Here is a 144,179-nt window from a genome sequence, read left to right on the forward strand (position 1 = left end):
CCTCCACCAGGGTCTTTGCTATCAGCAGTTTTCTGTTTCACTTGCTCTCTGAGTCAAACTGAAACCCAAGCCCTCATGACTGTCTTTCGCCCTGACCCCTTGGCTCCTGGGAGTTGATCAGAAGACAGATCGCGTTGAGTCTCTGATATATGTAGTGACCTAGCTGTCCCCCACTCCTAAGAATGTATTTCTAAAATGCCTCTCTCTTCAGCATCTGAACACTCTACTGTGACCCAGTCAATAAAGGACTTGAGCCAGTCTGCCACCAACTACTTGTAATCTCTTTGCAATTTGGGTCAGGGACCTAAAAGCCATCTCAGTAATTTTAACCATGACAGGGGACTCAGGGAGAAAAAAAAAAAAAAAAGTTAAACTATCAAATTAGACCATGCTATGTAGGAAAGCACTTCTTAGTGCCATCAAAGAGTCCAAAGAGTCACTGTTAGTTTTTATAGATGCTAAAAAAAAAAAAAAAATCTCAATTCCAAATAATCAGAAAACTTGAATTACCAGACAGTGGTGAGGATGTTCCCCAAAAAACAAGTGCAAGTTATAAAAAGAATATTCTAAAAGACAACTCACAGGACATACATGCCAAAGATTTGATAGAAAGCCAATAATTTGCACAGCCATGCCTACATACTCCTTAAGGAAAACATCTGAAGATAATATTCCAGAGGATAACTGCAAAGCTCTGCCACATCCTAGAATCTTCCTGGAAAGATGGCATTATATTCCATATAGTTTTATTCTATTTTTTTGGACTACCTACTTCATAGAGTTATTAGAAGAATCAAACCCGATGATGTACATGAATGATCTTTGAAAGTGGAGTGATAAACATTAGATGTCACTGGTTCTAATAAGTCTTTAAAATTTAGTAATCAACATATGTTGTTGATGGCAACTACATCAACGCCTAAGCGTTAACCAGAAACGTCAGCTTACCATATTGCCCCATTCCCCAGGCATTCCGGGTTAGAGTTGAACTGAAAATACATACATTGAAAGCGTATAATTATATTGCTATTTTCGAATCCTTCTCAGCAATGCGTGTTTCAAGGAAATAGCTTTAATATTGTTAGAGGGCAAAAGCTAACAAAGAAGACCAGCCCAGGGATTCTTCCTGAATTTTCCTTTACAAATGCATTAACCAAATGTATCAGGAGGAGGAAAGAATTGCATCACTCCTCATGAACAATTTAGTACTGAAAGTTCTCTGCTGGAACCAACCTTCTATAAGCCAGCTCTCCGTCTGTTTATGTCTGTGTCCCCCTCCCCCACTCCCAGAGATTCCTAGGGTGTATGTTCTGACACGAAGGACTCAGGAAATGCTCCTAGAATAAAGCAGAAGGACTTTGAGAATGTCTTCTGCCCATCAGTTACTGCTCTTAAATAACAATGGATCATAGATCTTTCTACATTTGTTTCCCAGCCTTTCCGATTTTTTTTTTTCAATTCTTTCACTTCTTACATACAAGTACCTTTAGCCAATCTTTTCTTAAATACACACAATACATAAAGATGACATTTGTTATATATCATTTTTAATGCTAAAAATCTCTTCTGCTCTATATTTAATGAACAATCATTTGGCAGCTCTCATTTAAGACATAGGTGAAATAATCACCCTTAGTTTGGGGAGTTTTGTTGTTATCTTAACCTCTATCTCTTCTATCTGGCCATCAAAACTAGAAGAGAGCAGGATTCAGAAGACTACCATCACCCACCTACTACCAATATCATCCCAGGTATTTTTCAACCTGACCTTTAGAAGCAGGGGTAAGTCTAGAGGGGCCCTGGAGGCAGCCAGAAATGCCTTCACAGCTTTTCTAATATGAAAACCTTTTAAATTAAATATGGGGAGGCACTGATGTTGAATGATACAGGCTCTTAATATTTAATTCTAGAAATATATTTTAGCACAAGATCCACCCTTCTTGTACACAGGTGTCTTTCCAAAGCATCTTTTTAGCAAAATAATAATGATGAGGATGATGACAATAAGAAGAAGGAGGAGGAGGAGGAGGAGGAGGAGGAGAGGAGGAGGAGGAGGAGAAGGAGAAGTCATCCATGATGTTATACCTTTAGAGAAAAAAGAAAGAAAGAAATGTCATGCCATGCAAGATGCCAGACCCCTTTGGAAGAACTCCAAAGGACAGAAAAAGGTGAATTCCTTCCCCTGGACACCCACTGACAGTTTTAGAAATATTTTCTCTTCATTGGAGTCTAGAGATCTGTCTTTGGACACCAGCTTTTCACTTCTGCTTAGAGATCCATTGCCCAAAATGAGCTTGCCAAGTTGGTTAGATTTATTACAGAAACTCTGAAAAGGACCAGCACCAATGTCTTTTCCACTTGGGTCCAAAGGAGCCCCTGATATTTTCTTTTTACATAATACGGAATCAGTGATCTCTTGCAAGTGGCTGGTACCATTTTTTTTTTTTTTAATTAATCCAAGGGCTGAGTTCCCCAACTAGTCTTTTTATTCCCACTTGGACTCCGGCAAACCTCAAAAGTTTCCTGGGAGATAAAGATTCAAGACCCTTCCTTTGACGTGTAGTTAACAGGCCCTTCTGTCCCTTGCAGCCCCATCTCTCTCACAGGAAAGACAACTGCCCTTATATATCACTGGAAGCTTCCTCCAGGCACATGTAGCCTCAGGAGACAAGGGAAGACTCCAGGGCTGCAGGCAGAATAGAAAAACCAACATTGATTCGGAGAGAGTCTGGGGACTCCTGCTCTGCCCCAAACCACAGGTTTTCCCGCCTTCCCCGGGAATCACCCAAATCTTTCCACTCTTCCTTAGAGCTGGCCAGGGAAATTCCAGTATCCAGAGACAAGGAGTGATCCGAGGGTCCCAGCACCTCCGCCGAGACTGCAAATCTGGAGTTCAAGGCCGCGCGCGCTGATCCTCGCTCCGCCCGGGTCCCAGTCCAGGCTCATTCATTCCGGCTGGTCCCCACCTTCCAGCCCCCGTCGCGCTCCCCAGTGGCGTTCGTCCGCTGCCTGTCCAGCCAGTGTCTGCTCACACCGCGGCCGACCACTCATTGTTTTTAAATCTCAAAAGTAACCCCAAGAGATTTTTTTCTTCTTACTTTTTCACACCTCCATCGTATCTTATCCCTTTTAATTAAAACAACCCTCTGTCCCCGGCTTCCTCAAAGCGCTAAGCAGCAAGCTCCACGAAAGAAAATCAACCCCCCTCCCCATCATCCCACCTACAGCCAAGCCACGGCTCAGCCACCATCTCAGAGGCCCGGCGCTGATATCTCTCGGTCCCCAACCCTGATAGGGGGGCATCACCCCGCGAGCGGCTCCCACTTCCCTTCCAGGATAGAGAAAGGCCCTCTCACCCTTCAGTGGATGCCATGGTCTGGGGAACGCCCCCTCCTCTTCAGCACAGTCCGGCAGCAGCTAGCGAGGGAGCGAGCGGGCGCTGGGGTGAGCGTGTGTGTGCGGGGGAGCGGTATTTAAGGGGGAGCCTCTCTCCGCCCTTCCACCTCCCTCCCGGGTAAGCCCTTTAGCGCCTCAACGCGCGCCGGAGGCTCCTGCGGGCGCTAATCCACGTCCTAGCTCTCCACTGCGCGCGTCCCGCGCTCCCCGCCGCAGGTTACAGTAGCGCTTGGCTGGGCGCTGGGGGGTTTGGAGGGTTCCGAGAATGGTTTCCCAAAGACAGCGCTGTCCCGGGGGCTACAGGAGCGCGCGCAACAACGCTGCGCCCCCGCCGCCGCCGCCGCTACCACCTGTGCTTTGCTGCGGGGCAGGCTGGCGTGCCGAGTGGCGGGCACCGAGAGTGGTGGCAGGGAGGAGGACAGTGAATGTCTGTGCGGGGGAGTGTGTGCGTGCGTGCGCGCGTGTGCTGGTGTGTGCGCGCCGGGGGAGGTGGTGGAGGCCTCTGCGCCCTGGCTCGGCGCCTGCCCGGGAGGGATTGCAAGGTTTAGCCCCGCCGGAGCTGAGGATTTACAGGCGATCCCTCTCTATTTTCGTCCAGAGCTGACATCACCGCGCCGCCGCCTCGAGCGACTCCTTTAACCGCCACCCCCAGCCCCCATCTCGAGACGCGGTCCCTCCTCTGCCATCCCGCCCCTTAGCCTCTCACCATAAATTAGCCAAATAAGAAAAGAAGCCCGCCGGTCGTCCGGAAGGCTTGGGCAGCCCGTGGCAGGAGCCCAGAATCTAAGGAGTAGCTATTGTTTCCCCTCAAGTTCTCGTGGCCCCAAGTCACCCCAAGCTGGGCGAAGTGCTGGCGGCAACACAGAGACCCGGGATGCCCCTCCGTCCCCAATCCCTGGAGCAGCCTCGACGCTCACCCTCACTCCCTGATACATCTTTTTCCAGCTCACGCTCAACCCCATATCACCCGCCACCGGCGAGCACACCCCACCTCATGCTCCCACGTCTGCGGTAAGGAGCCTCACAGAACTCCAACTGCCCAAACACGCACGCTGCGCGACCGAAACACTGCCCCGCTTCGCGCCTTCCCGGGCTGGGGCCCACATAAATCTCTGGGCTTTAATTATTCATCAAGATTAATATTAATGCAGCTCCCTGGGGGCGAAGGGCGGGGTGAAGGGAAAGCTGTAGGGTTTTTGTTGTTGTTATTGTTGTTTGTTTGTTTGTTTGTTTTAACCGAAAGAGGTCGGAGAGATTGTCGTGGCTAGTTGCTGGGGACGTGCCTCCACCCCCTCGACTCTGCACTCAGTCGGCTTCTGAGCCCGGGGGAGGCTCGCAGAGACAGATGGGCTCGCTCAAGGGAGGGTCCAAGCCTCCTGGCCAGCTTTGCATAATAATGAGGAGACCCGTGCAGCTTTTATTATCTCTGGGACGGGGACCCAGCACATGTCTACAGCTCTGCCACCTGCGGACCCCGTGACCGGCGGGAAGGCAAAGGCTCAATTTCCTCAGCTGGACAATGGGACTCAAAATAACCCCTTTTGCAGGGCCGCGGTGAGAATTAAACAGACTGCGAAAAAGAGATTTGCAACGTGTAAACGCGTTTGGAAGATATGAGCGGAGTAAGCCTGTTGCTTGGGACCTGCCAGGCTCCTCCAGAAGAGACCTCAAAACTCTACCGCCCTGGTGGCGGTCCTCTGCACTCGTCGCTTTTAATCTTCTTGCCGGGAGGAGGCACTCTTTGGTGCCCTATTGTGCTGAACCGATTATAAAATGGACTGCCGAGGACCACGTGGAAACTTGCAGATCGGGCCCTGGAGATGGTGTTTGGGAAGACAGGATCCCCGCACTACGGTTTGGTGGTTAACTGTCAGGCGCTGGTATCTGAGAGCTTGAGTTCTTCACCATCTCCCAGTAATCTTCATCTTCCCCCAGTAATCTGGGAAAAATTCCTTGATCTCACTTCTGCCTTTCTGCAAAATAGGAAGATCATCCCCAGCCTAGCAGTGAGCAGGAGAACTAACTAAATGAAATGTAGGCGACAGGAAAATCTCTTTAAACTAGAACCTGGTGCCCAGTAAACGTCAAAAAAAAAATGATCAGTGGAATTCTAAGGGTCCTTGGAGAATCATTTTCTTGGGCAAAACATCCAAGGATGAATAGGCAAGTGGGGGGAGAAGCTTTACAGAAGTTAAAAATAAATATATCTCTCCATGTACCTCTTTTCTTCACCTCCCTTCCCATAATCTGGGTCCAAAAATCTTCCTCCATCTTTCCTCCCCTCGTCTCTTTTCTTTCTGCATCACATTCAGTCTAGGACTTTTCAGGATTCTTCAAACTCTGCATTGTCTTTCAAGGGGGGAAAAGAGTGCTTTAACCATGTCTTTATCCTTTATCCTTGAGCATTTAATTTTGGGTACTTTCCTCTCCCAAAGAATTTAGGTATTGTTTAGTCAATGGTGTTTCTTAAAAATAATTTGTAAATGAAAAGGGCTTCTTGCACCTTGGTTATTATGCTTGACAGTTGCCTTCCCATAAATCCTATAGATGTGTGACTTTGTATCTGAAGTTGTCACGTGTACCTGTCATTCTCCCTTCACCATTTAGGGATTTTCCTTCCCATTCTGCTGAGGTGGCAGCTGGAGAACAAAGCCCTGAGGATCTCTCCCAGGAGGCCTAGATATTAATGACCCCTGCAGCACTACTCTGTGGCCAGCACCCCTTTAAATTGAGCCTGAGTGAGCTCCATGTAATCCTTCAGTATCTGCATCAGCAAAGGGCAGAGCGGTGCCATTCATGAGTACTCCCTGCCCACAGCAAGGCTCCTAAGGCCACGTAAACCCTAGGTGAGGAAAAGGACAGAAAAGGAAGAAGTTGGAGCTGTTTTCAATTTTTAAAACATCCCATTGAAACCCACTCAATTACATTTTCCATGTTTGAGGAAATTCAGATATAGATGGGAGTAGAAATTTCAGCTTGCCACCTTCTCTATAAATGACAGTGTTTGGGAACCCTGACATCACCTCCTACATGGAAGATATATTTGCATTCAGCTGCCCTGGGGGACCTGGTTTATTAAATCATATGGACTACGCCACAAACAACTCTGGCTAAGAAGAAATTCTTTCTTGGTCCCAGAGGGGTCCTGTCATCGTCCACACCAGCTCATTTTTAACGCAGACTGGAGCAGTGATTTACAAAACTGGCTACCCATTAAAATATTCTGAGAGAGTTTTTTAGGTATGTAACAAGGCTAAGGCCTCCTGCAAGAGATTTTTACACCATTGGAGGGATTCTGGCTTGGGTGTTTTTTTTTTTTAATATCCCCAGGTGATCAATTCTATGATGCAGCTAAAGTTAGGAATGGTTAGACTAGAAGCACTTAAGTAAGTTGGAGAAGAGTCCAGAAATAGGACTCAAAAAAAAAAAAATAGTTGGAGCAAGTTGGTATTTAGCCTCTGAAAAGAGAAAACTTAGAAAGAAATGCTACCAAGCTGAACCTCTTGTCTTCATATACAAGCTGTTAAAATCTTTCCAGTCCAACACTTGTGTGTTATTCTAGACAACTAATATGCAAAGCTATAAAAACAGACCTTTCTTCTTATGTGCCCACGGAACATGAAGTGTAAGCCGCTGGGTAAGACTCAGCTCTGGGTTAGACAGACTTGCCTTAAATCACCCCCTGCCATGGATTAGACTCTGTGTCACATTAGTCTGGGCATTTCAGATTCTCAGCTTCCTCGATTTGAAACTTGAGAAGATAATAATTGTTGTCATGAGGATTTAACAGAATAACATGGGAAATGTTTAGCTAATATATTGCCTGGCATGACATGAGTGCTCAATGAATGCCACCCTGGACACATGGGCACTGCAGCATGCACCCAACATATCTACCACTTATCTAGCCACTAGCTTTCCTACCTGAAGTATGACCCCACTGTCTCCTTCCAATCCTCCCAGGAGCAGTAAGTGGATGTGACAACAGTAAGAGGCCACCTTTGTGCTTTTGAGCTTTCTAGCCTCTCTTAGTCTCCTCTAGGAACACTTATGGCAAAAGCGGAAGAGGTAAGGTGTTCTGACATTTGCACGCAGATTTACCTAAATCTAGCTCACTGGTTCTCAAACATCAGCTTGAATTAGAACTACTCCACAGGACTGAATACCAAAAAGTCAATATACTATAATCTGATAGGATTTTAAAAATGAATTTGACCTTAGGGAACTTTTTTCTTTTTGTCTTATTGATTATTGACTTAACACCCAACCCAAGTTAAAAGTTCTAAGGGATGGTGCATGCCTATAATCCCAGTGGCTTGGGAGGCTGAGGCAGGAGGATCATAAGATCAAAGCCACCCTCAGCAAGTTAGTGAAGCCCTAAGCAACTTAGTGATGAGACCCTGTCTCAAAATAAACCATTAAAAAGGGCTGAGGATATAGCCCAGTGGTTAAGCACCTCTGAATTCAATCTCTGAAGAAGGAGAAGAAGAAAGGGGTGGGGGTGGGGGGTAGGAAGAGAGGAGGAGGAGGAAGTTCTATAGAGCTAAAGTAGTGTTTAAGCAACTTTGTAGATTTGTAGTATTACCATAACATTCGCTGAATATCCCTGTGTGTACAATGAACCTTATATACTTCATCCTGTTTGACTCTTACAGTGACCTTCAGAAAACAAACTTATTATCCCAGTTTACAGAGGAGAAAACTGAGGCCAAGGGAGATTAAGAAATTTGATCAAGGCCACACAAATAGTGGTTTATCAATCAGGATCCCAGATAAGAAAAGATGGTCTATTCAATTGTGATAAATGTAATAAAGTGACCATTTAGAAGAATATGAAAAAGATGTGGGGAAACCCTAAGGGATAGGGCAGATTTCCTGATTTGTTAACAGTGAGCCCCAGTACCCAGCCTGGACCTGAAGGGAATTATAGGAACTCAGAGAGGGTCCTGTATGCAGAAATCTTATAACATGAGCTGAGACCTTTATGGCCAAAGCAACCCAGTGGAAGGGAACCTGCAAGTACCATAATCCCAGTTCCCTCCTGTTCTTCGTCCTACGGGTTTCCCTACTGATCAAACCCAGATGGAAGCTGAAGGACAGAAAACCCATTGAAACAATCTACAGGCAGCCCTTGCAACTCCCCTTGCTGGAAATACACCAGGATGGGAAACAGTGGGGAAGGGAACTCCAGGGCCTATAGCAGAGACCAGGGTTCAAGTGCAGGACATCTTCCTGCAGGACCTTGCTTTTAACCTCTCCACTGTGTAACCTACAATGATACTAATGTTGGAAGAGGTTGGCCCCATAACATGTAGGAACCTCTCCACCATGGGGTGCTCTGGCAGAGAAACAGACTTGGTCAGAACACTTACCAGAGATCAGAAAAGGGTTTATTTAGACCATGGAAGAAGTGACTAGATGGTGTCTGAAGTTCCAGTTCTAAATTCTGTAATTCTCAATATTCTTCTCCAATTATTATGGGAACCTAGTTAAACCAAAGAGGAGACAAAATCTCTCTCATCTTCCATTGTTTCAAATCCGTGCCCTGCCTTGGTTCTCCCTCAGATGGCTTGAGATTGGTTATTGAAACTCCAAAGGGGAAGGAGTTGGGGTACTCCTAATATAGCAAGGGGGAAAAGCCCTACACTGCTTTCCCATAAAAGGCTGCTAAATAAGACCATTTCCCCCCTTGTGATGACAACAGAGGAGAAATGTTTCAATGTTCAAAATTTATCAGAAGAAAATGACCTAGAGAGAGAAGTTAACGGCCAAGTGACCCCAGGGTTACCCACTCAGAAGGGACTGTCATTTGTAATGTCTGAGAAATACAAATTCGACTTTTCCCTCTAGATGCAATTACTGTTTCATCTGCCTTGCTCTTCAAGATGACAGTCATTCTCCAGAACTCAGTAATGAGAAAATCACCCACCATCAGCTCATTAGTTAAGACATCCATGTTTGTGGTTCTTCTCTGCAAAGTCAGAACCATCCACAGAGCAAATTAAGTCTTTTCCCAGTTTCCATCCCAGCAGGTGTCCTGGTAAAGCAAGCCTGGGCTTTGGAGTCTAAGCAGTTCCGTACTGAATCCCAACTCCTGCACAAGTGATATTGAATGGATCACCAAATCCCATTGATCCTAAACTCCCTCCTCTGTAAAATGGAAATAATTCTTATAGCTTTGAAACTTACTTCTGTAAAGTAGACATCATGGAACCTAACATATAGTTTAGGCAAACTAAAGATCTGTGCTCTGGCCTTCCCAAATAATTGAGAATCTGTAATTTGTGTGTCTGGATCTGTCTTTAAAACTTTGACCCAGTCACCTGGTCACCTGGACTACAAGACTAGACACCTTTTTCCCCCCCGCAACAGAGGGAACTGCAGGAGCCCTTTCATAAGACAATTGACGTAAGTGTGCTAATTTTAAAATATCTGAAATCATTTTTGGATGCATGAAATACATGAATGAAAATTATAGTACAGTGTTGCTGTTTTAGAGGAAAGATACTGAACTATTCTCAGATGGCATTAGCTCTGAAGCCAAGAGCATGCAAGAGAGAATCTGGATATGCCTGAAATTAAGCTGAAAGTGAAAAGGATTTAGAAAGAGAAAAGAGTTCAGAATGATAATGAGTAGGAGAATTTTAAGTGGTGACACCATCATCATCGTATTCAGGATGCTCAGGTGGACACAGAAGTTATAATATGATTTTCAGAATTAGTCCACCCTGAGAACAACCAGCTTAACCATGTGTGGAACAATGAGATTTGAGCTGACTTCATCATTCTCTCTTTCCATTTTGAAGGACCTTGAATAAGTCATTTGATCCTCTGGGCATCCGTGAGTACAGTAATGACCCTGTCCACTGGGATCCTAAAAGAACTAAATAAGGCAATGTCACCCAAGGCATTTAGCACAGTTCCTGGTACCTGTGATACTTACCACCACTTTCACTATGCCAGCTTCCTGGCTGCCACCACCCTCTCTCAGATGACTGGTGGCACTGCTTTGCTCACAGCCACATAGTACAGCTAGGCATTAGCCAGCCTGTACCCATTTGTCTGCTTGTGGTCACTGAATAGGAATAAAGGAAATCATCCATGTCATGTGTGTTTGGAGCTTTCAGATATAAGGTGAGTTCATTCACTCTTTTCTTGTTAAGATGCATTAGCAAAAGAAAAGTAAGGATGTTCTATTTTTACCCCACTCTCTAAGTGATGAAAAAAAAAAAAAGAGATGTTACTTCATAGAAATCTCAATTCAGACTGAGAACTGGGTCTAAATATAATCTCTTCAGGCAGAAACCATCTCATTAAGCAGAGAGCTCCAGAACGTTGAAACATTCGATTGTTACGCTTAGTGGCTGATTAATTCTAATAGAGTGTGGATTCGTTTCATTTACTCGGTTTAGATGAGGGAGGAGAGGAGACAATGGGAAAAGATGAATTGTGAGTTCTCAGCCGATCATTCCATACGTCAGCATTTCTGGTACAAGATGGCTTGAGGTTTGATGTCAGGGTTAACGCAAATTCTTTAAGCCCTCCATAAAAAAAAAAAAAAAACCACAGCATTTTGAATTAGAGTGTCTCTTTTGCAGTAGCTTAATTTTTATATAATGTGGGATGAGAGTGGTTGCTGGCATTTTAATAAGTACCCCTATTTCCTCCTCATCATAGCAACCATTATTAGTTAAGCATCCTTCCTTCCTCTTCTGTTTGTCCCATCGGAACATCACAATATTCGTTAGTGACATCCTCATGATGAACAAAAGGGTGGATGGTTTATCTTCGGGGTGGTGGTGGAGATTCCTTTGCTTGACATCAGCTCACTGTTAAATGCTGGGATATTTGGATAGAAGACTGAATCAAGGACCCAAACCAGGCTCTGGTGACCTCAGAAAAACCAATGACATGATCCTTGTTCTTTCTCTGTTCGCTTCTTTATAAGATGACTTGGTGATATCCAGAGAGATTATGTATCCAATCCCAAAAGGATCATCCTTATAAAGTTATTTTCTTTAATTAGAAACAGAGGGAGAAGCCAGTCAATTTAGTTCTAAATTGAGATTATAGAATCAGAGATTCTTTTTCAACCAAAGGCTGAAGAATTGAAGCTTGTATTTACATAACTACAGTAAATAGTTATGTAAATAGGAATTTATCCCAGTAAGTAGGAACTTATCCCAATTCACTTCAAAGTATCATTTATTAGCACCTGAACAGTAGTTTATTTCTAATGCTCTGACTCCCTTTCCACTAAAAATAAACAGCTTTTCCTGAACTGGGCATATTTAAAGATTAATAGCATTCTTTCTCTTTTGTGTGAAATCACCTGGTTCTAGAAGCCCTAAGTGCAGGAATATAACAGCAGTTTTTGTGTCCCCCAATAATTCAGTTTTTCATTTTATTCTTCACCTGAGAAGCTGTTCCCTAATTTTATCTACCGATTCCTTTTTTTTTTTTTTTTTAATTTGACAAAGGTCTCCATCAAACCTAGCCCAAGCCACTGGATAAACACTGAGTGAATTGGGATACAAACGTGAAGTGAGCCCTAAAAACTTAGCCATTGAGACAGTCTTCTTAAAATGCTGGGCCTCCGCTGCACATCCAGGCAGAGCCCTGCCAGGGAAAGCAAGCCCTGCTGCCAAGAAAAGCAAAGAGAGACCACAAATTGCTACCAAACCACTCCAAAATGTTCTCATCTTTCCAACAGCCCTGAAAAGATAAACTTCCCCAAGCCCTAGGGATTCAAAGTATTTCACTCAAAATTTTCACAGGATCCTAAAGAAGGAGGAAAAAAAAAATGCAGGCAGGAGTGAAGATAAGTGTCTTACTTTGCATCTGACATTGACCATTGGCTTTCATCCTGTCTCTCCTCTCTGCTTCATTTAAGATAATTCCCTGTTAGAACAACATGCATTTGGGTCGATGCAAGGAGTCTTGGTGGTCTTCATTCATGTTCCAGGTTAGACAACAGCAAAACCCAAGGTCAAAGCCAAGGGCTTTCCTTGATGACTTGATGGCCTCACTAATAATTCCTAGTGATATTCTAGGAATTCACAGGGTTTGATATGCACAGTGTGGTCCTGGAAGTGCCCTCTCATCTCATTTTCCCAGCTTCCAACCTGGCTCTTCACCAGTGGCTCCATCTCCAACCTCAGTCCCACTGGGGGGATCACATTTTACTCCACAGCCTTTCTGGTTTTCTTTCTCTCTCTTTTTTTTAATATTTAGTTTTTAGTTGTAGTTGGACACAATACCTTTGTTTTATTTATTTATGTTTATGTGGTGCTGAGGATTGAACCCAGGGCCTCACATACGCTAGGCGAGTACTCTACTGCTGAGCCACAACCCCAGTTCCCCCATACTGGTTTTCTAGATAATCCTCAGACATGCCAGGAGCCCTCCTTCTCAAGATCTTTGCACATGCTCTTCCCTCTGTCTGGAATGTTCTTCCTCACTGCACATCCTTGCTCTAGTAGTTAACTCCCCAACTCAGCCATCACCTTTTCAGGGAACAAACCATGTGTCCCATTCCCTTCAGATTAAGTCAGTTTCCCTGGGATACATTCTTTAGACACACTGTACTTTTCTCCCCAGTACTTACCATGCTTTCTAACTCTGCACTAAGTCTGGAATTATGGGACTGATTGCAAGCACCTGCTTATGTTGTTGGCCACCTTCAACGTCCCCAGTCCTTGGCGCACAGACAGCACTCAATTTTTGTTGATGAGTGAACGACAAACAGGTGGAAAGTCAATGAAATCACAATTCTTGGTTAAATTCAGGATGGGAGAAATTTTTTATCAACTAACATTCTGATACATAAAGTCAATGTCGAAGGTCATTAAGTTTTGAGCAGATGATGAATTTGACAACATGAAAATCCTTAAATCCCAAAGGACTGGGAAGATTCATATTCAAACCCTAAACTCACAACTCCATGGTATAATGGATATTGCACTATGAGGGAGGATTAAAGGCTGCAAATATCCTACTTGTACAGCTGAGTCTGGTCCTTTTTGATAAGTTCAACCTGTATCACCTTTGCCCCATCCCACTCAAGTGCAGATAGGAAAATGTATTTTAAAATTCACATAGGCCCTGTCTCTTTGCCTCAGAAATGTATCCAGATGACTCTCACACAATCCCATTGCTCCTTGCTCTTAATGTTCTTGGTTCTTTTAACCCTTGGTCCCCATTTTTCTGTGCCCATCCTTTCCTATGGCTAACTGCACTCCAAACTTATTTCTACAGGCTTGGACCTGAACAACATTCTAGAACTCTCTTTTCTCTCTCTACTCCTCATAACATTTCTTATAGCTGGCTCTTGACCTCTTGTCTTCCCCTCCTGGAGAACAACAGGAGAGCACCACACACACAGCAGCCAGCAGAGTGTGTGGGCTAGGTACTGCTCACTATCAGGTGCATGGTCCTGCTGGAGTGTCACATCATTGCACTCCATTTGCAGATGAGGACCAACTGTGGGATAGACACTGTGGGGTAGTGACAGAGCTGAGACTTGAGCTCAGGCTGGGTTTTCTGACTGCTGCCATATGTCCAATACAGTCCTCCTGAACTCCTTTTAGAATTCCATTTCCATTTTTTCATTGTCCTGACAACATGAGCTGAATGTTCACAAATGAGCAATAAGAAGCCACATTATTAATCCTAGCATGTGAGATCCACTACCAATGGCCTTCCACTTTGACAGGCTTTGCCTTGACTGACAGGCCTGACCTGTCACTGTAATGAAGGTTTCGTGGTGCAGAATGATTAGACCCTTTCCAACACAGCCCCCTTTATACTTAATTTCCTGAGTTCTATCCTTACTTATTCTACTTTCCTGTCCACCACTCCAGAGATTTGAAGTTCTAACTGTACTGTGACAGGTTAAGTCTTTGGGAGACACTGCAAATAAAAAGTGGACTAAGAATCTGTCTTCTTAGTCCCTTCCTCTCGATTCTGTTAGCATTTATGAATACAGTGAGAGTTGGTTCCTCTGCTACTGTAAGGAAGGATTATAATACTTTAACCACCTGTTAAAGACCACCTCAGGTATAAAACCTATCATTCCCAAGGAAAGGTCTTTCTTAAATTGTAGTTTATCTAGATTTTAGGTGTCATTTAAATTGTATCATATGGTACACAAAATATAAGCAAAATCTACATGATTTAGGGAGGACATTTATGTACATATATACGTACACAGCCTCCATCCAAAGACCACTAGAAACACCTGTGGTTGAATGAGCTTCTCCGTACAGTGAGGGACAGTGTGCACCATGGAGAACTGAGAGGGATCTCATCAAAAGTGTCTTGGAAATAACTTACAGGATTTTGACTTCTAAATGATTTGGGGGAGGTTCGAAGGAGGAGTGGGGCTCAGTTCTAGATTGGAAGCTGTCAGAAAGTAGGGGTACTTCTAGAATTGGCCATCTTAATAGAAGACTGAGACCAAAGCTGTGATTGACAGAGAAGGAGCAGTGCCTCATGTTAACTCCCTGGAAAGGGAGAGAATTGGTATTCCTGAAGTTTGCATCGTGGTTACACAATATATGAAAGTGGTATTCTTTGTGTCTTGATCAATCCCAGTCACAGAATGACCCTGAAGGATAACTTGGCATGAATGAATGTTTGCAAATGGATACTAATATCTGTGAAAGTATTGACCTTCAAGAGGAGAACACCACAGCCTAACTAGGCCTACCGTGGACACCTAAACACCAAAGCCTCGCTGATAGAATGTCACTTGTCAGGGGCCACAAGTGTACATATGCAAACAAAACAACCACGAAAGGAATTATAAACAAACTCTTCTAGATGAAGCAGGAGCAGACAGACCCTGGTATTTTCCTGTTGTGTCATCTGATGGCACCTATTCAGATTCTCTGAATCTCTCCAAAGCCATCCTTCGTGGACTTTCCCAGCACTTGCAATGATTTCTTCCATGTCAACTTAGGGACACTGGACCCGTGCTGCAAAATTTCCTCCCCAATATGTTTCTGGATTAGCGGGTGGGGAGAAAACAAGAAAAACTCTCATGAGATTTGGAATGGAAAGTGAAATAACCGCTATTTTCACACTCTGGAAGTTGGTAGAGCTCATCCAACACCAAGGCAGTTCATACACAACGTCACTCCATGTCACTCCCTCTGCTGGGATGGGACAGCAACAAAACCCACAGCTTTTCCAGCATCCTGTTCTGGCTTTTCTGAATTTGAATCGGGTGAGCATTCGGCCACATGCTAAGGGTACCAACTTCTCCTGCAGGTCACTCACACCAATGAGGTTGGGGACAGCAAGAGACACACATGGGTTTCTGTTTGTCCTCACGGGTTCTAGTTTGTCCTTGCTCTGTCAAGTTCACATCCAGTTTTCATTCCCAACTGCTGGCCTGGTGGATTCAGGTCCCACCTGGAGCGAAGTCTTCTCCACAAGTGCCTAGTGTTATGTGGTGATCATAATCCCTTACTCTCTGTGACTCTTAAGAGTTCTGGTTGTCTGACAAACCTCTGGCTGACGTACACACCAGATTTCCAGCTGTGAGTCCTATCCTAGAATGCAAGGTGGATGTTATAAAGAGAGATGGAGACATTCCAACAGCATCCAGATACAGCCAAGGGACTGGCCCATTATCTGATTGTTTTGTTCTGACTTGAGTCTTATGAGATACAATACTCATGGCTGGGGTAGGAAGATCTAAGGGTCGTAGCAAATGGCTATGGGGCTATTAACCACATTCCCAGGATATGGGGCCAGATGAAGCATCTAAGAACATCCAAGTCATGGCAGAGATGACAGTCATGTGACCCAGATCTGAGTGGTAAGGCAAGAATGGAAAAATGATGCTATGCAAGTGAAGAAGGTGTCAAGAAAGTGGGGAGCATGATGGTTAGGTGGGGAGTCAGAACAGTCAGGCGGGAGAATGTGAGAATGGACCCCCATGTGTGCAGTGCCTATGGAGGCAGAGGTGGAGGCTCTAGGGTGCTGTGCTCAGCTGGATAACTCAGGCCCTGCCAGTATTGTGGGCACCCAACCACATGCCATGTGTGTTAGTCAGTTTTCCATCATTCTGACAAAATACCTGAGATAGATGGCCCCTAAGGAGGAAAGATTTATTTTGGCTCCCTGTTTCAGAGGTTTTAGTCATGATCCATTGGCCCCGTTGCTTTGGTCCTGACGGCATGGCACATCACGGCATGAGCACTTGGCAGAGAAAGCTGCTCACTTCACAGTGGTATGAAAAGCTGGGAAACCGAGAGAGGAGAGGAGGGGCCAGGACTCCAATATTGCCTTCATGACCTAACGTCCTCCCACACCACCTCCCAACAGTGCCGTAGGCTGGTGGCCAAGCATTTCACACGTGGGCCCTTTGGGAGATATCTGGGATCCCAACCACAACTCCATGTATGAGTCCATTGGTTTCTACAGTACCTCCCTATCATGCAGCTACCAAGATAAAATCCCAGGACCTTATCATGTCGATTTAACACCTGCTGAAGGGGAGGGAGGGAGGCTTAAGCAATTTGCCCAAGATCACTGAGAAAAAAAAAAAAATGTTGAAAGACAGGAATTTGAATTCAGATCTCTTTGATTCAACTTCCATTACACCTTTCAAGGCCCAGGTCTTCTGGGCTTAGAACAAAGTCTTTGGGTGACCTGATAAATATCCGTAGAATCAAATCTTCCGGCCTCAATCAAGGCTTCAGTTGACTGCAACCTCAGATCAAGCCTCTGTCTAATTCCACAAAAACTGTGAGAGAATAAATATGTATTGTTTTAAGCCATTAAGTATTGGGTAATTTGTCCTCAACAATGGATGATGTATTGCTCTTGTATGAAGCCGTCAGGATGGAGGTGGGGGTGGTGAAAGGAAGAGAGTGTGACTCAGAGAAAGCCCCAGGAACACCAACCAAAAGACAAAGTAGAAGTGACTCCCTTCTGACTGAAGGGGTTATGTAAAAACAAAGATAGGGAGGCAGTCTGGGAGGCAAATATGTCCGCTATTCCAACCTTGGGGCTAAAGTCCTTGAGGCTGAAGTTCTCTGAGACAAGTTGAAAGAACAGTAAAGTTCCTGTTTGGATCTACGAGCAGAGAACATCTCCTCAGATGCCCTGTAACAGGTCTGGGTTCCCCATTCTCATGTGGTACAGAAAAGACTGAGAAGTTCCCACAAGCCCCCAAGGGAGGAAGAAAGGGTCACTAAGAGTCTAGCTGCGCAATCACCATAGAAATCATCTCTGTGGCCAGGAGGCCAAGTAATCCAAGCCAGGGTCAAATAGGAATCACCACCAGATCTCAGGAGTGCCAGTCCCCACAGAGCTGAGGAGGAGCCAATCAGCAGAACCTCTGAGCTCCCATGGAAGCAGGAGAACACAGCACAAGTTAAGCTAGTTATAGATCCTAGCACTAAATATCAACAAAATACCCAGGATGGGAAAGACATGCTACATGCACCCAGGAACCAGCATGAAGTCAGGAGTCCCCTTGATGGTCCCAATGCTCAAAGGCACTTGAGCTTCCAAGTCACCATCTTGTAGAAGAGAAAACTGGCAAGGAGGAGTGTGCTAGTTAGCTTTCTGTTGCTGTGACAAAAAGCCTGAGGAAATTAGCTTAAAGAGGAAAAATTTATTTTGGTTCAGGTTTTCAGTCCATAGTCAACTGACCCAATGGCTATGGGCCTGTGGTGAAGCAGAATATCATGGCGGAATGACATTGTGGAGTAAAATTTTGTACTTTATGGTAGCCAGGAGGAGAGAAGGGAAGGAAAGGGCCAGAAACAAAATAAACTCTTCAAAGTCATGACCCTGGTGACCTTTTTTCTCCAACTAGACCCCAAATACAAATGTTCCTGCCTCTTCCCAATACACCACCTTTAGGGGACCAAGCCTCTAACACATGAGCCTTTGAGGGGACATTTAAGATCCAAATCATAACAAGGAGAAAAGATAAAAGAGTAAGTCACCCCAAAAAGAAGGTGTTAATGGGAAGATCACATAAAGAATTTACAGGATTGAATTCATCTTTTTCCTCCCTTATCCAGTGGGAAGCAGGTCTGGGGCTTAGGAGGAAATACCCATGTATTATGGAAAACAGGGAGGCTACAGGTCCTTGGCATACCTAAATCTGACGTAAGCAAACATGTGGCTTCGATCCAACTGCTCTAAAACATACTACAAAGATTTATTTTATTTACAAAGAAGGGTTTTAGACTGGATCTAGAACATGAGAACCAAGAGCACATGGAAATCAGCTAGTCCCTGGTATTTTCCTGTTTGTGTCACCTGATGGCACCAGTGTCTTTTTTCTCCTAATCGATGACTCACCAAGCTCCAAGAGTTGGTCTTGAAAAGACAGCATGGTCTTTGGCACCCACATTATTTGGTACCCTTAGTTCTATATTAAAGGACTACAGGGAGACATGGCTCTGATACATGTAGCCCAGAGACACAGTACGCAGGAATGAGAGCAGAGCACACCTGTTTTGTAGGTCAGAGCCAACCCTTGTTTTATTGAAATGTGTACAGGAGATTGGAAAAGAAAAGGACCAGACTGCACTGTGGCAAGGGACAAAGCATGTGCCACATCCTAACTCAACCGTGCCCGACGTCCTGCAGGCAGCTCTTTGGAATTTGGTTTGGCTGCAGCCTCCACAGAGGCTTTGTGAAGCCCAGAACTCCTCAGGTCAACCCTCAACCATGGGTGACCATGACATCCACCTCACTGAAAGGTGGGGAAGGCCACCAGGTCAGTCAAACAGGAAGGTGTTCTTTGAAGAAACTCAGGTCTTGAAAGCTCTAGGATCTTCCCAGTGGTTTCCAAGCAGGCGGGAAGAAGGCAGTGTCCACCAGAAACTGAGTTCTACTCACCCCCCACTGAGTCGTGTCCATGAAATCGGAAGCCCTGGCAGAGCCAAGTTCATGGGCAAAATCCACACTTCAGATCCACACTGCATCCTGTAGCCCAGGTACAGACAGGTGCATGGACCAGCTCCCCGACAGGCCTGCAGCTGGCTCACTTCATGTTCCTCTCGATCCAGTCTTTGAAAGGCAGCACCTTGGTAAACGCTGTGGAGAGGCTATGACTACATGATTTGTCATAGCTCCAGCTGACCAGCCCCACCAGATGCCAGCGTGGCTCAGGGGATGCCCGGCCAGGGAAGGACATAGCTGCAATGCCCCCTGTCTCCGCCGTGCAGATGTCCGAAGGGGCACTGGAGTCCTGGCTGGCACAGAACATGTTGTCGGTGACACTCACGGGGATGCCGTGGTCTTCATGCAGCTCCTCACACAGCAGTGAGTCCACCACCCTGACCACCCCAGAGCGCAGCGTGTCGTTCTTGAAGCCAGGGCTCCTCACATCTGCCAGGATGTTCCAGCCAGCCACAGTGAGGTAGGACTCCTGGAAGGAGATGCTGAGGTCCCTAGTGGCAGCGAGGCAGATGGGCTGGACACGGGTGCTGATGCGGGCCTTGTCCAGGAGCTTCAAGATGGCGATGTCAGCGTCCAGCAGTATGGGGTCGTAGTTGGGATGCAGAATGATGGCAGAAATCTAGCAATACAAGGAATAGACAGCAATGGTGAGCATCCAGCTCCATGGCAGACAAGGACAGTCAAGTTTGGGGGCTAAATTATTGGGAGAAATTGTCCAAAAACCAGGTACCATTATTTGACATACTTTGCTCAAGAAATCTTAGAAAGGAACTGCTCTGTTTCCAGGACTGCAAATTGAAATGACTACTGGAGTCTGGTAGACGACATTAAATAAGTGGAGTATTCAGGTGAAGCTACAGAGAATGGGAGCACACACACCATCTAAAGTGGACAGAAAGCTGGGTGCAGCAACCTGTGATCCCAGTGACTCAGGAGGCTGAGGCAGGAGGATTGCAAATTCAAGGTCAGCCTCAGCCACTCAGCAAGACCTGTCTCAAAATAAAAAATTAAAAGGACTGAGAATGAATTTGGATGGTAAAATATCACTGGGTTCAATTCCCAATATGTATAACTAACTAACTAACTAAATAAATAAATAAATAAATAAATAAAATAGGGCTGGGGTTAGGGCTCAGCGGTAGAGCACTCGCCTAGCACATGAGAGGTCCTGGGTTCAATCCTCAGCACCACATATTTAATAGAATAAAGGTATTTTGTTCATCTACAACTAAAAAAATAATTTTTAAATAAAATAAGTGGGCAGAGGCCACTCCATTCCAGCTGATCACTGCCGTACAGAAATGGGTCAACATTCTAAATTTGCCAGAGAATGGACTCCAGATCTTTAATTGAAACATCTTAATTTTTTAACGGTGGTAAGTAACTAATGAAGAAAACATACATCAGCATCATCAACACACAAAGCCCCAAAGCTACATCTGTAACATTTCATGTGCCTACATGCCAGCAAGATAGAGCCATGTTCCGTAATAACATCCCATAATACTTTCCCCATAAGAACATTCATAGACCTTTTCACACTTTCTTGATGTTCCCAAGTCTTGCTGATCACCCACTTTGACAGAGCCCTCTAAGAGCTCACATCTGTGATACCTTATAATTTTTAAGGTTTATGTTCTGTTATTGGAACTGTGTTTGAGCCCATTTCCTTGAGAAACCTCATGTCACACTCATCATGATATATGGGTCTCTCTCCCACTAGTCTTCAGAGTGAAAACCACTCTTTGTTCTTTTTTGTATCTAGTTTCAGTGAAGGGCACACTGTTGTATACCCCAAATAGATGGATGGACAGATAGAAGGATAGGATGAGAGATGGCTGGATGGATGGACAGATAGGTAGGTGGATAGACGAATGGATGGATGGACAGATAGATGGGTGAATAGAAGGCAGGGAGGGACGCAGGAAAGAGCAAAGCATTCTGTAAATTGATGAGGATTGTCTTGGATAGGATTTGTCTATGTCCTCAAAGCCTACCAGAATAATGCCCAAATGTATTGGGTGATTAACTCTCTTTTATTCACAAACTATTTGTTAATCTACTTTGAACTTGACTCTGTGCTAGGCTGTGAGGGTCCCGTGACATAGAATGCTTATGGAGTAGATGGTTTTAGGCCAAGCAAGTATTAAACAAATAATTTCACTAATTTTTAATTTATTATGAGCTACTAGACAAATTATATGTGTATTTTACTTGGAGGTAATTGAATTGTTTTTTTAAATATTTATTTTCTAGTTGTAATTGGACACAATACCTTTATTTTATTTATTTATTTTTATGTGGCGCTGAGGATTGAACTCAGAGCCTCGAACGTGGTAGGTGAGCCCTCTACCGCTGAGCCACATCCCCAGCCCAGTAATTGACTTTTGATAACCATGATGATAGATGGAGCTTGTCTCCTACTTTTAAAAGAAGCAAATTGGGGAAGGACAGGATGGTCTTTCTAAATGCCCCTTTCCAGTACCTGTCGATATGTAACACCAAGCCCCTGGTATGTGCCAGGCCCGGGACTGGTACCGACATGCCAAGTTGACAGGGCTGACATGGTCCTGCTTTCCTGCGCTGAGAACTAGTTGAGCCAAAGCTCCGGTTTCCAAGCTGAGCCCTCCTCTCTCACCCGTAAGCTCTGGATGGTCTTCTCATCCCGGTGGTCATCCCGGTAAAACTTCCCCAAGACGATTTTGAGATCTGCTGTCTTGATGGCAGTGACCTTCCCCAGGTCAGTAACACAGTGGGCGGCCACCACCACCGTGCGCTCGTTCACCAGGGCGCCGCTGCAGACCAGAAACCATGCGCCCTTGTGCAGGCCCCCATCGTGCACCCCACTGGTCCTCCTGTAGATGGCTGCTTGCCATGGCCAGCGCGTCCCTTGGGTCTTCAGAGAAGTGATGTTCTCGATTTTCCCACAGACTATGAGAAAGCACCAGTTCAGTAATACCAACTTAGATATTTCCATCCAAAGGGGAATGCGTCTCTCTACCAGAAGGACACCAACTGGAAAGGTGGTCCCCATGGGTCCAGTGACCACTAAGCCATCTCACCTGGTTTTCTTCTCCCTTTAAATATTAATCTAGACACAGTTGGTTATAAAGGTGAAGGTTAAAATTGGAGGTTTTATAGTAAAATGAAACCCGGATTGTGATCCCAGGCACTTACTATCAACAGGACTTGGGTCAAGTGACCTAATCTTTTAGAGCCTCAGTTTCCTCACCTGTAAAATGGATAGAGCAATAATAATGGTCTCATAGGGTTCCAGAAGACTGAATGAGATGATGTATACAGACACTCAAAAATATCATGACCGTCATGATAAACGTGACCGCCATGTACTAGACCACACTGTTCTCCTTTCACAAGGGGAGAATGGAGAAAGGAGCTGGTTCCTGTTCTAGACACTTCCATATATTATCTCAGTAATCACCATCTTAACAGAGGAGGTAATTAATATTTCATTAATTAATAACAATTACCTAATTAAAATCACTGCAGGGTGGCTGTGAAATGGAGCTTAGGGTAGCCAGATGACGTAACTAGAGGCTGCCTAGCACCTCTAACCCCTCCCCACTTGCTGTTTAGTTCCTGCTCTCTTCCTCTTCTCCCAGTAAATATGATAGAGTTATCCACAGCAAGTATGCCCCTAGGAGTTCATGACTCCTTTCTCCTGGGAAGTAAGTTCAAGCCAAAGGCAGACACTTCTAACCATGGGGTTCTGGGTATCACCAAACTAGGGAAACCATGGAAGACCATTCCTTTGGACAATGGGACTCTCCCCAGACAACAAGGTGAATGGCTTTACACAGGCCACTTTGGAAACTGGAAGATACCGCCACTCAAAGATGAGCCTTGACTCACTAGGGATGCAGGATGGGGCCCGCCCACTCCACTTCCCGGTCCTCAGGCACGTCCTCCGGCTGCTGCCCAGGCGGCGGTAGAAGGGTGAGATGCACTCATACTGGAGCTGGGTATGCAGGTGCTGGTACCCAGGGGGCAGGTCTCCAAAGGGAAGGGCTGGCTTCTTGGTAGGGGCACCCTGCAGCTTCTCCTTGCTGAAGGCCGATGAATAGAGCTGGTGTAATGGCGTCTCCCTGGGTCAGAGCACATGGGGCCAGAGAAAGGGAAGGGCAAGAGACTGTCACCATGGTCCCTTTAGCACCCAGGCCAGGTCCCATGTAGATATGTGGTTACAGAAGAAGAGGAAAATGTCCTGTCTCTGTCTCTATATCTCTGTTCTTTCGCTTCCTTTCTCTTCTCTCTCTCTCTCTCTCTCACACACACACACATACACACATACACACACACTGTACCCTTCACCTCTACCACTGAGCAAATTCTCTTGTATGTGTCAATCTTTTCATTCCTCCATTTCCATTTCTGGCATGCTTCCAACTGCCTCGGATTTTAACCAAAGAGAACTACATCTGACATAATAGCTGCTATGCAAAGACACTACACACGCACACACACAAATTTAATTGCGAAACTAAACAGAAAAGGGAGTTAATTTGAATGAGAGAATGCAGGCATACTTTTTTCCCCTCCAAACATTATCATAATGGGGCAATATTAGGAATTGACTTGAACTAAACTGTGTTGATACAGTAGCTTGATTTAGCAATTAGCAGATGTAATTAGTTCACCTCGGAGAATAGAAATTTCTCTCAGGGCACATTGATTGGGAGAAATATGAAATGTTGTGTGTAAATGTGGAAAGGGATATTAAATGATCCCTGAAGGCGAAGGCCCCAGAGACCACTCCGGGGTTCTTGGGGGAGATATGCACACATTGTTCTGCTTGTGTTCGTTTCATATTGGTGCCCACTGAGTGACAAGCTGAAATCCCTTTAGGAATCAATGTCTTCATTCCCCTTTGATGAATGGAGAAGGGAAGCCCAGAGAGGTAAGTGAGAGTGCTCGCGGGCACACAGGAAAGGAAGATGGTTCCTGAGACCACTGTGCTTAGCCATCATGACTTCCACGTGGTGTCGCTACCACATCAATTTGATATCACTGTAAGAAATTATTTCATGCATCTCTACAGAACTTGAATCAGAGCAAATATTCCATCTATATTGATTTCACTCAACAAGTATTCCTATCATGGTTCTAGCCAGGTCTGTAATGCTGGGAGCTTCTGCACTTGCTAACAAGCTTATCTCTAGGCCACTGAAGGTTCACACTGCCTTTGGGGGCTCCCCAGGTGAGCCTGGCTGTTGGAGATAGGCAGAACCCCCACCCCCCACTTCAGCAGCCTGCCTTCCAGAAAGATATTGAAAACCAAAGTTCAGGTTTGCTTCTCATTTACATGAGACAGCGGGCACGTTGCCACCTAACCTCCCATTAAAATTGTCTTAAAAATTGTGGTCTTTTTGAGTGGGGTTCCTCCTCAGGATGACTCTTTGGGAAGAACAGGTGGATTCCACTTATTGGAGAGTCCAGCCCAGGGAATCACAGAGACCTGAAGACAGGGCTGAGTTTGAATTCCATTGCCACCATTCCAAAGGAAATGTCTTCCCTAAAAGGGAAAGACTTGAGAGAGAAAGAGGAAGGGTCAGAGGCTGACGGGCATCCTCACCAAGGAACACTCCAGGGCGAGCCTGGTCACTCTGACTCATTATTACTAACCCTAACAATAGCTGCCTTTAATAGGTGCTTGTACCTGCAAGGTGCTTTGCTAAGGGTTAGTCTAGTGCATAAGGGAGCAGACCCTGGAGCCAGATGCTGAATTTATATCCTGGTTTTGCCACTTCTAGCAGTGTGACCTGGGGCAGGTTACTTTACTTCTCTGAGCCTCAGTTTACCCATCTATAATAAAAACGGTAATAAAAATCTGTAATAAAAAGAATAATGCCTTCCTCAGAGGCTATAGTGAGAATTAAATGAGCTAAGACATGTAAAGTACTCAGAAGAGCAGCTATATATAGAAAACATGCAATAAGTGTCAGCTATTCGTGTTGGATTTAATCCTTACAACAATTCCCAGAGACTGCTATGATTATTCCTGCTTTTCAAGAGAAGGAAAAAAACTAAAAGGCTCAGCAAGCTTAGGAACTTTCCTAGGCATACCTAGAACTAAACAGGGGCAGAACCAGGTCAGGAACCCTTGACTGTCAGTCACTCCAATGTATTCATTCAGTAAATATTATATTGAGTGTCTTCCACATGGCAGGCGCTGTCTCAGGCACTAGAACAAAGCAGATCATGCTCCTGTACTTGTAACTTCTGTATTTGGAATGGGGAGACAGAAATTGAACACGTAAACCAAGATAACCGGTAGAGAGGGAGCTGAGATGAACAAGGCCAGAGAACACCAGGTAAAGGAGTCGGAGGGCAGCCGGGGGTGGTAAGCTTGATAGTTTTAAAAGCACAGTCAAGGGAGGCCTCTCTGTCAGGTAAAAACTGAGCAGAGAACTGAAAGAAGGGAGGCAGTGAGCCTCGATGGGATCCTGTGGAAGAAGTTTCCAGACCAAAGGAGGCACAAGAATAAAGTTGTACAGCAGAACTGTGCTTGGAGAGAGAGAGAGAGGAAGCCTTCCTTATTGGAGCAGACACAGTGAAAAAGAGATGAATAGAACCCCCCAAGGTGGTATTCACCTCTGTCTTCCAGAGCTCACATCCCTGATGGCGACTGGCCATGCATCTCTGGTTCCTGGACTCCACTGTCTCCTCTCTCCACTAAAAGAACCTCTGACTGCCAGCTGGGGTTTAGGAAGGTGTTCTTCCTGATGCCAGCGCCTAGGAGCTGCCACAATGCAGAAGACTCAAGTATGACAACCCAGTTCCTCAAAGACCATCTGAGTGTCTTGCTTCTCACCAATCATCTACTTTCCCACGATCCAATAAAATTTGTTCATCTTCCAACCGTTGCTACCTCTTGGCCAAAGGCAGCTGGCTAATGAGCTTCCATGGAACAAGCCCTATTCTTTCATGACCATTTAGCACTAAATGTCCCTAAGAAACCCCAACACAAAGTAGAGAAAGGGAATAGGAGAGGAAATCTCCTTTACCCTTCCTAACAGAGTGCAGGTATTTCAGTCTCACCTTGACTGGACCTGCATTGGAAGAACTCTCCTTCTCACCAGGTCTGAGACCTTTGGCTCTCGGCAGGCTGGGAAAAAAAAAAAAAAAACAGACAGGGTTGCATCATCTGTTTTCAGACTCACTGTTCACATGGCTCAGTTCAGATTCATCCCTAACCCCCTTTCTGGATACCACGTGCTCATTCCCCAGACTCAGAAGCAAGATATGTCAGCCAAGCTCGAATAGTTCGTTTAGCAAAAAAGCATGCTGCCTTTCTCCTAAATTGACAGCTTTCTCTGAAGAACTCTGATGCCTCTGAGAAACTCCTCTACCTAGGTGATTTGGGGCCATGACGATTAAGATAGGACTATCTGCTTATGCGTCTAGCATTAGCACACTTGATCAGAATGGAATAAAATTCAAATGGAGTCCTAATATATAGCCCATACTGGGAATTAGAAGGTTCTCATTTAAAACCAGGCAGCAATGTCAATCATAGATAAGTCTTGTGTAACTGATTTTTTTCCATGTCCTTTCTCTGCTATTAAGGACCCCAAAAAAATCTCTAGGAGACAACTCAAAGCTCAGTTTAATTTTTCTGAAGTCTCCTTTTTTTTTTTCCACAAGTGAAAAGGAGTCCGTCCCGTCTCACTTTCCCAATCAAGAGCAGCCAACATTTGTCTAATTAGCGACTTAGAGTACTTTAGTTGTATTAATTTGTAAGAAAAGAGTTGACAAAAATCTCCAAGGACATATGTAACGCCGTTCCCATACTTAATGAAATAAAACATCAGAAATCTATGCTGGTGGGGATGAAAGTCGTTTCTGGCTAAAGTCTAAAGTGATTTATTCCTTTCACAAATCATTCCCTTTCATTCCTTTTCCCATGATTCAGGTTGTTGACAAACACCCAGAAGGGAAAGTAGAGGACTGAGGCAATTATCTGGATAATCTAGGACAAGAACATGCTTTTCTTCCCAGTAAACAGCCAGATCATTGTGACTGTCCCCCAAAACAGAGGTGCCGCTAACCAGAAGCAGCTGGAAACTATGCACCCCCACTGCAACAGAAATGGTTCCAACCGCTCTCTATAACATTTCATTTCTCTGGCTCCAAGGTACATTTTGCAGTTTACCGCCTGGGTTGCCTCCCTTTGCCTTTACCAATGCCTGGTAAGTTACACCTCTGTAATTTCCCTCTGTCTTCCATCTGAAATGTCATCCGGACTCCTCTTCACATTTACAAATCCTCCCCAGCTTTCCAGACAGGCCCCAATTCTACCTGCTTCATGCAATTATCTCTATTTCAAGAAATTCCCTCCCTCCTTTTCCTGAACTATCCATTTAGTTCCTACAGCTGTCTGTTGAATGTTCAAAGGTCTACTATGTTTGTCTTGAAACATCTTAACTGGTCTAACCTCTCCCAACATAGGCAGCCAGGGAAGATGAGTCCATTCAGTTTTGACCTTGGATCTGCATATATAAACCTCAGCCCTATTATTTTTCCTGAACTGTTCTGATAACTATATCACTCTCCTCCATCACCTCAAGACGCTGTGATTACAGTAAGCAAGTCTTCCCTAAGACCAGAAAAATGAAGCAAATATTTTTAGGGATGGTTTCAGGAGAAAACTTAAGAGAGAAAGGGACCCCCCCCACCCTCCAACACACACACAGGGGCTTAAAAGAATGCATTAAAGCTATCAAAAAGCACAGTAACTCCATCTACCCCTATAGGATCCTGAAACACCCATAAATTACCTTTTATGCAGATGGGCTGTTTCCCTGACCACTCTCCATTCTGTTGGCAAGTTCTTTTCTCATTGCCACTAAGAACATAGGAGTTATTACAAAAGAATGACACCACAGTGCCGATTTTTACATATCGCCCATTGAGCAGTCCAGGACCTCCTGTTATTTTCTTGTACCCATTGACTGGTCCCCCAAGATCTGAGCAGTTTCTTTCTTCAAGGACTAAAAGTTAAAAACAAGAGAAAAGAAGAACTGTTAAAAGTCTGAGTCATTTAACTTTAGAACAGAATCTTTTCATTATTTCATTGAATTAAAAATACAGTGATATCAAGCCTGCTAACAGTGTACACAAACAAATTACCAAGAGAAATCTCCTAATAGAAAATGCATGTATTAGACATGTCTTTCCTTGTTTTAATGATTTATTCTTAGATGGAGAAATATTTCATTCTAAATGTAAACAACTTTGACACAAATCTGACTCTTATATGATCTTGTTCTTTTTTTTTTTCAAATTATAGGAGCTGGGCAAGACTGGACAAGAAAAATATTTCACCTTAGTTTATGATCAGGATACAGGCATAATTAGTTTTCAGTGTTGTATTATCTCCCTCATTTCCTATCGCTTGAGCAATTAAATTAGACTGTTCAGTTTCCTATTTATGTTGTATACAAAAAAGTAGAACTGCTTAACAACAAGAATAAATATATGAAATAAATTTAGATCTTATATTTCATATCAAGAAAAAAAGCGTTTCAAGTTTTAGTTAAAACTACTAGAGGACAATATCATTGCAAAAATATTACAAATTCCCCCTGATGCCCAAATGTAACTATTTATCTGTATACTTAATATTCTTAATATTCTTAATGACTTAAAGTAAAAATGGCATCCCCAGCCATTCTGAGCACTGAACAGGATTTTAGATTTAATCTGGAAAAATTCTATTAAATAGGTAACATATTTTAGATTATGGCACAATACTGAATATGACCTGTTCTAAGGAAACAGAGTGAGTCCTCCAAAGAATTCAACTGAATTTGGGCACCAATCTATCAGCTTCCCTGGTGTCTTTTTAATAATTTCTTCTAAGACACAGGCTCATTCCTATAAAACAGTTCTCGTGTAATGCAGTTATGCATTTGATGTACTTTCCTTCCCATAACTGTCCCAATTATCTTCCAAGCAACTTACTTGCTTGCCCCCAGGCAAGAAAAGAATCTTCTTTCAAATAGCGCTTTTAAAACATTCAAGAATTAAAAATAAACAACTTTACCGGGTGCAACTTGGCAAGATTGCTGCAATTAGCCAACTGACTGGTTTGTCTCCTCTAGGATTATCCATAGCCCATGTGACAGATGATCAATAACACTCTGTGTGCTTTGGGGATTATGTAATCTGAGTGATTTCCCTGGTGGGTGAATCCAAAACTCCTATTTTAAGTGTAAAAAAAAGGGACCTCACTGAGCGAGACTGTTTAAAATACTAAAATGGTATAAAGAGGGCAATGTGGCTTTTTTATGCTTCAAGTGGTCTCAGAAAACCCTAGTACTTGTGTTTTCAGGAATCCCTCTCTGATGGGAGGGGGAGGGAGAGGAAGCAGTACATGTCACCTCCGTGATGGCGCCAGCTTCTTTTAGTAGATGCATTCAGTCTGAACATATATCCCAGAGGGTGACCACTGGGGCTCAGAGACCACAATAAAAAACGTAGTGTATCCTGCCTGTACGTTTAAAATAATGGAACTAGTTGCCAACATAAAACTTGGGAGAATTCACAAAAATAGGTCTCACTGGCTTCTCACACAATTCAGATCTTCAGTCTCTCAGCCTGCCTCCACCAGATGACAATCACCTGGAGCTGAGAAATGGCTCTCTGCTCACCTGGGAGCCACATTCTTCACCAGGCTGCCTGGCTCTGGCAAGTGTTTGAATCTGTGGCCAGTTGCCTATTGAGAGGCTATGATTTATGCAGTTCAAGTGTAGGTCCTCATTTATTTTGAGCTTTACTAGAGCTCGTGGTCAAAAAGATTGGGTGATATTTAAGGCCATTCCTGGAGTACTTGGAGAAAATGAACGAGACTGCAGCTACATCAGCCTCAGCAAAAGATAAATTTTTTCTACTGATGGTTTTGATAGGTGAGCCTGACAGTGGGGTTGTCTTCCCCTTGAAAGGAAGCTCTTCCATGGTCTGCTAGACTCCATGCCCTGAGCTGCCACAGCAGGGTTCTCATGGAACACACACACACCCACACACACACACACACACACACACACACACACACACACTATTTAAAGTGGGCTTAAATACTAGGAACTTTGGAGAGTTCTTGAGCCCTTGGAGATAAAGATTTAGGACAATCCAGGTCCTTTGTTTCTCTCACTCAGGAGGCTATAAAAGAAGACTTTAAGAGAAATTAACTTGGAATACACAAATACCTCTGTTCAAGGATGCCACTAAACATCTGCAATTCTTAAATGCAAACAATTTTATAACTTGACATTTTTGAAATCAGGTCATAAGTGTAGTTTTCACACCGAAATTTCTGTACAACTTAAATTCAATACCTTAGAATGGAGAACTATGACAACTATTATTTGGTTTTAAGTTATTGCTTGTGGAATGTCATCATTAGGATAGAGCAAGTAATGCTTCTACGTTAGGATCCAATGGAGTGTTCAGGGGACTGAATGCTTGTTTCCCCCTCAAATTCATATGTCGAAATCCTAAGCCCCGATATCACGATATTAGGGAGAAGGAGTCTTTGAGAAGTGATCAGGTCGTGAGGATGGAGCCCTGGTGTGTGAGATTTTTGCCCTTATTGAAGGCAACTCAGAGAGTTCTCTCTCCCTCCTCCTCCATGTGAGGATACAGCAAGAAGACAGCCCTCTATGAACCAGAAAGCAGCCCTCACCAGACAGTGAATCTTCCAGCGCCTTGATCTTGGACTTCCCAGCCTCCAGAACTGTGAGAAATAAATGTTTGTTGTTTAAATCACTCAGTCTATGGTATTGTCTTGTAGCAGCCCCAACTGACAAAGACAGAAGGCAAGACTATGGCTGAAAATCAAGGGAAATATAGACAACAGAATCAGATTTATAAAGGGTCCAGCAAAGTGGTCATCTGACACTACTTAAGAATATACTTTGTATACAACCAGGGATATGAAAAATGGTGCTCTCTATGTGTAATAAGAATGGAACGCATTCCGCTGTCATATATAAATGAAAAAATGAATTAAAAAATGCAAAAAATAAATAACTCCGTTGAACATATTCCAGAAATAAAAGACAAGATTGAGAACTTCAGTAGAAAACCAGAAACGCTGAAAAAAAATAACCTAAGAAAAAAATCAAAAACTGAAAAATTTAGTAACAGAACTCAGTGGATGGATTTAATAGCAAACTAAATAGAACTGAAAGATAGCTTATAAGAAAACTTTCAGAATGAAGTTGAAAGAGACAAGAAGGTGAAAATGTTCTCGAAAATCTAAGAGGTTCATAGGACACAGTGAGAAGGTAAAGAAATACATAATTAACATTCCAGGAAAGGAGACAGAAGGGAGAGGGAGGTGGGGGGGAGAGGGAGATGGGGGGGGGAGAGGGAGATGGGGGGGGAGAGGGAGGTGGGGGGGGAGAGGGAGGGAGGGGGGAGAGGGAGGGAGGGGGGAGAGGGAGGTGGGGGGGAGAGGGAGGTGGGGGGGGAGAGGGAGGTGGGGGGGGAGAGGGAGGTGGGGGGGAGAGGGAGGTGGGGGGGAGAGGGAGGTGGGGGGGGAGAGGGAGGGAGGGAGAACAGGAGGGAGGAAGAAGAAAAAGAAGAAGAAAAGGAGGAGGAGGAAGGAGGAGGGAAGAGAAGGAGGAGGAGGAGAAGAAGGAGAAGAGGAAGGAGAAGATGGAGGAGGAGGAAGAGAGATGACAATGGTAGAAACAATGTGCTAGGAGATAATAGATGAAAACTTTCCTGTACTCATGGAAGAATTTGACCTACAGATTCATAAAGCCCCAAACCAGACAAAAATGAAAAAATAGATACGTGGGAATGTTTTAAAGCAACCAAAGTGGAGACAGACCAAGGGATTTGAAAAACATACTTTCCGAAACTTGAAGTCGTTGCTGGGCATGATGGCACACACGTGTAATCCCAGAGACTCAGAAGGCTGAGGCAGGAGGATCAATGGCTCAGCAACTTAGTGAGGCCCAAACTAACTTAGCAAGACCCTGTCTCAAAATTTTTAAAAAGGGAAGGGGGACGGGGGTGGCTAGCAATGTAGCTCAGTGGTAAAACACCCCTAGGTTAAATCTCTAGTCCCCAAAAAAGTGAAAATTAAAATAAAATAACAATTGTAGTCATTATCTTTACTGATAACATTAAGAATGATTTTGCTTCTTTATACTTTTTTTCAAGTTTTACAATCATAAAGTAAAATCATAAAAGTTTGTTTTTTATTATTTTGTTGTTTCTATTTTTATTATTTTTTAAAATATTTTATTTTTTAGTTATAGTTGGACAAAATACCTTTATTTTATTTATTTATTTATTTATTTATTTATTTATTTATTTATTTTTATGTGGTGTGGAGGATCGAACCCAGGGCCTCACACATACTAGGCAAGCGCTCTACCGCTGAGCCACAACCCAAGCTCCAGTTATTATTGTTTTAAAAAATCAAACAAAATATTTTTGAGTGCTGTCCATTAAACATCTAAATCTAGCATAAAGTGTTTTATGCCTTGTTTTTTGGTCCAATTGTCTCTCAGTCCATGCAAATCTCTTTAATATTTTGTATAATCACATTATACAATTTTGCATGAAATCTCTTAAATAAGTCTTGTAACTAGACTCTGGTAGAAAAAAATACTGGCCTCTAGGATCAGATAGATATGAATTCAAATATTCATCTGGTTCCCCAGAGTCTACAACAGCAGGCACTTAATAAATATTTGTTAGGGGTAGAAGGAACAAAGAGTGAAAGTTTTTCAATCTTGTACTTAAGAAACTAAGAGCTGGGAACTAGTAAACCTCCCCAACCATTGCTTTTCTTAACTATAAAACAAAATAATAACACTTACCTGGCTGGGCTGGTTTTGAGGAGTCACAGAAATAACAAAAAAAGTTTCCTTTTCCCTCATTTGCCTTTGTTTACAAAGCACTCAATGCCTTTAAAAGCCAGTTCCCCAAATTTAATACACCTTAAAGAGCACTCCAGAGAGAAATCTTAATAGCTCATTATTAGACCTATTCAAGCACAACACAGCCTTCCGCTCTATTTCCTGGGCTTTTGGTAATGTTTACCCGTGATGAACTTCCAAAACTGTGTTGATTCAGACTTCTGGGTACCAACCAGGGTGTCTGCTCATTTATTTTGTTTAATCTTACACAATAAAGCCTTAAAATTATGTTCCAATATCAAACAACCCCCGAGTGTTATCCTTTCTCTTTCATTTTCTGTACTTTCCAAAGCCTGCATACTCCCTTGTGATGTTTTTTGAAGAGAATTCTAAAACTTTCTCCATCCTTCCTTCTCTCTCCCAGTTGACATCTACCTGGTGGGTACATAGACTATCTGCATCTCATCAGAGCTCCTCCCTGCGGTTAGGTTTCAAAATGATTTTTCCCCCTATGTGTTCTCTTTTTAGAAACCTTTGTATCTCCCCATTGAACAGATTCATGATTCTTTCTGTTTGATTTTTCAAGGACTTTAGGTTTCATTTCTCCTCAGCGGGATGGGTATTTTCAGGCAAAGCCAATTGAAAATTTAAAATATCTGCATCCCTGGCCTGAAGGAGCACCAAACTCCTGCTTTGTTAAATAAAAGATTGCATTATTAAGTAATAAATAGCTCATTGCCCTGTTACTTTTGGAACTCAGCCTGGGGACATTAACACACTAAGTTTAGCATGCCCCCACATGCCACTGCACGAACAACAGCAGTCATCAGAGGTACATTTCTCTGGGGTCTTGTTTCAAATAACCATTTCAAGAAAGCCTTCTCTCTCCCTGTTTTCTTTCCCAGGGCCACGGGATGAGGGAGTTTGCTGTGAGTTCACTTCCCACGTGATTTCACACGTGACTGCTCACGTGAAGGTTTTGTGATGTCTCTTGTCATGACCATCACTGGTGTCCCAGCCTCGTCCCCTCATACTCACAAGTCACACATCCCTCACCTTCGACATGTGACAGCTGGGGCCTGCAGCCTTCAGAGGGTGCCCTGGGGCATGGCCATCCACTTATCCAAACGGAGGGCTAAAAAATACCTAGAGTTCTGTCCTCCTCCCAGGCCCACCCCAGGCTCACCTGTAGCCAATATGTGGAAATAGAAGAACCCAATCCCTGTTCTTTGAGGTTCGATTTACATTCCCAGAACCCCCACAGGGGATGGGCTGAGTAGAAGATTACTTGAAAATATTCTTGCTTGATATCTTCCTCTTTCTTGATTCTTCAACTCCTTGCTGGTTAATCACAGGAGTAATCCCTTTAGTGAATCGCCTGGGCCCATAGGCTTGACTCAGGTTCTGTCTGGGGGAGAAACTAACCCGATACAGCTCTGCCGATTTCTCAGCTGGGCATCAGGGCCTCTCAGGCTTCATCTCCATGGCACAGGTGTCTGTGATGAGGCCCCAGAGAGGCAGTGGGCTCAGCCCCAATATGGAGCTGACATGCCTTTCAGCATTCCTGGGTGGTGATACGGTCTTGAGAAGGCTGTTGGGCCAGGCAGCTACAGGCTGGTCCTTAAGACTGCACTCAGCCTCCATGCTTGCTCCCGGGCTCCAGCCCAGCCCCACAGCAGCCAATCTGCTGTACCTGAAGGGAACAGATGATCTGAGGCAATGAGATTCCTCAGACCAAACCGTGCAGACCAGAATCTACCATCAGAGGAGTCTCCTTGAGGATTTGGTATGGCCTATGTACAAGACTCTTTTCACAATCCTGGGGTACCAAAGAAGATTGAACAATAATTGAAATTGAATTTCTCATGATTCCCTGAATTATGGGGCTTAGAGTTGGATATAAGATGATTTAAACCAACTAAAATGTTGTCTTTTTCTCCCCTGAATGGAACAGTGACAGCAATACCTGTTACAAAGGCACCAAGAGGAGATGGCTAGGTCCAGAGGTCTGCAAGCAGGGGACATGGCGATGGAGACTTCAGAAAGCCTGTCAGATCAACACGCAGATGTCTTCAGGAAAAGTGGTTCTTCAGGGCACACTAATAATTTAGCTTTTCTGTACCCTCTAGTCAGAAAAGTAATATTGAATGTGACAAAAGGAAGTCCACATTCTTCATCCCTAACCCAGGGAGTGGACCCACCTTCTGGCTGTGGAAAGACAATAGACCTCTTTTTCCATGATATCTCTGTTCACCAGTATATTCCCGTCCGTAAAAGTGATACATTTTCCTAAATGAATCTAAAATCTTAATATGATACACTAGCCCCCCACCCCCAATGCATATTTGTTTTCTCCTTTTATTTAGGTCTGCAAGCTGTAAGATCATATTTGGAGACAGGAGCTGTTTATAACCCCTTAGGAACTAAAGAATCCAGTTGCTGCTTTGCCTTTTGGAAGCCAGCATGTCCACCTTTCAGAGAAGGACTGGGGAGGTGCTGCTGCCTATTGATTTGACTGATCCCTTTGCCTTCACATGAAATGTTTAATGAGTACCTCCTTTGTTCCCGGCAGAATAGGACATGGGAAGAGGTTTTTCTTTATCTTGAACATAGGACTTTTTCATTTAAACCCAGAAATACAAGTGGCATCAGTCCAGGATGATTACACTAAAGTACTTTAGATATCTCAAGGCTTTCCTTGGCCTCCTGTAGGCAGTTATAGACAAAAATGGTTGGATACTTTCCTTCTAGTGACTTATTCCTCAGATGAGAATCTTACCAGACAAAATCTTTCTCAATCAGCCAGGTATGGTGGTGCACACCTGTAATCCCACCAGCTCAGGAGTCTGAGGCAGGAGGATCACAAATTCAAAGTCAGCCTCAGCAACTTAGTGAGGCCCTAAGCAACTTAGTGAGACCTTGTCTTAAAATAAAAAGATAAAACAGGCTGGGGATGTGGCTCAGTGGTTGAGCACCCTGGGTTCAATCCCTGGTCCAAAAAACAAATCTTAATCAAAATAAATCCTCAGAGTTTAATTAGAATTTTAAGGAATGTTATTATAACAAATCCAGTTTTATTTCCTCAGGATGACTCAACTCACTCTGACACACAAAAAAAGAGACAACCCACAGGGTGCGGGGGGGGGGGGGGGGGGAATGTACATAACGTTTTTCATCAGCATTAATTTATCCTAACTAGTGCCTTTCTTACCTGTGCTTCTAAAAGTACATCAGAAGATAGGACCCTAACCCAAGAATAAAATAAAGGTAATCACAGGGTCCTTAAATAAATTACAATAGGGTAAGGGGGGGGGGTCTCAGCAAATACTAGTCAAACATGAAATTTGACTGTGGCCTTGGTTGCAATGAAGATGTCCCTGGGTGTGATTGATTGAACTGAGTTGATACCTCTGAGCCTGCTGTGTTGTGTGAAAGAAAACCACTTATCTATAGATAGGAAGCCAGGTGAAGTGGAACCAGGTTCTAATCTAGATGCTTCTGCTGAGTTTAACCACGGGGGCCTTGTTGGAATTGGAGTTCCCAGTTTTATCACATTTGTGTTCTCCCTGAGTCACTAGACAGAGATCACCACTCAACCAGGGCACATGGTGAAGCTATGGCAGTGTGGCCAGTACATTAGAGCATAAAGCCAAAGATGAGACAATTAGAAGAGAGATGCTTCTTCGTGATGGAAGCAGCCATGCTTCAATTGCTGTCTAAATGGGCTAAATGAGCATTCAAACGAATCTTTATTATTGGCTCTCTCCAAACATCACTGGTATCTCCACTCACTCCCTGACCCTAGAGAAGAGGTGTGTGTGTGTGTGTGTGTGTGTGTGTGTGTGTGTGTGTGTGTGTGTGGCGGGGGTGTATACAGATTATAAATAAATTCCTGAGTCTAACACTGTTTTTTTAATCAGCAATGCAAATGATTCATATTTTGAGAAACCTTCAGATAAGGCTAACCCTTAAAATTTATGTTATTCATCATCAATCAAAGATTTATCTAAAACTTTAGAGAAGCCACCAAATAGCGATTTAGCTGAATGTGATCACTGATCTTCTTGGAGAACATGACTAGATTCTGGGCTCCCCAACACCTGCCTAAGCATTATATCTGGACATGTCTCCCAAGGTGTTTCCAGAAAAGACCAGTGTTTGAATTGGTATAATGAGTACAGGGCTTACCCTCTCCAATGTGGGTAGGCAGCATGCAATTCATGAGAGCCTGAATAGAACAAAGGAATGAGATGGAGGAAGGGAACATTGTGTTCTCTCTCTGCCTGACTGGCTGAGCAGGATATCCACACTTGGTCCTCAGGACTCCTGATTCCCAGGCCTTCATGCCTGAGCTGGAATCTACACCACTGACTCTCTACATTAGAGCCTTCAAATTACTAGCTCTCCTGGGTCTAGGTTATGGGGGTTCTCAGCCTCCATAGTCAGGTGAGCCTATACATAGATGAATCTCCTATTGGTTCTACTTCTCTGGAGAACCAAGGCTAACATAGCTCTCTAGGCTCTACTAAGTTAGCTCTTCAAGAAATACACTTTCAGAGAGGTGTCTGAGGTTAAGTTCCCCCAGCAGTAGCATGTGAGACTAGTTTTTGAGTACAAGCAGTTTATCTTGGTGGCAATCCCAGGAAGGGCCAACAGTGGACTAGGGAAAATAAAGACTGTGAATTTCTTAAGTTATCAAGCAAGTTATCACTGGGGGGCAACTGAGAATCAGTGCCATTTAGCAACTCTGGGAAACAATGGGACATGTCTCATTGTTATCCCACTCAAGGAGCAAGATACCAGTTCTCACCTATGGAGCACCATCAATCCTTTGTTGAAGGATGATGGGATAAGTACTAACTCTACATGCCTCCAGGATGCCCGTAGGCCAGAGGGTCTTCACAGCTGGAGAAGGTCTCAGGCAGGGTTGAAGGAACAGGAGGGCAGGAGCCGGTTGAGCTGGCACCCACTGGAATAGTGCGAGCATAAACAAGACCAGTCACTTTTTTTTTTTGTATGAGAAGGGGAATGATCTAGTTTTTAGAAATATCTAGTAACAAAGCATATTAATATTTCTATAATTTACAAAAAAGAAATGTTCAATGTTTCCCCAGTACTCACCCTTAGACACAGGAGAGCAAGGGAGAGGTCAGAATAAAATTAACAATCTTTGCAACTCTAAAGAGGTCTGTGTTTGCTTTCTTTCAATCTCTATTCCATCTGCTAGTCTTCTCTTTGGGATTGTCCTATTTCTGCTTCTAAATAATTTTAACCTAGTTATGATTGCTTATGTCCTCTTGGATTTTGGAAATGGTTTGCAGCGATTTACGAAACTGTGAGTAAAAAGCATACATTTCTGTGGGCAAATTGTATGTTAATGAAATATTTATGTCAGCCTGATAACCAGCTGAGCGGAAAAAGTAAGTCAGGATCCTATTCTGCCTTTTTAGAAAGAGCTGAGTTTTGGAGCTGTAAGATTATCTGAGAATTAGCAAGGGAAACAGGGCGAAAGTCAACAGAGCCCATCACCCCATGATGGAGCTGGTGGCAGGGGCTGGGGACGGAGGGACATTCGTCTCTATTCTTAGCATACTCTTGGGATCTACTCATTCTCACTCATCACCAAAATCAAGGGAACCACTTGTGACAGAATTTTGGTTCTGTTTGGAAAAGGCATTAACTTTCTCATTGGGGCTTTGTCCTTTCTGGAAACCCGACTGAACATGAGGCCAGTGCTCAGAGACAACCTTCAGATGGCCTTTTAACTCTTCCTCACTTTCCCCTGTTCAAATTATATTTGAGTTCAAATTGTATCTAGACAAAACCAAATACTTTTTACTCACAAGAAGGTCTTCACCCACTGATGTTGTCATCTGCACTGAAATCTCTTTTCATCCCTTTCCAGCCAATGGCATTCTGCCTCGGTGATGCTTTCCAGCCCTCTGCGGGTGTGAATGAGACACTACCCATGTGAAATTATGCTTGGATTGCACACACTGCTATTTATTCATCCGGCAGCAATTTGGAGGCTGAGGCTTACAATTAGCTATTTGATCTTAATCAGTATTGTCTTGGGCCTCTGGTACACTGTGTCTTTCGACCACTACTTTTCCGGTGTTTGGATGGCCTATTTAATTGGATAGCTAACACTGCCTGTGCCTAAGAGACAGGTCAACTTTGAGAACTTTTCAGAAAGCTCTAGTCATTTTATTCCTTGGTCCCAGTCAACCTGGCACATCCCTGTTTGATAGAGTGAATGGGTAGGATAGGTAACATACCTGAGTGTTAGAAACCTAGTGGTTCTTACCTACTACATCTGCTTGGTAATAATAGTGTTCCTGGGGGTTTCTTCAAATCTCAGAGGTTTCTGAGTCAGCTCTAGGGTAGAGGGCAACTCTAAACTACCGGAAGAAATGTTCCCCTGTGGTAATCATAGTTAACTTATTGAAATATAAGAAATGTTCGCTATGGAAATGATTGTGGCTCAGTGGTAGAGCTCTTGCCTGGCACACGTGAGGCACTGGGTTCAATCCTCAGCACCACATAAAAATAAATAATAAATAAATAAATAAAGGCATTGTGTTCAACTACAACTAAAAAAAAATGGCCTGAGCTACACAACTCTATTTCAATTTGAGGTTCCTCGGCTGCTGGGCACATCCAAGTCCTTTGAAGAGATTCTTCAGAATGTCTGACCTACAAGATGCACTCAAGTAATCCTCACCACCCAGTTGCCACCACCAAAGGCCTTCACTACAGGAAGTTGTAGCCAGAAACTATGCAACATGTGACCCTTTCCTCTACTAAAAATGGGCTAAGATTAGGCTTGTTTTATGGCTTTGCCCAAAGGCAGAGAAAATATAGGCCACGCAGCTCTGCCATGTTTCCCCAGTGCCTGGTACACTTCATGGACACTCAGAAGTGTTTGGCTGGATGCATCTGCACAGTGGAGATGACAGAAGTACCTACCATGCAGGAAGTTGACAAACTAAGCGGGCAATGTCCCATGAAGCACGGAGCCTGGTCTATATTAGGAATGGAGAGAATAATGACTATTGCTGTTCTTTGTACATGGATACCAGCAAGAACGTCCTGTTCTTAAAGAAGAGGAAGCTTTCGCCTTCTGGAGCAAGGAAGAGAGAAGTGTGAAGGATCCAGGAGGCAGGAGCCTTTAAGGAAAACTAGGGGATCCCTAGCCTCTGTCAAAGGGCTGGGGTTCATCTTAGGGCCAGTGATGACTGGGATGTGTTATCGTTTGGATGTGAGGTGTCCCCCAAAAGCTCATGTGTAAGACAAATTAAAGAAGGTTCAAAGGAGAGATGATTGGGTTGAGAGTCATAACCCAATCCATGAATCAATCACCTGATGGGATTAACTGGGCGGTGACTGAAGGCAGGTGGGGTGTGGCTGGAGGAGGTGGGGTATTTGGGACTTGGCTTTGGGGTATATATTTGTATTGGCAAATGATGATCTCTCTCTCTCTCTCTCTCTCTCTCTCTCTCTCTCTTTCTTTCTCCCCCTCCCCTTTCTGGTCATCATGTGAGCTACTTCCTTCCGCCATGTTGTTCTGCCTCACCTCAAGTCTGTAGAAATGGAGCTGGCTGTCTATGGACTGAGACTTCTGAAATTGTGAGCCCCCAAATAAACTTCTTCTCTCCTACAATTGAGCTGGCTGGGTCTTATAGTCACAGCGGCAAAAAAAAATAACTAAAGCAGGATGTTTGTTTCCATCAGAAGTTAATTCTGCAGTGCTCTCATCCTTCATCTATAATTTGTGCCCTCTTCCCAGCCCTCGGTGGGCACACAGCCCCTCCCAGCTCTAATGGATTACCTCTTAACCTGGGACCCAAATAAAATCGGCCTCGTCCATTAAGCCCTGCCTCAGTGACCTCATCTGCTAAAGCAAAGCCAAGAGGGCCTTGACCAGGAGCAGCAGATGAACACAAAACTGAGTAGAATTTATGGAGGCTCTGGCCCTTCCATGCTGCAGGGGGCTCCCTCTCATGCTCTGAGAGGCATGCAGGCTACAGAACAGTTTACACGGCCTCTCCTGCCTTCCTGTTATTTGGAGAAATGCTGCTAAAATACTCACTGACTAGCCAAATGCACCCTTGACAAGACAACCCCAAGCACCTTACCCTGCATGCAACAGCAATGCTTTGGTTAAGAGGCCACAGGGTCTCTGCAGCCCAGCAGAGTTCATAACTTAGGTGTCACTTGGTCTGTGTAGACTTAGGAACAAGCATTGATCCAAAAAAAAAAAGAAAAAGAAAAATTCCCTCTGAGCTACACACACACACACACACACACACACACACACACACACACACGCGCGCCTTGCCAATTGTTCAAGGGCAGCTTCTACTGTGTTCAGTAACAGTTCTTGTGTTTTGGATCTAAATCCAAATGGATGGTGTCCCTCTGAATATACCAAGAGGAGTTCAGAGGTTTATTGCCTTGTTTGGAAGAATGAGTGGGTGGGAGCCCCAGGTACTGGGTACAAAGTCAGCAGTCTGTCAGCTAATAGTCTTCGTGGGGCTCCTCCAGTGAAGGCTCTGGATCATTAAGTGTTTGTGAATAATAACTATGGATCCCTGAGACTATTCTCCATGGAATTACACTCATAACTCTTATACCCTCTTATGTCAGGTTATTCATTTCCTTTTTCTTCCCTGTCCCTCTAACAAAACTGATGCTCTAAAACCCAGGTCTCCAAAATAACCACCAGGGACAGGCGCACATCCCACCGTGTGTTAAATGATGACTACCAAAACCCCATGAGAGAACAGAGGCTGGTCAGACAACACAATGCTTTGGGTGACCTTCCCCGGAGTATCCAAATCCAGTTCCTTCATGACATTCTTGCATTTATCATGTCTGAAAACCCCCTCTCCAGGCTGTCCTGGTGGTAAAGGCTCCCCAGTCATCACACTCAATGGGCATATCTTCCCCTGGGACCCAGGATTTCTTATGACAGTAACACCAGCAACATCTACTTGTCCTTTTAAAACCAGGTCTTTCTTGCCTGTGGGCTGATGCAGTGGTAGCAATATTTAGGGTCCAGCAATGACTCGTGAATGTCAACTCAAGAGGAAACTCAGAAAGTCTTAAGGGAATTTTCTTAAACCATGGAACCCTGAAAAAGGCTTGTCATAGTCAACACCTTGTAGAAACTAGTGTTGTTGCCATAATGCCTTATCTGGAGAATCCTCTGCTTTCTGCCAGATTTCAAACAACTTTAAGACAGGGCCAGAAGCAGTCATAAGAGTCACAGCTCTTATTCCTCAACTCTGCCTTTTGTGGGTCCCACCAACACCCTAATAGGTATTTGGCATTATTTTGCTAAACTTTGTAAATGGGGGAAATTGAGGCTCATGGAAGTTAAATGACTTGTTTAAGACCATCTGGCTGGTCAATTTCAGATTCAGTGTCAATCCAAGATCTTTCTGACTACACATTCCAAGCACCATCTAGCAGAAGTCAGAGATGCGCCTGTCTTCCAGATACTGAGGCTAAGAGAGGTCTTTGGACCTGAGACAAAGGCAGTTTTTCAATACCTTAGTGGAAAAATGTCAGAACCGTCTGCATTAATCCAGTGGGCACACAGGACCTTATTTACCTGTCAGTCGTGGGAGAGATGATTGCTACCCACTAGGGGTCTCCAAACAATCTCACTTGCATCAGCATTAATGTTTCCATGAAAATCTCAAAAGTTCCTAAACACTTATTCCGATGAGAAATGCGGGGCACCTCTTTGAAGCACAAGGAGACAGTGTGCCTCTCATCCTGGGCTCCTTTCTTCTCAGTCCTTGGGACAGGCCAGTGGGAAACCTTCTGGGTCTCCAAAACCCAAATGAATCCAGATTCACCATTTTCCCTTAATTGGTGGAGCCCGGTTTGTTTTGTTCAAAGGCGCGTCAGAGCCTGCAGTGTGAGCATTGTGCCCCCAAGATTTAGCCCGTTTCATCGTCCTTCATTAGGATGCACGGGGGAAAGCCCAGCCTCGTCAACTGGGCCAGAGGAACAAAGACAACATGGAAACTGGAGCAGGCGATGAATCCCTTGCTCTCCACTTTTTCAAAACAAGACTCTGACCATTTTCTTGAGGACTTATTTTGTCGTTGTGTTCCATACAAAGAAACAGGAAACTTCAGAGGAAAGAAGGGGTCTCAGTTTCTTACATGGTGGCCCAGGGAGGCTGGAGGTCACTGAGGGTGTTGGCAGGGGGTGAGTCTGGCCTCAAGGCTGAGGAAGGGCCACTCCCCTTGTCAGGGTTCTGAGGAGGTCACTCAAGAGCAGAGGAAAGTTTTACCTCCTTGGAAAACATTTTAGGGAAGCTGAGGTTGGGGCGGGGGTGTAGTAGTCCTTGATGAGTGTCCCAGGCCTCTCACACCCTCTTGACCACTGGGACGAGGCCAAGCCTTGCTGATTGTTTCTCCCTTAATCCACCACTTCCCAGAGTCTGAACAAGAACTCTCTCTCCTCAGACCAGTGGAACCCCCTGAAAACACACCCATTTCCATTTTGACAAGAGTAGACCTTTGTTTCTGAAATGCAGATCCCAATTCTTATTTCTAGGTCTGGTGCTTATAAATAAATGGCTCATCTCGTCGATTGGTAAAACTTTTCAATGACCTTCTTGGCAATCATTCTCAAATCTTTAAATACATGTACCCCCACTCATACATTGCTGATGGGACTGCAGATTGGGTAAAACCACTCTGGAAAGCAGGATGGAGATTCTCAGAAAGCCTGGAATGGAACCACCATTCGACCCAGTTATACCACTCCTCAGCATATACCTAAAGGACTTAAAGGAAGCATACTATAATGATGCAGCCACATCAATGTTTATAGCAGCTCAATTCACAATAGCCAAGCTATGGAACCAACCTAGGTGCCCTTCACCAGATGAATGGATAAAGAAAGTGTGGTTTATGTACACAATGAAATATTATTCAACCATAAAGAAGAATGAAATTATGGCATTTGTGGTAAATGAACTGAAAACTATCATGCTAAGTGAAATAAGCCAATCCCCCAAAACCAAAGTCCAAAATGTTTACTCTGATATGCAGATGCTAACACATAATAAGGTGGGTGGAAGGGGAGAATAGAAGTTTATAGGATTAGACAAAGGGGAATGGAGGAAGGAAGAGGAAATGAGAATTGGAAAGAAAGTAGAATGAATCAGACATAACTTTCCTATGTTCATATTCGAACACATGACCAGTGTAACTCCATATTATGTACAACCACAAGAATGGAAAATTGTACTTCATGTATGTATAATATAACAAAATACATTCTATTGTCAAGTATATCTAAAAAGAACAAATAAATAAATAAATACATGTACCCTTTGAACCAATAGTTCAACATCTAGAAATTTATCTTACAGAAATATGTCTACATATGAACAAAATAACATGTAAGGATATCAATTGCAGTTATCATAATAGCAAAAAAATTTCAAACAATATCAAATCCATCTTGAGGATGTGATGAATATATGATAGCGCATTCATGCATACAATGAAATACTCAGAAATCGTTTCATGGACCCATATGGAAAAAAATATCCATGACATGGGTATTGAAAATGAGTTGAATGATTGTATGTATACTTGAATCCACTTTGGTAAAACTCTTGACCTTGGCACCACTGGCTCTGGGCTAGATAACTGTGGTGGGGCTGTCCTGCTCCTTGTAGGATGTTTAGCAGCATCCTGGTCTCCACCTATTAGAGGCCAGCATTGCCCCATTCACCCACCATTATAACCACCAGCATTGATTAAGGCATTGTCAAGTGCCACCCAGGGGTGGAGAGGAAGGGCAAAATCACCCCCAGCTCAGAGCAACTGGCTTAAAATAAGGATATATGAAATCATGACTTAGGTTGGAGCAACATAGAAAGAAGTCCACAGTTTCCACCAGTGGTTCCCCTGGAAACCAGGACTGGTCAGTGAAAACAGTATTCTCCTTTTATTTCACACACCTCTGTATTATTTGATTTTTGGTTTCTTCTGCAAGGAAGCAGAAAACCTATTTCTATTGGACCCTACTTAAGGACATGCACATGTACAAAGTTAGCTTGTATCAAGGACTTTCCTGAGAATAGAGAGACTGATGAGCCATATCAGGAAGGAAAGACCTTTGAAAGGACTTGATCATGGGACACAGTGGTCACCAGAGCTCACCACTCAATCACCCGGAGTCCTACCAAGCCACCCTGCAAGAGCCACCGATGAATTACATGGGAAATGTGCAGTTCTCACTTCTGGCTTTGGATCTGATGAGGAATGGCATCTTGCATCCTCTGCTTTGAATCTTTCATATGCAAAAAGGAGCATCTAATTTTCCACAAAGACTTGAGTGCAGCATCTAGAAGTGGTTTCCTCTTATCAAATTTGATATCACATAAATCAAAGACAGAAATCTTATGCATCCTGAGCTCAGTGCTCTGAAAACTAATTTTTTAAAATGATTGCCCAGTCCAATTTGGGCATTTGAGAGTTTGGGGGAATCTGAGAGTGCTTGGGTTTCTTCTTCACTTTGAAAGAATTCCTTCTAGAGAGATTGTTCCAGTACATTGATATCCTCATGAGGAAAACGGAATTAATATTTTTTTTCTCTTTTCTGATTTTCTAACTGACAGATTGCTCTGAAAAAAAATGATGAAGATCTGTTCAAAAATTATTCAGGTAAACTGCCACAGCTAATTTTTGTGATGTTTCCCCCACGGAGTGCGTTAGAACTCATGCCAAACTTTCTAACAGGAAAAAAATAAACCTGCATCTTATAGAAAATAATAAACATTCAGACCCCCATAAGGATGCTAGCAAATGACATATCAGATTTCCACTGTGAATATCTTTACCCAGCTGTAACTGCACGGTGCTGAGGAATTATGGTTTTTGAAATATATATATATAAACTGGCAGGGGAGAATTCTCTTGCCCATCTATGCTGGTGTTTTAAAGTGATTTCAGATACTGTATGAATCAAGTTACAAATCAGTACAAAATGCCTTATTTTACATTCGTTTTTCATGATGTTTATTTTTTCTTGGTGGAATAATCATGCTGAGAAATCCATATTTGATTCACACGCTATCCATGCACATTTTAGTCATAACTCTGGGAAGAATTATTTTCCTCCCCTGATTTAAAACAGCTTCTTAAAGGCTTCATCTGGTCTTATTTAGTGATGTTTCACTTCTTTGCAATTTTACCTGTTTATCAAAGCCCTCATATTGTGCAGTCAGTTCCTTGAGTTCATTAAGCATTCCCTTTAAGCTACTATAGCTGCCACCATATCCCTTTGATTCTAAAGGGTCAAGGTCCAGAACTGCTGTGAGAAGAATCACACCCCATACAATTTCTTGATGCAAAGAGAAAGACATGGTTCCTTGATTTGCCTGCACACAACACAGCAGCCTCAAATGAGGCAGGGACCACAGAGCATCATTTTCTAAGCCTCTCCCAGAGTCCCACTCAAACCAGCAGTGCCACTCCAGAGCAAGGGATGCTTTCAGCCGAACTCAGTGGCACAGTCAGGGACCCCTCCCCATTCTGCAATATTGTCTGCACCTGCTACTTTCAGAGAACTGCCCACGGGGATGAGAACCACATTATCCACCTGCACAGAAAGCCAGCGTGCCCAGTTCATGTCCCCTAGTTCCCCATGGAATTTAGCCAATGACTCACTGCTGTGTGGACAGGACAGCCCAGTCCCCTAGCCTACACTTCCTTTGTATTCCAGATCTCACTACCACTCAACACTGGGGCTGGGATTTCACCAGAAACCTCACACTTACTTAGCTTCATTCCCTTCCTGATTCCTTGTCCCCTCCCTTATGAGCTTCTCCAGGGAGCTTGACCTTGAAACCTCACTTGTACACTCATTCCCGTCTCAGGATCTGCTTGGAGGAACCCTGGCCAGGGTATAAACTGTACTCCTTCAGCTCTTCCCCAAATTTTGACTTTTCTTGTTCTGCACCTCTCATTCCAGGGTGATGGTTTCAGTGCATGACACCAATTTTGGGTCTCAAAACTTCTATTAGCACACAGGACATACACACGGTTTTAGTTATCAGATACCCCGACCAATTATTTCTGGTTACTGGGTTAGAATTCCTCTTTGCCAACGTCACAGTCCTTGGCACCACACAGAGGGGCTGCACACTCATGGTGCCACCACATGCAGCCGTTAGCATGATGCTTCTTAAGGACAAGGATTAGATCTGACAGAGGCTTGTTCACACTCAGCACATTCAAGTCTCTCTTATCTCTTCTTGGGTCTAATAGTGGAGGAAAATCACATGCTGATTTCCTGTTTGGGGAGTGAATTATTTGCTTGAGTTGGTTTCTGCTGTTTGGATGACTGAGGGTTATTATTGCTTAGCTTTTGACTATTGTCTATAAGACTAGAGAACTTGAGTGGTTCAATGTTATAGTCAAGACATGACTCAGGGGCTGGGAGTATAGCTCAGTGGTAAATTGCATCCTTAGCATGCAGGAGACCCTAGGTTTGATCCTAGAACAAAAGGGAAGGGAGGGGAAGGGGAAGGAGAAGGGGAAGGAATGAGTTTGGCTCAGGCAGAAGGTTGGGCCGGGGCTTGAATGGTTGAGAACAAGGAGAGCTGTCCTGGAGATGACCAGCTGGATCCTCCTCTCTATGTCCCACCCCCTGCACCCCCTTTCTTTCCAGGCCTGCCCAAGAACTACTAAAGGAGGATGAAATGGGTCTCACCAACTCGGGGGAAGCTGCTTCAGAGAAAGACAAGGCGTCCTCTTTCCCTGCATCTCCACACTCCCAATGCACAGCAGTCCTTCAGAAAACGTTAGTTTGTGCCTCAACAAACCTCATCTCATCCTTATAGGATACCCATGTTATTTGCCACCCAATTCAGGAAGCTTTGAGTGTGAGTGAGGATGTTATCATATTTAGACAAAATGCATACACTGAGACTGTCCCCAGAAAACTGGGGCTTATGGTCACCTTACACATTGACCATGTTCCATGTAGGGTTTCAGACTATCCCACAGCACATCGGTGCCCTGGAGGACAACTCCAAACTCCAGACCTTAGGATGGTCAGGGAGCTCAAACTCTGAACCACAGGAGAGCTGACAATGGTGGCTTTCTACAGCTGACTGTTTCCTCGGTGTTCTTGAGCTCTGAATATTATGTGAGACTCTTGTGTCTTTTTTGAGAGGTATTTGCAATAGGTTTGGGCTAGAAATGTCAAGGGGCAAACGTTGGTAGTTCCAGCAGCCCTGCCCTTCTGAGGCCACTCAGTTGTATCCACACCCTGCGCCATCTTGGACAGAGAGTCCTAGACACCAAGAAACAGCAACCCCGAGAGCCCCAAAGCCCTCCCAGGACAGCCCGAGAGGCTCCTCAGCTCCACCCAGGAGGCATACTCACGGTTTTCACAGCGCTGCCCGGTGTAGCCTGCCAGGCAGGCACACTTATAAGATCCAGCTTTGTCAGGGAGGCAGGTGCCGTCATGGAAACAAGGGGACGAGGAGCAGGCTGTAAGAGAAAAGGCATCCTAAGTGCCACTGTGCATCCCTAAGTGCCTCCTCTCCAGGCCTGGAGGCTTCTCGACTTCTTGGTGGTTTTCTATTACCCTGACCTGATAATGCCTAAAACAGGTAGGTACTCATTACATGTTGGAGGTTGCTGATATTATTTGATCTTTCTGAAGCCCCCAGAAGGCAATGCTAGTCTGAGGTACATAAGCCAAAAAATAAACAGGAGCACTGGGTTCTGTGGCTCAAGCCTGCAAGCCCAGTGACTAAGGAGGCTGAGGCAGGAGGATCCCCAAGTTCAAAGCCAATCTCAGCAACTTAGAAAGACCCTGTCTCAAGAAAAAATACAAAAGGGGCTGGGGCTGGGGATCAGTGGTTAAGCACTCTTGGGTTCAATACCTGGTACCAAAAAAAAAAATAAACTGGAGCATTAAATAAATGAGAGCAGAATCATGCTTGCATCTTTTGGATAGGTAAGCATCATTGGGTAGCTTTAGATCACCTTTAAAAAATTAAAAAAAAAAAAAAAGAACACCTTAGCATCCTGGATATAGAGAGACAGTCACTAGAAGATAATCTTTATGATACCATTAAAGGTGTACTCATATGTTCTGTAGCCATTAGTCCTTGTGATGTTGATATAAGTTCAGCTCAATAAAGGTTCTGGCCTCAGATGTACTGGGGAACTGCTCCTGGCATTAATGGTAATTAACCAAACTGCTTCACTGTAGAACCTCTCAGTTTAACGCCCTATGCATTATGAAGTTCTAAGAATGCACATAACATTCAGTCTTCCCCAAGCTTATCTGACCTCATAACCTGCTCTTTACAGAGCATCTTAAGGACTATATTTTCTACAAAAAGACACTGGAAAACCCTATGCGTGTGTTATCACCATTCCTACATTCACGGAAGAAATGCATCCCTCGATTCAGCGGAACAAATCTGTACTGAGAGCTTGCTCTGTGAAAGGTACCGGAGAGACACAAAGAGAAATAGGAGATTCTATTTACCAGGTCAAGGTGATGTAAAGAAAAATATACAACTGTAACCCAAAGCACGGTGCAGTTAGTGTATTATCAAAAAAGAAGAGACAGTGCTACAGGGCGGTCACAAAAGGGCAAAGTCACAGCTCACTGGAGCAAGAGAAAGGGTTTAGCCAAGGATGGACAAGGTGATAGGGATTCTGAAGCATGGGTTGTGATGTGCAGGTTTGAGACAGGTGACCCTAGCCAGAGGCAATAATGGATATAAACTGACGAATGGGGTATGTGAGGAGCAGAAATGGTTCTGGCTCTTTGCCAGGGCAGGCTAGTGTTTCCTAGATTCTCAGGGGAGCGGGGAGTCGAGGAGCCTATTTCAGAAGAGGAAGACCCTCCCTCCATCACAGGCACACGGGTTGGTGAGCCACCACTGCCCCCAACCAGCCTCCCTGACAGCTGGCTCTGCCTGAAAGACCACCTCACAGGGGACCAGCAGGGTGTCATCAGGGACAAAGACCGACCACCCACAGCAGCAAAGCATCTGGAACTCCCAGGCCCTGCACAGCCCCGTGGGGCCCCGGCTTGGACTGGAGACAGGGATAACTGCTGAGGGCTGCTGTGGGCATCCTGCTAAGGGACAGGCAGATGAATGGAGGGGACTGCAGAAACCCTGACTCTACGACCACCCCCACCACCCCACCCCCGCTTTCCTAAGACTCACATCAGAACTTCCTCCTAAGGGAGCCACGATGAAGAGAAGGCCATCGCTAGTTTGTTTTTATTATTATTCAGTATTTTTTAAAACTTGACCTTTGAGCCTGAGCTTATTCTGTAAAACCTGCTGCAATCTGATCCCAGAACAATGAGAACCAGACTAATTCCTTAGGACTGAGTACTTCATCTTGGCCAAATCCTACTTCCAAAAACGCCAAAGAGAGCAGGATTTAAAGTCAGGCTTGAGTTCCTCATCAAGTACATGACATTTGCCAGTGTAGTTTAAGACTTTCGAGACCTATTTTACAGATGGCTAATGGAGGCCAAGGGTACACTTGGGTTGGCAGCTACTGAGTGCTTACTGTGCATTACACTGTGCTAACCACTTCCTCTAGAGTCTTCTTAAGGACCAGCATCTATTACCATCTCCTTAACAATAATTAGGAAACAGAGGCCCAGAGAGAGAGAGAGAAGAATTTTCCCAAAGTCACACGGCTGGATCTGCCAAGGATCCAAGGACAATATTCTTTACCATACTGCGCCCCCCCCCCCCCCGTAAGTTCTAGCGTCAAACTGCTTGCGTACAAATTGCTGATTGCACCATTATAGCTGTGTGACCTGGACACATTATACAGTCTCTCTGTGCTCTACCCACCTTATTTATATGAAGAAGATAAAAATTTCTAGTTCTGGTTCCGAAATATGTCTTGCCATTTCTCGCTCTCTCTCTTTTTTTTTTCTCAGTGTGTAGGTTGCTTCCAAGAATGCAACATGCTAGGTTTTAATAAGTCTGTGCAGGGAGAAAGGACTTACCCAGAGCAGATTTTACTGGAGCAAACCATAAAACACTACAGTTGTCTCTGTGGTCTTTACCTGTGATCTCCTCGAAGATGGCATGGAAGCCATCGAAATTCTTGGAGCCATCCGAATGGAAGAGGATATGGAGCGAGGAGCCCATGCTCCTGATGGGAGCCGGCCGCTCGTTGCCACAGAAACGCTTGATGATAGGGCTGTCGCGGCTGTCTCCATCACGGACCTCCACATAGTCGTACTGGCACATGTAGTCAAACTCCAGGCTCAACATGACAAACCTGTGGGTGGAGAGGTGACAGAAGAAACAGATGGGCCCTGGGCAGTGGTAAGATCCTGGGGCCTGTTCAAGACCTGCCCTTATGGAGATGGATCTCTGCTTTGGAAGACAGACAATAAACAATTCAAGAGGAGAAAGAAAAAAAAAAAAAAAAAAAACAAGACAAATCCAGTGAATGCTAAGCACCATGAATACAATGAACCAGATAAGAGCATGAAGTGGGAGTCTCCTCTCAAACACTGTGGTTAAGGAAGACCTTTCCAAGGGACTTAGTAGACCCTAGTAGAGATGAAGCAATGCGATTGAAGCTAGACCTGTAAATGTCCTGCCTAAGAGTGGCCCAGCAGGGGAATCTGTGAGTGCACTTGGCACGAGGAACTGAAGGAGAATCCAGGATACCGCCAGGGGACATCCTTGAGTGAAGGGGACAGTAGCGTGCTGCCTGGTGAGGGGTTCAGATTTGATTCCAAGCTCAACAGGAAGCCGCTAGAAGGTTTCAACATGAAGGTGCTGTTAGGATTTAGGACCTTAAATGACCACTCTAGCCACTCTGAGAGGAGGAGAAGGTAGAGCAGGCATAAGCAGAAGCAGGAACCCCAGTCAGGAGCCTGGACAGAATCCCAGTGAGACGCGTGGTCTGAGTAGAAGGGGGCTCTGGGGACAGAGGGACATGGGTGGCCTCGAGATTATTTTCCAGGCAAGAAAATAGATTTTGTGGTAGCCTGGCAGGTGACAGAAAGGGAATGACTGATGAGCTTTTAAGCTAAATATTGTGTATATGCTTCTAAGTGTTTTCATGATTATCATTACTTGAGGCCAGAAGGCCCAAGTTTAAATATGGAAAGAAATCAGGCCGCTTTCCCAGGCTGGTAATGTGCTTCTTAATCCTTCGTCATTTTATTTGGGGGGCTATTTATTTTTGGATCTTCTCCTGGATCTTGGAGAAGCTTTTTGGAGGCTCTGAGAGAACATCTATCTTGGTCCTCAGCTGCTGAAATGTTAATATGCAGCATTTAACACCTGCCTTAGCATCCTGGGAGACCCAGTCCTGAGCCCCTTAAGCAGAAGACTGTGACCCCCCTAAGTTTCTCCTAGAACCAGCCCTCCTCTGAGAAAGCCCAATTAATCAGCCTCATCCCAACCCCAGATCCTCTTGGTGTGGGACACCAGCTACCAAGGCCAGCTTTGATAAGAATGGAGAAGGTTTTGCTGGGTCCTTCCAATTCAGGGTACCATGTTGCTCCTCCCGGAGGGCAGAGCTGGCCTGTGGGAACCTCAGGGTACATTCATCCCCCCCAGAAAATGTTTGTTGAAAGTTGTACCCTACAGGATCAGGAATCTCAATCACCTCCGGCCTCACCACAGCTAGAAAAGGGAAAAACTAAGTGGAAATCTTAGGGGTGATGCAGCCACTCTGCTACCCTGGAAGAAAAGAGGGAGGTATTTTTCAGGGGTGAAGAGTAAAGTGTTAATGGTGAACTTGGTCCATGCCACTATGGTCTCCTTGATGCTCCTCAATTGTGACCCAAACCCTTACCTCAGCTGGATGATAAACCCGGGTTTGGCATGAATGGTCCACTCGCAGTGAGCATTTAAGGGGTAACTCTCCAACAAAATCTGACCCTTTGGGACTCGAAGAACCTGGCCACATCCTGAGAAGAGAAAAAGGATTGGGATGGGGAGATTGGGGTCAACACAAAAGAGATAGGAGAAGGAGCCTTCAAACTCATCCCACACCCCTTAGAACAGAACAAAGAGGGAGAAGAGAGAAGGAAACCAATATATTTTTTAAGCATCTGTCCATGTATGAGGCTGTTTGCATAAATCAATTCATTTAATCCACCCAACAGCTTGGGAAGGGAAGTAATATCATCCCAGTTCTCCAGTTGGGGAAATAGCTCATCAGAGAGTTAAATCAATCACTAATCTAGTCTGTAGGTGACAGAGTAGAAACTCAATTCTAACTGAATATAAAGTCCAAGCCACCGTATGGTCCCACCTCTCTGAGACTGAGCCTGACCTACCGCCTAGCTGCCTCCACTTCAAAAAGTAGACTCTCCCACTACTCCTCTCCCTTGCCCCCTGCCATCCAGTTAGAAAACCTCTGTGAACCTCTCCTATGACCACTTATGTAATAAGTGCCTCTGTAATGGACGTGTGGAGGGAGAGATGATCTGCAACCACTTGGACAGGATTGATGGTTTTCAGGCTGGTTTTTCTCGCTCCCAAGTACTTTTGCTCAAACTCTTCTGAAGAACATCAATTTTAAAAATGAACATTGAAAACATCGATCAAAGAAGGGCTCCTGGCTTAAGAAGAAGCGGGGTCCCTAGGCCCTCCACCCTCACCTCCTCTAGTCCCCTGAATTACCTCCGAAGGAATCCTTAAGATTTGAAAAACACTGATTTTTCAAATATTATTTTCTGTATTCAGATAAGCCATATATGGAAGATGCACTCTTAGTTTTACAAAAGAGTGGGGAAAATGTCTTCGAGTGATTTTATAGGAAAAAATTATTTGGGTCATGTGCGTAAGTTGTATTCCTTACCTGAGGTTGGCAAACTGTGAGGGGTCAAATCTGGCCTACTGCCTGTTTTTGTAATAATGTTTTATAAATAAAGTTTTATTGGAATACAGAATATCCATTCATTCATGTATTGCTTATGGCAGCTTTTGCTTTATAGCAGCAGAGCTGAGTATTTGTGACAAGAGGTAGGAGGCCCACAGAAATAATCTTTTTTATCTAGACAATTACCAAAAAACAGTTTATCTACCCCAGGTCTATACAGAAATCCAGACTGACATCGTAAAATAGAGATGTGCAGTTATATCCCAACCCTTCCTCAAAAAGGTATAAAATCTCATAGCTAAAAAGAAGACTGTTAATATCAGTGGACATTGCTCCATGTCAAGATGACAGAAGAAACATGCCCACAGTGTCAGGCAGAGAGCACACTCCACTTTTGGTAAGTTGGAGCCCTGAGGCTTAGGACTTCTGTGAAAACTACCACTAGGTTGCATAATACAATAGCTAAACTGTGGAACCAACCTAGATGCCCTTCAATAGATGAATGGATTTAAAAAATGTGGCATATATCCACAATGGAGCTTTACTCAGCAATAAAAGAGAATAAAATCATGGCATTTGCAGGTAAATGAATGGAGTCGGAGAAGATAATGCTAAGTGAAGTTAGCCAATCCCCCAAAACCAAATGTTGAATGTTTTATCTGATATAAGGAGGCTAATTCATGGTGGGGTAGGGAGGGGGAGCATGGGAGTAATGGACAAACTCCTAGATAGGGCAGAGGGGTAGGAGGGGAAGGGAAGGGGTATGGGGTTAGAAATGATGATGGAATGTGATGATCATTATTATCCAAAGTACATGTATGAAGACAGGAATTGGTGTGAACATACTTGGTATAAAACCAGAGATAGGAAAAAATGTGCTCTATATGTGTAATAAGAATTTTAATGCATCCCGCTATCATATATAAATAAAAAATTAATTAAAAGTTTTAAAAAATAATTTTAAAAAATGAGAAAACCATCTGAAACCAAAGTGTGCATTTAGAGAAGTGTGGTTTTACTACTCTCTTCTGGCTCCGGCCTGCCTATCTCTCCCTATAATCCTGATCTCCTGGCGTCAATCCTTGCCCCCCAATTCTATTCCCCGTACAGCTGCAAAAGCTGCATGTAAGATAAATGAATGAATCAGGTGGCATTATGCTCTCTTGATCCAAGTCCTCCAAAGGACTTCCCACACTGTCCACTGCCTTGCCCCCGGGCTACCCAGACCCACGCTGGGCTCAGTCCTGTCTACTACCCACTTGTTTGCTCTGCTCCCGTCAGACCAGCCTTCTTTCTGGTTCCAGCCTCAGGCCTTGAACTTGCTTTTCCCTTAAACTAGAAGACTCATGCTCTTCCACCTCCCCTCCCTCTGGGAATTAATCTCACTGCCACTTGTTCAATGAGACCTTCAGTGCACTTCCAGCTGAGGTAGGTCCTCCAGGTTCTACAGTCGCCCTCCTGACCCCTTGTGTTTTCTTTTCAACACACATCACTGGCTGAAATTATTTGAGACTATTTTCTTACATCCTTTGGTAGAGCTGAGACATTTTCTAGCTTGTATACCTAGCATGGTACCTGGCATATAACAGGTGTTCAATAAATATTTATTGAATGAATGAGTGATGATCTTATTATAAGCCATTCACTGGCTAAAATCTTTACCAACGTCATTTCATTTAATCCTCCTTAGAAAGCTGGGAAAACAACATTCGTCTCCCCATTTCCCAGGTGCAGAACACTAAGGACAGAGAAGTTAGGTGACTTCCCCAAATTCAGATGGCCAAGGAGTCAGAAGATTCTATAAATTGCTGCACTTGTTGTAAAGTGAAGAACAGAATCTTTGGAGTCTGACTATCTGTTATGGTTTACATATGAGGTGTCCCCCAAAAGCTCACGTGTGAGACAATGCAAGAAAGTTTAGAGATGAAATGTTGGATTCTGAGAGCCTTAACCTAATCAATGTATTAATCCCCTGATAGGGATTAACTGCATTGTGACTATAGGCAGGTAGGGTGGTTGGAGGAGGTGGTCATGGGGGACATGCCTTTGGGATATATATTTTGTGAGCTGAGCTTAGACTTTCTCTCTCTGCTTCATGATGGCCATGTCCTAAGCCACTTTCCTCAACTTTCCTCCACCTCCCAATATCTTCCACCATGATATTCAGCTTCATCTCAAGCCTAGAGGAATCAAGTCAGCCATCTTTGGACTGCAACCTCTGAAATCATGAGCTCCCCAAGAAACCTTCCCTCCTCTAATTCTTCTTGTCAGTTTCTTTTGGTCCCAGCAGCAACAACGCTTATTAAAACACCACCCTCGGTTTGAAGCCCAGCTTTCTCTCCACTAGTTGTGCAGCCTTAGGCAAATTATTCTACCTCTCAGAATCTCACCTGAGTCACCTGTGAATTGAAGTGGCACCTACTTCACATAATTTGCAAGGCTTGAATCAGAGTATGCATGAAAAACCCATTATAGAAAAATCAGTAAATGTTAGCTTTTGCTACAGGGTGCAGAGCAGGGGGCTAAACCTTGCTCTGTCTGGTCCTGATGCTGGGTCTTGGCTGGTACAATGAGCTGTCTTAGGGATTTGCTGACCAGCCCTCTCCCTCTCCACTGGGAAGCAGGAAGATTTTTTTTTTTCCTCCTCTTTCTAAAAGAGACACATGAAATCTTCACCCTCCCGGCTTCTGCTTCTTCCTGCACACCTCACGCCGTTTCATCGCCCACATCTGCCCATCTGCTGCAGGGCTACGGAAGTGCTACGCTGGCTGTGAGAGACGAAAAAAGAAGTCCTCCCGCACAGCCCCCGCCCCTCCAGGACTGGCAGCTTCCCTGGTGGCAAGGTGTTAAATTCCAGCCCCCACCCCAAGCAAACCTCCTGCTGGGAACCCCAAGTTAGAACCAGCAGCCAATGCTCCCAGTCTGCTTCTGGTTTCTTCCCTCCATATGGGAGCTGGAATCAGTTAGCCATGTCCCTGGGTCCCTCCCCAAATCTAAGAGATGCTGGTGGCCATCCCATTCAGGTCTCCTTGGCAAGTTCATTGGGCTCAGTTCCAGGGTTCTGTGCCATCTCTGGAGGGCTCAGAGCCCCCAGCCCCACCTGGGAGCTGGCCAAGTGTAAGGCTGGACCATGTGTCCCTGCAAGTTCAGAGGCTGTCCTTCAGAAGTAGCCAGGATTCTAGAACACAGGCTGCACCTCGGTGCTTCATCATATCGTTTCTTCTCAGTCTGAAGAGGAGGGCCAAGTTGGCCCTGAGATGGGGAACCACTTCCAACCAACCGGGGACAAAGAGGCCACTTCTTGGAAATGGGCTTGGAGGAAGGGGCATTAGGCCAAAGACAGAGGAGGAGGCAGCCCCCTGCTCCCCACATCAAGGGACTCCTTAGGCTCCCCTCCCCTCCACTCCTGCCTCTACTCGGGGAATTGGCGGGCCTGGGTGCAGAGAAGGCTCACTACACCTCTCTGTCCAGGGCAGAACAGTGAACACAGCCCAATGTCCCTGCCAAGGAAATGCTGCCGGCCAACCAAGCAGGTGGTCCTGAGTCGAAAGAGGAGAGCAGGCAAAGGGCCCAGAAGACGTGCTTGGATTCCCCAAAACAGTCTTGCTACAGGGAAAGGGGTGTGTGTGTGTGTGTGTGTGCGCGTGTGTGTGTATCCACGCACACACACGTGCGTGCACAATGGGATCTGTCCATCAATCCAGACCATCCCCCCGGGTCCTCAAGTCCAGGACTCGTCTCCTATTCTTTTGCTACAGGTCCAAACAGGAGGGCTAGCTAGATGAAGCCTGCTTCTACAGAGTTGAAAGGAAATCTTCATAATCTTCATTAATTTCTAAACTAATAAGAGAGCTGGAAGGTTCCCAACAAAAATGAAGCCACCCCCTCCTCCGCCTTCACACACAAATCCTGTTATCTCCAGCATCAGGGGTTGGGAGGGGATGGCAAGAGAGAGGCACCCCATGCTTCTGAGAAGTGGTTTGGGTTTGTTTTTCTTTAATCTCTCTTAGAAAGAAAAGAAGGACTTTAAAAAGCCATTGAAAGGGAGAGCCATTTGCATTTTCTTTCCTCTTTCAAAGATGACTCAGGAAGCAGATTCAGTCTATGAAGCCAGACAGGGGCTGAACCTCAGGCCGTTGTTTCCTAGCTGTGTGACCCTAGATGAGTTCACTGGGATTTTTTTTTTTTTTTTTTTTTTTTTGAGCCAAGGTGTTTCATTTGGAAATGAGAATAACAGTAGGTCTCTGCCACGTGGCCTTATTTGCTGGTTTTAAGGATTAAATAAGATGCTCTATTTAAAGCACTTCCCATAGAATGCTCAATAAATGACAACAAATACTGTTATTTTTCTTGAGTCTTGATCGGAGACTCGGACGATTTTGGCACAGGAATCAAAGGGGATGGTCACTGCCCAGGCCTCTTCAGAGCTGTACCTCATCTCTGGCTGGAGGCCTAAACCCATCTGGCCCCACCGCCCAGACAGTGCTGGTGAAGCCAAGGCCTGGACGATGACGTGGGATTGTCCCCTGCACGGGGCCAGGAGCAGGATGGAAGCCTGCCCTTCCACATGGTTTGGCTCGTCCTCCCATGACCTGCCAGCCCTCAGACAGGCACTCCAAGTGACCTAGGGGTGGTCCCACTGGGAGGGCAGAGAGGAGCCAGGGCTCAGCCTCTAAATGAGCACCTCACCCCTGATGCTTACAAGCTGTGTGACAGCAGGAATGTCACTCAGCCCCAGTGTCACAGTGTCACCATTGTTAACAGGCTCTGATGGGGGCTGCAGGGAGGGTTAAGTGAGTCAGTAGGGAAGGTATGTGAACCATGCTCAGTTCCCAGTGAGTGCCAAGTGACAGCTCTTACCAGTTCCTTGCAGGGAACTAGCAGAGGTCCCAGAGTGACACAGTAAAAGGCGCACTCAAGGCTTGGCCTGAACCTCAATCAGTTGATTCTTTATAATGACTGATTATTAAATTATTTGCCTCCCCCATGACACAGTTCTTATGAGATCAGGGACACTGTCTTGTTCAAATATATGTATGCATTAAGCTGTTGTTTCAATTGTTGACTGAATGAATAACTACCAAATAAAGATCTCCCTGCAATCAAACCTTTTTTTTTAAAATTGAACCCAGAAGCCCTTTACCACTGAGCTGCATCCCCAGCCCTTATTATTACTATTTTTTTTTATTTTACTTTGAGACAGGTTCTCACCAAGTGGCAGAGGCTGGCCTTGAATCTGCAATCCTCCTGCCTCAGCCTCTCAGGTCACTGCCAATCGAACCATTTTTTAAAGCCCCTCTTCCCTATGTCAAATGATCCATCCATTCAATTGAAACAAATGTCCACCAAGAATAGTGTCTACCACTCTGCGCAGAAAGTATTTACACCTCAAAGTTGCTAGGGTCCTCACATGCACAAACACACACACACACACACACACAAATGCACACTAAGACAACTCTGCTAATCCAGCTCAAAATACAGGGTCTGGGCAAGGGTGGTTCAAAATGTCTAGTCTGCTGACTACTTGCAGTACCTTTGCTAGGCTTTAACTTGGCTGATTTCTATCATCCTGTCTTTAGTTTTCTGATCCTTTCTTCTTTGGTAACCAACAGGTTCTTAATTCTTTCCATTTTTTTTTTAAATCTCAGATCATATATTTATCAGTTCTAGGATTTCCATTTGGTTCTTTATAATACTTTCCAAATCTCTCCTGAAATTCATTGTGCCTCCATTTATTATATTCCTCTTTTCCTAGAGATTCTTTCCTACATTTAGTTATCCAAAAGCCTTGGTCTGAAAATTCCAACATTTGGTCACAGAGGGTCTATTTCTTTTGACTGACTGTTCTCTGGGCGATTTGTGGATTATATTGTCTTGCTTCTTCACAGTAAAATATGCATCTCTGACTTTCAACTTCTCCTCTCTGCAACTTCCTACATTCCATGACTACAAGACTGGGAAATGGAGAGCTTTTCAGATTACAGAACTGTGAGCTCACAAGTTCTTGAAGCTGTAAGATAGTCTTTATGCCAAACCCAAGACCTGCTTTCTAGTCTTGCCCCCAACTCTGCTTGCTCAGAAAGATCCCATTTCAGAAAGTACTTGGTGGAAAGGATGGCTTTGCTGTGGGTTTCCTCTAGATTTCAGTTCAACAGGCCAGGCCAGAGGGGCAGTGAAAGTCCACTGGCTTCTCTGCCTGGAGGTGCCCTCTTTCCCCTGCCCTGCTGCTGCTGAACCGCAGCAACTAAGCAGGGAGGAACCGTCTTGCTCCCCTGTTCACCTAGGAAGGACACACACCCCTGGATTTTAGATTCTTTCTGATTCCATATTCACAGATATTTGATGGTTTTAAAGAAAATTGTGGTTTTTCTTTGGTTTATGTAGAGATTTCTTACTATTGGAGCAGGAGAGTTCTGTCATGACTCTACACCCTCCCCAGAAACTGGGTTTTGACCCAGGAATTCTTTGACAACATAGAATCTACAAAGGTCCAAACATTAATTCCCTGGAGTCAAAGAGTTTCTCAGACAGAAAACAAGATATCACTTACCATATAATACTTGTCCTGGGAAGACTACCTCATCATGTTCATATTTATTTTTTCTCCCTTAGGTAGTTCTCTTTTCCTATCTTTCCTGTCCAGCCCTATATTAACTTTTCCATCCCCCCACCTTGAGATAAAACTCACACCAGCAACAACAAAAGAGCAGCTCTGTTTTGCTAATAAGAACAGAATTCACCATTCGTCCAGCCTATTTAATTGGTAGTCTCACTACACACCAGACCCCATACTGGGAGACCTATAGACAGCACTTCTTCTGGTCCTCACAGAAACCCTCTGTGGGGGCCACTATGATCATCCCCATCCTGCAAAGGAGGAAGTTGAGACTGACAAAGACTTAGTAAGTTCGTCCAAAGTCACAGAAGGCATAGAGATTCAAATGCAGGCCCTATGATTCCACGCCCAGACAGCCAAGGACTGCATATTATTATCCTCAATTTGGACCCAACTCTGTATTATTCTTTTCCTAGAAATCAGGTCACAAAAGGCTGGAGTGACATGAGCCCGTCTGCCTGACTTCACCCAGGTGGTTCCACCGTCTCCCTGGAGGACAGCCCCTTGAGTCTGTGACACACCACTCCCTGAGCCTTTAGCCCTCCCTCCCCTTCTCAAATTGGCTCTTCATCCTTCCCCAGATGGCAGCTGGCACAAATCATCTTCTCTGATATTCTAGTGACACAAACATTTGGGGGCTTGGCTTACAGTCAATTCCTCTTGCTCCTCTGCCTCTGTCCAAAATATGACTAAGAAGATAAACGTATTAAGGGCCCTGTAATCTCTCCCCCTAAATCCCTTCTCATCTGGGTGGCTTTCCTAACCTTCTTAGGTCCCCAACATCCTTCAGGGACTGAACAATTGGGACCACAGGATGCGAGACCTGAGTGCAGCATCCTGGGTGGCCCTGGACCCTCACCCTGCCCATCTCTTCTGTGGCTAAGGAACTCAGCCTGAAGGCCAAGTTAAATAAACACCCCTCCAGGGGTCAGCAGTGGAGGTCAGCAGAGGGGTTCACTTAAGAACTCAACTTTCCAGCCTAGGAAGCGCTGAGAGGAAGCCTTGGTTTTGACTTCAGAAACTGGTACCTCTAACGGCCACACCCGGATCTCAGACTCAGGAGCCCAGATTTCATGGGGGGAAATGACTGGTTCCAGAAGCTGGGAAACAGGGGCAAAGATGAACTTGCATTTCCAGGGAACAAGAAAACAGGGACGTGCTCAAAGATGACGTGGTTGAGCCGACTTGGAGGGTCTTCACTGGCCAAATCTGGGGCAATTTGAACACTAAGACAGAATCATGATAACACGATGAAACGTAGAAAAATATGGTATAATAAAAAAGAAAACCATACCTTGAAAACATGATAATCATACATAAATCCAGATAGAGTATATGGATGTATACCTTCCTGGGATCTCTCTGTAGATAGGAAATTTTTCAAATGAAAAAATTTGGAAAGGAAAGAAAAAACAATTCTTTCTTGTGATAATAAAATATCTCCAGCTCCTGGGTGTTTTGAGATCATTCAACCCACCCTTGCTGGGCGAGAAGATGTGAATGGTCTTCTGCTGGGCTCTGGCCTCAGGAACTCTGACCATTTCCTTGAATTATACCAGCTGCCCCGGGGTTACCAATGGGCCCAGAACCTGAGTTAAGATTTCCAGGGAGGTAGGCTAATACTGTCATAAACATCATCAAGACAGTGAGCAACAGAGAAATGCAAATCAAAACCACCCTAAGATACCATCTCACTCCAGTAAGATTGGCAGCCATTAAGAAGTCCAACAACAAGTGCTGGCGAGGATTCGGGGAAATGGGTACACTTGTTCATTGTTGGTGGGACTGCAAAATGGTGCAGCCAATTTGGAAAGCAGTATGGAGATTTCTTGGAAAGCTGGGAATGGAACCACCATTTGACCCAGCTATTCCCCTTCTCGGTCTATTCCCTAAAGACCTAACAAGAGCATGCTACAGGGACACTGCTATATCGATGTTCATAGCAGCACAATTCACGATAGCAAGATTGTGGAACCAACCTAGAAGCCCTTCAATAGATGAATGGATTAAAAAAATGTGGCATTTATACACAATGGAGTATTACTCTGCAATAAGAAATGACAAAATCATAGAATTTGGAGGGAAATGGATGGCATTAGAGCAGATTATGCTAAGCGAAGCTAGCCAATCCTTAAAAAACAAATGTCAAATGTCTTCTTTGATATAAGGGGAGTAACCAAGGACAGGGTAGAGACGAAGAGCTGGAGAAGAAGATTAACATTAAACAGGGATGATAGGCGGGAGGGAAAGTGAGAGTTAAGGGAAATTGCATGGAATTGGAAGGTGAGCCTCAGGGTTATACACAATTACATATAAGAGGAAAGGAGGAGTAGGAGAAAAATTATATAAGTGGAAGAAACGATTTATAGTAGAGGGGATGGAGAGAGAGAAGGGGAGGGGAGGGGAGGGGAGGGGAGGGGAGGGGAGGGGAGGGGAGAATGGGATAGACAGCAGAATACATCAGTCACTAGAAAGGCAATTTGTAAATCAATGGAAATGTAACTGATGTGACACAGCAATCTGTATACGGGGTAAAAATGGGAGTTCATAACCCACTTGAATCAATCTGTGAAATATGGTATATTAGGAACTATGTAATGTTTTGAACAACCAACAATAAAATTAAAAAAAATAAAAAAAAATAAAGAGTGCCGTTGGAAACCATTAAAAAAAAAAAAAAAAAAAGACAGTGAGCAAACTACCGCATCTGTTCCATGCCACAGGCTCTGAAACTCCAGTATAACCTGTGATCCTTTCTGGCCCTCGTCTGTCGCCCCTCCTTCCTAGTCAGTAAGGGCTCTAAATGGTACTCAGGGGGAAAAAGGTCAGCGCCCTACAGATAGACCTCAGCAAGGAGCCCACCTGCTTGTTACCGGGAAATGGAATTGACCAAATGATGCTGTGTGCCTTTATGACTATGTCACAACATATCCCACTGCTATGTATAATTAAAACGCACCAATTAAAAAATATTTTTAAAAATTAAACAAAAAAAAAATCTTCCTCCTTCAGGATAAAGGGAGGCCTGAAAAGATTGCTTGGGCGCCATCTACTGGTCAAATGCTTGTACTGCCATGTGATCCTGTGCTGTGACTGAGCCATGAGTCAGTCACCCACGTGCTCATTTGTCTTTAACACAGAAGGCATCACAATGCCCAGCCCCAGGCAGACATTCAACAAATAATGAAATGAATAACATCTTCCTATGAATTCTCATACTCAGGCAGTGCCCATAAGAACCTCATAACCTTGTCTCACTGATGTCTTCTTGGGGTCAACCTTCTTAGGTTTCCATGGATGGATTATATATTCCTTAAGAGCTCATCATATTACTTGGTGACCATCCCAGTGCTTCAGAAGAAATGTTCCAGAAGCATTGTGACTGTGGCTTTTTATCTCCCATCTCTACCTTATTTGCTTTTTTAAATTTTTTTTTAAGATATGGATCTTTATTTCATTCATTTATTTATATGTGGTGCTGAGAATCGAACCCAGCGCCTCACACATGCTAGGCAAGCGCTCTACCACTGAGCCATGACCCCAGCCCCTTATTTTAAAAGTTTTAAAAAACGATTGTAAAACTTATTTAAAAGCTGTCTCTACCTCTGGCCTCCATTTCCTCCCCTTCCCAAGTCGCTCCGGGTAAGGTCCCCAGTCACCTGCCAGCTCTCAAATACAAAAACCTCTTTCCTCTCCGTGTCCTGCTCTCCTTCTGTCTTATTTGGAAACACGGCTCCCTCTTGCTTCTCCCACCTTTCTGGCTGTTCTTTCTCACCTCTTCTTATCTCCCTGCCGTTGGTCTCTCTTTCCTCTGTCAATGGCTCTCTGCTGTCTGAGGCTCCAGGCTCCCTGGGGGATCTCAGCTAACTCCCATGAGTGTGTCTTCACCCTCCACGGTTCTCTTAAGCTCCAGGAACCTCAAGAGCCTGTGGGGTCTCTTACAGATGCTCAGATTCCCACCAATCTCAAGTGGGACTCCCCTTCTCTCCCCCACACACCTCTTCTCCTCTATTACCCACTCAACAGCACCCACTTCTACAGAGTTGCTCAGACTAGGAAACTCATGACCCATCGAGGTGCCCCACTCCTCTCTCAGTGTGTCAGTGAGTCCTGTTACTTCTTCCTTTAAGCTTCTCTTACATCTTGCCCCCCCCACCAACACCCCATGTCCAGAACCACTGAAATAGCACTGCTAACCACCACCTTTGACATGCTCTTGACTCCACCCCATAAACCCACCATGTGCTCCAATGTCACTTCCAGGTCAAACCATTCAATGCACACCACCCGCCATCCTCACAATGAGCTCCGAGGTCTGCGACTAGCATCCTATGCCCTTTGTATCTGGTCTCACCTACCTTTCCAGTCTCACTTCCCACCACTCCCTCTGTCACACGCTTCCCTGAAGACTCATTTCCACACCATGACCATCCTGCTCCCTCTCTCTGCAGTGTTGTCCCTTCTGCCAGCCCCTGGGCAAAGGCATAGCCCAGAGCTTTCCCCACCCCTCACTGTCTGTGGTTAATTGTTCTTTTATTTTTTCAGAGCCCTTAATTCAAGCCTCCTTCACACCTCTTCCTAGGCTTCCAACTGCACCTGACCAACATCTAAATTCTTTACCTAACTTTTGTCCCTACAAGGCCATGTATGATTGGACCCCTGCTGATCACCTCAGCTCCTTCCCATCCTCCTACCCCATTCATGCACAAAGACAAAGAGCAGTCTTCTATGGGATCCAAACCAAGGAAAATCCTGAAGTTCTTATAGACTCCAAAGATCAACAGAAAATCAAAAGCCATGCACTATAACTCTTTCTTAAACTCCTTTTGAAAGTATTTTTATTTTGGACCTCCTATTAGCTCAACTAAGGAGCATATGGAAAATAATGATAAGTACATTGTATTCATGGAGTTTTTCCTATTGCTAGGAAGACAACTAATGCTTCACATGCATCTGTCTCATTGAATCCTTCAACCAGCCCTATTATTTCCCATTTTTAGAGAGGACATTGCTATTAGCAAGGTTAAATGACTTGCCAAGGTCACTTAGTATAGGCAAAGCTAATACTTAAGCCCAGGTCTGTGTCATTCAGATCTTGGGCTCTGATGGATGTTCTACATACACACCCAGAGCAACTGGCAGAGGAAGACCAGGGTTAAATCTTACAGCTAACCCAACTGGAAGATAGTCTACCAACTCCAAAATCAAGTTTCCTAAAACTACCTAAAATGGCATCTAAGTTTTAAACCTGCACCTGAGATTAATTAGCACTTTGGTTTGGGTTTTTTGTTTTGTTTTGTTTTGTTTTTTTCAGAATTTCACTTTTCTAAATTAATTTTTTATGTTTTTATTTGTGCACTATAATTATGCAAAATAGTGGGGTTCATTGTGACATTTACATATGCTAGTCCTTAGCCTCCCTTGGAAGTCTCAATTCTGTTGTATGGACTGAGAGACCAGCACTTCAAAAGTTACCCATATTCTGGAATTCCCAAATTCACCCTGACATTCTGACCGAGCCCTTTTCTTCCGACTGTGATTGAATTTTTCAACCTTTGCCCTAGACACTTGAAACACATAGTATTCTACTATAGGTGGGATCGGGCAAAGAATATCAATCCCACTCCAACCAGCATCTCTATAAACTGGCAATATAAGTCCTGGAAGTAAAACTAGTCAAAAGGTAAGACCATCCTAACTGCTTCTGATTCAAATAGGTAGCACAAAAAAATAGGCTCAATGAAAGCAATGTGCACATTGTTCCAGATACAGACTCTTAGAGGGACGTTCAATTAAGAGCACCACAGAGGGAATTTTAGACAGAGAGAGAGGCTAGATTTCCAATCTATTTTCAAAGAATTATTGAAACTCGGAGGGAACTCTAATAAATATTAAGTAATTCTTTGAGATCAAGTCGCTTCCAGAAAGAATCCCTTTCTTAGGACAAATATTATATTGGCAATTTGTTGGTATATTCCAGGAATTTAGGCTGGGATTCAAAAAATTTACCAATTGGAGAGACATATAGCCATCCCTTTCCTCAGTCTATACTTAAAGGACTTAAAAACATCATACTACAGGGACACAGCCACATCAATGTTTATAGCAGCACAATTCACAATAGCTAAACTGTGGAACCAACCTAGATGCCCTTCAGTAGGTGAATGGATTTTTTAAAAATGTGGCATATATACACAATGGAATATTACTCAGCAATAAAAGAAAATAAAATCATGGCATTTGCAGGTATATGGATGGCATTGGAGAAAATAATGCTAAGTGAAGTTAGCCAATCTCAAAAAACCAAATGTCGAATGTTCTCTCTGATATAAGGAGGCTGATTCATGGTGGGGTAGGGAGGGGGAGCATGGGAGGAATAGACGAACTCTAGATAGGGCAGAGGAATGGGAAGGGAAGGGAAGGGGCAGGGGGTTAGCAATGATGGTAGAATGTGATGGACATCATTATCCAAAGTGTATGTATGAAGACAAAAATTGGTGTGAACATACTTTATATACAACCAGAGAAATGAAAAATTGTGTTGTATATGTGTAATAAAAATTGTAATGCATTCCACTGTCATTTATTTTTAAAAAATCAACTTAACTTAAAAAAATAAAATGCATTACATCCAGACAAAATGGTGCATGCCTGTAATCCTAGCGGCTTGGGAGGCTGAAGTAGGAGGATCACAAGTTCAAAGCTAGCCTCAGCAAAAGCCAGGTTCTAAGCAACTCAGTAAACTCTTGACTCTAAATAAAATTCAAAATAGGGCTGGATGTGGCTCAGAGGTTGAGAGCCCATGAGTTCAAGCCCCATACCCCCCCCAAAAAATAAAAATAAAATGCATTACAGATTTTTTTTTTTTTTTTTTTGGTACCAGGGATTGAACACAAGGGCACTGAGCTACATCTCCAGCCCTTTGAGACAGGGTCTCCCTAGTTGCTGAGGGCCTTGCATAGTTGCTGAGGCTGGCTTTGAACTCACAATCCTCCAGCCTCAGCCTCCCAAGCCATTGGGATTACAGGCGTGCACCACTGCACCCAGCAAAAACAACATTTTTGAAGGCTTATTCACATTTGCTGGCCATTGCCACCACCACTGCCTCTGGAAGGGACATGGGTCATGCTGTGTGTGGATGGCCTGGGCTTCATCCAGGAGAGAGGCGAGCTCAAAGGGCGGATACAAACCTCTCAGGGCCAACAATCCGGAATGAACAGATGTCCACAACACAGCAGATGGAAACATAGCTTTGCTTTATAGTCTTGCCTAGAAAGCCCGCTGGCCCCACACCTTCCAAAACTCAGATTCCAACAAGATGAACTTTAGTCCCTTGTACAGTGAAACTGTAAAACCGTGTGCATTAGCGACAGAGCTGGTTCCGGATCTACTTACGCATGCAGTCTCCTCCATACCAGCCGGCTCTGCATTCTGCACAGTAGAAGCCCTTCACGTAGAAGTCGTCCAGGGTGCCCCCCCACGAGCCATTCCGGCAGCTCTTGCAGTTTTCAAAAATGGTACAACCTGAAACATTTCCAAGAAGATTCTCAGTCTCCATGCTTGCAGGTTCTGATGGTCCACATGAGAGATACACCTGTTCAGAGACTGGCTCTAGTGGGGCATCAGGACAGAGAAAAGTAGCACAGTCCTTAGGAAAAGCTGTTCATCCCAAGGAAAATGCCAGGTTTATCAGGATTTAACTAGAGAGTTTAGGACTGATTCGAACCATCTTCCCAGTTAGTGGCTGATGTTTAAGGTAACATGAAATCGCTTAGAGTAAAAGAGAATCAATTAATATAGTGTTATTTTTTGTCCTTATATAAATATTTCACGTTTACTGTGAAATATTTAGAAAATTATGACAAGCAAAAAGAATTCAATAATAATGATAATAATAAAAACCTTAAAATCCTATCATCTAGCCAGATGCAATGGCACATGCCTATAATCCCAACAACTCAGGAGGCTGAGGCAGGAGGATCACAAGTTCAAGGCTAACCTCAGCAATTTAGTGTGACTCAGGGAGCCAGGCATGGTGGCAGCACATGCTTATAATCCCAGCTGCTCCAGAGGCTGAGGCAGGAGGATGGTGAGTTCAAAGCCTCTAAATAAAAGTCTCTAAATAAAATATTTTTAAAAAGGACTGGGGATGTTGCTCAGGGGTTAAACACCCCTGGGTTCAATCCCCAGTCCAAAAAAATAAAAATAAAAATTACTAAGAGAGCTGAGGAATATAGCTTAGTGGCAAAGTGCCTCTTGGTTTAATCCCAGCAACACACACACACACACACACACACACACACACACACACACACATCCTGTGACCTAGAGAATTCTACTGTTAATATTCTTTCTCTGCCTGCATACACATACATCATTTTAAAAGCTAGACTTGTAACTACATACTGTCCAATCTCTTTTTATAACTCCCTTTTAATTGAATAACAGATAGTAAATGTCTTCTTGTGCCATTAGACACTCTTTCTTCTATCTTTCTATACCCAGAGTTTGCCCCTGGAAACACCCCAAGGCCTGACATAATTCTCACCCTCAAAAGTGCCAGGCAGCCCCACCAGCAAGCAGCAGCACAGGGGCCGAGCAATTCCCAGGCATAAATCTTTCAAAATTATGGCCTCTTGAATGGCTAGGGATAATGAGGAAAGGTATAAATAATTCCTACCCATTTATCAAAAACAGAGCTAATTTCTGAGTCTGCCATTGTCCAGCTTGGGGTTCTGGAGCCAATTCTTTAAGGTCCTCAGGCCTTAGAGCCCGCATCTGTCAAACTGGGATTAAAAACTGTATCTGCCTCTCAGGATTGTTTAAAAGTAAATGAGCACAGGTAAAGCGCCTGGCATACAGTAAGAACACCCGAGGTGAGACTGTTACTATTCTGCTTCCCCGTGATCCCACCTGGCCAATGTCAGGCTTAATTTTCACTTCCTGTGACCCGTCTTCCTATAACAGACTCAAATCAAGATCATATCTTGCTCAATATTGTATCCTCAGCACCTAATACAGTGCTGGCACCTAGCAAGTGCTCAATAAATATTACTTGAGTGGCTGAGTGAACAAATGAATGCCTCATGAACTGCTCCCGATAGCTAGCAAGTCTTTCAGCATCCGTGAGCTTCTTTGCTGTCAACTGAAATTAGGTTTTTATTGACCTGTAATGTGTGTGTGTGTGTGTGTGTGTGTTCCACAGAAGAGACTTGTAGCCCTCTTTCCTTTCCCTCCTTCTGGAGGAGACGAATTGCTAATATGATTCATCAAATTCCAGTAAGTAATATGGCACATGACGGAGTCCCATGGGTACCACTGTGCCTTCCAAAAGCCACCCCCCCCCTCACGTGCCAAGCTCCTCCTTAAATCCCTATTCACCATGCTACAGAGGAGGTAAATGGACTCAGAACCTCCCTCCCTCAGTGGCCCTGCCAAGTCTATTTCTTGGCACTGCAAGTCAGGGTCCTTAAGATACAAGCCACAAAAACCAATCTAGTGATTAAATGAACAAGGCCATGATCAAAGACAGGAGGTAGCACACAGATTGCCATAGGACCCGCTGCAGGGTTACCCAGCCTAGAGCCACATCGGCCCACTGAGGACCATGGTGCTGCTAGATGCTGCTGGATGTCACAATGCCACTCCTGTCATTGGTGTCCCTGGACCTTTACGGTCCTGCACCACCACCAGCAGAGAGATGCTCACTGTCATTACCATAACGGTAGAAATGCCAACTAAAGCCACACTGGATTCCGTGTTCCACCTATGAGACTGGCAAAAATCCAAAATGACACATTCTGTTGTAAGGCTTTGAAAAAAAAAAAAAAACAGCACCCTCACACACTGCTGGAGTGAAGGCCAAATGTACAGAAAACTATTTGGCAAAGGCCGGAAAATGACATATGCACTCCCAAGGGACCCACTGACCCCTCTGCTAGCATTGTACCTCCAAGATACACTTACAAAATACTAACTGATGTGTGCAAAGTGTATTTACTGCCCATACAGTGACCATCCCTAATCTGAAAACTGAGGTCCAAACTACTCTAAAATCCAAAATGTTTTATGCTTTGACATGACACCACAAGCAGAAAATTCCACATCTGACCTCCTGTGACAGCAGCCAAAATGCGGGCATACTGAAAATATTTTGTAACATTACCTTCAGGCTGGGTAAAGGGTGTATACAAAACATAAAATGAATTTCATGTTTAAATTTAAACATGTTCAAGATATCTCATCATGTAGACCCAAGCATTACAAAATCAAAACAAATCGAAAATACTTCTGGTCCCAAGGGTTTTTAAGAAGGGATATACAACTTATAATAACAAAAGTTTAGGAACAACCCAAAAGTTCATAAATGATGGTCACCCATTCAATGCAGTTATAGCAACTGTGAAAAAGAAAAGAAAAAGAAAGAAAGAAAAGTGAAGATGGCTTTATATTGATATGGAGTAATCTCTAGCTTTTCATGAGAAAAGGAAGATAGCATTGTTTATGGTAAAATATCTTTTGTGTGAAATGGGGAAAGATATACACACACACACACACACACACACACACACAATATATGTTTTTTCAAACATGGAAAACAGTAAGCCACTCTATACATCAAATAGGTGGTGGTACTAGGGATTGAACCCAGGACAGCTTCATGCATGCTAGGCTAAGGCTCTACCACTGAGCTACACCCTAAGCCCCTTTTTTATTTTATGGGACAGGGTCTTGCTAAGTTGCCCAGGCTGGCTTCAAACTTGTGATTGTCTTTCTCTGCCTCCCAAGTAGCTGGGATTACAGGCACGCCCCACCACCCCTAGCTACCTCAATTGATTTTGATTGGGAGGGCATCTAGAGATTGAACCCAGGGCCTCGCACATGCTAGGCAAGCACCACCAAGCTACAATCCCAAACCCAACATAGATTTTTTTAAATGTAGTATTTTCATTGCACATGCCTCATGGGACATAGTCTAAGGTCAATATTAATCATAAAGAGATCATAACTTCATTCGGTGGTCCTATTGTTAGTATTAATAGTGCTGCTGTTAACTTTGCATAATTCTATTGTCATAAGATAAAGCCAATAAGTAATTAGGTTAGTATCAATAAGAAATAAGTCTTAAGATGAGAAAAAATTAAAGACATAAATAATCTTGAATATCACATAGATTCATTTATTTATTTTTTAGTTTTAGGTGGACACAAAATCTTTATTTTATTTTTATGTGGCACTGAGGATCAAACTCAGTGCTTCACATGTGCTGGGTAAACACTCTACCACTGAACCAGAACCCCAGCCCCTCACATAGATCCATTTTTTAAAAAAACAGATTTGTCGGGGCTGGGGTTGTGGCTCAGTGGTAACGCACTTGCCTAGCATGCATGACACACTGGATTCGAGTCTCAGCACCACATACAAATAAATAAATAAATAAAATGGTCCATCAACAACTAAAAAATATTTTTTTAAAAAAAACAGATTTGTTAGCTCCATCCACTGGGGAAAAAAAACCCCACCTATTAACAATGACAATCCAATTATCAAAAACACTCCTGAGGTCCCAGACTGTGGTCTCGGGTCAGAGTTCCTTGAAGGAATGACTAATTCCAGACCTGGGCAGAAAATGTACAAGTCTGAAATGCCTTGTCTTGGGAGAATCAAAGAAACCTACAACCAGTGTGGTCATGTCAGAAGCACACAGAAGGACATGAGGGAGCGTCCAGTGTCCTAAGACTGGAGGTGAATGGGTTAAAATGGATACTGACTGACAATGATTCAATTGCACATATAAATAAAAATGGAGAATTTCTTAATGACACACAGAGAATCCCCTTTCATCAATTGTGACTGCCGAGGGCATCCGCACTCACTCTTCTATAATTTAGTTTTAAAAGACGGCCTTTCTTCTTCTTCTTGCCTTTCCTTTCAGGGTAACCAAATGGTTAATTTGGATAGTCTTTCATTGATTAGAACCAGTGATCAGTCCCAGCGTCATGGCTGCAGATTTGGGTGCCTCCTACATGATGGGACAGGAGCCCCCGTTCACCATCTACGCGGTTCTCTTGCCTATCAGACAGCTGACCTCAGGTCATATTGTAACAGCAGAGTCCATGCTAGTGGTTAGCCAAAAGTAACCACAAGGCTTTTGAAAATACTGAAAATTGTTCAAAGACTCCCATATCACTGCCAAGGACACCTAGTAGAGAGACCCAGGCTTTACTCTCAAATTTTTCAAGAATATTGGAAGGCATTACTCAACCATTTCCCTGCAAACCACACTCACCCATCAGGAAATTGGGGCAGTGGATTTCTTTTCTGGAAACAAATGTACAAAAGTTATGCTGAAGTCACTCCTAATTTAAAGCCCAGCCTCTCTTCCAAGGAGAAAGGACTTAGAAGGATCATTTGCAGACTTGAGCCCAATTTTCTTTCCTCTTCCATAGCTTTGCATGAAATGAAGTCCCTGGCAGAAATGGGCATCATTCTCGGTTTTTTAAAGAAGTGAAAACACAGAAATGAGAGAAATTCCCAAAGACCCCCCCCCCTTTTTTTTTTAATCCTTGCATTCATCAGCCTTTGGAAAGCTCATTTGAAAATCTCAATGTCCAGGTCGGGTTGTGGCTCAGTGGTAGAGCGCTTGCCCAGTATGCATGAGGCACTGGGTTCCATCCCCAGCACCACATAAAAATAAAAACAAATAAAGGTATTGTGTCCATCTACAACTAAAATTAAAAAAAAATAGAAAAGAAAATCTCAATGTCCTTCTTCTGACCTGGCCTAAATGGGGAAAGGTGAGACTACGGGAGGTGCAAGAAGCATAAGGAAGCAATATTTCCTTGCTTTTCAAGCATCAGGAAAATGCTCAATGAGTTGCCAATCACATCGGAAACATTATGCACTATGACGTTCAGTCCACCTTGGCCCCTACCCAGCTGAGAACTTCAATGCAGTTATCAAATCTACAACCGTTAAAAAGAACATCACACAGCCATAAAGAAAACTAAAATTATGGCATTTGCCAGTAAATGGATGGAACTGGAGACTATCATGCTAAGTAAAATAAGCCAATCCCCCAAAAAACCAAAGACTAAATGTTTTCTCTGATACTGTGGATGCTAACACCCAATAAGAGGAGAGGGGAATAGAAGTTCATTGGAATAAAAATTCAAGGGGAATGAAGAGAAGGGTGAGGGATAGGGATAGGAAAGACAGCAGAATGAATCCGACATCACTTTTCTATATTCACATATGAATATACGACTAGTGAAACTCCACATCACGTACTGCCACAAGATTGGGAAGTTGTACTCCATGTACGGATATGTCAAAGTATACTCTACTGTCCTGTACATCTAAATAGAACAAACAAACAAAAAGAGCATTACAGTCCCCTCTATGGTGGGGGCAGGAGAGAGTGGTGGTACAAAAGTCAGGTTCAGCTTTATATAAAGGCAAAAAATTGGGGGGGGGGACACAAGGGCCTGGGAAGGTCCCATCCCACCCAAAAACACTCTCTGGTGACTGGACCACCTCCCAGCTGTCCCACTCAGAGCTAAGAGCGTCCTCCTTGACTTCTGCTCTTTCCTTCCCCTCTCTCCTTCTCTACCCAGCCAACCCAGGATGTAGTCAGCTCACTTCCTAAAGACCCAAATCCCTCCGCCTCTCTCTACCCATTGGACTTTTACCTTTATTAAGGTCCTCTTATTTCTCTCCTGCCTCAAGTCATATCCCACCTCTTCTTTAAAAGATCTCCAATGCTGGTCAGGAGCTGTGGTGCAAGCCTATAATCCCAGTGACTCAGGAGGCTGAGTCAGGAGGATCATGAGTTTGGTGCCAACCTCAGCAACTTAGTGAGGACCCATCTCAAAATTTTTAAAATGTTGTCTTTTCTTATTATTAATATTATTTGGGGCATGTAGCTTAGTGGTAAAGCACCCCAAGTTCAATCCCTGACATCCCCCAACACACACACACACACACACACACACACACACACACACACACATTTCCAAAGCTAGCAAAATATCTTCAGGATTTAGCTTAAAATTCATAGCATGGCTTGCAAAACCCTTCTGGATCTGGCCCCCCATTTCTTCCTTCAGATTTCGTTCTTCTCTTGTTGTCTGTCTCTCTCCCTCTCTCCACATCTCTCATCACACATGGTTTCTCCTAATTGCAGACCGAGCTAATTGCAATTCCTAAAACCTCATGCTTGCTCTTGCCCCAGGGCCTTGGCACATGCTATACCCAATGCCCTGGGCCCTTTGCATTTTGTCACTTCCATCCTCAGCTGTACTCATCACTTCCTCTAATAAGTCTTTCCTGATCTTCCCTCTAGGAAGGGACATGCTGCCACAGTCCCCTGGGCATCTCTATCATGGCACTTGTGTGGCACTTACACAGCACAGTATTGTAGCTGCCTGTCCTCCATCTCCCCCATCAGGGTCCGAGTTCTGCAAATGCTAGAACACATCTTTTCTTTTTTTAATCTCTATTTCCGGTAACTGACCTGGTATATAGAGTGGAGTTCACAGATGTACAACGTTAACACTGAGAAGAATACAAACCCCTCTACTTCCTTGCCCGTAGTGAGAAGGGGCTGACTTGTGTCCCTTTTAATAATCCTGGCACCACCCTCTCCCGAGGGCCGCCTGCAGGACCCCAAAGGCCGCCTGAGCTCGTGGCTGTGCGCTCACCTGGGTGGATGAGGCAGGAGTCACACTCGTTCTCCTCGTTCCTGCAGCAGGGGATGGTGTAGCCCACGACCTCTTTCTTCCCGGGGCAGACGCACTCGATCTGGTCGTATTCGCAGCACTCGCGACACATGATGTTCCACTCGGCTCCAGGGCAGGCTTCGTTGATGACCGTGTATTCTGAAAAGGAAAACCAACGGCGACCGTGGGTCCTGGCAGGAAGGGACAGACCTGGGAACACTCGGCTGTCAGGAGGCCACCATGTCCTGTGTGCGAGAAGACCGTGGGATTCTTCCTGGGCCAGAGTCTCGGAAGTGAGACCACCTACCCCAGGGGTGTTCAGAGCCATGCACTCAACACAGAGGAAACTTATTATAAGGGCTATTCAACTATTTTGATAGAATGGGGGCGGGGAACAGGGTGCTGGGGATTGAACTCAGGGAGACTCAACCACTGAGCCACATCCCCAGCCCTTTTTTGTATTTTATTCAAAGACAGGGTCTCACTGAGTTGCTAAAGCTGGCTTTGAACTTGTGATCCTCCTGCCTCAGCCTCCCCATCTACTGGGACTATAGGTGTGGGCCACTGTGCCTGTTTTTTTAAATAGAATTTTTATTTCAAAAAATCATGTTCAGCAATATATAATCTAAATATATTGACAGTAGAACATGTATGCAATTTACAAAAACATACACATTTCTTAGGTGTCTGTGTTCATTTTATTTATTTATTTTTTCAGTGCTGGGGAAGGAACCCGGGGCCTCATGCATGCTGGGCAAGCTCTCTACCCACTGAGCTACACCTCATTTCTATTTTTGTTGGAGTATTTTTATAGTTGCATAGATTGTGCACTGAACAACTCCAGGGGAAATCATTCAACTGCAGAACTATAGGATGCAGCGCAGTCATGGTGCCATCAAAAAAAAGTTCGGAGACTACTTTATAGATGAGGCCGTACAAGTGCAAGGCTGATGGCCAAGTACAGACTAGGTTATTGCTTCCAAACTTGGCTCTTCCATTTTGCAGCATGCCAAGTTTGTAGTATCTTCAAAGCTAAAACCAACAGAAAAGACAAAAGTACCTTAATTAGTATGTTTGGGAGAATTTCAATGTTTTACAAGGGTGAACTCATTAACCCAACTTCATTCAATTCCCCGAGTACAACTGAGCATTCTTTCCCGTGAGAAAGCAATGTTCTCTTTTGGGGTGGGATTTTTTTTTCCTTTCTTGTTTTTTATTTTCTTTTTTGATATTTATATACCTTAAGTAAAAAAAGAAAACCATCTGGAAAAAATCTTGAAGAGGAATCGGTTGGAGGTTGTGCAGAGGAAGTCAGACAAAAACCTTCTAGCTTTGATTTGCTTTGTGCCCCACTCTCCATTTCTAAAAAAAAAATCCTCGCACAAAGATGATGATTAAAGCAGAAAGAGGTCAGATATTTGGGGAAGATAGTGAATGTGGGCAAGGTCCTGTGAAGCCTTCCACAGAAGGATCAGGCAGAGATCCCGAGATGCTTCACAGGCCAATAAAAACAAACCCTAGTGTCTGTGGGGAATCTCTAAACCCTTGACTCCAGAGTTTAGTTTTCTATTTGCCTCCCCTAAACTTGGAATTCTGACACAAGGTTGATCACTCCTAAGTCTGCCAAGTGCAACCGCTTAAAGAAACTATCACCATCTATCCTCAGTCTCGGGTCATAAGAAGATTCTAATAGCATGAAAAGGAACGACCCAGATAATGGACAGTTTCTTAAATTGGATAACTCTAGTTTTATGAAAAATTTACTGTCTTTCATCATTTTAGACAAATATCATTGAACCAGCAATGACCCTCACCCTGGCTTTAGATTGGCACAGGTCACCACAGCCTGGTCACTGTTGAGATTTTGCTTCCCTCTCCATTCATGAGCAACTTCAGAGAGTCACAGGGGACTCACTAGCTGAGCTTACAGGCTTCGTTACCTGCCAAAGTGGCTGACCTCTAAAATCTAGACAAGAACTGAATGTTTAAAAGAGAGAAAACAGAATAAAAGCTTAGATGTGAGTTCCCACGAGTCTAGATTTATCAATGGGTTTTTGGAAATGACACAGAAAGCATGAACAACAACAAAAAGTTAGATAAATTCAACTTCATCAAAATTAAAACCCCTTTAGCATCAAAGACATTACCAAGAAAGTGAAAAGACTGACCACAGAACGAGAGAAAATATTTGCAGATCATTTATCCGATAAGTTTAGCATTCAGAACATTGCAAAAACAACTCTAACAACTCAGCCACAAAGAGACCAATTTAAAAATGGACAAGTGGCTTGAACAGAGATACAAGGGGTAAGTAAACCAGCCCAGAAGAAGATGTTCAACATCATAGGTCATTTAGGAAACGCAAATCAATGCTACAATGAGATAGTACTTACTGCGATGGCTATAATCCAAAAAAATTATTTTAAAGTGTTGGCAAAGACGTAGAGAAACTAAAACTCTCCTACATTGCGGATAGAAATGTCAATGATGCTACCGCTGTGGAAAACAATGTAGTGGTTCATTTAAAAGTTAAACACTAAATCACTATATGACCCAGCAATTCTACTTCAAGGTATTTAAATAAAACAGTGAGAACAGGGACTCAAACATACTAGCATGCTGATATTTATTCACAACAGTCAAAAGGTTAAAACAACCCAAGGGTTCACCAAGAAATGAATGGAGAAACAAAATGAGGTACATGTAGCCAATAGACTATTATTCGGCCACAAAAAAAGGAATGCAGTATGTACACACTGCAACACCGAAGAACTTGAAACCATTCAGCCAAGTGAAAGAAGCCACACACAAAAGGCCAAATATTGCCCGATTCTATTTATATGAAATATTTATAATAAGCAAATTCAAAGAGACAAAGTATATTAGAGGGGGATTAGATTGGGGGGCCAGGGGGAAAGGGAGAATTATTGCTTAATAGAGAGTTTCTATTTGGGGTGATGGAAACATTTTGGAAATAGGTGTGATGTTTGTACAACAGAGTGAATATAATTAATGCAACTGAATTACACACTTAAAGTGGATAAGGTGGCACTCTGTGTGTGTGTGTGTGTGTGTGTGTGTGTGTGTGTGTTTGGAGAGCCTGCTCCATCCTTCTCTTGGCCACTGTTTCCCACTTTCTATCAGCTTCTCAACCCACCAAGCTTTTGCCTGCCCCAGACCTAAGCATTTGCTTAGCCACAGCCTCTGTCCCAGCTGTTGGGCCCTCAGCATAAATAATACCTGTTCAGAGAGGGCCTCCCTGGCCTTCTCTTCTGAAATGCACACCGCACATACCCCCCCGCCCATGGTCTCTGTTATAACATCCTATTCACTGTCTTGTCACCTTATCATAAGGGACCATCATTTTCTGTGTTCCTTGACCATCATCCTCCACACCCACAAGGTCCTGCATCCTCAATCAACTTCAGATCAAAAATAGTTTTTATACTGTGCTTGTCCTGTTTCTCATTATTTCCTAAACAGCACAGCAACCATTTACATTGTATTAGGTATTGTAAGTTATTTAGAGATCAACTAGATGCCTGGGGGTTGTTTGCAAATATTATACCACTTTACATAAGGGGTTTGAACCTAGGCAGATTTTCATATCTGCAGAAGGTCCTGGGACCCCTCGACTTCTGATACTGAGGGGCTGATGTCCTTGCTCATTGTCTGTCTCTCTTGTGTGACGACAAATCAGTAGGAACCACCACTAAACCACAGAGGCAGGTAGGTACAGGGCCAGGCACATAAGAGACGCTGAATAAATTCCTTGTTGGATGAATCTGGTCTTAACCCTAGAGCTACCCTCCCTTTGAGAGTCAAATATTCTATCCCTTGGACCCAGTGGGGAGCTAGAAGGCGGGAGAGCTGGCTTTGCCCTTGATTTGCTGATGTCAGAAGGAGGGCACTTTCCTCCCTTTGTGAAGTGCTTGGAACTGTTGGGGGTCCAGGCTGCCTGCCGGAACCCATATTCCTCCCTCCAGCCCCTGCCTTGCCCCACAGTATGCTTCCTCCACTCTCCAAATAGCAAATACACCCAGGGGGTGTGGTTTGGGCCTTCCCTTCTCCCTTTATTCATTCTGAGGCAAGCACTACATCCTTCTAGGTTTTCTAGGAATTTATAGATATTAATAACTTCTTGAGGGGGCTCACTACAGAATAAAACTCATTTGCAACTTTTATTAAAAATTGAACCTCAGCATGGAAGGCCAAGTAAGGTGTGCTCTACTGGAGCAACTGAAGCCTAGTCCCCGCCCCACCCCCCGCCCTCCCCCAGAAGCAGATTTGTTCACCTCCAGCCCGTCTGCATAATACCCACGGCCTTTTACCCAAGAATCAACCTCCCTAAAATACTTTTGATAGGTCTCTTTACTTCAATGAGCAAGACCACCTCCGCCCTCTTGAGACTATGCTATTAACTTTCCAATTAGGATCCATCTCAGCCTAAGGAAATGAGCCCAAGAACGCCTGCCAGGAGAGACTTTGCACACGGGACTGATTGAAGACTCTTGAGATGGAAGGAATTATACTATATTATCCAGATTGGGATCGAGGTCATTGCGAAGACCCTTATAAGAGAGGGTTGGAGTTCAGGAAGGAGATGTCAAGACAGAAGCGGAGTTTGGAGTGCTGTGCTCTGAAGACAGAGGCAGGGATCGTGACCCAGGGTATGTGTGCAGTCTCCAGAAGCTTGAAAAGACCAGGAAACATGCTCCCCTCGGTCCCAAGAAGGAATGCAGCCCTGCCAACCACTTGATTCTGGCCTTGTAGAACCCATATCTGACTTCTGACCTCTAGAACTAGAAGAACTAGAAGGGAATCAATGTATGCTCTTAAGTCACTACATTTGTGGTAACTTGTTACAGCATCAGTAAGATACTAACACTAACTGTGTTCTCAAAAGAAAGGCTGACCCACAGAAGCCATCCAGCCATTCTGTTCCTCATTTCCTCCACTGAACACAGCTCCAAAAATGTGGGTGAACCAATCAACTTATTCTTTCATTCCACAAGTATTTACTATCCACTGTGTCCCAGGTAGGAGGCTGGGCGCTGGAATACAACGGAGAGGCAAACACCAACCCTGACCTCCCGGAGTTCACAGCTTAGTAGAGGAACAGACAATTGTTAAATGGCCCCACAAATACAAAATCACAAACTGAAATAGGGAAAGTGTAGGATGCTGTGAGAATGATGAATAGTCATAAAGGATATTAGCATCGAATCTTCTGACATCACAGGGTTGGAGAGGTTTAAATAAAAATTGCAGGAAGAAATTGATCCATTGGCAAAAATAAGACCACTTCCAGGAATGTGGTGATGATGGGGAAGGATGATGGTTTTGATGATTTTGTGACTTGGCCTTTTCCCCTCTGATCTAACAAGGCCATCACCCTTCCTACTCCCCCAGCTGGAACCAAGACAGGAAAGTGTCCCCAAAACGGACGTGTAAGAAATAAATAGACACATAAAATACCCCATGAGAAATGTTTCAAATTGACGAGCTAAAGAGATTTTAAAATGCAATAAGCAGACAAGAGCAACATTCTGGACTTTTTTCCCCCACCATTTATTAGAATTACATTTGTGGAAAGGGCACGTTGGCCATTTGGCTTCAGCTGTACAAATTTCAGGGAATTTCAATATGGTGCTAAGGGCCAGTTCCAGAAACTAAGACCGAGAGAAACAACAACAGCTGTAAAAGTTATGGAATGTTTTCTGATATGTATGCTAAAGCACTTTAATGTTTCAGTAGAGAAAGTACTTTATATTCTTTGTGCAATTTCATCTTCAAAATGATCCAATGAGATTGGTAATACATTTTCTTCCCCATTAAAAGCATTTACTCCGACCCCTTCACTTTACCAGTGAGGAAAAGAGCTAAGTAGGAAAGAGCTGGATTTTTTTTTTAATGGAGGCAAAGAGAAATGCCAATCTTTTTGAGGGAATTAATTCTGAGGGGGAAAAAAAAAGTGGTCCCCAGAATTCCAGGGATGTGGGGAGGTGAACAAGCTTGCTCCTGGCAGGGAAGAGGCTAGACCAGCCTCCAGTTCTGCCAGCCACAGGAGCCGAGCAAACTTGCTTTGCTTTCCATATTTAAAAACAGCCTTACAGACTGAAACACAGCATACTACAGGGACATGGCCACATCAATGTTTATAGCAGCAGAATTCACAATAGCTAAACTGTGGGACCAACCTAGATGCCCTTCAGTAGAATAATGGATAAAGTAAATGTGGCATATATACACAATGGAATATTACTCAGCAATAAAAGAGAATAAAATCATGGCATTTTCAGGTAAATGGATGGAGTTGGAGAAGATAATGCTAAGTGAAGTTAGCCAATCCCAAAAAACCAAATGCTGAATGTTCTCTCTGATGTAAGGAGGCTGATTCATAGTGGGGTAGGGACGGGGAGCATGGGAGGAATAGACAAACTCTAGATAGGGCAGAGGGGTGGGAGAAGAAGAGAAGGGGTATGGGGTGAAATGATGGTGGAATGTGATGGACATCATTATCCAAAGTACACGTATGAAGACACAAATTGGTGTCAACATACTCTATATACAAGCAGATATGAAAAATTGTGTTGTATATGTGTAATAAGAATTGTAATGCATTCTGATGTCATGTATTTAAAAAATAAAATCAATTAAAAAATAAAAATAAAACAGCCTTACAAAATCTGCCGGTGAGCTTTCTACTGTCAATGCTTCCAGTAAAACGAGCATAAATGAAGCACAAAAGCCCATGAACTTCATCCTGGGATAAACTGAGGCACTGGGCCATGGAGCATAGGCTGTGATCATGTAGCAAAATCAAGCTTACGGAGGGAGTGCTGGGTGCCACACGGTCGACTCCTTGCCAACCTCTCCATTGGATAAAATATGTATTTCTTCTTTATCAAACACTCTAAGACCTCACTAGCAGAGCCATTTTAGGTTTGTAACAAAATTAAGTGGAAGGCAGAGAGACTTCCAATACACGCTCTGTCCCCATCCATGGGCTACCTCCTCCGTTACCAACATCAATGGTTGTTACCATTGATGAACCTGGAGCCACACAGAGATTTCACCCCAAGGTCACAGCTATTAGGCTTCAACCCCAGAGGTGCACATTCTGTGAGACTGGACACAGGTATGTGGCATGTGTCCACCATTACAGTATCATACAGAGTACATTCACTGCCTTAGAAATCCTCTGCATTCTGCCTGTGCCTCTTACCCAACCAAAGCAATGCACTTTTTGAGGAGGAGGAGGAGGAAAAGCGAGAGATAAAGGAGGAGGAGGAGGAGGTGAAGAAAGAATAAAAAAAAGAGTTCTTTGTGAAAGCTTTGGAAAATGGAAGAAAAGCATAAATAAGGGAATAAAAAGTATTCACAAAAATAGCATTTTGGCATCTAACCTCAAGTCTTCTGTTTCCAGTGGACATGATATTTATCTGTGAGTATCAATGGATGTGTCAACCCAGAGTCTTCCAGCCTCTCAAAATTGGTAACATGATTTGTTTTAGAAATTGTGCTTTTCTTCCCCCTTCACTTTCATCATAAGTTATTTTCTCTTGAATTGGAAAGGTTTTCAAAAGTCTTTTTTTTTTTTTTTTTGCAGAGAGGGGTGGGTACCAGGGATTGAACTCAGGGGCACTCAGCCACTGAGCCACATCCCCAGCCCTATTTTGTATTTTATTTAGAAACAGGGTCTCACGGAGTTGCTTAGCACCTCACTTTGGCTGAGGCTGGCTTTGAACTCGAGATCCTCCTGTCTCAGCCTCCCGAGCCACTGGGATTACAGGTGTGCACTATTGTGCCGGGCAAAAGCCAGTCATTCTAAATTGCTACATAATTACCCTGTACATGCAAGGGCTCCCCTAAACTCCCCTCTCCCGCTTATTTTTTTTAAATCAGGGTAAGCAAATAATCGAGAGCATTTGGGGCACCATAAGCTTCACCCAAGCCCTGACTTCCATGCTCAGGAGGAGCAGCCATCCTGGTATCTCTCTATCCAGAATGGGGAATCTAGTTACATCAGTCCAGTCCTGGTTCTTCCAGAATTCACTTTGAAAAAAATGTGAATCACTTAACCTCTGAGCCCAGTTTTATCAATGAGAATACCAAGTCAAGGAGACATGCCAACGAATGGGCACAGGTTTCATGTACTTGACGAATGAATGAACAAGGGAGAGAAAGAAGGTTGACTGTCGTATTTGCTGTCACTGTCATTATTTTGCACACAGTTTAACCGCCCAGGGACATGCAGGCAGTTCACTTCAAGGCTCTCTGGCCCTGATCTGTTTCAACTGTTCAGAGGATGGAGGGACAGTGCCTCCAACAGGGGGCTCACCGAGGCAGGGGCAGGAGGTGCCTCTGTGCCCCTTAGCATGGTCTCCAAGCCCAAGATCTTCAATATCATATATTATGAAACATACTGCCGTGATGGCCAGTAAGGTCCAGCTGGAAGACTCGGGATTCTCTATGAGAACAAGGGGCAGCCTGTTCCATACCTGATGGAAACATCCCTTGCCAGAGCACAGGCCCAAGTCAAGACCACCCCTGAAGGTGGCAAAGAAGGGCCCTTGTATCATGTACCAGATCCTCTTCCTTGATGTTAGACTCTGCTTTTGAATCCACCCAAAATCCCACAACCCTCCCACTTAACCTCATTTAATTAAAACTTCTACTGAGGGATTTTTTTTTCTTTTTAAAAATATCTTGCATTTTATAAGTCTTCTGAGACCAGAGGGAGAGGAAAAAAAGAGGCAAGAATCAGAGGGATGTATAATTAGGCAGCTTGAGCTCCTCACTCATCCCTGCTCCCCCGCCCCTCTTCCTGAGCCGTCTGAACTCACTGGATTGATGTCCAACAGCACACAGTGGTCCTCACTGCTGGAGGGTCTCACCACCAGCTCCAAGGACTGAAAAAAAAAAAAAAAGACTGACTAAAAAAGACTTGAGTCAGAGGTGATGGCATGCTTACTGGGGGCCCATCCTCCATCCTCCCTCCTGAGCCTTTGAGAGCCATCCTGTCACCAAGAGACCCTCAGCCCCAGCCTGGCTGGTCCTCACCCCTGGGTGATCTCAGTCCTGCCAATTATTATTTTAGCAAAATAATGACAACTAGAAAGCAAAGACCTTGTCACCCCACTTTAGACACCAGGACTGTCATGGGATTCCTTAAATATCTGGTGTTAAACATCCTGTACAAAGAGGATGGAGAGGGGAACAGAAATAGATTTGTGACTTCCTTTCTCCTTCCTCCTTTACCAAGCACACTGCGTGGGGTGACTCTGCATCACGCGCCTCTGCTCGCTGATCCCACCTCCGTCTCTGAGGGCTATCTCTGAGTCCTAACCGTATTGGTGTCCAGCTCATTGGATCCTCACAACCAGTTGGAAGTGGGTTATTGTTTTCTGCATTTAATTGATGAGGAAACAGAGTAAAACAAATGAATCCAGGTCACACAGCTTTCAGGTAAAAGAAGAAAGATCAGAACCCAGCTCTTACTGGGGCAAAAGCCTTGTTCTTACCAATGCAAGGAAGGGCACTTGTATCATGTACCAGAGTTCACACTTCCGACTGGTAAGAAGAAAGTGGCACCCATGAAATAAAAATATTTGAGCATCAGATCCCCTGAATTTGAACCCTGGCTCCAGCAGTGACCATGTGACTTTGGATGAGCCACTGAATTTCTTTGTCTCGGGTTCCTCATCTGGGAAATGTGGGCACTGATGGTACTTCTCTAGAGCTGTACTTCTCCATGGAACCCAAGAGCTTACGATAATCCGATAGTAGAGGGACAATTCCTGCCTCTATTTTATAGATGAGGAAACTGAGGTACAGAGAGGGTAAGGAATATGCCCAAGACTGCACAGGTAGTAAATTGTAGAGACAGGATTCAAATTGAGGCCATCTGTTTCCACAATCAGAGCATTAACCATCATTGTGGCCTTGTTCTCAGGGATATCATTGGTAATTCTAAGTGGCAACAACATCCATAAACACCCTGGGAGCGTGCTCTGAGCTGGCACCATGCCAAGTGTTTCCCATACGTTTTTATACGTTCCAACGTGGTGGTGGTGTCGTTTTAATTCACAATGGCATTAGGAATGTGCATTCTGTAGTTGAAGAAACTGAGGCACAGAAAAGTCAAGTATCTTGATCAATTTGCACAGTAAGGGGTAGAGCTGAAACTGTGTGCATCAGAAGCCCGTGTTCTCCTCTAGATCACCACCTGCATGGAAACCACCTGAGATGCTTGTTAATGAGCCTATTCCCTTAGAATCCCTGTGGCTGGAGGCTAAGTCTCTGCCTTCTGAGCAAGCTTCCTCCTTTGAGGAGCACAGTCCTGTCCTGCAGCTTAAGTCAGCCGCCCTCCAGGCCCTGGGAAGCTGGGCTTTGCATTGGTTCTCCCTTCCCACTTAATAACTTGCTGCCCTCTTAGCGGCTCTGAAAGGTACTCTGACCTTCTGGGCTATACTCTGGACCCACATTGGAATCCGTCCCTCTCTGATGCTTCCAGAGAACCATAGACAAGACACCTTGACACGGTATTTCCCCAAAGCCTCAAGAGGAAGGAGACACAGTCATGGGATCATTGCTGCTGCTGCATTTGAAGATGACAATAACCATAAAGGTCTTTGGAAGAAAGACTCCCTATTTGTCAGACATTATTCTCAGCAGAGACCATTATTCTCAGCAGATTTTTTTTTCTTTTAAATCACATCTTTGGCTAAGATGCAGATGGCTTAAAAAAAAAAAAAAGGATGAGCAATAATGTGTCCTCAGTGGCCCATACATCCAGAGAATTTTCAGGTAGGCTGTTTGCGTTTCTATGGTGAAATTCTGGGTTCTTCCCATTTGTTCTTCGGGGTTCTAATTTCTTTTCTTTAATCCATCATATATCAGTCTGTTTACTATTGCTATAACAAAATACTTGAGACCAGGTAATTTATAAAGAATGGATACTTATTGAGTTCCTGGTTCTAGAGGCTGGGAAGTTCAAGAGCAAGCTTTTGGTGCTCCGTATCTGGGCCTTCTTGCTGCATGATGTGGTGGAGGGCATCACGAGGCAGGACAGAATAAGTGTGCCAAAGAGAACTCACCTTTAAAACAAAGCTGCTCTCTCCATAACGCATCAACCCATTAATCCATGAATAGATCAATACATTCATGAGGGCAGAGCCAATCACCTTCCAAAGTCCCACTGCCACCTGACTATGCATTTGGGGATTAGGTTTCCAACACATAAAATTGGGGGAAGGGGGGCTCAAACCTTAGCACTTCCTCTTCTGACACCATTTAATAGGACATACCTCACCTCCTGCTGCTTCTCTTCAGAAATAGACACACCACATCAGTAGCCAAGGGGAACAAAACTCAAACTCTAGTGTCATGGAGGAGCCCCCAGTTGCTATTTTCTTTGACAGCTGTGGCACTGAAAATCCTTGAAGAACAGCTGTTTGTGAGTTATTTCAAATATGAGAACATGAACTTAATAGATCTTATTTTTACCAGCACTAGCTGCTGAAAAAGTAATCGAATAATGCATCTCCACGTACGTGACAAGAGAACCCAGCAAACATTGCACCAAACAAAGAATGGTTACACTAAAAATAAGACCACCTTTAACATTAAACACCCAACCTAGATGTTCTCAGGCCCAGGCAGTCTGCAGATCACCCCACACTCGAATGTCCTCTGAGTCAGAGTACCTCAGGGCTTCACTGGGGCCTGAGTCTACCAGAGCCGACTTCTGCCAAGAGCTTGCAGAGTTAGCACCGCTTTCACATCCAGATCCACTGATGCCAAGCAGAAACCAGATTCTCCTTCTCCTGAAGGCAGCTGGCCACAACAGATGTCAAGAGTGAAGGAATGCTCAGCAAGGGCTATGCACTTGCAATGGTATGTCGTTGGGTCCCTAATCCCTGGACTGGTGGCATTTTAGGGCAGGCAAGTCTTCCCCACTATTACCTCCCCCAGCTCTGCAGGCTAGGTCAGGATGAAGGGGAACTTCCTTTCATAAAGATTTCTGCTGGCTCCACCCTTGAAGCACAAGTGCACCATCATTAACAACATCTCCTCTGCAGACTTTTAAGGGGGCCTCAATGTTCAGGCTGCAACTTCACTGTCCCAGAATCACCTCCACTGTCCCACAGGAGCCTGCAAAAGCCTGTCCCCGGCCCTATCTCAAACACAGCAGGTGGAAAGCATTTCCTCTAAGGCTGGAAGGCGGGTGAATGATGTAACCAAGGAAAGGGAGCAAGCTTTGAGGGATAAACACAAGGTGAATCTTGAGGGTTGTCGATAGGATAGGACCCTAGATTGATGAAGTAAGCCTCAAGGTCAAGTCTATCCTACTGTGGCTGAAACTCCTGGTACTGCCACTGCTCAAATTCCTCATGAAACATGATCGTAGGAAAAAACAGAAGAAGGGAGGAGAGTAGGAGACTTTAATTTCCTGAATACTCCCTTTCCATCAAGCTAAGTATTCTAAATGAATTGCCTCATTTAGTACCTTCAATAAACCTGTGATGTAAACACGAATCGACTCAGCCTGCAGATTGGAATGTGATAAGGCTACATTAGAGAGGTCAATCAATTTGCCCGAGAAAACTCTCCATAAAAGACAGGTAGGATTCAAACCCTGGACTGTCCCAGTACTCTATACCCTGTGCACACACACATTCATACATATACCCAATAGGTACACGTTCACATCTACACCTATATTCTCCTGCACATGTAAACATGATTACACCCATACCAAGAGATCACATCCAAGACAGATCCCACACATAGGGAAAGTAGGGCTGAATCTTTGCAGAGAAAAATACGCGTTCCCATATTCTATGTAGTCAGGACGTCCTTCATAGAAACTGCTGGTTTTATTCCTCACCTGTGGTCACTGTATTCATTCCATCTGAAATAAGACTGGGCAGAGAGACAAGGCAGGCCAAATTCGATGGCCAAGAGAGAAACTGTGATGCGTGACAATGGAATGATATTAGTAAAGGCAGGAAGAAAGTGGGTCCCAGAGAGAGCAAACAAGGGCTCACTGAACAACTTTTTTTTTTGGCAACACTAGGAATGAACCCAGGGCCTCATGCATGCTAGACAAGCAGTCTGCCACCAAGCTGCATCCCCAGCCCTCGACTTAAACTCATGCACACCTCTATGCGATACAGACCATTTCTAGGTTGTGCAAATCAGGGTCATGGTGACTGAGCTACACCAGAACTGACAGAATAAATAACATGAGATTAGAGACAAGCCTGTGTGTGTAGGGGGAGGGGGTTAGTTGGTGATAAAGGACCTTGGACTCAGTGTCCCCAGGGATTAGAAAGGATGATCAAATATTGTCCTCATTTTTGAAGAGAGGATACATCTAATTGGGAAGTCAAGGCACAGCTCTTGCCTTAGAATGGCCATGTCACCAAGAGCAAGCACACTTTATCGGTCACAATTTCACCTGCCCAATGGTCCCAGGCCAATCATGTTACTATAAGCAACCTGAAAACAGGAAATGAATCTTCTCAATGACACACACAGGTCAGTGCTGGTGAGGGCTTGCACGTGCACAGCAACAGGGATGAGCCATCGTCTCTAGGGTCTTTCCAATATCTTAGCGAGTACTGAATGACAAGGACAGCAGACTTCCTGCCCATCTCTCAGCAAACGTCTGAAGAGAAGCTCATGTTTTGCAGATTCCCAAATGCCCTTCTTATCCAATCCTGTGTCTTTGAGGTATTCTTCAATGCTTTATTCAGAGCAAGAGACCAGAGTTTGTAAAACCTTGTTCCATGGAGCACTAATTCCACTAGAAAGTACAAAGTCTTATGGAAAGAAAGAAAGAAAGAAAGAAAGAAAGAAAGAAAGAAAGAAAGAAAGAAAGAAAGAAAGAAAGAAAGAAAGAAAAGGAAAAAGAAAGACTCTGGGATCAAATATCTTTGTAAAATGCTAATTACAGCTTTCTTTGTTGCAGGACTTTGCAGATCTATATATGCTTTGTGTATAGTCAATCTCCACATCTCCCAGACTTATTTCATCATTACATCCTGTTTTCTGTTTGTTTTTTATTAAAATCTCCCAGGATTAGCAATCCCCAAGGCCCAGTTTGGGAGGGAGATGCCAGGCTGGGCCTTAAGTTCTCTCAATTGATTGCAAGGGCTTAGGGAAAAGGACTTTGTCTTCTTTTCACCAAGGCAGTGCAGTCCCTGGAAACAAGCTGAGCACCTGACAGGTGCTTGGTAAATACTGCTGCATAGATACCTGGACATGGACTTGGGAGGCATGTGAAGCCAAGGTGAAGGCTACTTGTGACGAAGACTGAGACGTGTGAGCATCCTCTCTTGCTGTGGCTTTTCAGTCTCAAGTGTGCAGTGTGGGCAGACCTTGGGGTCCATTATTGCTGGATATTTTTGTTTACTGCAGTTTGTAGCTCATTTCCACAAGGACTCAGGACCTACCCACTCTGTTCTACCACTGGATTCCCCAGGAGCCAGGCTTGCCCTAAAGGAGGCTGAACACCATTTGGAAGCAGGCAGTTCACCCCCTAGTGGCAGAAAACCAGACCAGATCAGATACTCTTGATCACCAGCAGTATCTTCCCTTCTGCAGGCATCCAGGTGAGCCAGGAGCATCCAGGTGAGCCACGAGCACGTTGGGAAACACAGGAGCAGATGTTTCCAACTAAAAGTTCAGCTCAGAAAACTTGTCCTAGGACACTTTAGGTGTTCTCCACCATGACCACATGATGCTGGGGCTTATTGATAACTTTCAATGGAATCCTTTGAAGTACATGGAAGAGGAACTGGGTTTGAAAAACATTGACAGTTTAGTTTGTCAGAGTCCCCAAACAATTCATTTGATCTGAAGTAAATGCAGCCAACATCCCCACACACATACACACGCACCCCACCATTCAGAGTTTTGGTGCAAAAATGGCTGTGATTTTTTTTTAACCAAATGTGATTTCAGCTTATGAGGAAAATTGCAATCTCCCCATGAGCTCAACTTGGCAGTATGTGTTCCTCACTGTGTTCTGACAGCAGCAGTCCTGGTTTTCCAATCACCAAACCAACTGACCAGACTGCTACTTACCCAGATGCAGGCTGCCAAACCACTAACTCAACACTGAGACAGCCAGAACCTCAGAGTGGCGGTGATCAAAACTCCAAGCCTGCAGGAACTGAGGCACTGAGCCAACTCCAGAGGCCAAAGGGTGGCCAAAAGAGGCATCTTCACTCACCACTCAGCCAAGGGTGGCACTGGTCTTACCTACTTGATATAAGACCCAGGTCATTGGTATCTGCAGATAGTAGGTCCTCATTCAAGGTTGAAATGAATTGGTTAAAACCCATCCTAGTACTAATGAAGGGAGATCAAGTCTGTTCTCTGCAATATCCATCAATATGCCAAAAAAAGAAGGAAGGGGATAGTTTTCTCTTATTCATTCTGGACCTGTTTCCTGCAATCCCATGGCTTAAAAGTGCACACATTGATGAACTGGACAGAAGAAATCCATAAAGGAGCGGTGATACGTAGTGTCATGGCCAGACTTCAAATATGTCTCATCCTTAATTCTGTTCCTGTGCAAACTGACACGTGACTTGGATTATAAAAGTTGACCATGGAACAAAGAACTTTCCATGTCCAGAGTTTAATCAGAGTGAGATGCATGATACTGGACAGTTATCCCAGAGACTGGTTGGATTTGGGGTCTGCTTAGCACCTTGGTTTCCTCGAGCAAATGTCTCCTGTTAAGATCCACATGGCCCCACCACAGCTACTGTCTCTGTTCCTTCTGGGCATCTATTACCCCATAACGGCAAACATGACCTTACATAGGCCAATCTGAGCACCTGGAATGTCAAAGGGATAATCAAACTTTTCTACTTATACTGAGGTCATATTTAGCCAAAATACAGCCAGCATATCTGCCACAATTGGTCCAGCCACTTACTGTGGCAGTATTGTACAGGGTATCAGGACATGTCTTATGGAGTTAGGCTGCCTGGACTTAAAACACAAACATCTGGCATGTGACCTGATAAGTACTGAACCTTTGTCTAAGTGCTTTTGTGTGTGACCTGGAGCTCATGATAACAGTACTTACCTCCTAGAAGGCATATAGAAGAATGCTTCGCACTTATCACAATTCCATCAACTATCCATCTTTGTAACCAGTCTTGGGATTAGATCATTAAGGTGTGCTTCCACCTTTGGAATTTCTATCATGGACGTGAAGAATTTGATGTGCGACCCCTACCTACACCCCTCTCAACCTACACGGCGCGCACTGAGTCTGCCACACAGGTAATCGCAACATAGAAAAATAAAAGAAATAAACCTGGAGAGAAGGCAGAAAGTCTCAGTTCCTCAGAGAGTGGACCATCTCCAGCCAACTCTTTTTTTTTTTTTTTAAATAATTCCAATTTCACACAAATGATTCTTTTTTTTAAATTTTAATATTTATATTTAGTTTTCGGCTGACACAATATCTTTGTTGGTATGTGGTGCTGAGAATCGAACCTGGGCCGCACTCATGCCAGGTGAGCGCTTTACCGCTTGAGCCACATCCCCAGCCCTCCAGCCAACTCTTAATCCCCTGCCTTCTTTGAGTCATTTTGTTCACAGTTACGAAACCTGATCTGTCCTGCATTTTTTTTTTTTTTTACTTCTTTCTCTCCGTTCTAAACGTATGGTTTTGGCCTACATCTTGTGAAGGCTGACAAACAGATTTCCTTAAACATAGACCAGGCTTGGAATCTGGTAGACGTTCTGCCACTGATCTGGTAGCATTCAATGTTCCAGCTGGCTTCTGGGTCCTCTGCCCTGGAATTCAGGAACTGGAAAGTATAAAAACACAGTATTTCTCTCCTCTTTAAATTAAAATAAGGAGGGAAGGGCTTGTGACTTTCGAATATCCATATGGTGAGGGTGAAAGTTCCCTTGCTCACCCCTCTCCCTTGGAGGACAAGGGAGGTGCACACCTTCCCTCATTTATCAGGGAAATGACAGTTTCCCCCATGTGCACATGCCTCAAATCAACTGCGATTTCTAGAGTTGGGATCAGGGGAGAAGTTTTTTACTGTATCAGGATTATTCACCCTCATTGAGGCAGATGGAAATCATTTTCTGACTCAAGGCCAATCATTAGGTCTCCCAGACATTATTATCTCGGCCAGTTCTATCTCCTCAGTGCAACCCAGATGTAGGGAAGATTAAATCAAACCCACAGTCTGTGCCAGTGACATTCCAAAGACCTCCCCAGGACTTCTGGGTATTTCCAAAGGACTTACATGCTCAAAGTCACCTTTGCTTCTGGGCTTCCATGTCCAAAAGTGCTTGACTCACAGTTTATGAAGCCCAATTATAGCACCCAGCTTTGTCCTCAGTTTCCACCAAAAGGTCACACTGGTAGTCATTCATGAGAATAAAGCATTGTACCAAAGAGTAGGAGGTCACAGAGAGAGGTGAGATTACATTTCACGAAACACACAAGTTCAAATATATTCCAGTCTTATAAAAATCTCCTGTAGAAGATGCTTTTAAAAGTCCTGTTGGTCAATTATTCCTAAGCAGTTTTATTCAACTTGCACGATGTCCCCATTCAGCATGTGGCCTTCCACCCCTTCCGTCTCAGGAATGGAGGTCATAAACTTAAATGCCAGTGGAGACTAGCAGATGAGTGTTAGGCCATAGAGAGGATCCAAACTCCCTCAAGGCATTCAGGTTCACACATTTCCAAGCACGGTGTCCTGCTAAATACTTCTGCAAGCCATGTGACCTGAAGCTTGCCAGTTTGCAGTTCTCAGCTCTGAAACATTCCTCTTTGCCACAGTCAGCCAAGACAGAGCAACGGGAGCTAGCAAGGGCTTTTCCCCTGCTTCCTGTGTGTCCTGGAACTTTGTCAAGGTTTGATGTGCATAAGCACCATCTACCCACATGCTAAACCTGTGAGTGTAAGTCAATCAGCTAACAGGCAAACCTGGGCTCAGACTTTGGACAGTGGAGTTCACCATAGGCTCCCCTAATCTGCTTACGTAGATTTTAATATTTTTTTTATTGTGGCAACATGTATATAACATAAAACCATCTTTCCAACCATGTTTACGCACATAGTTTATATACATAGTTTAGTAGCCTTAAATACATTCACACAGAGGCTGAGGTTGTAGCTCAGTGGGTAGAGTGCTTGCCTAGCCTATGTGAGGCACTGGGTTCAGTCCTCAGCTCTACATAAAAATAAATAAATGAAACGAAGGGATTTCACCCAACTAAAATAAATTTTTAAAAAATACATTTACAAAGTTGTACAACATCACCCATATCTATCTCTAGAATTTTTACATCTGAAATTCTGCACAAAAACATCTGTTCCTTCTTCTCCACTGCTCCTGACAACTCCCATCCCACTGTCTCTATGAATTTGACTATTCTAGGTGCCTCACATAAATGGAATCACATGATGTTTGTCGTTTTTGTGTCTGGTTTCTTTCATATAGTATATTATTCTCAAGGTTCAGTCGTGTTATACTATGTATCAAAGTTTCCTTCATTTTTAAACATGAATGATATCTTATTCTATGCCTGTAGCACATTTTATTTATCCACCGACCAACATTGGGTTGTTTCCATCTTTTGACTTTGGGGAATAATATACTAGGACCATCAGTTTACAAATATCTGTTCAAGTCTCTGCTTTCAATTCTTTTGTGTATATGCCCAGAAGTGGAATCACTAGATCAAATGGCAATTCTAGGTTTAATTTTTTGAGAATCATGTGTGTGTATCCTTGAACCAATCACAGAGCTTCTTTGAACTTCATCTGTAAAGCAGGGATGGCAATAATACCTTACTTTATCAAGTGGGGGAATCTCATAATTAATGCACTAAAGCCTTTGGATCATAAATGTCACTAGATGTCAGCTATATGTCCAGTCTCCTTGTCTTTGGAAACAAAGGACCCAAACTAAACTGAACACTAAAGTCACTCTCAGCTCCAAAAATCTATGATCCCACCACAAAATTATTTTCCTTTTGGGATGCCAGAAACTTTCAGAGTATATTGGAGTGAACACCCTCTTCCTGGTCCCTACAAAAATCCACCCCTGCCAAGAAGGCCCAATTTTCCTAGCTCTGACCCTGGAATGTGCTAACACATCCCATTATAAACTAACATCTCATTTTTTCTTACCACTCCTTCTCCCTAGCTTCCTCTCCACATTCCCCTTCTCAGCTGGCTTCTCCTACCTACTGAATATCTGCGCTTCAAATTATCTCCCCCACTGACATTTGCGTTCATTCCCCACAAGCTAAGTCTGTTGGAAGTAACACTTGTGAAGTTATCCATATTAAGGTTTCATTTCCCAAGAGACCCATATTTTAAATGAGGTTTTCCTCTTAGGCAGAGTCACTCTGGCAGAGCTACTGCTGTTGGTGAAGTCACTGGAGTTGGGTTTCCCTTCTCACATGCTGTTTATGTTAGGTTTATCACTTGGCCCAGTGTCTGGATTCTCATCCTCCAACATGTATCACATGCTCATGAGCAACAACAATCACCCATCCCATCCCAGTGGATGTTTACGTTTTATCTGACACTCTTTTTAGCAAAGGAATTAGAACAAATACGCTTCCAAGCTTTTCTTGTCAGGGGCCAGATTCAAAATTCCAGCAGGGAGTGGACTCGTTCACTACATGAAGAAATATTTTCCTTCTCCACTCTATTCCTCTGCCTTCCCTCCAAATGTGAACATTCGACAACTGAAATACCCTTGTTAAACACATGGAACAGCTCTCCAGTTCCATCAACAGCTTGGCTGACAACAAATCACACACCCTCCCCAATGCTTTTCCATAGCAAAAGGTGAAAGAGATTTTCAGGTCGGTAAGAAATGGGTTTTTCAGGTCGTGGGCAGCTGAGCTTTGTTTTGTTTGTTTTGTTTTGTTTGTTTGTTTGTTTGTTTAATGAGTAATCTCATCCACCAAGCCCTGGCACTCAGACAAGAACCAGGGTCCTCTGGAGTTGGTCTAACAAAGGCTACCACAGCCTGGAAGTTTGGAGATCAAGGAGGGAGGAGTCCTCAACTTACCCCTGGTCAAGTGTTTAGGCTTATGGGTTATCAGCCACCTTTGAAGGTCTCCTCCTTCCTTCATTAGTCTTTGGGCTGCTCCAGATAGTTTGGAGGTAAAATTCAAATGAAACACTCACCATTTTGATGACACATCACTAAGGAAGATTTACCTGGGGGGCAGGCAGGCTCAAAGTAAATGAAAAGGATCAGCCCAAGTGGGGGAGAGGTTTTTTTGTTGATGATGAGGGATGTATCTTAGGCTGTGTCCCCCTCCCTACAGCAGACCATAGCACTCAGCATCCTCACCACCCCACTTATCCTGTTTGTAACTCGGGCCACCTGCAGAGATGGAGCGGCAGCCAGGTTCACAATACCTGCTTCTGCACAAAGCTGCCCTATTTTGTCACATCTGTATATCTCAAGCCTTTACCTCATAAGTCGCACCTGATGTGACACCTCATCCCTGGAGCCATATAAGGACAGAGGCTTCTAAGAAGCCCCTGCTTCCCTGCCTGGCAGCAAGCCATTAGAAGACCCTCCACTCCCTGGCTTTTGTCCTTTACTAGGTCAACAGGCTTCCTGGAGCTCTGAGTCATGTCCCAGCCTCACTTACCCTGGAAGCCCATTTGACCTGGGAATTGTGGCTCAGAAAAATGGCATGTGAAAAACAAAGAAACCAAAATTCCTTCAAAACAAACATCCCCAGAAACAGCTTGCACTTTTAACCCCAGCTTTCTTTCTCTTCTTTCTCTTTCTTATCAGAAAGTGTGTCTATGCTGGATGAAGAAATCTCTTGTGTTGGAAATCTGTTCAGATACATTGTTGTCAGACAGCATTAAGCAAGATTCACCAGGAGGAACATCCAAGCAAGCCCTGCTCTTTATTCCCCTCTCTTTCCAGCTCACCTCTGCAGGAGCTCTTTCCAGGGGAAACTTTGCTTTTGCAAATCAAAGCTTGCAACTCAGACTGAATTGATTCCCCAAGGTCATTTCATGCTTTAAAGCAGATAAACTAAAATTACGCAGATCATACTGGAGCTCGTCCCCCCTTCCTGAGGCATCCAGTCCCACAATTACGGATGACAAAACTGTATCCCCTTCTCAGCGAAGGCAACAGACGCTCCAGGGACACCAGTAAAGCCCCGAGATTATCACCAGAGAAAAAGTCCCCGCCCAGACTCCCGGTCCTGCTCCGGGTCAGCCCCCTGGAGGGAAATGCCCCCTTCTCGAGGCGTCCTGGACCCTCTGGGTGACAGTACCTCTTGGCAAAGACGAGATGAGAAGGAGCTGCAGGAACGTGAGCCCCAGCTGCGTCCACCGGTCCAGCTCCATCTTTCCCGCGGTGGTGCCGAGCCCAGCGACTGCGGGGGAGCGAGAGGAGGGACGCGGGAGGCCGGCGGGCTGGCGGCTCTTCCAGGGACCTCCCCAAGCCCCAGCTGAGCGGCAGCTCGGGTTTCAGCTCGCCGCCGGGCTCTCCCATCCTCATCCCGGGGAAACCACCTTCAGCCAGAGCGACGTCAGCCCAAACCTCTGCTCTCCGCTGCCTTAACCCTTGCGGGGCCCGGGAAGGTGTGGCGGTGCCCCGAGGCCGAGGACAGGGGCGGGCGGGGACGCTGCGGGTCCTCTGGGCTCCAGATATCCCGCACCTGGGTGGAGGGTGCGTCCTGTCCCGCAGCACCTGGACGGGTATCCGGGTAGGCGGGGCCACGGGGCCACTCAGGTGAGGCAGGGGTGGTTTCTCACCCCACTGCCCCACCGCCGTGGACGCCTGGCACGCGGGTTGGCCGCGGCTGCCCTCACGGCACACGTGGAACCCGATGGCCTCCGGAGAGGGAATCGGTGATGGGCGGAGAAGAGGCGCCCACCCCCCTTTCCTCCCAACACTCTTACCTCTAAGTTCTTCCCCCTCCCTCTGCTCTAAGGATCCTAGTTTGGAAATGGTTTTCTCTGCATCTGTAGGCTGCAGGGGCAGTTGCTCATCTTCCTATGACGGTGAGTGAGTTCAGCGGTATAGATGACTCCTGAGCACATGTCAGGCAGGTCATGGAGCTTGGGGACACTGTACTGTGAGGGAGCTCAGTTTGGGTACCTGCACTGCAAACCGCATCTTGAAGTGAGTAAAAAGAATGGTTTACAAGATGTCTGATTTTTATCAGCTTCTCTGAGCCAGGTGCCTTACCTCCTGTCTTTCTCACAGTAGACCTATCTTCTTGTTTCCTACAAGAGTAGGAAGATTGAGCCACTGAATTCAATAACACATCTGAGGTCACACAGTTAGTAAGGGGTAGAGCTAGGATAGGAACGCAAGGCAACCAGATCCAGAGGCTGTTGTCCAAGCCACTAGGCTATACAGATTCTTACAATGTTGCCCTCATAAAATTGCATTTAAATATTTTAGGTACACTCTGTCTATACAGAATTGTATTTAATCATTATAGTCATGTACAGTAGGTAGTATTATCTGTATATTACAGATGCAGAAATGGAGACTCGATTAACTGACCTGCTCAATATCACTCAACTGGACATGGCAAAGCAAGATATGCCCAGGTCTAATGTGGAACTGGGCCTTGGACCATAGCTGGTCCCAGTTTGTACTACCAGATTTAAAAGCCAAAATCAAGAGAAGCAGGTGACCATTTCAAGCCAGGACTAGTGAGAAAGCTTCCTAGAGCAGAGAGGCTTGGCCTGAAGTCTAAGAAAGACCTATCACAAGCCAGAGAGGGGAGTAAAAAAGGACTATCTAGGAACTTGGCTGATGCCACTAGGAAATGGTGGGTGTTTATATATGTAGGTCATAATTTGCATTTGTACTTTCCCCCAAAAGATCCATGGCAAGACCTACCACTAAAATGCCTTTTAAGCAATTTTGATAAATAAGGAGACAGATAGATGATAGAAGACAGTTATATAGAGACATAGAGAACAAAACCAACCATAGACAAAAGCCAACTGAAGATTAGAGACAAATGGATGTAGAGGTTGAAGATTCTGAGTGCCACCAGAGTGTTTCAATTTTATTCTTTAAGTTGTTGGAGGGTGCTGATGATTTAGGACTGGAGGGTGCTGATCCCAAAGGCAAGCCCCCCAGGAAGATAAGTGATCCTCAACTATTGTTGAAGGTCCAAAGTAAAGAGTAAGCATTTGAAGTGGAATGGAAAAGAAAGTGAGAAAAACCTGAGGGAGGGTGAAAGCCCAGGGCTCTGGGCAGGTTGGGAAAGGTGGGAACCCTGAAACAAATGGCTTCATTAAGGAGGAGTTGCTAAACTCCCAGTCCTGCTAGGAGCACCCTGCAATGATGTGACCAGAAGCGAGCACTCAGCACTCAGAGCCCTGGGTTCAAATCCTGAAGTCCCCACTTTCTGACTGCATAACTTCAAGCAAGCTAACTAACCCTCTGAATCTGTGTTCTTCTCTACAAAATGGAAATAATAATCAAACCCACTTTCTTGATCATTAGAAAAGTTAAATGAGTTTATGCATGGAAGGCCTGTACCACAGTGCCTAGCATATTCTAGCTGCACAGTTTGTTTGTTTGTTTGTTTGTTTTTCCCACTACTGGGGACTAAACCCAGGGACTGAACACAGAGCTACATCCCCAGCCATTTTTATTATTTATTTTCAAACAGAATCTTGATATATTACCAAGACTCAGCTCAAATTTGCAATCCTCCTACTGCAGTCTCTTGAGTCCCTGGGATTGTGACATGTGCCATCACAATAAATATTAACTGTCATCTGTATTATCTGTCCTAAGGATGCCCAGAGAAAATCCTCACTGTTTTAGTCAGCTATTTCACTGATGTGACTAAAGGACTTGACCAGAGTAATTTTAGGGGAAGAAGAGTTTGGGGACTCACAGTTCAGAAGTCTCAATACATAAACAACAGGCTCCATTCCTCGGGGCTGGGGGTGAGGCAGGACATCATGGTAGAAGAGAGTGGCAGAGGGAAGCAGCTCACATCATGATCAGCAAGCAGAGGGAGACTCCACTCACCAGATACAAATATATACTCCAAAGCCACACCCCGATTCCCACCTCCTCCAGCCACACCCTACCACTTCAGTTACCAGTGAATCCCTGTCAGGGAATGAATTCACTAATTGGGTTAAGACTCTTACAACCCAATCATTTCTCCTCTGAACCTTCTTGCATTGTCTCACCTGTGAGCTTTGGGGGACACCTCACATCCAAACCATAACACTCGCCTTCAAATTCCTTGTCCAGGGGAAATTTGTATAAAACAAGCACAAAGAGTAGCCTTCAAAAAAAGGAAAATAGAAAGACAAGGCATCTAAGGGGTGCAGCTGATATAAAGGTTCATTTATTTATGGTCAACGTTTCCGGGGCCTTTGGTGATGGCAGTGATGTGGAGGTGACTTTGTTTCTAAACACTGTGGGACTTATAGTCTCTCAGGACTCTACCACAATCTGAGAGCATTGCTTCCTTCTCCCACCTCCTCCACACACAGACCTCCCAGTGGCATCAGTGCCCAGCAGCCTCATCCCTGGGGCAATCGTTCCCCTGACAGGGTGACTTCTGCTGAAGGGCAGCAGAACATGTCACTCAAAGTATGCCACTTTGGCTTCAGAATTCTTTTGAGCTGAAGCCAGTTGAGAAAAAGCCCTTGTACCTTCCCTGTTTGCTTAAAATTAGAGCATCACTTATAAAGGTGTCCCGCACCTTCTCTCTCCACTAGGAAGAAAGAAAGTTAATCACCAGAGACAACTCTGGACCCTTTATCAGCCCACGAAGAATCTACACAGCAAACCTTACTGACTAGCACTTATTATCCAAGAGTTCTCCATATATTTGTCAGGAAGTTCAAAATCCTTTTCCTTCTCTTACCACGTCTCTACAAATGTTGTTCTTTTGTTAAGATGCTATTGTTAAACTAAGATGCTACCCCAAATCCTCACCACCCTTTTAAGTTATTCATCAGTACTTATTCCCATGCATAAAAGTCTTTGTTCCTCTCTAAATTAATGTCTTTCGTTTTTTTTTTTTCTCTTGTTAATCTGTCTTTTGCTAATCTAATTTACAGGATTGCAGTAAACCACAGATGTTTAAAGATTTTTTTTTTCCTCCCCTATAAAGCTGATTGGCTAAGAAAGTCCCAGGTTTAGAGACCTAAAAACAGGCCCTTCCTTGTGTTCCTGGAATCTCCACAAGAGTCTGTTTGCTATTTGTGTCACTAATTTGAGTTTGCAAATTTTCTAGGGTTAGGCAACCTGGAAACTGTCAGAAAGATACTCTACAAAGGAGTGGACTCATCTCTTCAAAGAACTCAAAGCAGTGATCTACTATTACTTTGTAGAAATCCACAATAATCCCTGAGCTGGGAGAGGGTCAGGGAAGCTATGACTCTGAAACAGGAAAGTCCACCTGAAGCCATACAATCCTACACAAATTTCTATTTTCCTACCTGAGTTTAGCTTCCTCTGTTCCTATTATATCAAATCAGTTTCTCATATTGATCAAGTTTAATATTGCTCCAAGTCACAGTTTCTTAATCTGGGAGTTCCATGGGGTCCCTTAGAAGAAGTACTTTAGAGGGACTTTGAACTTTTCAAAATTATATGCAACATTTTTGCCTGCAGTTTGTGGAGTCAGAGGCATCCCCTAGCCTTGTTCGGGCAAATCCCAACTCTTTTAGATTCATTCATTTTCATAAGATAAAATTGAAAAATTGACCAAGTATTTCTTAGATTTGGGGAAAGTGATTTTGTACATGCGTACAGTTGTTGGCTCTAAGCTATAACCTGCACCATGCACACTTGCAGGACTCTCCCGAATGCTGAGTTAGCACATGCTAGCTAGTTCTGAATCCAGACAGACCCCTTACCACTTACGAACACCTGGGCATGTTATTTCACCTATGATGGACTTAGTTTTTGCATTTGCTAAGTGGGAAAAAATAAGGGTACCTGCCTGTATAAGGTTGGAGTAAAGAGCTCAGAACAGTACCTAAAATAGAATAGATATTCAGTAAATGTTAGCTGTTTCCCTGATGCTGATCTCCTCCTCCTCCCTTTACCTCCTACAAACACTCCAGGGAAGAGTAAATCACATGAAAGCCTATGGGTGGGAAAGGCCAAGAAGCATGCTGGGAAGTAGAGACTGATACCTGGAATTAAGAATTATCCCTTACAATCAGCAACTAGAAACCAACAATTTCTGCAGTCGATGGAGTCAGGGCACCCATTTAATTCAAGTTATAATACGCACTAATTTTCACTTGAAAGGATGAGACTCTTTGACAAAAATCTGTCCTCTTTTCCATTGCCACCAGGGAGGCTGGTAGCATGTGGCTTCCCAGGGAGAACAGCAGAGAAGGCGGTCTTTGTGGATGCCAACGGTTCCCCAGCTGTAACTTCTGCAGATCAGCAGCTAGCAGCAACCGCACACTGGGAGAGCCAGAGGCAAGAGTCTGGGTAGAGGGGTCTGCGAACTGAGCAGCGTCCCAGACGTCTGGTAATTAAGTTCGGTTTTCACCAACAGCACAAAACACAAAGCTCAAGTCAAGCAGGGCCAGGGACAGAGAAGGGTGGCACTGTGAAAAGACAGAGGGGCTGTGGCCCTTCCACCACAGCTGCCCTAGCTGGCCCCACCAAGGTAGTCTCCAGCCCTAATGAATCCCGGCTGTTCACCTACACAACAGGCAGCCATGTTCTGCCTCCAGGTCTGGCTCAGCTCCACTCTCTTTCCACTGGGGAACCATGCAAAGGGGTAAGGACGTCTGTGGTTCTTTTTCTGGCCACATTCTTCTGACTGTGTGTCATTCTTCATGCAAATTGCTAAAAGTCGGTGAGCTTCTATGCTTCACAGTCAATGTGCTCCTGAATCGCCAGGGGAAACCTGGTCTTGACTTCCATATGGATATTTATGAACTTCATTTAAAAAAAAAAACTATCTGTTATGCAACTGAACTGCACAGTTTTATAAATAACACTGGCAAAAAGTTTGTTCATGATCCAAGTGGCAAGCCCAAGAGATAAAACCAGGTGATCCATCAGGGGGAGGGAAGGATATAAAAAAGAAAATAACTCCCAGAGAAGGCAATGCTGCGGGGGTGGGCATGGTGATACACTAAAGGACCCTGTAGTCACAGACCCAGTATGGATCAGGGCTCTACTCCCTACTGGACATGTGAACTCAGTCAAATTCACTGGCCATCTGGGTCCCAGTTCATCATCCATAAAAAGGATAATAGCCACCTTATCATTTTGGTGAAAATATTAAAATGAGGCTGGGATATACAAAAGGAGCTCCATCAATGTTGACTATTACTGTTATCTATGAACATCTTACCTTGGGTTTTTCAAAAATACCCTCCCTTCAAGTAGTTGGCCAAAATTAAACTAGATATTGTAAATTAAGTTAGATTATGTTTCTATATTGATATGAGGCAAATGCGCATCTGAAAAATATATGGCCTTAGACATTTATGCTTTCAGCTGGATGTCCAGAGGCAGAGGGGGGAATTTACTTGAGGACAAAACTGAGAGGCCTGTTCCAATTGGAAGCTGCCCAGGATCCAGAAAATCCCCTGAGGAGCTCTCACAATGAATGTCTGGTTCAATGGGATAAGAAGGGTTTGCATATAAAGCAACTTTTCTCTATCTATGGAAGGAAGTAAAGGACACTGAGAAAAAAATATTAATCAGGTAAACATCATTTATCTTCACTTAGTATAGTTTACTGCATGCCTACTGTGTGCATCATTTCAGGTCCTGGGGATAGGGCTCTGAATACAATCTACATGATCCCTTACCTTGCAGACTTACAGACTGGATGGGAATTATACATCAAGCAAATGTGACAAGTATCACAAGAGAGGACAGAATATTCTGGAAGGTGGTAACAGGGTGTGAGGGTCAGAAAAGCTTCCCTGAAAAAGGGACATTGAATGTCAGACCTAAAGAAAAAAAAAAAGGAAGAGAGTAGAGAATAAAGAATTAGAATAGAACATGTTCTGGAGATGGGCTAATGATATATGCAAACCTTGAAAACAGTAACTTTATTCTAAGGGCCATGAGAAGCAATCTGAGGGGCAGACAGTGGTGGGTCCAGATTGTACTGGGGGCTGAGCCCCCTCTGCATCCTCCATCCAATAGGGTGGGCAGAAGTGACTTGATCTGAGGAGCACTGTGGAACATGACAGTGAGAGTCATTTTAGATACCTACCAGTGTGATGGTCACAAGGGTGTGGACCGGTGCACAGTGACATGCTCTGGGGAAAGCCAGCTTCCACGTTGTGGTGAGCTGCCCTATGGAAAGGAACTGAACTCTCCTGAAAGCTGTCACATGAATGACCCTGGGCCATGACTCCAGCCAGCAACATGGCTACATACTTCATGAGAGATTGCCTAACCAGAACCATGCAGCTACGATGCTCCTAGATTCCTGATCCTCAGAAACTGGGTGAGATCATCCACTTTATTTTATGCCACTAAAATGTGTTACACAGTGTGTTAGTCCATTAGGTTGCAAGAACAAAATACCATAAATAGGTTGACTTATAAACAACAGAAATTTGTTTCTTACAGTCCCAAAGGCTAGGAAGGCCAACATCAAGATTTAGGGTTTGATGAGTGCTTACATCTGGTTCATGGCTGGTCCCCTCTAGGTATTTCCTCACGCAGCGGAAGGGAAGAAGTCTGATCTCTTCAACCCCTGTTGTGGTCTGAGTGTTTGTTTCCTCCTAAATTAGGTTTCTTAGGTTGAAACCTAATTTCCAATGCGGTGGTGGTATAAAGAGCTGGGGCCTTTGCGCACGATGAGATCTTGAGAGCAGAGCCTTCCTGAATGGATTGGTGCCCTCTCAAAAGGGCCTGAGGGGGCTTGCTCACTGTCTCAGCAGAAAGTGGGCCCCACCAGGCCATGAGTCTATTGGCACTTTGCTCTTCAACTTCTCAGCCGTCAGCCCTTTGGACAACAAATTTTTTCTATTGCTTAAAAACTACCCAGGCTCAGGTGTGTTTGTTCTATCAGTCCAAATGGAACAAGACAATCCCTTATAAGAGCACTAATCCCACTCATGAGGGATCCACCTTCATGACCTTATCACTTCCCCAAATCTCCACCTCCCCCTACCATCTCATTAAAACCACTTCAACATGTAAAGGGGCACACAGCAACCAATTACAAATACAAAAGCTTCTGAACTGGGAAATGTGGAAGAAGAGAAAAGAAAATTGTCTATACCTGGGTAGACCCACGGTCAAATCAAAACTGCTAGCCTGGCCACAGCTTAAGGACTCAACCCTGGGAAATGTTAGGAGAGTGAGACTCTCACAGTCAGGAGGCTTCCAGCTATACATAACAGCAAATCCAACTCAGTGGTTGAAATAACAAGTAACTTTATTATGTCCTGTAACTGTAAGTAGGAAGGTTGGTCCCAGCATTGTTTAATTCTGTGGTTCAGCAGCACTGTTCAATACCCAAGACCAAATGACCAAAAGATAATGCATGCAAGAATTTATCCAAAAGCTCAGAACAAAGAAAAATCACATTTATGGTTTATGAACACAAACATGTCATTAAACTATTGAAACATATTTTAAAATGGCATTCTTTACCTTCAAGATAGCAGCTACCACTGAAAGGAAAGGACAGAGTTAAACACAGGGTATGAAATTTTAGTTAAAATATAAAAGAAAAATAGGATAAATCTAAAGTTACTGAAGCAAAATTTTAACCTCTGTTTCATCTTGGAGGCAAGTACATAGATCATTGTCTGAACATTTTTGTATGTTTGGATTGTCTACATTTTATAAGGCTATAAAGAAGACGTAAGAGGGATATGTAAGGGAAAATATTTTGCAATGGGTAGAGAAGACAAGCACTTATTCATGTATTAAAGTAAATATTTTGAGTATTTGCCATGTGCCAGACACTCTTCTAGGCAGTAGAAATAGCATGGTGAAAAAGGCAGAATGGTTCTTGTTTTCATAGTGCTTACACACTACTGGACAAAGATACATAGCAAAGACAGAGGGGATGGTCAAAGTGCCATGTTAGAAATGAAACAGGGTGTATTAGTCAGCTTTCCGTTACTGTAACAAATGCCTGAGGTAAATCAACTTACAAGGTAAAGTTTATTTGGGCTCACAGTGTCAGAGGTTTCAGTTCATGGTCACTTGGACAAGTATGTCTTGTTGCTTTGGGCCTGTGATAGTGAAGTGTATCATGGCAGGAACATGTGAAAGAGGAGAACTATTCACCTTATGGTGGCTAGGAAACAGAGTAAAGAAAGGGATGGGGTCCCAACATCTTCAAGGGAACACTCACAATGACCTAATTTCCTCCTCCTAGGCTCCACCTCTTAAAGGCTCCACCACCTCCCATTGACACCATGCTGCGCGAAGAACGAGCCTTCAACACATGGACCTCTGGGGGACAGTGCAGATGAAAACTGGAAGGTGATGGGATCCTATAACTTGTGGAATCAGGGCAGGCCTCTCTGAGAAGGTGACACATAAACTGAAACCTGAAGTTAAAAAAAAAAAAAAAAAAGGCATCCACTGGGGCTTCTGAGAAGGATGCATTCCAGGCACAGGGGACAGACATGCAAAGACCCTGAGCCTGAATGGCTTTGGTGTGCTTGAGGATCACAAAGGAGGCCAGAGTAGCTGGCAACAAGTGCATCATTGACAATTCTTTAAGCAAGAGAGAATGCCAAGTGGAGAAACGCTGAAGATCAGTGAAGCTGCATATCAAGTGCAACATCAGCTTCGGGGCATCAGAGAGTCACCTGAGAATTTAGTGAGCAGCTATGGATTCTAGAGAAATACACACACACACACACACACACACACACACACACACTAATTTTTGCTTACAATTCCAAGGTGTGTGTGAGCCTTCCGAAGCCAACGCCAAAGAGACCTAACTCCTGTCTTAAAGCTGAGGCCACATTCTTCCCAGGCAGCTCCCACCCCACCCCTGACCTCCAGCCCTATCAGTGAGGGTACAGTGTAAAAACCTATGAAACTGTCATTCCCTCCCCAAAATAGTGAATCAAAACCAATATCACCCCAGATGTGGTGGAACACACCTGTAATCCCAGCAACTCAGGAGGCTGAGGCAGAAGAATCACAAATTTGAGGCCAGCCTCAGCAACTTAGCAAGATCCTGTCTCAAAATAAAATAAAAAGGGAAAGGGATGTATTTCAGTATTAGAGCTCCCTGGGTTCAATCCCCAGTAATAGAAACAAACAAACAAACAAAAAAACTCAGTATCATATTCCAGAAGGATGGTGGTAAGAAAGAGGTGGCTAACACAGTGGGGTAAAGCAATTCACTTCAGATGGTGGAGACAAATCCTGTGAGGATGCAGGAGAACGGCACACTGACACAATTACACAATTATTAGGGATTGAGTGATTAGAAGCATGATGTGAAATCCTGCTCAGAGTAAAAGATAAATTGCTATAATTTGCATCTCCTATCACAAAGAACAAAGTAGACCTCTTTGAATTGGGTTCCGGAAGAAACACACTTTTTATGCCTAACAATGTTACTCTGACCCTTATTTGAGGAAATTTGAAAGGTTACAACTTTGTGTGGGACCTAGAGCAAGAAAGGAACCTGGACCTGATCTGTCCAGGCTGAAGTATAAGATAGCCTGCTACTTGGAGCATGTGCTTGGGCCAACTGTCTGGCATTGAAAGTGTCAATGATAGGGAGAGATGCAGTATGGATCTTATGGAAAGTTCCAGTGGGAGAATCAACATGAGCACCTGAAGTTCTGGACCACCGTCATGCCCTCTGCAGTGCAGAATTATATGCCTTTTGAGGAACAAATCTTAGAATGTTACTAGACTCTGGTGATTATCAAGGTATCCACCACTCCAACAAAGCAGGTTCCTGCCCAGGAGGTGAGTGAGTTGCTTGGGAAAACTAAAAAGTCTGTAATAATCAGTAAAAAATAAAGACAGAGCTAGAAATTAGATATAAAAAGAGGAGGATCTGGTAGGTCTTCCAGTCCTGATAGGAGCTTGAACAGAACAACTGAACAATGGCTCTGATTCTTTATTTAAGGGGGAGTATATCAAAGGCAGAGATAATGGTTCAGCCGGGGGAGTCTTTATTCCATGCTTGCTTCTCCGTGTAGCAGAAGTCTAGCAGCAAACAGGTTGATTAGCATTTTGGCAAGACACACCCATCTCCGGGAGGCTGTTAGAACTTGAGCAGTGAGCTAGGCAGGGCACCACATGAATCAGACATCCTCGAATTAGTGGGCTCCTACTGGAAGTTCCTGATACCAGGCTTCCCCGACTAATGGTTCCAACATCACTCAGTTTACCCACAGCTCATAGATGGCTTCTGGCACTGGTGTAACCTTGACATTGGATATCAAGTGACCTTAAGTATGGAACTTCCCATCATGAACTGAGTTCCAGAAGATTCTCCATGTCATAAAATTACACAGACCCACAGTAAGTAGTCCATCCTTAGATAGAAATGGTCCATCCAGAATTGAGCCTAAGCAAGACCAGATGGCACAGTCAAATTTCATAAGCAGAAACCCTTGACCCAGGGCATCCTCCATGTTTTCCAGAGCCCTGCTCTCAGCTGGTACCAATGATGATACGACTGGGGAGTTCCCAATACAACCAGCTGAAGGAGGCAAACCTCAAGCTTGGCTTAAGGGTTAGGCGTGAGTATGTGAGTGCCAGCTGCAATGGATGGCAAGTGCATTACAGTCACATTCAGAATGGACTGGAAGACAGTGCTGAGGGAAGTCCAATGGGTGGGGCTTTAAGAGGTGCCTCTCATTACTCACTTTGAGTAGAAGAAGTGGCTTGAGGCAAGATAGGCATAAAGGCATTTGGGCAGTGTTGAGGCGCCTTGCTGGCTGATCAGGAGCCTGCCATGAACTGAATGGTTGGAGGCAAGAAGATTTGAGAAGAGGAATGTGGATGGGAGTAGAAGCAGATGGGAGTGGGCACCAAGTGAGACCAAAGAATGTGACAGTGGTAGAAAGAAAGCAGCCTTCCTGGAGGAGGCATCGAACAGCCAAGGACAGATGGCCCCTGAACTAGGATTTTTCGACTCACAACACTTTGACTTTATGATGATGATGTGAAAGTGATGTGAATTCAGTAGACACCAAACTTCAAATTTTGAATTTGGATCTTCTCCTGTGCTGGCGATATGCAGTAAGATACTCTCTTGTGACGCTGGGCGGTGGCAGCTAGCCACAGCTCCCAGTCAGCCACGTGGTCATGAGAGGATGAGGACCACAGAATCTGTCCTTCTACCAAGATTCCAAACGGTGCCAATGATGTTGGTCTGTGGACTCCCTTTTGAACAGTAAGGACTGAGTGGAACAGATGTCACTTCCTGTAAAGTCACAGGCTGACATATTAATAGAGGGGAAAAGTCTTTCAATGGGCTCTGAAGGAGAATCCTGAAGAGTTTTAGCAGGGAACAGTGTTTCCTTCAAGCAGCAACAAGGGACCCTTGGGAGCTGGCATCCATAGACGGACCTGGCTTACTCAGGAAAATTTCAAGGCCTGCTCCTTGGGAATGAAAGGGTTACTCTCTGCTAGACAGCTTAGCAGGAGCAGCAGGAGCAGTGTTGCCTCTTCAGGGCTTTAGGATTTGCAGCCCTCTTCTCTTCTCCCTCTGCCTGCTGGCTGGATCATGGACCTGATACTTTCAATCTTGAGTCTCCATGACCTGCAACAGGATTGTCACCAGGAAAGTGTGCCATTCTCCAAAGGAGTTAGAGGTCAGGAGGGATCCAGCAGGGGTTCCCATAAATCCAACTCTGTGCATGCCTCCCTTGGGTTTTTCAAACCTCCTTTGCCCCTCCTCCTTCACAGTGGGCTCCCCAGAACCTCAGGAGGCCCATAAGTCAGACGGGACCAGGGCAGTGTTGACATCGGGCTCCTCGTGAATGTCCCCCAGTGGACCGGATCCATTTACCTGAGATTTGCCTCTGGTCTCTTTTTTTTCCCCTTATCATATTTCATTGGAAAATCTGATCTCATTTAAGGTTTGTGTTTCCAATCCTGTTTCTGGGCAGGTAACCAGTGGAATGCAGCCAGGGAAATGTAAACAGTCAATGAAATTTAACAAGGTCTACACTTTCCATGATATTTCATGCCTCCAAGTCCGTCTCTCCCATTTCCTCCGCGGGCCGTTCCTCCCGGGTACCGCCTGAGTCTGTTCTCCATCATCATGGCAAGTGCTTCAGGGAAATGCAGGTGCCTGTGGTTATTAGAAATTCAGATCCACCTGCCGGGCCATGTGCACAAAGGAGGGCAACTTGGGGTCAGCCTGTATGCGGTGGTTGCAGGGTGGCCGTCTGGCCAGGCGCCCAGGGGGGCTGATAAATCATGCTGGTTTCCAGAGGCAAGGAGTTCTCCCGGGAGTTAGGTAAGAGGCCCACCTGCAGCCAGAAGGCTGGAGGCTATTAAACAGTGGCCCCAGAAGGTCTTTAAAGTGGGTGTATTTGGTTCCTTACACCCTGGAAGCAATTTACTGCCCTCGCCTGCTCTTTCTCTTTGCAGGTCTATGGTTCTCTGTGTGTGTGTGTGCGTGTGTTTGTTTCTCAATTTCTTTCACATATTTGTCTCTCTTCCCTCCTCTCCTCTCCTCTTCTCCCCTCTCTCATTCTCTCTTCCCCTTTTCTTTTCCTTTGGTCACCCCTAATCCACCTTCTTCTCCTTCTCCTCTTCCCCTCTACTTTCTACAGGAACCAAGGTCTAGAATCTAAACATGAGGTCAGACAAGAACGTCACTAAACAGGAAAAGGGGATTTTTGAGCACAGAACTGATGGCCATAAGACCATTTGAAACCAGGGTCCCCTACCTGAAAGAAGCATGGGACATATGCTGGGACCTCCAGGTAAAACTGGGAAGTGGCCCATGTTTTCACTGCCTTCCACTTTCTCTCCGTCCTCACTTCAGCATTTGCTCTCCTTTCTTGCCATCCCAGGGGCCTCCTCTCTTGTCCTCTGCCACTCAGAGCTGACGCCATCTCTGAGAGTGCTGTTAACTTCAGCCCCATCTCCAACCGCCCTCCCAGGCTCTCAGGAGGAACCCAGTTCCCTGGGAGTCCTCCTTCTTTGCTAAGGATAATCGCTAAGTACACAGCTTCAGGCCAGAAGATACCTTTGGTGGAAAGCATGCCTGAGTCAGGGGAGCGTCTCAGGTGGGCTGACTGCCTTCTGTCCTCTAGTCACACCACATGTAGTCAGCCAAGCCAACCAGTTTTTTGTTTGTTTGTTTGTTTGTTTTTGTTTTTTAGCATCAATCTGCCCTCAGTCACAGTGGGTTGAAGAAATGTCAGTGATACATGTAAGTTCCCCCAGACTCTCTTAGGTACCAGGAGTAGCAAGGATAGAGCTCAGCTCTTCATCTGAGAGATCTCCATCTGTCTCCCTTGGGAAAATCAGCCCTTCTGTCTGGGCTCCTGCCTTGTCCTTCCTGTAAAGTAAAGGAAAGGAGAGAAGTGGACCATTGATCTCAGGTACCGCCTGAGTCTGTTCGCGATGTGTGTGTGTGTGTGTGTGTACACCTGAGTTTCTCAGGTTTCTCTGATCTGTAGATAGAAACCTAGAAACCAGTGGCCCATCACAGCCATTCCCACATGCCATTGGCTCTTTTTCCTATAGGATCCCAGAGATCACCAACATGCCATGAGATCTATGTCTGATCCCCCAGGGATCATCAACCACCAGTCACCATAGAGACAAGGCAGTCACTGGCTTTTATCTTCTCCCACCCCACTCACCCGTGTCGCCTACAGCTAAAGTTCACAATGTGTGCTCCCAGCTGCTGCTGGCCCCAGTCCATCTCTATTGTGCCAGAGTCCACGGTCAGGGTGCTGCCTGCCCTACTCCCACAGCTGCTGGGCCTCCAGATGCCATGAGGTCTCTCTGGTCCATTCAGAAGGGGGAAATTGTCCCTCTTCCCCACATGGGATTGTCCAGACTTGTGCCCTCAAGGATCCCAGTCTATGATACAAAAACTTTCTCATTTTCTCCCCCACAAGCCCCCTATTTACAGGACTCAGGTGCATTGCAAGGCTGACTTCATTGTTGATCCAGGCCCTCTCGTTTCTCTCAGCTAGGGGGGTGGGAGAGCCTTCCTGCAAATCACCTCCTGATGGTCCCCCTGCCACTTCTACAGATGGGAATTCCATTTTAGGCTCAAGCTAAGACTTTTCCACAGCCCCCCAACATATATATATATATATATATATATATATATATATATATATATATATATATATATGCACACATATATCTATGAACTGTAATTCACACCACTGCAGCAAATACATCAAAATAAAGTGTGTGAGTAAGAGAGAGAGAGGGAGGGAGGGAGGGAAGGAGGTGGGGGTGGCAAATATGTGTTCAGTAGGGGAGAAGAGGACTGGAATAAGAGCTGAACTCCGAGCAGCTCCTTTGGTATGCCAAACCACAGCTCCAGGTAAAAATAAGAATGTCTCTCCCCCAATGAATTCTAGAAGCAGATCTCAATTGTCAAAGAAAACCTGTGACAAATAGTGTTGCTGATGACTTTTAAACTTCTATGCTTAATATCAAAAAAATAAAGAAAGAGAAAAAGAAAAAAGAAAGAAAGAAATCAAACTGATGAGGGAAAAAGTAATAAAGAGGGCTTTCTGGTAATCAATGTAGGGTGCCTGGAAGCAAAATTATAGGCTAGATGCTCAGTCTGGAAAATGTGTCTGATTCTATTTTTAGAACTAATCAAAAGCGCCTTGTATAAGCACAAGGCACAATAACAGCTATTTTTCTCTCTCTAGGAATGAAGAGTAAAGGTGGTTATTCAGAGTCTGGACCCTAGCCAGGCGTTGTGGTGCACCTCTATAATCCCAGTGAATCGGGAAGCTGAGGCAGGAGGATTGCAAGTTCAAGGGCAGCCCCGGCAACTTAGCATAACCCTGTCTCAAAATAAAAAATTAAAAGGGTGGGGATATAACTCAGTGGTAAAGGGCCTGCTAATGGTTTGAATATGAGATGTCCCCCGAAAGCTCCTGTGTTAACACAGGAATGTCCAGGGACGAAATGATTGGATTATGAGAGCTGTAAGCTAGTCAGTGGATTTATCCATTTGATGGATTAATTCAGATGGACTAACCGTAGGCAGGTGAGGCATGACTGGAAAAAGTGGGTCACGGGGGCGTGTGCCCTTGGGGTTTCTCTGTTGGGGGCTACCATGAGCAGAGCAGTGCTCCTTCAAGATGCCCTTCCACAATGACGTTCTGACTGACTTGGGCCCAGAGTGATGGAGTTGGCTGACCATGAACTGAGACCTCAGAAACCATGAGCCAAAGTAAACTTTTTCTTCTCTAAGTTGTTCTTTTCAAGTATTTTGGTCACAGTAACGAAAAGCTGACTAAGACAGTGCCTCTGGGTTCCATCCTCAGTTAAAAAAAAAAAAAAAGGAAGAGAAGGAGGAGGGGGTGGTGACAGTGAAGAAGAGTCTGGATCCAGAATTCTGAGTGAAAAAACTTGAAATCTGAGGCTAACTTTATGGTCTCTGCTCCCTGCTGGCAACCCCAAGAGAGGGCGTCAGAACATGCATTCCTCTAAGGGAGGCGTCTGCTTAATAGCGGATATATCAGATACCACCAACACAGCCCATGTGATCAGAAGTCTGGACCCATTTTAGGGAACCAGGATGTCTTCCTGGATGAAGTGTTGGCAGAGCTGAGCTTTATACAAACAAGAAGAATCCATGAGATAATATAATGGGTGACGAGACTCATTGAGCCATGAGTGTCTAGGTACAGAGAGCAATGGTTGAAAGGCATGCTGGGAAGGAACAAGGTACAGAGGATGAAATGAGGACAAGAACCAGTGTCAACTGAAGCTGGAGGTCATTGGGGAGCATCTTATGCAGCGTTGAGGCTGAGGAAGTAAGCAGGCCTCTTAGGCGTGTTAAGGACCTGGTATAACTTAAGGGGGTGGGATTGCTAGCTTGCCAGGTGGTGTCCTATGATCTCCATCTTCTGCCAGTCACAGACTTGCACAGAGATGCAGAGCACCTCTGAGATTAGATTATGAAAGACACTGCCACCTCCATCAGTGCTCTCGGATCACATGCACACTGGGGTCCTCATGTCCCAAACAGCCCTGTGGAAAGACTCACCATGACTCACCAGGAACTAGAGCCTCCTGAAAGCAGCCAGGCAAGTAAATTGGAGGGAATAAAAAAGCTGTTCTCCCTCTACCCATCTTGTGTTCATTGGCATTTTGTGTTTGTCATTGCTGTGACCAAAATACAATAACAACTTAGAGGGGGGAGAGTTCGTTTTGGCTTACCATTTCAGAGGCTCAGTCCATGGTCAGCCAAATCCATTCCTCTGGGCCCAAGGTGAGGTAGTACATCATGGCACAAGGACTCAGGGAAGGAAGGCTGCTCTACTCATGGCAGCCAGGAAGCAGAGAGAAAGGGGAAGGAGCCGCTGGGAAGATTCCAGGGTATACCCGGCCCCCGGGGCCCAACTCCTCCCAACCACATCCCACCTGCCTACAGTCATCATCCAGTTAGCCCATTCCAACTAGGATGAACTGATTAGGTTACAGCTCTCATAAAGTAATATTTTTACCTCTGAATATCCCTGCATTAACACAGGTGCCTTGGGGGGCCACCTCATATCTGAAGCATAACATATTTCTAGAGAAGTGGCAAGACAAAGGAAAAGGACTTTGAGTTCCCAGTGGTAGAAAATTGTACAAAGACAAATATAGAGGGAAACTAATGAGAGATAAGGGCTAGTAAATTTTGTTATGTAGATTCCTCTGGTTGCCATCCAGACTGAAAAGAGTCTGGAGTTGTCTCTGGTGATTAATTTATGTCTCTTTAGTAGAGAGGAGCTGGAGGACACCTTTGCAAATTCATGTCCTGCTTTTTAGGCAAATAGGGGAGGGCGCAGAGTTCTGTTTCTCAATTGCCTTCAGCTCAAAATAATTAATACACCAAAGGGGCAGGTTCAGAGTGGCATATTCTGCTGCCATTCAGAGGCATCTTGTGCTAGGAGCCACAAGCAAATATACAATGTATGGCACCTTTGGTTGTAAAGTGACGCCAGCTAGCCACTGAGATGATTATGTTAAGATTTACATTCATATGCAAATTGGACTCCCGCTGTTCACCTTGGCCTGCTACCGGACTCATGTTACGGACTCATGTTACCAGACTCTTGGAGAGTTCCCATTGGTTGGGGAAGGATAGTAGGAGGAAATTCCGGGGGAGGTCCGGGGGACCCCGGGGTTCCGGTCGGCGCGCGGTTCCGGTCGGACACCCTCGTGGGAGGACCGGTTTTTGACTTGCTGGCGCTGAGAGTGTTAGCGGCTTTTTCAAAATAAAGTTTTGTTCCTGCTTGATTGGCTCGTGATTCTGTGCCCAGCCAAGACTGCGGCATTTGGCGGCCCGTGCGGGGAACGCCTGAAGCTTAGAGGTGAGTAAATTGCTCGCCCCTGAGGGAAGGCGACAGGATGGATGACCTTCTCAGAAAACAATGTGTTCTTGTTTTGATTTATTTTGTTTTCATTTCGAGCTCCCTAGCCCTAGAATTTTCTCAGGCGAACTGGAAAAAATGGTTGGCTCAAGGTTTGAAGTTATTCAGCCCTGAGAAAGAGAAAATTGATACAACCATTGTCTGCTCCGTCTTTGTTTCATTCTGCTTCGGCTTTGTTTTATCCTACCTTATTGGGTTAGGTTATAGTAGATTAGAATCCAATAAAAAACAAACCGAAAAACTGTTAAGTAAATTGTTAGAGGTCCAGACTATGGTAGAAAAAACGCTAGGTCAAGCAAAAGAGAAGGTCTCTCAAGCTAGTCAGACAGAGGAGAATTTAAAGAAAGCAAGCTTAGAGGACAAGCAGCCATCAGGTGGAGAATTACAACAGGAGGTTGCTACCAACTCCGTTCTATCACCAGAGGGCGTAACTCAGCCAACAGCTCCATCTACCGCTGAGCGGCCCTCAATTCCCGTAGTTGATGGACGGAATTCTGAGGCAGGACCCCAAAGATTAGCATGCCCTGTACTTGAGCAGGCAGGAGGGCAACGAATTCACCGTGCTTTAGATTTCAAAACAATAAAGCAATTAAAGGAGGCTGTAACGACCTATGGGCCGCAAGCTCCCTTCACAATAAGCATGGTCGAATCTGTTACCAACTTGGACATGACACCAGCAGATTGGGCTAACATGTGTCGATCTGTGCTAGACGGAGGACAATATTTGTTATGGAAGGTTGCCAATGAGGAATTTTGCATGGAGACAGCTAGGCGAAATGCAGAAGCTGGCTATCCTCAAAGAAATATAGAAATGCTTTTGGGGAAGGGACCTTATGAGGGTCAAAGACAACAAATTGAATATGACCCTGGTGTGTACGCACAAATTGCTGTAGATGCAGTTAGGGCATGGAAAACTTTACAGGGGCATGGAGACTTACAAGGTCAATTATCTAAGGTAATACAAGGAACTAATGAACCTTATGCTGAATTTGTAGATAGACTTATTCAGTCAGCCTCTAGGATATTTGGAAATACAGAACAGGTAATGCCATTTATAAAACAACTGGCTTATGACCAAGCAAATCGTTGCTGCAGAGAGGTCATTAGACCATGGAGACATGAGGATTTAAACACATATATTAAATTATGTAGAGACATTAATGAACAGGGGCAAGTCTTAGCAGCAGTACAACAGGCTTTAGATGCCAGGCCAAGAACATGCTATAATTGTAATCAAACAGGACATTTTAAAAGGAGTTGCCCCATAAGAGGAGGGTTTAACAAAGCTGGATATCAAAGGAATAGAATACCAGGTATTTGCCCACGATGCCGTAGAGGGAGACATTGGGCTAATGAATGCCGTTCTCAAACCACCATAGAGGGTATTCCGTTATCAAAAAACGAACAAGGACCAAGTGTTTACCCACGATATCGTGGAGAAAGGTATCAAGCTCCATTGCCAAAAAACGGACTAGAGGGCCCAATGCCCCGGGGCCCCAAACCACAAATATATGGGGCAATGGAGGAACCCAACAGCCCCATCAAGGTAGTGCCCAGGACGCATTATCCATTAAATCCCTCATCAGACAAACTAGAGGGAGCGCAGGGCTGGACATCTGCGCCTCTGCCAGAGCAGTACTAACCCCAGAGATGGGAATTCAAATCATTCCCACAGGAGTAAAAGGACCTCTTCCCCAGGGAACAGTAGGCTTATTATTGGGACGCAGTTCTTCTACACTAAAAGGACTTATGATAAGTCCTGGGGTAATTGATCCCGATTATGAAGGTGAAATAAAAATTATAGCTAGTTCTCCAAGAGGTATATCAGTAATTTCACCAGGAGATAGAATAGCACAGTTATTAATAATACCCAGCCTGCATGATAAATTTTCCAGTTGTAATGTAGAAAGAGGTTCCAAGGGATTAGGCTCCACAGGTGTAGATTGGGCTATGCTGTCTTTAAATTTAGATTCTCGCCCAATGCTAAAATTAAAAATTCAAGGACATGACTTTAATGGGCTGCTGGACACAGGAGCTGACCTCAGCATCATATCTCGTCAAGAATGGCCAAAACATTGGCCATTACAACAAGCCACTCAAACGCTTCGAGGCCTAGGAGTGGCAACAAATCCCCATAGAAGTGCTATGGTATTAGATTGGAGGGATCCTGAAGGATGTGAAGGAACTATACAGCCCTATGTATTGGATCATCTTCCTGTAAATTTATGGGGACGAGATGTCCTAGATCAATTAGGATTGACATTAACAAATAACATCAATCCTAACGCGCCCACTACTAGGGCTAAACAAGGCTTTAGGAAAGAAAAAAGATTAAGAGAACAAGAACAAGGTATGACAGCACCTATTCAAATAGATCAAGAAATAAATAGACATGAATTGGGTTTTCAGAAAGGGCCACTGAGACAATCAAAATTACTTGGAAATCAGAAAGACCAGTGTGGGTTCCTCAGTGGCCCTTGACTAAAGAAAAGATACAAGTAGCCCATGACTTGGTCAGACAACAGTTAGCGGAAGGACATATACAACCTTCCGTATCCCCCTATAATACTCCCATTTTTGTCATTAAAAAGAAATCTGGTAAATGGAGATTATTACAAGATTTAAGAGCCATTAATAATGAGATGGTTATTATGGGACCTGCTCAATCAGGGATTCCTCAATTGTCTGCTTTACCAAAAACCTGGCATGTTTTAGTTATAGATATTAAAGATTGTTTCTTTTCAATTCCAATTCATCCCGAGGATAGTCCACATTTTGCATTTACTATCCCTGCACTGAATCATGAAGGTCCTGATCAGAGATATGAATGGAAAGTACTCCCTCAAGGGATGGCTAACAGCCCAACTATGTGTCAAATTTATGTTAATAAAGCAATCCAGCCACTTAGAAACCAAAATCCTGAACTACAAATATTTCACTATATGGATGATGTGTTACTGGCACATAAAGATAAAAACACATTACTAGAATGTTATGCCACACTTACAAATTTATTGAAAAATTATAATCTAGAGATAGCAATAGATAAAGTACAATTAAATCTTCCAATTAATTATTTAGGAGTTCTATTATCCTCAACCATGGTCCGTCCACCAAAAATTCAAATACGAGTAGATCAACTCAAATCACTTAATGACTTTCAAAAGTTATTGGGAGACATAAATTGGATAAGGCCTTATCTAGGCATACCAACAGGAGAGTTAGGACCTTTATTTGATATTCTAAAAGGTCCATCAGATCCAAATTCACCCCGCATGTTAACGCCTGAAGCAAGAAAAGTATTAAAAATCATTGAAACATATATGGAAAATATGCATTTGGATAGAATTGATATAAGTTTGCCTTTATTATTTATTGTACTACCAACAAAAAATATTCCTACAGGAGTATTTTGGCAAGAAGGTCCATTATTGTGGATACATTTATCTTATTCCCCTAACACTATTCTTACTAGATATCCTGAGGCTGTAGGACAATTAATACTCAAAGGAATAAAAGCAGCTAAGGGAGTGTTTGGGATTTCTCCCAATAAAATTATTACTCCATATACTATGGATCAAATTGATGAGTTAGCTAATGAGTTAAATACTTGGGCAATAATCCTGTGTAAAACTAGTGTTTCATTTGATAATCACTTACCATCTAATCCTTTGTTGTCTTTTTGGTCTAAGCATCCTGTAGTTTTTCCAAAAATGACAAGAAAAACCCCTATCATAAATGCTCCAAATATATTCACTGATGGGTCAAACAATGGTACAGCAGCAGTAGTTACTCCTGATCAAACTTTTACATTTTTAGTACCCAAACAATCAGCTCAAAAGGTAGAGCTTAATGCAGTATTACAAGCTTTTATGATGTTTAAAGATTCTGTATTTAATTTATTTTCTGATAGTCAGTATGTAGTTAATGCTATTAATTCCCTTGAAGATGCTGGTAGGATTTCCCCTTCCTCTACTGTTTTCTCTTTGTTTTCCGCTATACAAAGTCTAATCTGGGACCGAAAAGATCCATTCTTCATAGGTCATATCAGGGCACATACAGGATTGCCTGGAGCCCTTAGTATGGGCAATGAACTAGCAGATAAATCTACACATGACATACATATTTTCTCCACAATAGAAGAAGCTATAAATTTTCATAAAAGGTTCCATGTCAATGCTAATACTTTACAAAAGCGTTTTAAAATAACTAAAGAACAGGCCAGACATATAATAAAACAATGTCAAAATTGTGTGACATTTTTACCACAAGTTAATCTTGGAGTCAATCCTAGAGGACTAATACCTAACCATATTTGGCAGATGGACGTCACACACTTGCCAGAATTTGGAAAATTAAAATATTTACATGTTACAGTTGATACCTCTTCCGGATTTTTGATGGGCTCCCTTCATGCCGGAGAAAAAACTAAAGATGTTATAGCTCATTGCTTACAAAATTTTGCCACTGTGGGCGTTCCAAAACAGTTAAAAACGGACAACGGTCCTGGTTATACTTCCTCCTCTTTTAAACAATTTTGCTCATCATTTGGTATTACTCACATAACAGGAATTCCATACAATCCACAAGGACAAGGCATAGTTGAAAGAGCTCATCAAACTATTAAAATGTACTTATTAAAACAAAAGGAGGGAATTGGAAAGGGGTATATATCCCCCAAAGATAAACTTAAAATAACCCTTTTTACTCTAAACTTTTTAAATTTAGATTCATCGGGACTTAGTGCTGCGGAAAGACATTTGTACCCCAAAAATGTACATAAGCCTAAGGTACTTTGGAAAGATATTCTAACAGGACAATGGAAAGGCCCGGATCCAGTGATAGTCTGGAATCGGGGCGCTGTCTGTGTTTTCCCACAGGATGAACAGCAACCGATTTGGATTCCAGAGAGATTAACTAAAACAATTTCTACAGAAAAAGAAGATGATTTGACTCAAATCCATAACAGCTGACATCCAGAGCTCCAGCTTGGCTATTCTTACATCTGCGACAGTGATTAACCAAGGTTTTTTTTTTTTTCAGTATCTATTTTATTATTGCATTTTTCCACATCATAAAGTTCTATTTTATTTTTGAGCTCATACAAACCTAGGTTAATGTTTTTCTGATCAGTTTTATTTTTTGACTGTGTTTTATTTTTTTATTTATTTATTTATTTATTTATTTTTTTTTGACTGTGGAGTTTTTAAACATTGCAATGGAGATTTCACCTAAGTATAGTTACAAGGCCTTTATTTACTATTGTCTTATGTGTTGTATGTTGTGTGCACACTTCTGTTTTGTGTTGTATGTCTGTATGTGTGTATGTCCATATTTCTTATATGAGGAGCGCTCATGAAAAAATGGATCCGAATTTTTTCTTTATTCACGTGATTTATATGGTTTAATTTAAATTAGGTGAACAGCTGTTTATGATTGTTGTTAAAGATGGTTAACAGATCTGTTTGTTTACTAATTTAAATTTGGTAAACGGCTGTTAAGGATTGTTTTTAAAGGAGTTTAACAGATCTGTTTGTTTACTTTCACCTTTTCTTTTTATTATATTTAATAATTCTGTTCAGGATAATGTCTCTTTACCATCATTGCCAGAATTTCCATCTCCATCCCAATTCCAGTGAAGACTGAGATAAAACCAAACTACAGCTTCTATGATAGCTATCACAGTAAACTGTATAAACTGATGCATCAATGAATATAACTCAACAAGTAATGCTATCAAGGACTTGATTTACTTTGGGAGGATATGGACATATTGATAGACTCCTCCAATTTGAACTGCTTGCAGAACTTGCCTGGACTATATATCAGTTGCATACATTGTGAAATATCATCTGGTGCACCGAATTGTGGTACTGCTGGCATATTTTTGCTGATGGTGTCACCAGTGATGCAATTTCCTTGCCAGCTCACCCCATGTTTATTGTGGTAATACTGGCATATCTTTGCTGATGGTGTCACCAGTGACGCAATTTTTCCAAAGGAGCCGTCAATTGGCTTGGTGTCGTGGCATTTCTGTATCCTCCTCCCTTCTACTAGTGATGGTCTAAATTTGGGGGCCAACAGAGGTGAGGCAAAGAACCTCACCCCCCCACTGGCACCAAGGCTAAATTTGGGGGCCAACAGAGGTGAGGCAAGAACCTCACCCCCCCACTGGTGCATAGGCCTATCCACAAGCATGGCTGAATGCTGGACCGGTAGTCAGCGACGGGTTGCTCTGATTACAGTGGATTCAACCTAAGACAGGAAGCTGACGCCTAAAGGTCAGTTCTCCCATGACGGGTAAGAACCATATGTTAAATTGGACAACCTACCAGGCACGGTCCCTAGCCACATTGCTTGTTGCTTAATTAAACAGAAGGGGGCAGATGCTAGGAGCCACAAGCAAATATACAATGTATGGCACCTTTGGTTGTAAAGTGACGCCAGCTAGCCACTGAGATGATTATGTTAAGATTTACATTCATATGCAAATTGGACTCCCGCTGTTCACCTTGGCCTGCTACCGGACTCATGTTACGGACTCATGTTACCAGACTCTTGGAGAGTTCCCATTGGTTGGGGAAGGATAGTAGGAGGAAATTCCGGGGGAGGTCCGGGGGACCCCGGGGTTCCGGTCGGCGCGCGGTTCCGGTCGGACACCCTCGTGGGAGGACCGGTTTTTGACTTGCTGGCGCTGAGAGTGTTAGCGGCTTTTTCAAAATAAAGTTTTGTTCCTGCTTGATTGGCTCGTGATTCTGTGCCCAGCCAAGACTGCGGCAATCTTGGAAATGGATCCTCCAGCCCTGGTTCAAGTCTTCAGAAGCCACAGCCCCAGGCAACACCTTCCGCTGCAACCTCATGAGAAAGCCTGTAAAAGAACTATAGAGCTAAACCACTTTCAGATCTCTGACTCTCAGAACCCATGTGCGGCAATACACCTTTATTATTGTGAGGTACTATGTTTTAGGATAATTTCTAATGCAGCAATAGATACTAATACATAAGAGTAGCAACTGAATTGAATTTCTTACCAGGTAATAGAATGGTAGTGCAGGAAAGAATTTAGAAATAATATTAATAGGGCATTAGTCCCTGAAGGCAGACCAGTGTGCAGAGATGGTGGCATCTGGGAATAAGGTGAAAATATTGACCACTTAACCCTAAACCAGGCACTTTGCATGCATATAATCTCATGTAATTCTCCTTCTAACCTGAGGGAGGCACTAGTTTGCCCCATTTTACAGAACAGAATAAGAGTTAATGACAATTGCACTCTTCTATGCTTCTAAACACTGTTAAAAAAAAAAAAAAGTTTCAGTCTATAAATAATGTCTACAGAGGACCAGGCAGTAACCACATAACTCTTCTGCCATCTCCTTGATTGTACATCACACTGCCCCCATCAGCGTCCTCTAGACAACCATCCTGGCCAGATAATCTCTCAAATGGCCCCTGTCCACCTCCTAGGTCCAAACTTCCAATTTCCAACTCCTCTTGACCAAGGAGTTTGGAGGTGGGATCCAAAAATACCAGTGGGATCTGGTGGGGAGGGTGGAGGCCAAACAGCAGCCACAGAAGTGACTTCCAATCATTCATTTCCTGACAAAGACCTATAAATATGGTGACTGAAAGTTCCTCCAGACTTCTTGGAATCTGGGGTCTTTGTCCCCATGTCTGGAAACATATCAGCTGCTTATTTTGGTAACAGGGTCTGGGACAACACTCATGGCTCTCATCATTATTTTTGGCAAGAGTACTACTAAATGTTTCTTATTTTTTGGTTTTGAAGTCTCACTTTTCAGAGAAGATAAATCAACTGTAGAAGTATGTTATGAAAACCCGCTTGGCAGGCAAGGTCTCCCGGAGCAGAGCAGGAGTAGCTTTATTTTCCATTATCTCAGTGTAAAACAAATAGATTTATCCTCTTAAGATGTTCTTGTAAGGTCATTGGGAGCACAGTGATTGAAACCATAGCCCTTGGCCGACTCAAGTCCAGAGCATGACCTAATCAGGCCTGGAATTCTCAAAGCAGAAAGAGAGAAAGAAGAAGAAGCAAAAAAAAAAAAAAAAAAGAAAAAAAAAGAAAAGAAAAAGAAAGAAATGCTGGCCTAGATATGAGGTTTTCAAAGTTATCTCAGTACAAGGAAGTTTTTCTTTTCTGCAGAAGCCTCCTGGGAATCTTCCAAGGGAAGCTGGATTCACCGCATCTTTTAAAGTTTCTTTTCTTCTACAAAGTGAGTGAGGTTAAGACTGAGAAGACCAGGCCTTTTTCTTCATCCTCTCCTCTCCTGCTAGGCTCAGACCTTTCTGGGCTTAATGGCTACGAGGGGGATGTTAGTAGCCGAGTGCACCTGCCCAAAGTACCTAACCCACCTGAGCCCGTTTCCTCATTTGCACGGATGCAATCTGATCTCATACCAAAACTTAGTCGTTTTTGTGAAAAGTAAACAAGATGACTGGTGTAAGGTGACTAGCCCCTGGTGAGACACGTTGCATCGCATCATTTAATAGAGAAGCAGTTATGTGATCGAGAACGTAAGGACCACAGTTGGAGATGCTATATTTGAATCTTGGCTTCATCTTTTACCAGCTACAGATAAGTTACTTGATCTTCCTAAGCCATGGTTTTCTCATCAGCAAAAGGGGGAGATAAACTGGGTGCAGTGGTGCATGCCTGTAATCCCAGGGCTCGGGAGGCTGAAGCAGGAGGATTGTGAGTTCAAAGTCAGCCTCAGCAACTTAGTAAGGCGATAAGCAACTCAGTGAGACCCTGTCTCTAAAAAAAATATATATACAAAAAAGGTCTGGGGATGTGGCTCAATGGTTAAGTTTCCCTGAGTTCAATCCCCAGTACCAAAAAAAAAAAAAAAAAAAAGGTGTGTGTGTGGGGGGGGTCATGATGTGTGTCTGTCTGGTACCTCACAGGGTTTTTAGGAGGATGCAGTAAGATATGCTTAGAATATGCCCATCTCATGATAAATACTAAAATTAGTACTTCTGTGGCTTTGAAAATGAGAACGATGACAATTATAGCTACTCTGACTAATGTTACCTCCCAAGTACTACTTAGGGTTCTTTGACTACTAAGCAAAGCAGATCACCTCCGGTAACTTAGGAAAAAACAAAATTTATTGAGTGACTCAGATAGCTGATAGAATCAGAGAGTGAGTTGAATGGCCCCAGCTATACATCTCAGGAACTAAACATCAGCTCCATCAGGGAGATGTGTTAGTCATTCACCAGAGGAAGGTGTACACTTCCACATGCCTACCAAGACCAGATCCAGTGAGGGGAACAATTATCCAAAAGAAAATCTAGCTGTTGTTACCAAAAGCAGGGGGCTGGGACCTTGGGCAAGCCGGAACAACTCATGCCAACTCTAATGACAGTCAGTCCTACCACTATTCCTGCCAGTACTCATATTTCTAATAATAGTTTCAGCAGTGGTTGCTGATATCATCCATTCATGGAAGGACAAAACCAATCAGAGACAACAGTGCCAATGATTATCTAAACCTGGACTTCATGGATACTGTCATTACTGTCCTCCCCAGATAATCACAACAAACCATAACGCTAACGCCATCTTTATTCCTCTTTGGGAAAAATTAAGTTTTTTCAAATGCTTTTGTCTTTTAGAAAAACCATAGTTTCCCCATGATAAAATGAAGACCATCGTTTCTTGTCTGCTTTCTAAACATTTGACACTGTGCTTAACACTTGACATCTTTTATCTCATTCACTGTGTTGCCAGATTGGGTCAGGAAAGATGATTAACCATTGTTAAATAAAGTTTAATGGAAACAATAAAAATTAATGTTAAAGTTGGAATAATTTTTATAATTGTTAATAATTAATATGAAGCTATGACAGCTTTTAATTTTGCAATAAATCTTCTTTGTGGAGTGAACGGGTCATTCAACTCACCAGGACACCCAGTTAAATCCCTGAGGCTACCTGCCCTGGATCATGCTACATAAAGTCTCCTACATAAAGTGAGGAGTGATTCAATCATCAATCACCACTGTAATTCTCGAGGTCTGCCCTTTGATTAGTGCTGAAAAGTGACAGATAGATGCTATTTTAGTCAGCTTTGTTGCTGCCACGACCTAAGGATCCAACCAGCACAATTGTAGAGGAGAAAGATTTATTCAGGGGCTCATAGTTTCAGAGATCTCCACCCTAGACAGCAGAAGGAAGCAGCTACATGATGATCAGAAGCAGCAGAGTAGAGACACAGCACTCACCAAATTCAAATTCATACCCATAGTCACGCCCCCAATGAATGTCTCCCTCCAGCCAAAACCAGCCTCCTCCAGCCACTGGCTCAATTAATCCCATGGGGATTAGACTAGCTGATTAGATTAAAGCAAAAGCCCAATCATTTCTCTTCCAAGCCTTCTTGCCTTGTCTCACATGTGAGCTTTTGGGGGACACCTCATATTCCAACCATAACAGATGCTGATTCGGATGGCTGTCATTTGTTGAATTAAGTGATTCAATGTGTAGAATTTCCAGGTGCTGTCACAGCATTTAAAATTTGGGATAATTGTATTGCTTCTTAAAACAGTGTTAACTTTCAGAAGTTGAATTGCTGCTAGATCCTTTGACTTATCCCTTTAGAGCTCATCTTTGAAACCCTTGTTTATTTTCTGTCTTGATGGAGAGCCCATCTTCACAAAAAGGCACCTCAAAATTCTCTGGGTTAGAATTCCATTGCAGCTTAGGCTGCCCCCATCCACCATCACTTGGTTCTCTGAGCCTCTCTCTGGACTCTATTTAAGCAGTCCTAAAACACTGCATCCTGTCTCATCAAGACCCCCATTTTTTTTTCAAATACTAGGGATTGAACCTGGGGTCTCACAAACTCTAGGCGAGCACTCGACCACCCAGTTACATCCTCTGCCCTTTTTCTTTCTTTCTTTTTCTTTTTCTTTTTTTTTTTTTTTTTTTTTTTTTTTGAGGCAAGGTCTCATTAAATTGCCAAAGCTGGTGATCCTCCTTCCCCAGCCTCCCAAGTAGCTGGGATTGCAGGCATGTGCCACCACACCCAGCTGAGTCCCAGATCTTTAAAGACACACACACACACACACACACACACACACACACACACACGTTCTTTTCACCGTGAAAGTGTGTCGCAAGCTATTTTTCCTGGCGTGGTGGTGAGTGTGCACTGGCTTTTCCATTCTCTGCTGACATTTCCACTGTGCCCAGCAAAACACATCTGCAAGATTGGGAATATGGGGCTGGAGTTCTTGGCAGAGCTGTGAGCGGGAGGAACCACTCACCTCCTGGCATGGTGGATATCCTTAACCTCCTTAATCACACCCAGAGGAAGCGAGAAGAAAAGCAGCAGTGACCCAGCGTACTCCTAGAAGAAGACCACACAGGGCCCCAGGACCATGCATGCGCCTGGAGCCCAGTGGAACCCACTCCAACAGGAAAGCTGCAGAAAGTCTGACTTCACAATGGGCTTGAAGGCACTTATTAAAGGAAAAATTTTTCCAGAAGAATTCTCTCCATTTTCCCTAGGGCTGCCTGCTTGGTACTGAAGTACTTCCATTGGCCTCAAATCCTGTCTATAAACCTTAGGACACAGGAAGAGGAAATATCCTGGAGACAAATTTACTCTGTTTTATCACTTTGTAAAAGTTTTAACCCTGTACCTTCTCCCTCATTTAGTACATATCCTCTCACAGACCAGTGTAAGAAATCTGATCATGTACCTCAGACCAAAGCATCTGGGTGTGAAAAGAACACTGGAAGGACACAGCAAGGCTTGAGTTGAAAACATAAGAAAAATAACCACTCAGTGCACATGGCCAGGCACTGTGTCAGTCAGCTTTCCAATACTGTAACAAACACCAGGAAATAATCAACTTATAAAGAAGAAAGGTTTATTTAGGTTCCTAGTTTCAGATCATGGCTAATTACTTAGCCCCATTACTTTGGGGCCTGTGGTGAAGCAGAACATCATGGTGGGAAAATGTGGTTGAGGAAACTGTTCACCTCATGGCTATGAGTGGAAAAGAGAAGAAGGACAGGGAGGAGATGGGGTCCCACTAATCACCTTCAGTAGCACACCCCCAATGGCCTCAAACCTCTCACTAGTCCCCGCCTCTTTACATTTCACCACCTCCCCCCACTTTTTTTTGGGTGGGGTTACCAGGGATTGAACTGAGGGACAGTTGGCCACTGAGCCATATCCCCAGCCCTATTTTGTATTTTATTTAGAGACTAGAGTCTCACTGAGTTACTTAGTGCCTCGCTGTTCCTAAGGCTGGCTCTGAACTCGCAATCCTCCTGCCTCAGTCTCTTGAGCTGCTAGGATTATGCCCAGGTCACCACCTCCCCTTAAAACACAGCTGAAGATCAAGCCTTTAAGACCTGGACTTCTGAGGACACTCCAAACTCTAGCAGGCACTAGGTACCAGGTGACACAAGTGCGTGCTTGACATTGACCCTCCTAAGAGGTAGGTGCTGTTAACCCTTGAATTTCACAAGGGAATAAACAGATGAGACTCAAAGAAGCTACGATCTGCCCATAGTCAGCCCAGCAAGACGGCCATAGCTGACATAGCTCGGACACCCTGTCACACGGCAGCACGTCTCCGAATCCTGGTGCTAACAGAGCTGTGGGTCTCCATCCTGTCTACACATGACAACCACCAGGGCAGCTTTGAGAACTAAATAAAGGAGGCCTGGATTCTTCCTCTAGCCATTAAGTCAGGATCTCTAGGAGTAGGAAGCAAGCACTTAAAACAAGCAAAGCCCCGAGGTGACTGAGGGTTGAGAACCGAGGAGACAGCCGACAGCTGACAGCTGACAGATAAGACAGAACTCTCTTTCCTGCTTCAAGTCTACAAGACCTTCCAACAAACCGATCTCCTCTTTTTTTTTCTTTTTTCTTTTTTTTTTTAAAGATAGAGTGAGAGAGGGGGAGAGAGAGAGAGAGAGAGAGAGAGAGAGAGAGAGAGAGAGAGAGAATTTTAATATTTATTTTTTAGTTATCGGCGGACACAACATCTTTGTTTACTGCTGCCCTTCCCTGTCCCTGGCCAGAGTGAAGCTGCCGTCTCTGTCCTGCTGAGCTCAGGGAGAGTATCAGGTCAGAGCCAGAAAGAAGACCCAGCCCCCCAGCGCCCCAGCCAGAAAGCCCACAGATTTATCTCTACAATTGCCGCTGGGACATCGAGAGATCAGAGGGGAGTCAGGAGGGAAATGAGGGGGCACGGATGAAATACGGATGAAATACGTGGTGATCAGTCTGGAGGCCACTGAGGTGTTGGAAGGGGGATGAACCGGAGGAGGGAAGGATGGCAGAGGCCCTCCCTGTCCACGGTTCTGCATCCTTCCATTCAACCAGCCCCAGATGGAAAATATTTGGAAAAAAGAAAATATTTTTAATCTTTTTTAGTTGTAGATAAACACAATACCTTTATTTTATTTACTGGTTTTTATGTGGTGCGAACCCAGGGCCTCATATGTGCAAGGCAAGTGCTCTACCACAGAGCTACAACCCCAGACCCAATATCTGGAAAAAAATTTTGTATCTGTGCCAAACATATATAGACTTTTCTTCTCCATCATGATGCCCCAAATAATGCAGTATAACAACTATTTGCAAAGCATTTACATTATATTAGGTATTTCGAGTAATCTACAGTTGATTTAAAGTACTGGGGAGGATGCTCATAGATTATGTGCAAATATTATATATGCATCCAGCATCTTGGTATCCTGGGGTCGGGGTGGGAGTCCTGAAACCAGTCCTCTGCAGACACCAAGAGAAAGGGGCAGGGGACCTCAGGATGGGAGCCAGGGGAAGATAAGCCCAGGCCAGCTACCAAGGGTGGAGGGAGAGAGGTTTCTCCCCCCAGGAGGCACTACTAGACTTTGATTTTAGGTTCATTGAAATAATCTCACATCTGGACTCCTACAACTGGTCTCCCAGCCGGCTGCCTCAGCCCCACCCCCATTCCTTCTCCAAAGGGCCAGATCTTTCCTTCTCTACCTTAGAGCAGTTAACCCTCAATCCTCCCAGTCTAAATCCTTCCAGGCCTCCTATTGTCCCCAGGATTGTGGTCCAAGTGTATTAACATAGCTAAAATCCCCTGCGGCCTAGGCCTTTTGTCTCCCAGCCTTTCTGTTTCTCAAAAAAGCTGACTTTGACTTGTCCTGGGCCTCTGCACCGGCTGCCTGCTTCTTCCTTCCGAAATTCTCTTCCTGCTCCACTTTCTCACTAATCCTTCAGGGCTCAGGTTAGGCACCATTTGCTCCGGGAGCCTTCTCTGATTCCCCCCCAGTGTGTGGGCGCCTATTTAAGCTGGGGCCTTCCGGGGAATCCGAGGCAGCAAGAAGACCCGACTTTCATACCCCAATTCTTGCTATCAGGTCAGAAAGATTTCAGACGTGTCACTCAGAGTAACAGGCAGCGAGTTTATTGAAGGGACAGGAAAAGGCAAAGGGGACACTCTCAAGTCCCACTCTCAAGTAGGCCTTCTCAGACAGGAGAGGGTCAGCGTGCCTCTCCTACTCTCCAGCTTTACTGAGGATCCCAGAGAAGTTTCTAGAGAGTCCTGCCCCTATCCACCTCTTGACTTTTTTTCTCCCCTTTTCCCCATATTTTTAAATTGGTACATTATAGATGTACATAATGTTATATATGTGTACATGCACGCAGCTAACAATATAATTTAGCCAATATGACTCCCCACTACTTCTCCGCTCTCTTCCCCTCTCTTTCCCTCTTGGTCTCTTTCCTCTACTGATCTTTCTTTGATTTCCATGAGATCCACCCCAACTTTACTTTCCTTTTTCTTCTCTAGCTTCTGTATTTGAAAGAAAACACATAACCCTTAATCTTCTGAGTGTGACTTATTTTGCTTAACATGATGGTCCCTGGTTTCACCCATTTTTCCTGCAAATGCCATAATTTTATTTTTCTTTATGGCTGAATAAAAACTCCATTGTATATATATCCATTCATCCATTGATGGACACCGAGGCTGGTTCCATAGTTTGGCTATTGTGAATGGTGCTGCTATAATCATGGCTGTGCATGTATCACAGTAGTATGAGGACTATAATATTCCAGATAAATACAGAGGAGTGGTTTAGCTGGGTCATGTGGTGGTTCCATGCCTAGTCTTTTGAGGAACCTCCATATTCATTATTTCCATAATGGTTGTACAAATTTACAGTCCCACCAACAGTGTCAAAGTGTTCTTTTTTTCTTCACATTCTCTCCAGCACATATTATTATTTGCATTCTTGATTACTGCCATTCTGACTGGTGTAAGATGAAATCTCAATGTAGTTTTGATTTGCATTTCCCTAATGACAGATGTTGACTATTTGTTGTTTTTTGTTGACCATTTGTATTTCTTCTTTTGAGAAGTGTCTTTAATTCGTTTTCCAACTTACTAATTGGGTTTTTTGATTATTTTTGGTGTAAAGTTTTGTGAGCTCTTTATATATTCTAGATTGACTTTTGACTGACAGCAGGATGACATCACACTTTCAAGTTCCCATTGCCATGACAACTTTAGGTCACTTTGTCCCATGCTGAGACCAGTTCTTATTGGATTCTTAACCATAAATTCTTGCAGATTTTATGCTTAGGAGAGATTATCCTTATCTCCCTGAGTTTCAGGATCTGGTCTATGAAAAGGGTTACAAAAGTCTCTCCCTTCAGGGTAACTTGAGTTCCTCTTATTGGCATTATTTTAGGCCTGCATTTCTCCTGCAAATAACAGGTAATTTGCTGAGGAATGTGACACATCCTGTCCACTTAGGCCAGGCAGGGCTGCAGGTTAATGGCTTCTTAGAAAGAGAACATGTGGGGTCAGCACAGTGGGCCCACTTTGTAGAATTATTCCCTTAACTTTGTGTTCCCACCATTCACATCTGTCTGACCCCTCTCATTATATTGGATAAGAAATTCTTGTTTCTTAGTTCTCTTTCCCTTTAGATGGAAACTCCCTCAAGAAGGAAATATTACCATGGTATTTCTAATACATAGTACAGTCTTTTGAGCAAAAAAGTGTCCCCTAGCTGAAAGGAAAGTGACCACAACACTCGGAGTGACCAAAAGATCTTTATTGCAGCAGTGCAACAAAGAGAAAAGAAGGAAGGAAGAGAGAGAGAGAGAGAGAGAGAGAGAGAGAGAAGAGAAGAGATGAACAGGGAGACAGCAAGAGCAAGAGAGAGACAGAGAGCGCGCGCAAGAAAGATAAAGAGAGCAAGAGAGAGCAAGAGAGAAAGAGCAAGAGAGAGGGGGGCCTGGCAGGAGGGAGTTTTTATAGCTCAAATCTAATGGGGCCTCTGGGTCTGCAAGCTGCCTTGTTGGCCCAAGGGGGGTTGAGTGCTCAGCCTTGAGTGGGACTTGACACAAACAGGTGATAAAGGACCAGATAGAGGGGGGTTTGAGTGTGTGGGCTATCTTGCAGCTAACATCTGTTCAGCCTGCCCTGCAGACAACACAGTTCAGCCTGCTTTGCACCCAACACTAGCAAGTACCTACAACCAGTCGATAGAAAAATCCCCCGAGCTTTATATAACATTCTAAAACCAGAAGTCCAGATTTGACTTCAGGACTTTTTTTCTTTTAATATATCTTTGTATCTGTGTTTATTTATTTTTTATTATGCATTCTTTTTTATTCTAATTTGTTACATATGACAGCAGAATGCATTGCAATTCATGTTACACATATAGAGCACAATTCTTCTTATCTCTGGTTGTATACAAAGTATATTCACACCATTCACTGACTTCAGGACTTTTTAAGGAAATCATAAACTCAAGTTTCCAAAGGGCTAGAAAAGTCATAGAAACATAAGGAAAGAGGTGAGAAAACAGGCACTAAGAGGTTTGCTGGTCATGGCCAAGTCAGGTGGTAACTCCAGCCTGACTTTCTGTGGAGCCCAGCATCTGAACCACAGCTCTGAACAGTCTGTCCCCACTCAGCCACCTGCATGATCTTCTGCCTCTGGGGCAAGCATGGGCCCCTGTAAATGCAGTGTGTTTCCAGGACCCTGCGTAGAAGCAGCACAATGTGTGCACTCAACCTGAAACCCTGCTCTTCCAGGAGCTCAGAACATCCTCCAAACACCCACATTCCCCAGCCCCCATGTTACCATCTAGGGGTGCTGGGTTTGTTCACTCTGTTCAGCAAAGAATTGAAGAACAGGACACAGAGATGGCAAGCAAGCAGCAGGTTTATTGCAAAAGTGACAGACTTCTCCAAAGAGAGGGGGCCCCAGAGCTGGAAATCCAGTGGGGGAGTTCTGGCTTGTTCTTCTTTGATCTCTGGGATTTCCTCCTTTCCATATCTCCTCCCCTGTCCACACTCTCCTCTCTCTTATTGATTGGTGCCTCCTCTGTCCATGCATCTGTTTTAGTTTTTCTATTGGATCCCCTGCTTAGGAACACAAGTGCAGAATTGTCTGTCGGATTGGGTCCCCCGCAACACTCGTGTCCAGGAGCCCTTTTATCAACCAGGAAGTTGACCTCATTAGAAGACCCTCTCCGTGCTCCTTTGTTCTGGCCCTGGCCCTGACCTCCTCGCTGCCATCTTGCCCTGGCTCAGCAGTGAGCTTCGCCTGCCTAGAATATTGTCTCTTCTAAAATACAGAGGAAGAACCACATCCCTCCCTCACCAGAGAGGCCACATCCAAACAAGAGGGTCAGGAGAAGAGTAGTTGTCAAACTTAGCAGATTCTATGCAGTGATTCCTGAGTTCCAGGCCAATCTTTCCTCCAGTGAGAACCCACTAAAATCATTCTGCTTTATATTTATCAGTCTCTGAATTTGAAGTCAAAAGAGTCCAATTTGAACCTTGAAACTTGGGAAGCCTTGGAATTGTTGTAACTCTGAACCTCAGTCTTTTCTTCTGTGAAGTAGGATTGTACACAGCCCACAGGACTGTGGAAACATACTCCAAACAAACTCCTAAGACACTTAAATCGCCTGAGCTGTCTCTGTATTGAGTACAGGTACCCAGATTAGGGGACAAGTGGAAGACGGACTCCCATTTGGCTTGTGCCGACCGAGCTGTGTATATATGACTGTGCCACCCAAAAGGGGCTTGCACAAATATAACCTAAAAATAGTTCTGGCAGAGCTTGAATGTTAGGATTCAGTAAACATTAATCAAATATTGAATTTTTTATTATCTACACAGGGAGAAAATGAAAATTATTTTTGCTGAAGTATCAATAATCTGAGCACACTTCTCCTAGGTGATAATACAGCAGAATAGGTAAAAATGAATGCCCGGGAGTCACTCTGGAGTTTGAGCCCCAATTCTGCCACCAACTATACTGAATGATCATAAGCAAGATGCATAACCTCTCTGAGTTTCAGTTTCATCATCTGTAAAAGGGGAATAATTTGAGAGGATTAATGGTGACTGTTGTAATTACTATCTCCCGAAAACTTCGTGTTTCAAGTGGTCTGGGACCTAACATTATGGGGAAGTAGACCCCAGATCACCAGAGGTAATCAAACATTCATTACTGTAATTGGTATTTATTAAAATCCTAATGTATTCTAGGCTCTGGAGAGCTTATACCATCTATTGAGAATTGCCAGTTTGCCAGATAATGTGCTAAGCACTTCATATACATGATCTCATTTATACCCACTACCACCCTGTGAGGTAGATTCTATTATTATCTGCTTAAGAGAAAACTAAAAACTAGTTAAGAATGCAGTGAATTAATACTTGAAACCATTTTAGTAAACACTAAACAAGTAAAGAAAAATTGCACTTTTGAAAACAAGTACAAGAACATACTTTAAGTGAAGTGATAGCTAGCAACCGGAGTTAGTTACCGGAAACAATCAGTTTTATCTCTAGTGAGTTTGGTATAAATAGTGAAATATTATAGAGCAGTCAGAAATAAATTTATACCTGGGATTGGGAATAGATCTCAAAAATCATGTCAAATGAAAAAAGAAACAAGGTTAGGTTGATTCCCAAGTATTTTTTGTTTTTTGAGGTTATTGTAAATGAGGTAGTTTTCCTCATTTCCTTCTCAGAGGATTTGTCACTGATATACAAAAATGCCTTTGATTTATGGGTGTTGATATTATATCCTGCTACTTTGCTGAATTCATTTACTAGTTCTGGTGGAGCTTTTGGGTCTTCTAGGTGTAGAATCATATGGTCAGCAAATAGTGCTAATTTAAGTTTTTCCTTTCCTATACACGACTTTCTTTCGTATGTCTAATTGCTCTGGCCAGTGTTTCAAGAATCAATAAATGGGATGGACTCAAACTAAAAAGTTTCTTCTCATCAAAAGAAACAATCTGTAAGATGAATAGAGAGCCTACATTTTGGGAGCAAATGATTACTCCTCACACATCAGAGAGAGCACTAATCTCTAGGGTATATAAAAAACTCAAAAAGCTAAATACCAAAAAAAAAAAAAAAAAAAACCAAGTAACCTAATTAATAAATGGACCAGGGACCTGAACAGACACTTCTCAGAAGAGGATAAACAATCAATCAACAAATATATGAAAAAATGTTCATCATCTGTAGCAATTAGAGAAATGCAAATCAAAACTACTTTAAGATATCATCTCACTCCAATCAGAATGGCAGCTCTTATGAAGACAAACAACAATAAGAATTGACGAGGATGTGGGGGGAAAAGGCATACTCATACATTGCTGGTAGGACTGCAAATTGGTGCATCCATTATGGAAAGCAGTATGGAGATTCCTTGGAAATCTGGGAATGGAACCACCATTTGACCCAGCTATCCCTCTCCTCAGTCTATACCCAAAGGACTTAAAATCACACATAGCTAAAAACCATAATAGCTAAACTATGGAGCCAACCTAGATGCCCTTCATAGATGAATGGATAAAAAAAATGTGTGAGCTGGGGATGTGGCTCAAGCAGTAACGTGCTCACCTGGCATGCGCAGGGCGCGGGGTTCGATCCTCAGCACCACACAAAAATAAAATAAAGGTGTTGTGTCCACCGAAAACTAAAAATAAATATTAAAAAATTTTTCTCTCTCTCTCAAAAAAAAATAAAAAATAAAAAAATAAAAAATAAATGTGGCATATATACACAATGGAATATTACTCAGCAATAAAATAGAATAAAATCAGGGCATTTTCAGGTAAATGGATGGTGTTGGAGAAGATAATGCTAGGTGAAGTTTAGCCTATCCCCAAAAAACAAATGCTGAATGTTTTCCCTGATAAAAGGAGGCTAATTCATAGTGGGGTAGGGAGGGGGAGCATGGGAGGAATAGACGAACTCTAGATAGGGCAGAGGGGTGGGAGGGGAAGGGAGGGGGAAGGGGGTTAGCAATGATGGTGGAATGTGATAGACATCATTATCCAAAGTACATGTATGAAGACACAAATTGGTGTGAACATACTTTATATACAACCAGAGATATGAAAAATTGTGCTGTATATGTGTAACAAGAATTGTAATGCATTCTGCTGTCATTTGTTTTTTTTAATCAACTAAAAAAATGAAACAAGGTATTGTTTAGTTAATTTTTTTTTGTAGTTTCGACTAAAATACCCCCAAGCACAACTTAGACGAGGGGAAGTTTATTGGGTGCTCACAGTTTCAGAGGTCTCAGTCCATAGACAGCTGACCCCATGGCTCTGGGTCTAAGATGAGAGAGCACATTTTGGGGGAAGGCCTCACAGAGGAAACTTGCCCAGCTTACAACAAGGTCAGGAAGCAGAGAGAGAGAGAGAGAGAGAGGAAGGGGGCATAGGAAGAACATGCTCGTAGTGACCCACTTTTTCCAATCATGCCCCACTTACCTACAGTTAGCACCCAATCAGTCCATTCAAACTAGGATGCATTGGTGGTTAGGTTACCGCTCTCACAATCTGATCATCTTACCTCTGAATATTTCTGCATTTACAAGAGATTTTGGAGGGACACCTCATATCCAAAACTTAGCACAAGGTAAGATTTAGAGCACAACAAAATAAAATAGCACATGCCAAATGGTAGAGTGGTCCCTGAGGGCTTCACTTACCCAGAGCATCCTCAGTGCCTACCAGTGGGCAGCCCCAGCTCCACCCACTCATTCCAGATGCTGTTGCCCAGCATGAACCAAAAACAGTGACGAATAAAACATGGACCCTTCCCTGAAGGTGCACAGCTCAGGTAGTTTCCCTGGAATGAAAACATTCTGCTAGAAGACGATGTCTGGCATAGGTGAGCTTCTCTCCCACAGGTGACTCTCCCAGATGTCCCCTTATAATGTGGAAGAAACTAAGACCAGGTCAGACTGGAGAGTGATATCAGCTGAGAATGGGCCACATATTCTGAAGATAACCAGATGATATAATGCTTCATTTGTCAGGAAACTCACCTGCCACTTCTGGGGGGCAATTCTGGTTACTGTTTCTGTCGCCAGTCTGGGCCTTTACCTCTTTCTGCCTCCCATGTTGGACGGGGTCAGAAACTCTTGCTGTAGTCCACCATTGTCTTTCTCCTCCCTATGCCCTAATCTGTCTTTTATCAATGTCGTCCTTCCAGGAATCACATTCCCAAAACTCACCCAGGCCACACTCAAGCCACAGACACCTGTTGACTTCAACTCCACCCCAGCTCTAGCTTGGTTGTAGGCTCTCAGTCAATGGCCTCCCCACCTCTATGACCTTTAGCCCCAAACCTCACAAGGGCTGCCTGTTCCCAGCCCTTCTACCTAATCATCCCACTTTACCTCTGTCTCAAAACTTCTGAGAAGGGCAGAGAAACTTCTAGAAGGTTTCGTTTTGTTTGTTCGTTTTAGAGTTGAGAGACTGTCATTTACTCCTATAGAATAGTGTGAGGGAAGCCATGTCTCTTTGAAGACTTTAAATATTATGCTACAAGGAATGGACAGAGGCAGGACTTCAGACTAATGGACTCATGATTCTTGGCATTTAAATGAGCTTCTGTGCTTCCAGGATTCTTTCTCAGGAACCATCCTATGTGTTCTTCCCAAGAGCCTCTAGGCTTCCTCAGAAACACAATGAGGGCTGGAGAAGTCAAGTCTATTTGTTCAGACGTCCACTGTTCCACTGAGTGTAGCCAGGGTTGCTGTGTGTTCCTCTCCTGGGGACGCCTCAGTAGACTTCATTTCCAGTACCCCTTGACATAGGATCATGCTCTGGCCAAAAGAAATGGGGAAGACGTGGGAAGTGATGTATCCCTCTTCCAAGCCTGGCCCATGAAACACCCCATAAAATCCTCTGCTAGCTCTCTTTCTCTTCTCTCTCCCCCAAGTCTCTCTCTTCTACTAATTGATGGAAAAGACTTTTAAGAATCTAGAGCCACAAGCTAAAAGGATCCTGGGTCCATGAGTCACAACTTGGAAAAGAGCTAGCCATGAACACCCATGTCAAATGTTTCAAGAGTGAAAAATAAACTTCCTGATTAAAGCTATAGAAATGTTGGGTAATTTGTTACAGCAGCTAATCTACTTTGACTCATGCAATTCATTACTTTGTTTTCCAAAGACAATAACCTAAAGTCGATTCAAGACAGAATAGTCCTTTGACTCAGGAATCTATTTATCATGAAAGCATCTTGAGATTAACAGATGGTGAGAAGATATTCTCAATATATCTTATAGTCAAGCACTTATTATAGCTAAAGAACACAAGTTCTAATTATAAAACAAGAAAAATTATCAAAGGATACAAGCATAATTCACAAAATTATAAATGACTAGTAAATGTAGGAAAAGATGTTCAACCTCACTGATGATCTGGGAAATGCAAATTAAAATAGCAATGACTTAATTTTTCATCAATTAGACAAGAACAGATATGGGTAGCTTAGTTTGACAATATTAACTGTGAATAAGTGTTTGGGGGAAAGAACACCCCTGGATACTTTTAGTATAAGTATAAATTGCTACAATTTTTGGAACAGTAATTTGGTTCCACCTATCAAAACACAAAATGTGCTTCTTTTCAAAATATGAAATATATGTACCCTTTGGCTTAGCAATGAAACTTCCAGAAATATTTACATACTGGCTCAAGGATATATGTTAAAGGTTATTTGTTGTAGTAATAGCTATAAATATGAGAAAGATCAATAACTTTCAATACATGCTCATGTACCACAGGAAATATATGCAGCTGTTGGACTCTACCAAGTGCCCTCCAAATGAAAAAGGCAAATTTGGTACTAAAGTCTAGTGCTATGTGGATGGGTAACAGATTACTAACAGGGACTTTTCCTATTGTCTTTGAATTCTGTTAAAGCCCAAAGCTAAAAACTAGAAGTGCCATTTGAAAGACAGATCCTAGACTCACCCACCGGCAAAGGCCCTTCACTATTAGGTCTCCTGCCCACCTCCAGGTAATAATGGAAAAGATTCAGATCATGCAGCAGATTTTTTTGGAGGACATTCAGGAATGCAGAGCACAGTCATGTCCCTCCATCCCCATGCCCCTCAGGCTATGGGAGATGCTATCCAAGAAAGCTACTCAAGCTTTGGAAGATAGTCTGCTAGAAGAGCTTACTCTTCAGCTTGATGTATTCTGAAGACGATTCGTAAGACCAACACCTGGCGCGGCTACTGAACAGAGCATGGGAGAGTTCTGGGAGAATCTCCACTATAGCGTCAATAGTTGGAGAGGTGTGGACAGGAGAGAGAAATGCCCACCTCCAGACTGAAGAAGTGAAAATGGAGAGGCTGGCAGAGGCTACCTGTGAAGCTGGAGAGGGAAGCCAGGGCAGTGGCAGAACCCACCAGTACTGGCAAGGCTGGGCTGGTGGAAGAGGCTTAAGTTCTCCTTTGGGTAGAGTCCTGTCTACCACTAACATTCCCAGGGCCCACATCAGGATTGCTAATGGAAGCCCATGTCTACATAGTGTCAAAGTATAAATCAAGCTAAATAAAACATGCTCTATCATCCTACCCTGAGAAAGAAACCTTCATAATGACCTGGAGAGCTGGGTTGAAGCAGAGGATCCTCATAACCCTTGGGTGCATGTTTGAATGCAGAAGCTAAGTGACAGTTTGCCCTTCCAATCTTCCTCTCCTACCCAGTCCTGAGTCTGTGTTCTAGCACAAACACACACAAACACACACACACACACACACACACACACACACGTGTTCCATCCACATTTCCAGAAAGCAGCACCCTTTGGTCCTGGGGGTGTATATCTCTTCAATGAGGCTCTTGTGAACATGGGGAAGAACCCCACAAAGGCCTTGGAAGCTGGAGCCATTTAGGCAAAGAACTTTGGAGTCCTGTCATCCAAAATGAGGTCTAGCAGAGCAAATTGAGTTCCAGGTGGGAGCATCCTTATGGATGGCTGAATGCTCATCCAGAGTGCCACAGAGCAAAGAAGACAAGAAGATCAGGGTCCTCATGGGTAGGTTCAAGGATGGTGCCCTTCTTTCCCAAGTCAAGGGAACACTGGACCAATGAGCTCTCTGGAAGGTGAATAAGACCAAGAGACCCCATGGTAGATCCTTAGTAGTAGGATACAGATTTGGGAAGCAATATATTTATTAGGGAGTTTAGAGGAGATTTTTCCCAAAGAACCACCATTTGGTCACCTGACACACAGGTTACAACAGTGCAAGCTGGATAAGACATCCCTCTTTTTTTTTTTTTTTTGTTTTGTTTTGTTTTATAATTCCCTCTTCCTTAGCCAGATTGAACCAAAAGCCACAAAGGACATCAGAGTACAGGAACTTTGAAAGAAAAAAGCATATTACCAATAACAGGTTTTAGGACCTTTCTGGGGGTCAGAAGTTTGGGTGGGGGCAGTAGAGAAAGAAACTTTGAATTAGATGAGAGATTGAAGACTTAATTATACCAGAGTAGATTTTTAATACCCAACCATGAACAGAGAGTTATGAGGCTATCCAAGAGGCCCTTTGAATATAAAACCATTGTTGCATATATAAAGTAAGCATTGGGGAAAAAATTGTACTCTATTAAGCCTCACCTACTCAACAACAACAAAAAAACAAAACTCAAAACCATTTATTAATTCATTCATATGTATATAGAAATTCTATGATGGTTCCTTTAGTAGTGGTTACCCCAGAAATGTAAATGTGAGAAGAGGGGGGTGATTTTCGACTTTTCAAGTCACACATTCTAAGTTACTTTTGTTTTGTTTTTTAGTTATCAATGGACCTGTATTTTATTTATTTATCTTGGTGCCAAGAATCGAACCCAGTGCCTCAGCCATGCTAGGCAAGCGCTCTACCACTGAGCCACAAGCCCAGCCCCTAAGTTACTTTTGTTTTAAAAATTCTCTAGAAATACATGAGTTTTCGAATGATATGTAATTGACTCCATTTGCCCAATAAGGCACTTAGCAAATCTCTTCAACCCAGGATGGGTTGGGGAAAAAAAAAAAGAAAAGAAAAGAAATCAAGCCAGACACGAGATCTAACTATTGTGTTACATGTTTCCCTTCCAAATGCTGCCCCAAGTCCAAACACTAGGATTTTTGCTAGGGAAAAAGACAGTGTTTATTATTGCACCTGTTGCCATAGCAGTCAGTGTTTCCATGTTATCATGCTTTTCTCCCTGGATGTCTCTCCACTAACACACGTTCCAGACCAGCCATCCCACGCACTCTAACCAGAAGGGACTATACTCTGGCTCTATAAAATCAACTGCGATGGTGTCCCTGCATTGGGTTCCAAATCCCAGCATTTTCGATCACTTACAGAAAGGAGGAAGGAATAGTGGAGCTGTCTCTGGACCCGGCACCCCTAGGATCCTAAAGAATTTCATCCAATCCCAGGGTCTCTTCTCCTCCTCCTCTACCCTAGTGGCCCTAGTGGCACTTGTGGACCCAGCTGTCAGAGTTGAGATGGTCTCCAGAAGAGCAAGAGACAAACAGAAAACTAGAGACGAGCTGGGAGCTCAACCCTGCTTGTATTCACATTAGCATAATGAAATGAAGAAGCAGGACCCACCATTCTTCAATTCTCATCCAGGTAACTTCTGTCTAGAGATGGCCAGTTCTCCTAGCTTCAGTGGGATGGGACTGGCCTTTTCATTTATCAATCAAATAAAGAGCAACCTGAGCCCAATAACTCAGAGAATTCTTACGTGTCTTCCGGTCTCCGCTTACACTGATTTTGCATTTCCATTGAATTATTTCTTTTGGTTCCGTGATCCACTTCCTTTGATTCTGGTCTTTCCATTTAACACACACAAACAACACCCCCCACTCTCTCCGCTCTTCCAACTACCCTAAAGTTGGGTATAGCAGACTTTCACTGAGGGTTTAATCAGCATTACAGTTTAGCAGAATGTAAGGACTGGCTTCAATTTTCATGTCATATGTTTGTAGTAGCAGTGAACACACCTGGCAACATCAGCTACTCAGAACATGGAGTCAGGCATGGTAGGGAGACTCTCATCTCATCCACTCTGCACATGTTGATGGAGTACTCAGGTGTGTTGCGAAAGTTTCCAGGCACTTGGGATACACTAGTGAACAAAACCACAAAAAGTGCTGTCCTTAGATTTTTATTTCACCAGGGGAGGCAAAATAAACGACAAATAAATAAGTTAACTATAGAATAGACTAAAGGATACTAAGTGCTGTGGAAAAATAGAAGCAGCTAAGGAGCTCAGCAGTGCAAGGCATGAGAGAGTTATAGTTGCCAATAGGTGGACAAGAAGGCCTCATAGAGAAGGTGGCATGTGAGCAAAGACTTGGAGGAGGCGAGAGAAGGAGCCATGAAGATACATGGAGGGAAAGACTTCTGGGGACAGGGAACAGCAGGGAAGCCAGAGTGGTCAAAGTAGAGTGAATAGGGAGGGTAGAATAAGGACAGGGGTCAGAAAAGTAGGGTCTGGAAGGCCGTAATCAGGACCTTAGGGTTTTCTCTGTGTAAGACAGGGAGCCATGGAGGGTGCTGAGCAGAGAAGGGATGTGACTGGACTTGTGCACTGGCAGGCACACTCAGGCTGCTGGGTTACAGAGAGACCACCCCGAGGCAGGGCCACAGCTGGGAGCTCCATCAGAAGGCAACTACGATCATTCTGATGATGGCCCCACCAAGCTGGTGGTAGATTCTGGATTTATTTTGGTATATCAGAATTTTCTGTTTGAGGAAAACAAAGAAGATGAAGACTGTGAGCGGAGTAGTTTGGGGAAGGCACTTTAAAAGATAAATCTTGAAACTGTTACTGTGGGGAGGTGGACTGGACACCCAGGTGGAGATATCAAGACAGTAGCTAATATTTGAGTCTGGAATCTAAGAGAGACGTTCTCATCCAGACTTGCAGAGACGAACACTAGACCTAGAAGGAATTCAAGCACAGGCAAGGCTTTATTAAGGACTCTGCTAGAGTCAGGGAGACAGCACCTGGGGGACAGAGACCCCAGGCTGGCTCAAGCAAAGACCAAAGAGAAATAGCTTTTATGGCATCTATGGGGTGTCAGGAGTTTGGTCTCTTGATGTCATCACATGAGGACTGCTCTCCTCATCAGGCCCCTTCCGTGTCTCTTGACTTGTTACCACCTAAGGCAGTGGCTTTATACTATGCCAATAAGGTACCGGTAGCTGGGGGTTACTTTGATGGCTCTTTGGCACATGCATTTGTTCCTCACACCTGGAGTTGTGCCGCACCATCTGGGAAAATCTCTGATATTAGTATCTTCCAACTAGCACTGACCCTGCTTCGCCTGGTTGTAGCTGGCGGTTCTGCTGACCACAACATGGTGTCTGGAGACTGAGCCAGCCTTCCCAGTCTCCCATCTCCTGGTTTGTTATCTTATTCCCATAGCCTTGAAGATTAATTCACCTTTTAACTCCTAGTTTTCTGGTGTGGCTGGGAACTCCATATGACTGAGGGTAGCTTGGCTGTTATATTTCCCATGGAAGGTCTTTATCCCTTACCCCTAAGGGGGGCTCTTTTCCATGGGTGTTCCTGACGGTGTCAAGATCATGGAGGCCATGAGTACAGAGAGCTCCCTGTCTGATCTGCTACAGCAGGAGTCTCCAAGGTGGTACAGAGCACGCATCGATAGCTTATACAGAGGTATTGTAAAGCTTGTCTGCAGTACTAAAAGTTCATGGGTGGGGGCTGGGGATGTGGCTCAAGCGGTAGCGCGCTCGCCTGGCATGCATGCGGCCCGGGTTCGATCCTCAGCACCACATACAAAAAAAGATGTTGTGTCTGCCAAATACTAAAAAATAAATATTAAAATTCTCTCTTTCTCCCTCTCTCTTTAAAAATAAATAAATAAATAAATAAATGTTCATGGGTGGGAATAATAAATAAATAAATGTTCATGGGTGGGAAGAGATGGTTAAAAAGGCATTTAAAAAGACTCCTTAGGGGAACAATAAAGGAAAAAAGAAAGCTTGAGAAATGCTGGTTAGAGAGAGAATATAAGGAAAGAAATTAGAGACCGAGAAGTACTGCAGAGGGGATTGAAGAAATAGAGTAGCAACCATGGGACAAAGTGGGGTTGAGAGAAGCTCCTCGAAGATGTTTGATAAGAATAATGCAAATATAGTGCTTACGATAGGCCAGCTACCGCTCTCAACTCTTTGCAGATACTAACTCAGTTATTCCCCTGGAGAATTCTATAAAGTGGGTGCCACCATTATCCTAATATTGTAGCTGGGGGATATGAAGCCCAGAAAGGTCAAGGAACTGGCCCACCCAGGATTGTGCAACCAAAGGTGTTGGGCCCAATGTTTAAATGAAGGCAGTCCAGCTCCTGAATCAACATCTTGATTTTAATAGTTAGGAGCTGGACGATATGGAAAAGTAGGAGATTTTTCTCTAATTTCCAGTTGTGGACCCATTTCAATGCATGGCAAAATAGTCTGGAATAATCCGTGGGTCCTGAGGTGTGACAGGGCAGGCTGAATCGAGCTGTAGCCCTCCCAAACCCCAGTCAGTCGGAATGAATTTGACTCAGGATACTGATTACTGGGGGAGGGATGAGGGATCTTGGGACAAGACACAGTTCTTTGGACTAGGATAGAGTAGCTCCAAAGCTTGGGAGAGAACTTTCCAGAAGAGAGTATTTAGTGATTACTTTCATTATGAATCACAGATCCCCAAAGCAGAAAATGAAAAGAAGTCCTGGGATGTGCTTACAGGGCAAGTAGAAGCTTTGGA

At 43.9% G+C, this 144,179-nt stretch overlaps 1 protein-coding gene across 3 annotated transcripts; it reads right to left on the reverse strand.

Moving 5' to 3' along the window:
* Nucleotides 1-18,892: 18,892 nt before the first annotated feature.
* PAMR1 (peptidase domain containing associated with muscle regeneration 1) lies at nucleotides 18,893-97,003 on the reverse strand. Of its 3 annotated transcripts, XM_081282269.1 has the most exons (13): nucleotides 96,797-96,881; nucleotides 84,313-84,378; nucleotides 75,446-75,622; nucleotides 68,139-68,267; nucleotides 53,093-53,207; nucleotides 51,339-51,556; nucleotides 48,662-48,769; nucleotides 31,037-31,087; nucleotides 28,131-28,343; nucleotides 26,392-26,458; nucleotides 23,206-23,438; nucleotides 21,971-22,263; nucleotides 18,893-19,951 (listed from the first exon to the last, which is right to left on the reverse strand). In XM_081282269.1, the coding sequence occupies exons 3-13, from the start codon at nucleotides 75,573-75,575 to the stop codon at nucleotides 19,415-19,417; spliced, it is 2,094 nt and encodes a 697-aa protein (XP_081138395.1). In that variant the 5' UTR covers nucleotides 75,576-75,622; nucleotides 84,313-84,378; nucleotides 96,797-96,881; the 3' UTR covers nucleotides 18,893-19,414. The 3 variants fall into 3 exon arrangements, with proteins under 3 accessions (XP_081138395.1, XP_081138393.1, XP_081138394.1); XM_081282267.1 differs by lacking the exon at nucleotides 84,313-84,378 and having other exon boundaries at nucleotides 96,797-97,003; XM_081282268.1 differs by lacking the exons at nucleotides 31,037-31,087; nucleotides 84,313-84,378 and having other exon boundaries at nucleotides 96,797-97,003.
* Between the last annotated feature and the right edge of the window lie 47,176 nt (nucleotides 97,004-144,179).

This window comes from Spermophilus citellus (assembly GCF_964194105.1).
Source record: "Spermophilus citellus genome assembly, chromosome: 2".
NCBI lineage: Eukaryota > Metazoa > Chordata > Mammalia > Rodentia > Sciuridae > Spermophilus > Spermophilus citellus.

Excerpts from the sequence above, each read along its gene's own strand:
- PAMR1 (XM_081282267.1), bottom strand. The coding sequence starts at position 96,869 with ATGGAGCTGGACCGGTGGACGCAGCTGGGGCTCACGTTCCTGCAGCTC. Across the intron at positions 75,623-96,796 it reads CATCTCGTCTTTGCCAAGAG|AATACACGGTCATCAACGAA; the intron begins GTACTGTCACCC and ends TTTCCTTTTCAG. Across the intron at positions 26,459-28,130 it reads ACAGCCCATCTGCATAAAAG|CCTGCCGAGAGCCAAAGGTC; the intron begins GTAATTTATGGG and ends TTTTTTTCCCAG.